This window comes from Canis lupus, chromosome 5 (assembly GCF_003254725.2).
Source record: "Canis lupus dingo isolate Sandy chromosome 5, ASM325472v2, whole genome shotgun sequence".
Lineage (NCBI taxonomy): Eukaryota > Metazoa > Chordata > Mammalia > Carnivora > Canidae > Canis > Canis lupus.
In genome coordinates this window covers 22,084,495-22,228,548 of record NC_064247.1, presented here as the reverse complement: position 1 = coordinate 22,228,548, position 144,054 = coordinate 22,084,495, and the positions used below count along the sequence as shown (strand labels likewise).

Genomic DNA, 144,054 nt, shown 5'->3' with positions numbered 1-144,054 from the left:
CTCAAGGAGTTCCCCTTAACTTAGCTAGTTTAGTCATCTTGAACTCCTTTATTTTTGTTTGTTTGAGAAACTCTTTATCTCCCCTTCTACTCTGAGTGATAGATAGCCTTGCTGGATGGACTATTCTTGGCTGCAGATATTTTCCTTTCAGCACTTTGAATATATCCTGTTATTACTCCCTTCTAGCCTTCAAATTTTCTAATGAAAAATCTACTCATAGCCTTATGGGGTTTCCCTAGTATGTAACTGTCTTTTTTTTCTCTTACTACTTAAAAACGTTTTTTTCTTTTTCACTACTATTTGCCATTTTAATTGCTATGTGTCTTGGCGTGAACCTCCTTGGGATGATTTTGTTGGAGGATCTCTGTCCCTCCTGGATGTAAATATCTGTCTCCTTCCCCAGGTTAGGAAAGCTTTCAGCTATTATTTCTTCAAATACGTTTCCTGTCCCTTTTCTCTCTTCTCTTCTGGGATCCCTATAATGTGAATATTATTACACTTGATGGAGTCACTGGATTCCCTAAGTTATTCTCATTTTGCGTAATTCTTTTTTTCTTTCTTTCGTTCAGCTTGACTAATTTCCATTACTCTGTCTTCCAGGTCATGAATTTGTTCTTCTGCTTCTGCTAGCCTGCTGTTTCTTCCTTTGAGTGTATTTATAATTTCATTTATTGTGGTCTTCATCTCAGATTGGTTCTTTTTCTTTGTTAAGGTCTCACTGACATTCTCCACTCTTTTCTCAAGCCCAGTGAGTATCTTTATGATTATTGCTTTAAATTCTGTATCAGTCATATTACTTATATCTGTTTTGTTTAGGTTTCTTGCTATGGTTTTGTCTTGTTCTTTCATCTTGGATATATTTCTCTGTCTCTTCATTTTATCTAACTGTCCATGTCTCTTTCCATGTGTAGGAAAGTCAGCTATGTCTCCTGCTCTTGAAGGTAATGGCCTTATGAAGAAGGGGTCCTGCAGTGCCCTGTAGTGCTGTATCTTCTGTTCTCCAGGACCTGGCACTTTAGAGGGTATCTCCTGTGTGGGTCACCTTTCCCCTGCTATTGTGTCTTGGCTGCTTTTTCCTTCAGTCCAGTCATCTGCAGAGGCTGTCTTTGCCTATTGTGGGCAGTGTTTGATCCCACCATGTGGGGTGATGTGTGCAGTTTTAACAAGGGGCTTGCTGGTCTGCTTGTGAAATGAGAGCTGCTGCTGCAGCCAGGACTGGGACTGTGTGGGTTGGGTGTGAGTTTAACATGGTGCACCTCAAGCTTCTGTGGGGTCTGCTGCCACCTCTGCCACCTCTAGACCAAGGCCTCACAAAATGCAGAGGTGGGGAGACATGGTTTTGGCCAGGTTTATGTGGGTCTTCTGGGGAAGGGGACCTGCAGCTCTGGAACTGAGACACTGGTGACTAGAAAGGGTAAATCTACAGAAGTGGGGATAGAGCTTGAAGTAAGCAAGTTAGGTAGTAAGTGTCTACATTGTGTTGGTTCCTGTAGGTGGGGGGCCCGATGAAGGGCAGGGGAGGGAAGTGGTACTTTCTAGCTCTTGTGTTCCCTGAGATCCCTGCCTCTGGGGATGGGCTCTGAGATGAGTAATATCTCTTCCTCCGTATGCCCCAGGTGGGTTTCAAGCTGCTAGCTTTTAAACTGGGTCTCCTGGGGCTGCTTATCATGCTGTCTCTTTAAGGGTAATGACTAAGCTTCCTAATGCCCTCTAGGCTTTTCCAGAGCCCAGCAATCTGTTTTTTTTTTTTTTTTTTTTTATGATAGGCTTTAGGACCTACTGATTGTCAGAAAAAAATGAAATTTGGCCCCACTTGCTTTCAAAGCCAAATGTTTTGGTGATTTGTCTTCCCAGTGCAGGCTCCCAGTATAAGAGTCTGTTTCTCTCTTCTCTGTGCCCCTCACTCTCTCCTGGATGCAGACAGCTGGGGCCCTCTTAGTTCCCCACCATGTCTTCACCCTTCCTACCTTCTTCCATGTCACCTCTTTTCTACCTTTAGTTGTGGAGTTTGTTCTGCCAGTCTTTGGGTTGTATTCTGGGATATTTATGCTGGTGTGGTGTTATCTAGTTGTATCTATTGGATGAGGTGAGCTTAGAGTTTTCCTACTCTGCCATCTTCCCAGCCTCCTTCTAGAACGTGTAGTTTGTATATTATAGTTTTTATTCTTCAGGTATTATAATATTTTGCTAAATTTATCTCTAAGCATTTTATATTTTATGCTATTGTCAATGGTATAATTTTTTATTTCTTTTAAATTGGCTGTTACCAGTAACTAGAAATGCAGTTGGTTTTTGTGTTTTGACCTTGTATACTGCGACGTTGCTGAATTTAGTCTTCAGTTCTGGTGGCTGTTTTTAAGATTTCTTCAGATTGTATATATACTTAATCATCTGTGAATTAAGTTATATGCCTTCATTTTTAACATTTATGCCTTTTATTTATTTTATTGCCTATTTCACTGTCTAGAATCTCTAAAAACAATGTTGACTGAAAGTGGTAAGAGCAAACATCCTTTATTTCACCCTGATCATAGGAGGAAAGGGTTTAATATTTCATCATTTATTGTGACATTATCTGTAGATTGTTTTATAGATGCCCCTTATCAGATTGAGAACATTTTTTTCTATCTAGTTTGAAGAAAGTTTAATTTTAAATCATGAATGGATATTGAATTTTATCAAATGATTCTGTTTTTTTTAATCTTTGAGATGATTACATAATTTCCTCCTTTGTCTTTAAAGTGGTAAATTATTGTTTCTACCAACAGTAATGTAGTCTTGTTTTCCTGGGATAAATCCCACTTTACCATGATTTATTATTTGATGTCTTAATGGATATTTTAAAATTAAAATTTAGTATTTCCCTCAATTATGATTGTAGACAATAAATCATGGTAATATTAGCAAACCTTGTGGCATATTCACCAGTAAAATGAGATATTTTCATTTATATATATATATAATGAGATATTTTCATTTATATATATAATATATATATATCAATAATATATTATTACATTTGCAAATATTATTACATTTGCAAATATCTTGGATATTGTTTATATTCACTATTGCATTGATAATATAGATGGTGGTTATTAGGCCTTTTGCTATGTCATATTACTTGATTAGTTAAAAAAGAAGTAATTTTTATTACAATATTATAAATGTTTTTATATTTGATAACTGAGTTTCAACACATTTTTTCTAATACTCTGCATTTTATTTTATACACTTAAAAATGTTATCTTATGAATGACTCTCTAGGCTTTATCAGACTGTCAAAGGGGTTCAAGGAACCAAAGGTTAAGAATTCCTGAAATAGGGATCCCTGGTGGTGCAGCGGTTTAGCGCCTGCCTTTGGCCCAGGGCACAATCCTGGAGACCCGGGATCGAATCCCACGTCGGGCTCCCGGTGCATGGAGCCTGCTTCTCCCTCTGCCTATGTCTCTGCCTCTCTCTCTCTCTCGGTGACTATCATAAATAAATAAAAAATTAAAAAAAAAAGAATTCCTGAAATAGCACTAAAAATGTCAAAGTCTTTATCTTAAAACATTTGGGACTAGATGAGATCACCTAAAGAGTGTACACAGAGAGGATTAGAGAGTGGAGGACAGAATCTTATGCCATGGAAATGAAATTTCAAAATTACATATTTCCCTTGTCTTCAACATTTGGTATGATTTTCTTCCTTAACTTTTTTTTTATTGTAGTAAAATACATATACGATAAAATTTACCATTTAACCATATTTAAGTGTATAGTTTAATGGTATTAAGTGCATTTATATCACTATGCAAACATTACCACCATTCATCTCCATTTACCACCATTTAGCAACTCTTTCCAACTAGCAGAGGTAGGACTTTATACCCATTCCTTCTTTGCTCAGGCCCCAGTATAGTTTTCAAGTAATTATTCCTAAAAATAAACAAGATAAATTAGACAAAGGTGACATAATCAAATAATCAAAAGTTCGTTTTTACCCTTGCCCTACCTATGGATATCTGGCAATGTTACTTTGTTATATTTGGATTTGGGGATTGTATCTTAACTCTTTCACTTTATATGCTTGCTTTCTCTTCTAGATTCAAGTCACCTACAAATTGTTGTTAAATGGTTCTGTACATTATTCAGTGATTACCACAATAAGTATTGTCATCATCTGTCACCATAAATGTTATTACAAAATTATTAATTATATTCCCTATGCTGTATTTTAATCTCTATGATTTGTTTATAACTGGAAGTTTGTATCTATTAATCTCCTTTATCTATTTTGCCCATCCCTTCCCACCTCCCTTCAACAACACTTAGTGAATACTGAACCTTGATCCAGGGAGAAATACAGGATAAGTTCTATAAGCTTCTGATCATGACATTTTTATCAACTAATCAACAATACATAATCTCATTTTATGCGTATTGTTTAAAGATGCCTTACTTTATATAAACTGTTGATTCATTAACACTGAGCTTAATGCCAAAAGCATTGTAACTCAAGTATGAGTTACAATGGGACACCAGAGAACACTTAGGCACTATGGTTGGAGGCCATTTTAGATAGATATGAATCTTTTTTTTATAAATTTATTTTTTATTGGTGTTCAATTTGCCAACATATGGAATAACACCCAGTGCTTATCCCATCAAGTGCCCCTCTCAGTGCCCCTCACCCAGTCACCCCCAACCCCCAACCACCTCCCCTTCTACCACCCCTAGTTTGTTTCCCAGAGTTAGAGGAGTCTTCCATGTTCTCTCTCCCTTTCTGATATTTCCCACTCATTTTTTTCTCCTTTACCCTTTATTCCCTTTTACTATTTTTTATATTTCCCAAATGAATGAGACCATATAATGTTTGTCCTTCTCCGATTGACTTATTTCACTCAGCATAATACCCTCCAGTTCCATCAATGTCGAAGCAAATGGTGGGTATCTGTCGTTTCTAATGGCCATTTTAGATAGAAAGATCATGATCAAAAAGCACAAAAATGCAAAAATGTGACATTCTAAAAAGGATATCTGTTTAGTATATAAGAACTGAAACAAAAAGGATAGGTATCATCTTGTTTGACCTCAATTGAGAATGTACACATTGGGTAACTCAAAATTTTCACTGCTATATGAAATGTCTACAGATGACTGCAAAGGCACCATGAGTATTAATTTTGGCATTTCAAATAAATTTTAGTGAGTAGGTGAATTCACAGATATGAAATATACAAATAATGAGGATCTGCTATATTTTTCTTAAGCACACAAGAAGAATATTGAACGCATTCTCGGCAGAAGAAACCAACCATCAATAGCAAGAGATCAATTTCATACAGGTTATATCATATATCTATACCATAGTTGGAGTACAAACTAACCATTCCCTCTAAAAAACTTAGAAAGTACTTAGAACTAAACAGTGATAAAAATAATATATTTCAGAATGTGTGGGATATAGTTAAAATATATATGTGTGGGATATAGTTAAATATAGAGAATTTTATAGTTTTAAAAGTTTTTATCAAAAAAGAAGAAAGAATGAAATTTAATAAGCTAAAGGTAAAATTTAAGTTAGAAAAGGAACAATATAACCAATCTAAAAGTAATGAGATAATAAAAGCAAAAAGTAGAAAACAGAAAATAAATATACCATCATTTAGATCAATATAGCCAAAAATTAACAGACACACCTCTGGTACAACTGATCATGAAAAAAGATCACTCTTTTCACTCTTAAGAATGAAAAGTGGTCATAATACAGTATAGCAGAGTTTGTTAGAGGATAATATATTTACATTTTGCCCATAAAATGAACATACTCCTCAAGGAGAAATAGAAAACCAAAAAAGTCCTATAATTAAAAACAAAAACAAAAAAACAGAACCTCCATCAGTAGTCAACAGTCTTCCTAGAATAAAAACATTTTGAAATGATTTTATAGGTGAGTTCCACCAAACTCTAAGGAACAGATTATTTCAGTCTTATACAAAGTCTTCAAAACCAATGGGGGAAAAAAGCAATAGAAAAACATTTCTCAACTCATTTTATAACATTAAATAATGTTTATAAAAGTATGACCAAATCTGGGCAAAGAGAATAAATTAAATGAAATGACAATAAATAAATGTAATAAATAAAATAAAATACCAATCCACTTTCTTTCCCCTTTAGAAAATTAGAATGCTATTTACCTTTACTACTTATATCTGCTAAGACTCCTTCTCATCTTTAGGGTTCACTAGTATGGATACAGTGATTCTGCCCGTAAGATTTCTGAGTTCCCTGGCTAATCCACTGGGGACCTTGAACTCACTAGGAGTAGGCGGATGATGTCTTACAATCTCTGTATCTACCTTGCCCATTTTATTCTATCCTTTACAACATGGAGATAATTTTTCCTGAAAAGGCAGAAGTAAAATAGAAATTGTGCTCTATTTTTCTTTGTTATCCATTAACACTACACCATCATTCTTAAGTTAATGCCTGAAGTTATTATTATTATTAATAACCCGTAACTTAATAATAAATTCCAAAGTGTGTTCACATACTTGGCATGAAGTAGTTATTGCAATTTAGAAAAGAAATATACTGGATAAAACTTGAACCAAAACCAAATAGGACAGATGGTTTCATTCATTTATTCAACAACTATTTATTGATTATCTGTTATGTGTAAAAAAATTATGCTAGGCACTATGGACAAAAAGTTACATAGTCCTGACCTAGAAGAGCTCACAATTTAGGAAGTGGGAAGAGGGTGGGATGGGGAGTTGGAGAGGTGGGATAACCATTAGGCATTTTAATCCTAGAAAAGCAGGTGGTGATTTTCAGGAGGCAGAATGAACCATAAAAAAAGATTTATTTGGGCAGCCCGGGTGGCTCAGCGATATAGTGCCACCTTCAGCCCAGGATGTGATCCTGGAGACCTGGGATCGAGTCCCATGTCCGGCTCCCTGCATGGAGCCTGCTTCTCCCTCTGCCTGTGTCTCTGCTTCTCTCTGTGTGTGTGTCTCTCATGAATGAATAAATAAAATCTAAAAAAAAAAAAAAAGATTTATTTCCCTTTATTGTAGACCAGGGAGTACCATACAGGGAATACATCTTGATTGTAACAAAAGACCATAGTTTCTTATTACCTAACATGACACCTCAGTTAAATATTCTGATGAATAAAACTGAAGGAGGAAAAATGAGTGGGAAAAATTAGAGAGGGTGACAAAACATGAGAGACTCCTTACTCTGGGAAACAAACATAGGGTAGTGGAAGGGGAGGCAGATGGAGGGGATGGGGTAACTGGGTGCAGGCACTGAAGAGGGCACTTGATGGGATGAACACTGGGTGTTATACTATATGTTGGCAAATCGAACTTCAATAAAAAAATAAATTAAAAAATAAAACGTTATTAGAGCAATTGAAAAAACTTGAGTATGGATTGGAATAATGTAATAATGACAGCTCTCCAGATTTTGATAATGTACTATCAGAGAATGTATGTAGTGTATGTCAGAGAATTTCTGGGGAAACGTACATTGAAATATTTAAGAGAAAAATTCACAGCATCTCCACCTTATTTAAATGGCAAGAAGAATGTGTGTGTATATAAGATAAAATAATAAAATGGATAATTTTGAAAAAAAAAAGAAAAACATGAACTGAATGATAGAATGGGGTAAAATTTATAATTGGTTGCATTTCAGAAGGGTGATTATTAATATGAAAGGATGTCTTTCATGGTGCCATGGGGTTTTGTTCATGACTGCCCTGTTCAAGTAAACCTAGTGAAGATGTGGAAGTCATGTTCATTGAATCTACAGAAGATGTAAACCTTGCGGGGAAAGCTAGCGTGGGCAAGACACTTAGGTTTAAAGTCATCCTAAGAATCTGTAATAATATGCTTGAAACAGATGAAATATTATACAGGAAAAAAAACCCTGCGTGAAAAATTTGATTGTATGTTACAGGAAGGAGAAGATGTGAATAAGCAGTAGTTCCTAGGATGAAATCCAGAAGTTTTAGTTGACCACAAGCTCAATTTTAGCCAGTAATTTGATATGGCTAGTTAAAAGTGAATTCACATTCATATGCTGCATGAGAAAGTAGACCATGAAGATATGCTTGTGCATACTGCTAATTTAGCAAATACCAAGCTATATTAAAATTATTTGTTTAGTGTTTTTCCCACTAGATTGTGAAATATTTGAACATAGGGATTGTAAATTGTTTATTTACATATTCCCAGGATTTAGCTCAGTTCTTGGAATATAGTGAATGTTCAGGAAATAACTTTTGAATGACTAATGAATAATAATTATGTGTAGAGGCTGGCCTGAGCATATTAATGTAATTAACTCATTTTATCCTCCCAATAGACCTATTGGAGAAAGTTTTATTAATATTTCTATTTTATTGATGAGGAACCTGAGGCCGTAGTATGTGATTGATAAAATAGGGGATGTAGAAAAGGAAAATACACAAAACTTCCAAAGTCTCAGTATAGAAAATAGTTTCAAACTTTTCAAGGTTTTTTTTTGAAAGCAAGTGACTTGTTCAAGGTCACATGCCTATGAGTGGTAGAGCTGAGGGTTATGTAGTGTCTATATAATGTGCTATTGGACTGCACAGCTTAGAACATAATATGGTCCAAGGGTTAGTGGAAGTACTCATCCTTCTTCCCTCCCTTTTTCCATCCTTCCTTTTCCATATACTCTTATTTAAAAAGGGGGGAGGTTAAATTACAAAAATAAATGTAACAAAATGAAAAAAATAAAAAGAGAAATTCCAGCTAAGAGAAAAGAAGGGTAGGTAAGTTGGAGCCATGGTAAGGCCAATACACAAAACACATATAGTGAGGTCCCGTTTCCATGAAATTGTGACTGCCTAACTATATTTATAGCTCCCTTCTTTACATTCTGTTGCATTTCTTGTTTATAGGATGCTTTTGGCACTTTATTATTAATTTGTAATAATTTTATGGGTATAACTGTTATGCCTCAGTAAGATTGTATCCATCTTGAGGTAAGGACCTGGTCATATTATCTTTCATATTTTTTGGCCCCTAATATAATACTAGATTCATAGTAGATTCTGTATAAGCAACTACTCAATTATTGGGGTTAATATTTACTTCTCAAATCTTTGTTTCCTTTCTTTCTCTTTCTGTCTTTCTGGAACCCCAGACAGATTTAACCATTCTTCCGCATTCCTCCTGCAAAAAGCAGTTTTCTTTATATTTCTACTCTAACACTTTGACCGACTACTTATGGCCACCCATAGATTGTGATCTATTTTTGAACATATTTTTTTTTATGTTCATATTCCATTCTGAAGTCAACTCCTAGTAAACATTGAGATTCAGTAAATAAATATGGGAAGGAAGGAAAGAAGGGTTGTTTTTTTTTTTCCTTTTGTCTATTTGATTGCTGGTCATTTCCAGAAAGATGGTAGGAGAAAAAACTTAGATGACAAAACTGCATCTTGAAAAAGTCTTAATTAGGAGAATATGGTCAAAATTACTTGCTATAATGAGATTTTAGCATTTGTGTCTTTTGCTTTTCCATGCCACCTTTCTATGAGTAAAGCGCCTAATAATTAAGAGTCTGAAGCCTTACTATTTGGATTCAGATGCTAGCATTACTACTGCATAGCTGTATGACCTTGGGCAAGGAATTTATTTCTCTGCGCCCCAGCCTCATCATATATAAAATGAGCTTAATAAAAATACCTACCTCAACGTGTTGTAGAAGGAATTAAAACCAAATATGTATAGCTAGAAATAATTTACAGTGGTGCCTGGCACATATATAGTACTAAAGAAGTGTTTGCTATTATTATGATGTCTTCTTTTGAAAGATTGTATTCCTTGTCTTGTATTGCATCAATTGCCCTTTTAGTACTGGAAACACTCCAGGACTCTTAGCCAGAGTGCTCTGTACTTCTCATTGCAATGCTGGCTACAAAAGCAATGCTCATAGAAGATCATGAAGTACCATATGATTGCAAATTCAAGAATGTGTGACCCTCAGAAACACCCGAAGGAGCTTGGCTTAGATTTGTCCAATGCTCGAGAGCATAACTGGTAAGAGGCAGGCAAAGGTCCAAATTAATGGGTGGCCCTGGCTATGGAGAAGAGATCCTGGGGATGGGAGGATGGTCCCACTAAACACCCTGACTCAGCTGTGACATTCTTGACAGCTGGATTTAGGAGCTGGCTCCAGGATATGAATCCAAGTTTACAAATTCCTTAAATTAAAAGACATGGAACAGAGGCAACTGAAGCCTAATACATTTTTATTCTTACAACAGCAGCTTAACATAACATAATCTTTTGAAGTTTGCAAGTGTTCTTTCCATTACATTATCTCATTAATTCACCTGTGAGAAATAAAGGGTGGATACTTTCATTAAAAATTTGTAATATAAATAAACATAAGTATTGAGGGAAAGATACAAATTCACTTATCATCTTCAAAGTCATTTCCAATCTTCTCCTATCCATTGGAGTACAGTTTTCTTAAGGGGATAACACTCTGGGTCTGAAAGTAGAGAAACAAATTTGGGCAAATGAAATTATTGAGAGGATCATCTCGGGGTCTTCTAGGTAAAGAGAGCAGTAGTAGCACCAGGAACACACCTCAGATGTTTAAATTTGACTCTATTGGGTCGTGGCAGACTTGACTTCTCCAGTCCTCTGGTTCACTGCTTCAACTCTATCCCAAACTCTGATTAGAATCCACTCCAGATTCCCACTTGTCCAAGCTGTCCAGCTTTGCTCAGTCCAGATACTCCCAGTAGGAAGTGGTAGTTGATGGGCAAATAGGGCAATTAAATTCAGTTCAACATTTATTTATTGAACCCCTTGTAATACAGATTACATGAATGTGCTAATCCATGTGAACGAGCTAGGTTCAGGATTGGAGATATAAAGACATTGATCTAAGGTACTCCTGACTTCAAAGAGCTCACAATTTAATGTGACAGACTTACATAAAACTATGAGTAAGGGCTAGGCTGTGGGATGTCTAATAAGAGACATAAATAAAATGGTCTATGAGGGCACAGAAGAAAGTGGTTAGTTTTAAAGGGCAAGACAAATGCCCTGACATACAATATTTTATTTAATCCTGTGAAGTCATCAATGTGGAAACAGATTAACCTCATTTGAAAGTAACTGAGCCCGAGACAAGTTGCCCAAAGTTAAATGGGAAATAAGTGAGCAAACGTAGATTGGAATTCATGTCTTCAGAAACTAACACGTGTATTCTGTTCGACACATTTTGCTGGTGATCCTAATCTGATTAGGGACCTGTGAACTCCTGTTGCAGGGCTCCTAAAACCCCACATGTTCCACGGGAAGCCAATGCCCTTCCTTAGATGGGTCAGGGCCCACCCTAATGTTACTTATGGTGGGAACATCTCAGTGGACTTGTACATCTGGATTAAGAAAGGCCATAAGGGAAATATAAATCCATAATTGGAACACACTTGATAAGAAAGAGGCACAGAATCCCAGAAATCAGTCTAGGAGTGGGCTCTGCTTCCTGCTCTCACGTAGTGCTTCTGTATCTGTAAGCCCTGGTGAACCCCCCAGCACTGCGGCAGCCTATGAAGTGCTTTCTCAGGGAAAACAAAGGAGTGCCGCTGAACTGTGCACCTGTTCCAGAACCATCATTCTGCACACTCTTTATTTGCAACACTCACCTTGGGAAGCTAATGCTTCTAAGTGATGCTTAGGCAAGCTGCCAGTTGTTTTTGCTTATCATTAATGTGTGCTTCTGATCTGGTTACCATGGTTACAGGAAACGCCAGAGTTGGCTTTCACTCAAATCAAGGGTCCCATCTTTTATCCATGGTGAATGCTGCACTCTGATCCAACATTCCAATCTGGTCCCATCCCACACCGGAGCCTACTTCTCTGTGCATTGTAGTGTACAGGGCAGGGGCTTGAGTAAGGGAGCCTTATTATTATTTTTTTAATGTTTTATTGTGTGCTTGTGCAATTAAATAAAATGCTACTCCCTGAGAGGAGAGCAGGATATTTACTCATAAGGGGAGCTTGGGATTTGCCTCAGGTAAAGGGCCATTTGCTTCCAATGAGCACATTACCTCTGAGGGGAAAATTAGTTTTCTTCACATTTCTCTTTCAAAGTAATCAGAATTCAACAAAGTTACTCTCCTTCACCAATCTGTGGTGGGGAATCCCAAATATCATGATTGGTCTCAACTTTGTCTGTCATTACCCAAGGCAGAATCACCACCAGCCTGTGAAATTACTTCCCACGTTAGCAGGATGACCTTTGGAACTGCCAGTCTTCAGAAAAATGCCTGGGGAAGCCTTAGCCCATTGTCCTGCTCCATTGCCTAACTGCCTCTGCCTGTGATAAATTAGACATTCAGAGAGCACCAGCTAAGATGCTGTGAGCTTCAAAACAGGCTTACGCTTTACGCATCTACAATCAGCTACCTGATTCGCTCCCTCTGCTCAAGCTATTCAGGAAGTTGGAGGTTGTTGGTAGAGCCACTAACGTACTCCCTGCCCCCTTTCATATCTGCCCTTGACATGAATTTCTCACTAATTTCATCTGCACACAAGTGTTGGGCAGGGCAGGTGAAGGATCTACTTAGAATGGTTGGTCCTAAGCCTTACCACTAACTTTTTGGTCAAAATGAAAAAAAAATGCTCTTTTTCATCATACATATTATTTTGATTCATCACTGTTTGCAGTGGCTTCATTTTGTTCTCTCTGGAAAGGATTACAGAGAATTCTTTTACTCTGGGTCTTTAAAATAGGAACCCTTTATTCGGCGCCCCTAAAACCCAGGCAGCAGGCAGCTCTGGCAGTCCCCCAGAGCAAATAATGACTTGGTATTTCAATATTCATTCTGAGCACTGTCTATTCCCCTGGGCAGCCAGGCACATGGCCCTCTGGAAATCAAACAGCAATAAAATCCAGTTTGAGCTGGTCCAAGTTAAGACATTTCAGGGAATTTGGGTTTGTTTTTTCTACAAGCATAAATCTCACCACACCACTGCTCTGTAGCTCCTCAAGGGCAACAAGAAAAGTTGTCTATTCAGGAGGCGAACTGACTTGAGTAAAAGGGTTCAAAATTAACTATCTGCTTGCTTTGCAACCAAAATTTTCCCCATAGCCAAAGTCCCAGGAAGGATACCTAATCAATTCTTATTTGCCTTCAGCTTGACTTCAGTTGAGGAAAGTTTAATTTAGTGCTTGTGTGGGTGGGCATGTGCAAATTTGCAGAATAACTCGCATTAACTGTTTATTTACTTGTCCTTTGGAATTTGGCATGCAGCCTGGCAGCCAGTCACTAGCCAACACTTAGCAAAAGTGGGGAATAGGGAAAGTTTATTTTAGACAACCCTACTGCCTCTTTCTCCTCCTTCTTTCCACATCTATGGCATCCCCTTCCCCAGATGCCCTGAGCTATTATGTTCTCTCTCTCCCCCACCACCCGCCAAGTTTGCTCTGGAAAGAATCTGAATAACTCATTTGTTCTAAGTTATGAGACATCATCCCAGTGGGACAATACTGTCTTTTTTATTCAGCAATATTAGAAAATGAGGCATAAATAGAATATATACATAAATAAAATTTCCAGATAAATGAAAATTATATGTTTTAAGTGCCAATTAAAAAATAAATTGCCTTGGAAAGAAGCGTTTAAAATTGCACCATGTATATCCCTTTCTTCATATGCTGAGGGCATTAACAATAATTGACCAATTGCGCAGCATTTCACACTTTACATAGTGCTTTCAAATACATTTTCTCATTGATTTTGGCAATTTTTAAAGTAAGACATTGAGCTCATGTTTGTAGTATGGGAATCATTATTTTCAAGTACAAGTTGCTCTACTGTAATTCATACCACACTGTGATACAATGATGTCTTTCATGCCCATTCATAGTGTCTATCATTTACCCCTTCTTAAGGTCTTCATTTGTTTGCAGTGTTTCCTGGGTCTTTGTACCCTCCTCCCTCTGCAGAGACAGCTCCTATTTCTCATTGCTGGAGAAGCTGTATCCAGCAGTTTGAGCCATCCAACCTGATTTACTATCCCTTCTTTAACTAACTGCTTCTAACTTTTGTGGGTTGGGAAACCAGATAATTAGCCTATTAGAATAGTGTCTTCAAATAAGACCAAACAATCTGTTCATTGATGTAAGCTTGGCTTTCAGAATGACTTTATTTCCAAAATAGAAATCTTTAAAATTTTCCTCTCTCACCATGTTTTCTGAAACCATGATCCTATTCTGGTTTTTATATCATTCCTTACTCAGACTGTATCTCACTGTGGGCCAAGTCTATGATGCTTTCTTAGGATCCTCACATCTCTTCACTTCTGAGGAAGTCCGGGCTCCTCCCATCCTGCCCTTAGGCTGCTAAATATTCCCAGAAAAATTCAGGAAAACACATCAAATAACATATTACAATTTTCTTTTAAAATTATTTATTTTAGAGAAACAGAAAGAGAGCAAGAAAGAGTGAGCAGTGGGGGAGGGGGGCAGAGGGAGATAATTTTTAAGCAGACTCTCCGCTGAGGAGACTTGGACTTGGGGCTCCATCCCACAACCCATAAGACATGACCTGAGCTGAAACCAAGAGTCAGACACTCAACTGAATCACTCAGGTGTCCTGCACATTATAATTTTAAGCTTAATGTAAAAGTAATACATTATAGAAATGTAAAAGATGAATTTTGAAATCATCCCCTCCCCAATAAAGGAAATAAATCACTAACCACCTGTTCTCTAACGTAAGCTCTGTTTGGCAGTTTGGTGCATTTCTCTCCAGTTCTTCTTCTGTGTCTGTGTGTGCATACCTGCTTGTGAGTTTGTGTGCATTTCGATCTTACTTTTAATTTTGCATTCTTCTTTTTATACTTATGTTAATATCATTGGCATGTTCTCTTGTCATTGTATCCTTTTCCATCCGTCATATTTAATGATTGTGGAATATTTTGTCAAGTCATTGCATGATAAATATTTTCAAATTTTTTTAAGATTTATATATTTGAGAGAGGGGGTGTGTTTGTGGGGGGTGGGGCAGAGGGAGAGAGAGAATCTCAAGCAAATGCCATGCTGAGTGCAGACCCTCATGCAGGGCTCTATCTCATGGCCCTCAGATCACAACCTGATCTCAAACTGAAAGTTAGACATTTAACCAACTGTGCCACTCAGGTGCCCCAAATATTTTTAATGTTAATCATGTTTCTGTTATTAGATATTTAGCTTCTTTTCTTTATTATGGTTTGTGATATTGTAGGTAACACTGCAAGAAAACCCTTTTATGTCTATACATTTTCTCTCATTAGGATTGTTTCCTAATTAACTCCCACAGTTAGAATTACTGATTGAATGGAAAGAGCATTTAAAAAATGTGAAATCTCTAGAATCCTAAATCTTTCCTTCTTCACTTACACTGACTATTATTTTCCTATTAACTATGCTCACTGATCCAGCAATTTTCTTGTGTCTACTTTGTGTCTGCCAGTAGGGAGACCAGAAGGAATAACCCGTGGTCCCTAGTCTCAAGGGATCCTCAGTTCAAAGTTATCCTGTGCCTGGTGCCACTGTGAGATATTTACTTGGCATACTGGTGACACAGAGGAGAAAATGACTAACTCTTGGCAGAAGAGACCAGATGTTTGCATTAAATTTTGAAGAGCGAGCAGGAATTTACCAGGCAAAGGCATAGACCCCAGAGAAGCATGTCATGCTCAGAAAACTGCAAGCAGTTAATTTTCATTAGAACATAGTGGGTGACCTAATAAAATAAGAGCACCTGCTACAATTTATTGCAAGCTAGGTATCAAGTGCTTGCTAAATGTTTTCTAGACATCATTCCCATCAATCTTTACAACAGCCTGTGAGGTAGGTATTATTAGCCCCATTTTGCAGAAGAAGATTACTTATTCACTGATTACTGATAGGCAGTAGAATGTGTATTTGAATGCAGATCCACCTGACTGCATAGCCAATGTCCATAATCATCATGTTTTACTCTCAGCTAGATGGAAAAGACAGCATTATGGGAACTGAGATAAGGAGAGACCAGCTCATAGAGGTCTTTATAATTTATGCTAAAAAGTGGCTTTTATTTATAGCTTTTTTTTTAGTGGATCTGGGCTGGCTATTCCCTCTTGGGTGCTCATGTCAAACCTATACATACTTTTGTCATTACATTTGTTATGCTTACTTATAATGTTTGTTTGCAAGTATATATCCCCCATTGACCTGAGGTTCTCCAGTGGAAAGACTGTCACTTATTTCTATGTCTTCCCAATAGCCAGTTCAGTGCCTAGCAAAGTGTGAGATGAAATCAATGTGAATGGATGAATGAATGAATGATTGAATGGACTTGGGAATTTTTAAGTTTGATTATTGGTATGCTGCAGTGGCTTGCAACTGCCAATCATTATGTTTTCAGGAATGATCTGAGCTTGTTAAACACACAGTTATTAAAAATTAAAGCATATAAATTTACAACTAAATGCATTATATTAAAACAAAGGTCACAAATTGTTAAAACTCATAGCTTCTTAAACTATTTTATAGTATTTTACTATTACATACAGTCTGGAGGTGATTTCATCTATTGCCTCTGAATGGAAATATTCTATAATGGTGAGCTTCTCTTCACTCTGCATTCACACCAGTGACTTAAAATTGACCATAGTGTTGAAGCCCTCTCCTCTTTTGAAACTCCTCTTTAGTTTTTGTGCTATTCATTGTGGTGATTTCCCTGTTTCTCTGCGTATTTTCTTTCATTTGCTTGTTCCTCTCTATCTTCCTGTCTTTTAGAAGTTCTTTCTTTGGCCTTCTTAAATCGTAGTTTTTGTGATTTCACCTATTTCTCTGTAGAAATGACTTTCTCATTTATATATCCAGCCTGAGCTTCTCTTTTGGGCTCTGGATGCATATTTTATTTCCAACTATCTACTAGCATCCTGACCTAGATATTCTAGAATAAATCTCAAACTGAACCCATTACATTCCTAAGACAAACCCCCCCACCCCACCATTCTTTGTGGCCATTATAATAATTTCCATGATTATGTTGATGGCAGCTCCTTCATTTTACTTAGTTACCTGGGCTTGAGTTTTCTTTGTTTCCTTCCTCATTTCCCCTGACATGTTTCTTAAAATTTTCATCTGACAGTGGTCTGCCTTGTGTTTCCTTCCTTCCTACTGAAAGTTGTACAGCTTGATCATGTTTTGATTTGTACTACACTTATTTATGCTCATGTATTACACTTCTTAGCAGGTGTTTTAAAAGGCAGGACCTAATTTTTAGACTTCTTGGTATTCCTTAGAGCATCTAGTAATATTGTATGTAGTAAATGTACTACATTATTTTATGTCGTAAATTTATCTTTATTCATTAAATTCATTGAACTTAATTGAATGAAAGCCTGAGGGAGTTCTCTTATGAATAAGTTGTATGGACTTTATGAATATATTTTGGTGCCCTGAAGATTTTTTGTGCTAATTTTAAGTTCTCTGTTGAAGCATGAATAATTAATATTAACAGATAAGTAACTTCAAAGTAAGAGTTTGTAAGTAGAGTAGGCTGAATTATGCTCCCCAACCCAAGATATTTACATCCTAATCCCCAGAACATGTTATCTTACGTGGCAAAAGAGACTTTACAGATGTGATGTTAAGTCTCCTGAGATGGAGAGATTACCCTGGATTATCAGTGTGTCCAATGTAGTCACAGGGGTCCTTATAAAGGGGAGAGAGGAGGGCCAGAGTCAGAGAAAGAGATATGATGACAGAAGCAAAAGTTGGGGTAATGTGGAGCCAGGAGCCAAGGAATGCAGGGATCTTCCAGAAGCTGCAAAAGAGAAGGTAACAGATTCTCCCCTAGAGCCTCTGGAAGGAATGCACATTGGCTGACACCTTGATTTTAACACACTGAGACTAATTTTGGACTTTGGACTTCAAGAACTATAAGGTAGTAGAGTTGTGTTGTTTTAAGCCTCTAACTTTGTGGTAATTTCTTGTGGTAGCAATAAGAAATTAATACAGGGGATTTTGGTGGAATGTACATTTTAATATTAGACAAAGCAAGGAATCAATTCTTAATTGTGGAATTTCAAGTATCTGTAAGCTGGTTGGAGGAGGTAGACTTAGGCCAATACATTGAGAGATTGTGAAACTGTTAGGCCCCATGACAAGTAAGCACTAGTGAGGCTTCCGGGGCAGAAAGTCTTTGGGTGTACACATGATGTTCAGATCAGGAAACTCATCTTAACCCCGGGAGGCAAATTAACCTTCAGAGAATGAAAAATAAGAGATCAAGAGGCTTCCCAGAAAGCATTCTTTATTTTAGAGATGAAGACAGCAGAGACTAAAGTGTGTGAAGTTAGGGCTCTGATGCAGCACATCCTCCCACCCCCATGACTTATCTGTGGCCAAAGTCCATGTTACTTCTGACCTCATTCAGCTTTCTTTCCTCTCTCCCTCATCTGAGCCACCCATACATTCAAACCATCAGTGAAAAATTTCACTTTCTACTCTTTTACAGGATTTGGGCTAATGGGACCATGTGCATTAGTTATCTATTGTTGTGTAACACATTACCCCAAAACCTAGTGACTAAAAACACATTTATTATTTCTTATAGTTCCATCAATCAGAAGCTCAGAGATGGCTTGACTGATTGTATCTATCTCATAGTCTCCCAGTGACCTCAAGATGTTGGCTCAGTTCATGGTCATCTGAACACAGAATGATGCTGGACTACCCACTTCCAAGGTTGAAGTTGGTACTGGCTGTTGGTCTGAGGTCTCTGTACTCTCCTTAGGGCTGCTTGGGTATCCTCAGAACACAGTGGCAGGTTTCTCTTAGATCATGAGATCCAAGAAAGAGAGCAACAGGTAAAAGCCTTCCTTTTTATAGTCTAGACTCAGAGTTTGCATAGCATGACTTCCATTGTATTTGATCTATTAGAAGTGATTCACCAAGTCTGGCTTGTACTCATGAGGTAGAGGATTAGATTTCACCTTCTAAAGGAAGAGTGTTAAAGCATTTTTGGACATATTTTAAGGCCACTGCATCTTGCCTTAAAACCATAGTAGCTAGAGCAATTATCAACAAAAATATATATGTCATTTTGCATTTCATGATGTATTTCTATATACACTATCTCATTGAACCTCATAAATGCTTTGCAAAGAAGGTATTGTTATTATTACCCCAATTTTATAGAGAACAAAAGTGAGATTTGTTTTTATTTTAAAGATTTTATTTATTTATTAATGAGAGACACACAGAGAGAGAAGTAGAAGCCTGATGTGGGACTCAATCCCGGTCTCCAGGATCACGTCCTGAGCCGAAGGCAGACGCTCAACCACTGAGCCACCCAGGCGTCCCAAAAAAGTGAGATTTAGAGACCTTAAGAAGCTTGCCAGATCTAATCTTTGTGGTTTCAAAACTAATGCTCTGTCTTATCTTCCACTTTGACTTTTCATTTCCCAATACCAGTGGGTCCTTATAGAGCAAACACAAAAGAAGGATGTAGAATATGTCCCTTTTTATCTACATACTTTTGTAGCTCATTAAGAAGAAGCATATATTGAAATTTAGTATTTTCTATGAACAGGTCAACATACATTTTGACCTTCAATCCACTTCTCATCTTTACCTCTTCTTATTCTCCCATCCTTCAGTGAACAGATGCTCCAGTGTGATGGTCACGCAGAGTTTTGCAATGGCTGTGAACTTCTGGGGTGTTCAGGGCTGCCAGAAGACAAGGAGTATAGTAATTAACAGGGCACAAAGACTTCCTTCCCCAAGTGCACAGGTATCCCTGGTAAGACAGATGTTGTCTCCATTTTAATTCACATGGTCACTGCCTCTCCTTAAAGTCCAGTGATTCTAACCAAGGATGAAGAAAGAAAAATCAATGTTCATTGGTATCACTGGTACATCCCAGATATGGTGCTAGTTACTTTACATAGTGGTGAGTTCCTTAAGGGTGAGACTTATTTACCTTTGTCTCTTCCTTCTCCCAAATTCTAGATGGTGGAGTTCTATAGGGTTTGTCTTTTGCACTTCTTCTCTTCATATGCATTGATTCATGGATGAACTCATCCTGTCATGGCTTTAAATGCCACCTCTATCCTGAACACTCCCACATTTATATCACCAGCCCTGGTCTCTCCCCACAAGTCCATGTGCACATACCAAGATGTCTACTGGACATCTCTGTTTGGTGTCTTAAGCTCAATTTGTTGGTTTCCTTGCCCTTAGTAGTCACAATGAACTATGCAAATATTTGTCTGGTTGCTCAGACTGAAAAGCTTGGAGCCCTTCCTTTTCTGGAGTCCTATCACACTCACATCCAATACATCAGTAAATTCTACTAATTTTATCTTCAAAATATGTCTCAGATCCAATCACTTCTCAGCATGTCCTTTACCACCTCCTGCTCCTAGTCATTATCCTTTCTCCTAACCTGTTGGCTTTTCCTGCTTCATTCTCATCTGTCCTCTTCTAGCTTATTCTCCAAGCAACTTTGCAGTGATCCATTGGCATTACAAATCCCTGTCTTGTGACTTCCCTGGTCAAAATCCTCTGGCAACACTCAGAACTTCTTCCTGGTATCCCCAAGACCCAGTCTGGCTCTGCTACACTCACCCTTGTCTGCTTTGCTTCAACCATGGGGGCAGCTAAGCTTTTCTTGAACATGCAAAGTGTGCTCCAGGCTCACATCTCCTCTCCTGTGCTGGAATGTTCTTCCACAAGATAGCTACTCAGCTTGCTCCTTTACTTCATTTCAGCTTCTGCTTACATGTCCTCTCCTCAGAGAGGTCTTCCTGGCCACTCTATTTAGAGTAGGCCTACACCTCCCTCTTTAGTCTCTGCCTCCTTATCCTGCTCTTTTTTTTGTTTGTTTATAGCACGGATTAATTGTGCTATAAACACATTGTGCATATTTATTGGATTAAGTGTTTTGTTTTTGTTTTTGTTTTTGTTTTTTGCCTATATCCTCCCACAGAACATAAGCCGGAGTTTTGTTTTATTCATTAGGTTAATAGTAGATACTCAGCAAACATTTTCTGAATGAATGAGTGAGTGAATGAATGAATTTTTCTTTGTAACTTCAGTATCTAATTACAAATCTGGAACAGAAGAGCTACTTAATAATGTCTATTTGAATTATCTCAATTAAATCTCCTAACTTGAGATTTAAATAGTTTTCTCATTTTATAGAGATATTATATAATTGGCCTAAGGGCACCCAGCTGAGCAGAATTTTGATTCCTGGTCTCTGCAAATTTAGAGCGTCTGTTATTTCCACTTTCCTCTAGGGTTTCTGTTTCCTTATGCTGCCTCTGAGGTCTTGGAAGGGCTCAGATGATAATGAAAAGGCTCCTTTGCATTGTGTTCATATAAGAAAGGTTAGGGGGAACTCAAGGTGTATGGGATCTAGGTCTCTATAATAGCCCAGAGAGACACTGTTGGCAGATGCCAAGTACCATGTCTTCTCATGGGTGAGGACAATAGCGTTCTTGCCCCTTCCCTCCTCAGAGAGCTATTCCAGAGTGCATCTTGTGAGTTTTTCCTGGGCACTCACAAAATACCCCAAAATAGTGTGGTCTGAGGCCAAGTCTAGAAAGCTTCAGAGCCATATCCTGTTGCAGCTCTCCTCAGGTCTCAGGAGAGGAGACGGTAGGGAGGAGATGGTAGAGTATGACACTTTGCATAACATATGTGTCTGTTTCAAAATCCTAAGGAAACTGTGGGTGGGAGCAACTGTGGTTCTTCATATTTATAGGATGCGTTAGTGAGCCAAATCAGTTACTCTTCCAAAGGTCTACATGTCAATAAGCCTGGCAAATAAGGAAATTTAGTGTAGCTGCCATTTACTTTGTAGCTACTGCTCTGAGGCTACTCAATCTCAAGGGTTATTTTTTCCACAAAACTAAGGTTACTTACTACAGCCCAAACTAATCAATCCATCACTGGCCATTTGGTTTTGTAGTTTGTCCTTCAGTTATAAAGTTCTTTGATACTGTTCATGGTGCATGGCTTGGTTCCCTAACAGGATTGTTAGCTTCTTGAGGGCATGGACCAGAGCACACATCCCTCTTTTGTCCACACAGAGCACTTTCCCTCCCCTCTCTTAGTCACTGTGATCAGTGGAGAAGCTCATCTATGTGGAAGTTCCTGAAACAGTCCAGGTCAAGGTAAAGAGTATATTAAGAGGCTTCCTACCCCACTCTCCTATAACTCATCTCAACCAGTTTTTATAGTCTAGAATTTATTGTGCTATATTGACCCATTAATGTCATGCCTGGAGGGAGCTCTGGGCACTTTCCCATTTAACCATAGTCTTCCCTGAAGGCCTCCTACACAGATCACATCAGAACACTCAGGCATAGGCTTCAGTTTTCTGCTCAATAGTCCATTTCCCCACTGGGGTTGAATCCCCTTCCTGAAGCCTGGTGGAGTTTGACAAAATGTGGAATCCATGACCAGGCTGGACTCTGTTTTCCATGTCACCCAACATTTGAATGGAATTCTGAATTCATAGAGGTGTTTTACTGCTGCGTGGTTGAGTGTAATGGGGCTCCTACCTGTACTCTCCTGACACTTGGCCCATCCACTGCTCGGGTTCTGGAGTATCTTGTAGTTTTGAATACTGGCATTTAGACAGCAGAGTCTGAGGCTCAGGGGTGGGTTACCTCAGTCCTGATGTCAGTTTCCCACCTTTCTCATCAACCCATGTGACTGAGTTCTTTGTGTGCCTTTCAGCTGAGCTCATTGCAATTCTGATTGCAGTGAAGTAGATACTCGATAGTACTAAGAATGATGAACATGCATTTCTCTCTTAAATCATTTCCTATAATAAGAAATATTGGCAATAGAGATTGATAATATGAGCTTCACTCCATGGAAGAGAAACTAAAGATTTCCTCAGAAAGAAAGGAGAATGCCAGAGCAATCAGGAGCCACTCTGTGCTTCATTCCCATGAAGTTTATCCCTATTTCCAAACCCTTCAATGCCTCTAACTTAAGGCCTTCGAATTCACCTGTCAAGGTGAATTTGTAGCCTAGAGTGTTACAGAACAGTTAAGATCCAACTACTATACTTTGTGTTCACTTAGCGTCTTTCCTCAGAACACACTGTCATTTAAAGCCCTTTGCAGAGGTATTAAGTGATGACCACTCTCTCATATAAAAGGAGGGTGACTGAAGCTTATTCTCATGGTAAAACTCTAGGAAAAGTATAAAACATATGACTCAAAATTATCCCACCTGAGAGTTGAGGGAGCTGAGGGGCATTTATGCACTCATTTCCGTTATTCATTGCTTGAAGTCTATGAGGAGTGGGGATGTACTACCAGCCTGCTGTGTGTTTGGGGTGGTCGATATTGTGTGTGGTGATAAGTGCAGCCTTCTGGAAATACCTATAGATCCATAAGTGGCAGTAATATTGTAATTTATACAAGAAATATGTACTTGGTCTTCTTTCTTGTTTCCTTGGAATTGTAATTCCTTATTCTATTGGAATTTCCTAAGTACTGAGAGTGATAAAGGTGTCTTTTGTTATGTCAGTTAGGTGAGTTTCAGACAGCACCTAGGTAACCAAAGGATAGGGACTGGTCACCAGTTGATCCAACCAGGTGATTAGAAAGTTAGAAATTTTATTCCCATGTTCTGACCTTTTCTGGAAAGGGGGGAGAGTCTGGAGGTTGAATCAGTAACCAATGGCCTAGGATTTAATCAATCATGATTATGTAATGAACCTCCATAAAAACCCAGAAGGATGAGGTTTGAAGGGCTGTTCCTGAGTTATATCCTTTCATAATGAGCCAGTGATGTAGTAAAGTAAAATGTTTCTCTGAATTCTGTGAGTGGCTGTAACAAATTAACTGAACCCAAGGAAGGGATTGCTGGAACCTTCAATCTATAGCCAGCTAATTAAAATGCACAGTTGACAACCTGAACTCATAACTGGCATATGAAGTTCAGAGGGTTGAAGGGTGGGAACAGGCTTGTAGGACTTAGCCCTCAGCCTGTGGGATCCGATGCTGTCTCCAGGTAGATATGTCAGACTTGAGTGGAACTGTAGGACACCCAGCTGGAGACTGAGAATTGCGTGGTGGTGTGGGGGGATACCCTCCCCACCTTCCCCACCCTCTATAATCAGGAACAGTGTAATCAGGAGCAGTGTTCTTATTGGAAGTAGTGGGGAAGTCCCCTCGGCAGGATGCTGACAGAGTCTACTATACAGTTTATTTATGGTCCTTGAATTATCTGTCAAGCACAGAACTTAGTTTTTATACATACAGCACTCTAAATTACTGATGAAGAACCCATGGCTCAGAGCGGTCCTAGTTTTGTACTCAAATGTAACCCTCTTGAGGTGAGGGATTATGACTGTCCTTTCATCATTCCCTCTGCCAGGCTTTGTTTTTTTTTTTTTTGTTTTTTTTTTGCTTCCCCTTTCTTTTTTTTTTTTTTAATTTTTTATTGGTGTTCAATTTACTAACATACAGAATAACCCCCAGTGCCCGTCACCCATTCACTCCCACCCCCCGCCCTCCTCCCCTTCTACCACCCCTAGTTCGTTTCCCAGAGTTAGCAGTCTTTACGTTCTGTCTCCCTTTCTGATATTTCCCACACATTTCTTCTCCCTTCCCTTATATTCCCTTTCACTATTATTTATATTCCCCAAATGAATGAGAACATATAATGTTTGTCCTTCTCCGACTGACTTACTTCACTCAGCATAATACCCTCCAGTTCCATCCACGTTGAAGCAAATGGTGGGTATTTGTCATTTCTAATAGCTGAGTAATATTCCATTGTATACATAAACCACATCTTCTTTATCCATTCATCTTTCGTTGGACACCGAGGCTCCTTCCACAGTTTGGCTATCGTGGCCATTGCTGCTATAAACATCGGGGTGCAGGTGTCCCGGCGTTTCACTGCATCTGTGGATTCCACACCTAACTGATACTCCTTAAACGTCTGAGCTCCATCATGATAATAATTTACACAACGTCAAGTGGTTAATGAATGAATTAGGAATCATATCTTTATATCCTTTATTTAATTATATTTGAGTTTCACAATAACTTATTGAGTTATTTATGAGAAAATATTATTATCATTAGCCAAATTCTGCAGATGAGAAGCCTGCTGATAAGTTATGAGTTAGAACAACTTATTTAAAAGGTAGAGAATAATTAATTCTTTTGATCTGGAATGCACAATTCACAGAAAACTCACGGTAATGATAAAAGTTAATAGGTGGTTATTTAAAGGATAATATAGTCAACAATGCCAGGAAATTAGAAGCAAAACTTCTTTTTATTTAGTAAAGGGCATTTAATATAAACTTCAAAACATGGTTATATGTGTGCTAATTGTTCTTAAATTGTTTTTGTAAAACATTTGCCACATTTCCAGCATTTTTATGGAAGCTTGAAGGGAAAATATTACTCTGTGAACTTTTCTTTTTTTTTCTTTTTTTTTTTTTAACTAAGGCAAATAAATAAATAACGATGAAACTTTGTGCATACCTCTGAAACCCAGATAAGGGTTCCTTTGTGACTCTCACTAATACAGAAAACTATTTAAATTTTCTCACTTCCCCTTTCCTTTCAAACCTGATCCAGTTTAGCCTTGGCTCCCACCCCCTCTTTCCCCAGTTATAAAACCAAATGGAATGTTTGCACTGAAGGGACAAGTCTGTGCAGTGACTCAGAGGAAACAAGCATTTATAAACCATGTTTCCCTAAAGCCTCAGCACAAACATGGCTGTGGCCCACGTCCAGACTGGCCAGGGCAAAAACTCAGGAGAGTGGCCCCAGCAAAGCCGGGTGTCAGAGGGGCCCAGCCAGGAATAAGGCCTGAGCCGCACATGGCCTTGAGGCAGTGCCACACCTTGGAGATTTCTCATCTCTGAGAGTCAACACAAGAATGGCTGAAATGAAGTTACACAAAGAATTATTTGGCCTTTGCTAGAGTAGGGTCTTCTCTTTGCATGTTCAGTGTAGTTTGGTCTGGCTACAGCTTCCTTGCTGATGCCTTCCTTCTCAATTATGTCTACAAGCTGTCTTCTTTATATAATATCTTTGCCCTAGGGCCTAGGCTGACCATAGCTGCCTGGAATACATACAAGGACAGGTTGGTTTGCATTCTGAAGTCAGATCTAGTTTTGAATCCCAACTCACTACTTCATACTTACATTTGACAAATAATTATTAAAGACTTATTTTGTACCAAGCATGGTTCTCAGTGCTGAGAATGTGGGATCCAGCAGGACAGACAAGGGGCCTGTTCACTTTTCCATTCTAATCAGAGGAAATAGGGAAAAACAAAATCAAACAGATGATTTCAGAGTGATGGCAATAATGTCAAAATGGGGTGACTAGGAAAGGCCTCCACAGGGTGGTGAAGAAGACTCTTCCATGAAGAAGTGGCATTTAAGTGGAAATCTGAATGACAAAGAAGGGTCTTGGAGGATAAGATCACTCCTGGCCTAGGCACACACAAAGTCCTGAAAGAGGAATAACCTTGGTCTATTTGAGGAACTGAAAGAAAGCCTGTATGGCAGGAGCACTGAGAATGAAGGAAGAGTAGACTAGGCGAGGCTGGAGAGTGTGGCAAGTCAAACAAAGATGGCCACCCATTCCTTGAGAGGCTAAAGTACCAGACAAGTGACCTTGGCCCAGCTTAGCTGCCAGCTGAATACCACTGAGTGACTCCCATAAATGCCTCATGAAACAAAAGGACCATCCAGCCAAACCTTACCTGAAGTCCTGACACACAAAATCCTGAGATATAATTTTATCTCATAATTTTTAAAAAAGATTTATTTATTTATTTGAGAGAGAGAGAGAGAGAGAGGATGGGCATGTGGAAGAGGAGGAGTGGAGGGAGAGAGGGTAAAAGAGAGAATCTCAAACAGACTCCCCCTTGAGCATAGAGGTTGGCATGGAGCTCCATCTCATGACCCTGAGATCATGACCTGAGCTAAAATTAAGAGTCAGATGCTTAACCAACTGAGCCACCCACATGCCCTTCTCGTAAGTTTTCAGCCCCTAAATTTTGGGGTAATTTGTGTCTCAGAAAATACTATCCAGAACAAAAAGATAGGCTGGAGTCAGGTTACTCTGACCTTGAGTCAGGAAAAAAGAGTTTGGCTTGAAATGGATGAAGTATCATGGGAGGGCTCACACGAAAGGTGTAGGGGCTTATAGGAGCTACATTTTAAAACTTAACTTGACCACTATTTGTCTCTGGTTCCCAGTTCTTTGCCTTGTACAAGTAAACTGATCTATCTCTGGTTTCTTTAACTGTAAAAGAGAAGAAGAATATCTACCTCCCAGGGTTGTTTGGGGATTGAATAATATTCAGTGATGAACATAGTGCCTAGCACCAGCATAAGGGCTTCACGAATGGCAGCTTCAATTGTTACTATTTTTTTTGACTTGGCTTCCACCTGGAGAATTGAGAAGTCTTCAGCTAGGTCTTCCTAAGGAGAATTGTGTATGTATTCACTTATAAAGCCCTTTGACATCCCAGTTGGTGCCTCTCACGTCCATCAAGATTGGCCACCAAAGCTGCCGTTTGTATCCTCTGTTGCGTCCTCTCCTCCTCTGATGTTGGTTCCATGGATCCTCCAAAATGGCAAGCCATGGTAGCTTAGTGGATTATGGCCCAGTTTCTGTGGCTGGTTTGTCCCCTCCAGCATGGGCTATGCCAGGCTGCCGCCTCCCAGGTCAGTTGGTGGACTCCAGCCGTCACCATGGTCAAGGGATCAAACAGCCTCACTCCCTCCTCCTGGGAGAAGAAACTGACAAAAGAGTGATTCCTTGGCCTCCTGATTCCTGTGGAACGTTCAGTGCTAAAAGTCTATTACATTATATATTGGTACGTTATCGATTTCACTAATACCTATTATGAGGTGACTTAGTCCACCCACAAATTGACTGTAAACAGCCATGCTCGCTGACCCTCTGATAAGCTATCTACTTGGCACATGCTGCTCCCCCCCGCCCACACACACACTGCTGCTCTAGTTTGTCCACTCCATCAGTTTTTCTCAGACCTGTGTTGGAGAACTTCAGTTCATCTCTTCAGACGTGCTCCATAAAAAGACAAGTGTTCTCAGTTACGTAACTGCTCTTTTCCACCCCTCGATGTCAGAGACCTGGGGTATGCATCTGGGTGTGGAGACTTGGAGACACACTCCAGCAAGAAACTCTGTTTCCCTGGGCTTAATCCAGTATTTCGTAAACCTATTTAATCATGGAACTGTTTTGAGTTTCTCCTATGAAGAATATCCTATAAAGGAATGTTTGAAAGATACTGCATTTAGTTTCCTTCCCCCCCTTTCAGGGACTGTGAGTCTTTTATTTCTTTAGGTTTCACCTTGCCTCTCTCTATTTTAATAATGCCAAATGCCAGAACTTTTTGTTCTTTTGGGTGTTAGTTCTATTGCGTGGTGAAAGTAGACTGCCTGGGTCTGAGTCCTGAGTCCATTCCTTACCAGCAGCATAACTTTGGACAAATTAATCTATCTGTGCCTCAGTTTCCTTATATGTAAAATAAAGATAATGATAGTGCTTTCCTCAGTAGGGCTGCTGTGGGAAGAAATGATCTTATGTGTAAAGAGTGGGTTCCACATTTTTTGCTCACAAATGTTAGCTAATACAATTAATATAATTAATGAAATATAATTACTACTACTGCTATCAACAAGGGTCTATAAATCTATCTTTTTTATAGATTTGTGTGGCTTGAACTGATGTCATCCTGTTCTTTTTTGAATCAGCACTGCTGTACAGCAGCAGGTGTATACAGATGTATGCAGGTAATATATCACTGACATCAATATGAGACAAGTATTAACTAAATTTTTTCTCTCACTCCTAAATCTGTGTAATACTTTGTAACAATTACATTTGCTGTCTTATCAATACTAATGCCATAATAGCACCATTTAAAATGTGGTCATATGTGTTTAGTACATTTCAGCCATTCCACATCAAATATCCCTGAAAGAAAAGTTATTGGGGAGGTATAAACCTCATGTTAGAGAATCATTTATTCTAAGCATGTATGAGTTTTCTTAGTTCATTGGTTCTCACTATGTTTAGGAGAGTCTTGCATGGTGTGGTAGAAATCAGCATTAATCCCATTTTCCAAGTGAGGCCTTCAAGGCATATCAAAATTTTATTTTTATATTTCTGCTGGTGGAAGCAGAAAAATACAGACTATCAGGGTGGAGGACAGCATGATTAGGACCTTTCCAGGATCCCCAGACACTATTTCAGGGCTTTTGTTTGGGCAATCAGAGCCAGCCTTGAAGAATGGACCAATGGCCCCTTTGACTCTAGTCTCTGGGGAGGGGGTACACAACGAGATCCATTGACTTCATAAGGGAAAGTTAAGGCCAGTGTTTTCTCTTGGAAGTGAAGTAGGGAAGATCAGGGTTCAGTTGAATCGAAATAAGTATAGTTTTTCATATACTAGTGATTAAAAGAAACCCTGTATTATATAGGTTGCCTCAATCTTGCTCTGTATAATAGTCTTTCATAAATTATATGTATATCATCATTAGAGAAGAATGGGTCATATGCTCCGTTTGGCTTCCTACTCTGCCCTGCAAGCAGCTGCCCCAATAAGAATTCCGTATTTGGAAAAATATTCTATAAAGCTATGCTTAAAAAGTCACACTTACACTAATGGTGACTGTACATAGTACAGTCCCTCCTGACTTAGAAGCAGTAAGCTTTCAGGCACGTTTTTTTGACTAGCGTAATGACAGAAATGGTTTTATAACATAAAGCACAAGCACTCATTACAGAATTATTATTATTAACATTATTTCCAGAGGATTTCTTGCTTGCATTCTCTCTATCCTTGAACAACACATGATTGGGAAGAGCAAGAGTTCTAAGAAGACCATTTAATATCCACAGGATGGGCCCACTGTATCTCCAGGGCTGAGCACAAGCCTGGCCCCAGCGAGTTTCAGAGAACATTTGTTGGGTGAATGGATGGAGGAGTGAGGATATAAAGTGTTTTCCTGCTGAATTATCCAAATAAACTATTTAGATTTCACATTACTGGATATATTTTTTAGCTCTCCACTCTGTTCTGGCACTCAGGTGTGCTTTATAAAAAGTCAAAAATAAAATCAGAGCCCTTTTCAAGAGCAACACTTTCTAGGATCAAAAATATGATGCAAATATGAAAAGATGTCTCCTTTTCTATCCATTGCTGTCTTCAAGCAATTTAATATGTGGCCAAGAGCAAGAAGACAAGTATCTCTCAAATGCAATGCAGACAAATTGCCTACTGCTATTTAATGAAAAGGAAACAAAATTGATCTTACTTTGTACTTTTATACGAATAAAAATATTTTTTAAACCCTTAGGCCAGAAAACTTCCCTAGAGTAATATTGTATGATTGCTTGGTATTTATTTCTTTATAAAAATATCAATACCAGCTCTCTAGTAAATTGGTTTTTGTCTTATTTTGTGCAAAATCAAACCATAGGATAATTGTTAGCATATATAATATATATAGCCTCTTTTTGCTGGAGGTCATTTCAAAAACTTGTACTCTAAGATATATCTCAAAGTGAATAAAAATAAAGTTGTACAAATATTTCTATTGGCAATATATTTTTTTCCTGCTGTTTCACAGAACCAAAAGAGTGAGAAAAATGATTCACTGAGAATGCATATGCTAGTAATTTACACATACAGTGTCTTGGAATATTTTTCTTACAAATGACTTTATATTGAGGACGAATCTTCCTACAGCTTCTAATTCAAACCAAGTGTTCTGGATTTGATATTAGGATTCACTCTCAAATATCTTGCTCAAAGGACAGGGAACAGATCAAGGATCTGTCTAATAATGCCATATAATTATGAAAAGAAGAACCAAATCCAAGAGAAAGATGTTGCTGTAAACTTCAACATCTGTCAAATTTGTATAGACTCTTTTCCTGGAGCGTCTATGAATTCCCAGGTTAAAAGGTTCACTCTGAGAAGGAAAGAATCCTTAAAACCGTGAGAAAAACCTTATTTCCCAGCTTTTTTTTTTTTTTTTTTTTTTTGTCTTTGTCATTGTTGGCATCTAGAACTCAAATCACCCATCAGCTTTGAAGATCAAGTCTTGGGATGTATGTGTGTGTGTTTTTTCCAAAGCAAAGTAGTAATTCTACTGTTTTGCAACACAGAAAACATAGGATTTATGGGAAAAATTGCAAAGTTTGTGGGAAAACATCCTGGTTTCCACTTACCTGTGATCTTATTAGTTTAAGGCAATTTTCTGTTCAGGTATTTTTCTACTCCCCACCTTTTCATCTGAAAACATTCACAAGCCTTCCTTAAAAATATGCCAGCAACTCCTTTATTGAACACCCATTGTGGTCATGGACCGTGCCACATTGGGCTCTGTGAGATCTCTGTGAGATCTTGGCACTTAAATAACTCAAGGTCTATTTGAGGTTAGCGGATTCCAAGAATGCTGGCAAAGGGGTACCAGGTGCCTACACATGAGGCAAATGTTAAAAACCCAGATGATGTCAAAAGGTGTTCTTTCCTGCTTCTCTGCCATCACTCATGCTTTCCCCCTCCCCTCATGGAATGATGTCTCTATCCTTTTGAAATTTTACCCATTCTTTAAAAACTGGCTTCTTGGGGCACCTGGATGACTCAGTTTGTTAAGTGTCTGCCTTCGGCTCAGGTTATGATCCCAGGATAATTATATTAATATAATTTATTATAAATATGATATAAATAATACTTAATTATAATTAATGATGTATTAATTGTAATTAATATATAAACTATGCCAAGTTACATATGAACTACAATGTTACATATTATAGTATTAACATTTTAGCTTGTAGATATGGATCACTCAGTTTTGCTATTATATAATAGTACATTCTGTGAATATATCACAAGTTATCCATTTTCATAAAAATGAACATTTGGGTTGTTTGCAGTGGCTTTGCTATTAAAACCACAAAATCAAAGCATCCATGAGCAGTCTTATATTCTCCTGGTTTACGTGAATAAGAAGTTGTCCCTCTTCCATCCATGCTTAATTTTTCTCCTTAGTATTTATCACTGTCTTGTATTATGCAGGTGCACGTACATACACATACACACATGTATGTGTCTTAATCATTACCTGGATCCTCTACTGAAATAGAAGATTCTATTTTTTTTCCATGCTATAGCCGCAGTGCCTAGAAAAGTGCATATAGCAAGGGCTCAGAAAATATTTGTCTAATGAATGAATGAGTGAATGGATAAATAAATAAATAAATAAATAAATAAATAAATAGGATTTTGCCCCTTGTTTGTTAAGTAAACTGCCCTGCCTGGATTTCCTATTGATGCAGAAATCAGCATGGAATATTGAGAGGACATTGAGTACACTATTCTGAGTCCTGATTCCAGATCTGCCACTAACTAGCTGTGAAACTTTTGACAAGTTACTCAACCTTTCTGATTCTGAGTATAAACATTTATACAAAGGGAATAACAATGATCTCCAACTGTTCTTAGTATGTGATGCATATACAAACGTCTTATAAACCATGAATTCATGAATGTATGTTAGCAGTCATTCCTTTGGTAAAAATTCCGTGCATTTTTATGGAGATTCAAACAAAAATGAGTAAAAGTTAAAATTACTTGTTCTGTATTGAGAATTTGTGAGGTTGGATAGGGAGCCTGAAAGAAAATAACAGACTAGAAGGAGCAAGGAAGACCAGTTCTGGGGCCCGACGGGGTATACTTCGTATGGTGGATGTGTGCTATCAAACGTTCACTGAAAAGTCAAGTTATTTTTAACCTCAAGAAAGCATGAAGAATCTCTTTTTAAATAGGGCAACCAAGATAGTGTGTTACCCTTTTCCATCAGCCTGCCTAAATGAAATATTCATTTTTGTGTCAAATAACAAGTGCTATATATAGTTGAGCACTAAGAAGGGATAGAGTCATCTGAAGGTAAATCCTTAAAAAGTCCTGGATATAAAATAACTGTAGCGGAAACATCCATTTATATTGAATCAAGATTCCATATTCTGGAGAATGATGGTTTCTTTTTTTTTTTTTTTCTTCTATCTTGGTCTCACATGGACAGGCAAAGGCAGAAATGATGTCTGAGGGAAGCTTTTCATCCACCTGGTCCAGAGTGCCATACTGGAAAAGATCCCCGGATTTGGAGTTGGTTTGACCTTGTGTTGTCCAAAATTAATTGTAATGGCCTCTGTTTTACTTGTATAATGGAGTTGATAACAATACTGTCCCACTTTGATGGTTGTAAGCATTAAGCATGATGAGTGAAAGCCTTTGTAACCTGTAAAGTGTGATGTTGATATTATGAGATTTGAGTTATGAGGTTCAGTGTCATGAGACTGGAACCTAAGGCAAAAGTGTTTGTGTCATGAAAACTAGACACTAGGCAAAAATGTGAAGTGAGCAGTTTAATTATGCCCTCTTCCTGTCATCCCCCAGTGTTTATTGGTGTTCATTCTTCCTTCCTAACCTTGTCTTTCTCATGGGCTCTCAGAACTCGTGCTCAGGCACTGCTGAGAATCTCCCGCATCCAGAACTGGAACCAGATGTCCATCTGCCCTACACATCTGTCCTGTGTCTTCTTCTGTTCTATTTGGGATTTGTCCTTTCCTTCCTAAAATAGTTCCAAGGTTTAGCAGAGTGGCAGGAAAAAAAAGGATTATTTGTTTTTTCATTCACCTAGAACCTCAAGTCTTGAGTTTTGACATGATCTCTGGATGAGGTTTATTCGGTCACAGAGATCCACTGACAAGGATCCACTTGGAAAGAAAAGGTCCACTGGGAAGCTTTAACTTTTCCATGACTTGCCTAAAGGTGTTTTGACAGTTTTACATATACCAGGAACACACTGGAAAAAGCACAGACCTCTCTCAACCTTTGACAAGGTCTGAGTGACACAGTTAATATGAGATCATTGTTAATAAATGCTTATGGAGTAGTATCTATGGTTTTAATTCTGTGTTTCATATCCACAGCAAGAGTTTAAGTGGGTTGGTTAGGAGAAGAAACATAGTATCTTAAGGAAAAAAAAGAATCATTTACAATTTTTTGAAAGATTAAATATATAACCATGCATGGATTGGAAAACCATATAGTAGAGTCTTTTTTACCTCCTTGTCTCTCTCTTGTGGCCCATTATGTAGTTTCTCTCTTGTTTTCCCTGCTTCTATCCATATTCTTCTTCATTCCCTCCTCATCCTTTCCAGGTCAAACACTGGAGGAACTTAGCTTGATTAGATTGGCTTACCATTACTACCCTCATTGTAGTAAGGAGAGGCTCTGAGTTAATGCACCCAGTGGGTTTCTGGTCTACCTCGCCTACCCTTGATTCAATTGGCAATCAGTGCTTTGCGGAGAACAGCTTGGCTCTGCCTCCCCTGGCAGGGAAAGGTCTACGTTTCCAGTAGAAGACAAACATGACTGACAGATCCAGGACACCTAAGAGTCAGGTGTATGAGCATTGAGGAGGGAAATTGCTTTGAGCAGATCACTGTATTAGCTTGAGAGGCCCCCTCAAATCTCATGGTTGCACAGTGCTCTCATCCTTTCACCTCTACTATGGATGAGATTGTTTCTCTCTCTCTCTCTCTCTCTCTTTCTCTCTGTCTTATTTTTCCAATTTCTCAAAGGCTCCAGAAAGGAGTAGGCAAAGAATGCTGGTCTTGGAGGTGAGGTGGAAAGGCTCATAAGGGCAAAGCATCTCAAAGGATTTCTCTAATGATTGTTGGAATTTGAGGCCAGTGTTGAATTTCATTTCCTATCTCACATCTCAGATCCCATTCTGCTACTTACCAGCTGTGAGACCTTGAGAAAGTTATTTCATCTCTATAACTGGCATAATGCAGCATTACATCTGCCTCCACACTTTGTGAGGATAAAATGAGGTAACACATGTGAAGTGTTTACCCCATTCCAGGCACATGGCAGAGGCTCAGTATATTATTGTTGTTATTGCTTGATTACTTCACTTATTAACTGCCCAAACGTGTCACTTAGTCAACTTTTATTCAGAGCTTATCCTGTGCGAGATAGTTCACGAAAGCACATAAGGCACCCGAAATGATTTAAAATTTTAAACATTAAAGTGATTTAAAAGTTTTAACAACCATCTGACTAACACTGCTAATTTTTTGAGCAAAGCCCCCATAAATGCACAATCTTATAGTATCAGTGAGTTAGGGTATTGTTCTAAGCTACAGACTAAAGAAATTCTTTTTTAAAAGTTTGTGATAATGAATTTATGTGATTGAGATGGAATTTCTCTTGAAAGTAAAATTTTAAATAATGATTAAAGTTCATAGTATTTAAATAGACTGGGAAATTATGCCAAAAGAGACACAGTCAAGCTTCAGAAAGCATAAAAAACTGCTTAAAAGCTGCTTAAAAGTTTTGAATCTGTATAATTTTTTACATGACATTTCTTCTCAAAACAAACATTTTTTTCCTTGAATGAAAAATTCTGTGCTAACTCATATCCTCCCCAAACACTCCTTGCCCTGCAATAACTTATCAGTGTGTGCACAGGATGGAAAAAAAAAAAAAGCTAAGGAAGTAGTTTTCAGTTTCAAGTTTCCAAAAGGTTATTATAAATAACAACCAGTATGTTTGAACAATGGTGTTTTCTAGTTAATTTAAGTTTTTGCTTACTTGGGAATTAACCCTAATACACTTTTCATTTTGATCCATATTGAAATTTACTGTAGGATGGTGAACATAAATCAATTTTTCTTACATAATTCAGGGTGCTAGATCAGGGGCAGGAATGTTAATTCTCACATAAGGCATTCAAGAAATATTTGTTGAGTGTAATAAACTCTAGAGATACACAGTATAGAGGACTGGACAGATGATGTGTTAACTCTAAGATATGCGTTAGAGGCTTTCAAACCCTTTTACAGCAACCCACAGGAAAGAATACATTTCATATTGCAAACCATTACCTACACACACACACACACACACACACACACACATCCATATAAGTACTCAAAAGAAAACTTTTGTAAAACTATACTTACCAGCTGCAATGCACTCTGATTATTTTTATCATAATCTATTGTCTTTCCTTTTTATTTTTTATTTATTTATTTTTTGTCTTTCCTTTTTAAAAATACTGCTATTTATGAACTACTAAGTTGATTTCATGACCTGTCAATGAACTATGATGTATAATTTGAAAAATTCTGTTTTGAAAAACAAATCTCTTATACTGGCCTGTTTTGTTGTCAATTGCATAATTCACCTAAGCATAGACTTCAGAGGGAAAATGTTTTTCTAGTTATTTCTTTTAACTTTAGGAAAATTGAACCCTATTTCTTGTTTAATACTACCCTTTAAATTTGGATTAATTTAGCTTCTGGTTACTGTTACTTAAGTGACAGCCTATTACTGAAGATTTGACCTTAAGGAAATTGCTAAATCTGATTTGCCTAAGTATCCAAAGAGGAGAGAATTAAGTGATTAATGAAAGTCTTTGAAAATAAGAAATTCTGAAAGATTACAGTAAAATAATATCCTTAAAGTGCCTAATGTGAAATTCAGATTTAAAAATAATCTAAGAAAAGACACATCATCAAGCCAGTGAATGAGCTGAATACACTCTAGAGTCCTTTCCTCTGTGGCCTACTCATTTGTGCTTTTTATTGGCATTAGGAATCATTACCCTGGTATCCTGGTGTGTTTCCCTGTTATGGGGTATGCAGTGTATATGTTCATCAAAATATTTATTTATTTATTTATTTATTTATTTATTTATTTATTTTTAAAATAATTTTTTAATAGAGGTGCTTGACTGGCTCAGTTAAGCGTCTGATTCTTGATTTTGACTCAGGTCGTGATCTCAGGGTCATAGGATCAAGCCCCAAGTTGGGCTCTATACTCAGCTTGGAGTCTGCTTGAGATTCTCTCTCCCTCTCTTTCTGCCTCTCCACCAGCTCACTCACTCACGCTCTCTCAATAAATAAATAAAATAGTTTTTTGTTTTTGTTTTTTATCACAAAGAAACTTAGTATGTCAGATCCTTAAGATTTGGGGAACTTAAAGCTTCATATAAGGATAAAAACAGCTTCTTCCACTTTCTTTGGCTGTTTGATTAAAGGCTTAATTTGTTATGGGTGGGGATGGAAATGGATAGGAGGGGCAGAGGTGGTTTTTACAAGCAACGATGTGGCTAGTTGTGAAGGTCAGAAGTGTCCTATCAAGTAGGCAAGCTCCCAGGTATTTATTGAGTGCCAATGAGATTCTTAGCCAGCCAGTAATGCTGCTAAAACTATTAAATGTTAAACCATGATGGTACACATTGCAAAACCTCAAATTTCTTTTCCTGTGGCTGCCATGTGGCTCTTTATATAGCCCAAGTGGTGTGTTGTGCAACCAAATCTGGACACTCCAGGCACAGCATGTTTCTGGTGCCAGAGGAAGTGGTGGGGTAGATCTGAAGGATCGTGGGAAGCAAATATTCAGTCCACATTTATTCCCAGGCCTTACTCCAGAGGGCTGCATGATTTGAGGAATTACCCCAGCCGTGCTTCCCTATTCCCAGAGAATAAAACCACAGGGCAGTTTGGGCTGATGTATTTGCACCTGCCTGCTGTCTGCAACATTGTCACCATCACCCTGAGTCACGGGCATTAATGACTGCCTTGTGGGCCACCACGGTGTAGGGAGGGGTCAGCCACTCAAGGGCTGGAATTAGATTTCGGGTCGTATTTCAGTTGTGTCACACTAGCTCTGTGAAGCTAGCTAGACCTTTCACTAGAGTCTTCCAGCACAGTTTCCCATCTGTAAAATGGGGACAATAGTACATACCAAGTGAGGTTGTTGAGATTAAAGAAAATAAAGACTCCTAACTCTGGGAAGTGAACTAGGGGTGGTGGAAGGGGAGGAGGGCGGGGGGATGGGGGTGAATGGGTGACGGGCACTGAGGGGGGCACTTGACGGGATGAGCACTGGGTGTTGTTCTGTATGTTGGCAAATTGAACACCAATAAAAAATAAATTTATTATTAAAAAAAAGAAAATAAAAATAAGACTTAACATGTATCACATGTTTATTATGGGCCAGGCATAATTCTGAGTTCTTTTTCCATTACACGAATGGACTCATGTGATTTTGAGCACAACCCTAGCTAAGGAGGTGGGGTGTCATTTCCATTTTCCAGAGGAAACCTGAGATTGATTTGTACAAGGTGGCACAGGTAGGAAGTGGCAGAGTGGGCATTGGAATCCAGGCAGCCCGGCCTAGAACTTGGCACTGTTCACACGGAGTGTTCATATAGGACTTCAGGAAAATAAAACTGTTTGAAAATGGTTCTGTGGTGGGGTGCCTGGTAGCTCGGTGGTTGAGCATCTACCTCTGTCTCAGGGCGTGATCCCAGGGTCCCGGGATCGAGTCCCGCATCAGGTTCTCTGCATGGAGCCTGCTTCTCTCTCTGCCTGTGTCTCTGTCTCTCTGTCTGTGTCTCTCATGAATAAATAAATAAAATATTAAAAAAACAGATGATTCTGCAGCATCCCCACGTTCATTCAGGGAAGAGCCGACGAACTCCCCTCAGTGTCAGTTCGATGTGAAGCCCTGTACTAGGTGCTGTGGGGAAGCAAAAGGAGCTCATTATTGTCATGTATAATAGGGAAGAAAAGGCCACTGGCTTGCCTCTGATGAGGAGTGGGAATTTAGGGGATGAGCAGGGGCTGGGAGTTTGTGGTGTCAGCCACTGATCGGCGAAGGGTAAGGTGGAATGAGGAAAGAGCTCAAAGATACTGCTGAGAAATCAGGCTCAGAGGGTAGGAGAATAGTGATCCTCTTGAGCAGCATGAGGGGTACGGAGGAGGTATTGCTCAGTGGGAAGTGGTGCTGGTCATGCTGAGCTTCCCTCTAGTGACCTCAAAGTATATCATCTAGGTAGTGTTGGCTGTTGAACTGAACATGCACTGAACACGTTTGTTGCTCATTAATTTACTCCATAAATGTTTAACAAGCATCTATTTCCTGTTATGGTCACTTAGGCAGGCTCTGAGGTCCTTCCCATACTGGAACTCACGTTTATTGTGAATTTGAAGCAAAACGCTTTAAATCTATCAGTTCTATCTATAGGTATTATCTTCTCCTCTCTCAATTTTACTTACTGTTTCTGTCTTTACTAATTGCTCACATTAGTACCTGACACTAGAGTATAAGTAGAGGTCTAGTTACTACAAACATCTTAATTTTTTGAGGTACAATCAGGATAGCAAATTTAAATAAAAGATACTCTATCTTCCTACTTACACAAAAATACTCCAGAAGTACTTGGGAGGCCAGGTTTGAATTTACCATTGTCAATCAGCTTGGAGCTCTGCATTGAAACAGGGCAATTTGCAGACAGATAGCATAGGCCTATGGGCCATCTTCCTCCCTGCCTCAGACCCTCAGTAAGAGACCTTGGGAGCACCTCCCACACAACACTAGTAGCTACTTCTTGGCCATCCTTTGGGTGTAGCCCAGTCTACTCTCAGGAAAACTAACCCAATAAAGAGCTGAGATTGGTTCCCAGAGTGGGATTGAGCCCATTTGTATAGGAAATTCTAGAGTTCTCTGGAAGTAGGGACACAGGCTCTGTGGACTTTTTGCCTGGTAAGGAGGAGCAGATAGAGGACATCTGAATGTGGGCTGTGAAGTGTGGAGCTAAAGGTAGGACCCTACTTGCCTTGTGTATGGGAGTATTATTTCCCTATTGGAATCTTAGTTACATTTTTATAATTCTCCAGTAAGCAGCACATATATGTTCCTACAAGATTAGTGTGAGCCCTCATCTAACTTCTGATACCTGTCATAAATTAAAGTTTTCAAATATTTATTTTTGTTGACCTTGCCAAAAAGCAAGCAAGCAAGCAAGCAAACAAACAAGCATTTATAACTCTGGTCTTATTGAGGACAGCTGCTAAAAAAAGTTCTCAGGTACTTAACTATCAAACCAAAGGCAGATGGATGCTGCTTACTTTGTTATAAATTCTGCAGACATTGTCTTTCCACGGAAATTCAGGGAAGCCTCAGATTTGCATTGTTGCAATTTTTAGTTTACTGCCATTTGTTTCCCTCATTATTCCTCCTAATAATTAATTTCCTACATTTGTAATTTGTTTTCAGTTCTCAGAGTTGCTTCATGGCACCTCAGCATTTTCAGGGGCTCTCAGTCTCAAAATCAGAAAACATCACCTTTTAAATGTTATTAATGAAGACTTTGTTAGTTCAATTCAGTTCAAAATCGTGCACTCCATCCTTTGTGCCAGATACTGTGTTTGCCCCTAGAAAGATCAGAATGACTAGGTTACTACCCTTCAAGAGCTCATAGGCTGGTTGTTGAGACAGCATATAAGCACATCAGTTACAATTAACACACAACAAATCTTACTATAGGGGCTCTGAGAGGAGAGAGGAATGCAACATTGAGATTCAGATGTGTGAGAGTCTGAGAAGATCTCACTGAGATCTTACCCAGTGGGTATTTCCATTGGGTCTTAAGGATTAGTAGGAGTGTGCCAGATGAGTGACATGGTCGTTATTGTCCATTTTCCTTTTGAGTTATTTATTTTTTTCTACTTGTATAATTCATGGATCTTCTAGTCTCATTGCTCATGAATTTAGATTTTTCTCTGTTTTCTTATTGTATAGCCAGTGTCTCACATACAGAACACAGTTTTGTGTGTGTCAGTGTTATCATCTATAAAATGGCAACTATTAGTACCTACTGAATAGAGTTGTTTTGAGGATCCCAAAAATATGGTATCTAAATGCTTAGTGTTCTGTGTATGAGTTAGACTTGTGTTTGACCACTTGTCCTAAAACTCCAACTCTCATAGCTTCGCCAAATTGGGGTTCGTTTTCCTGGCATTGTTTACAAGTCCTGAGGGAAGCAGTGCATGGCTGGTGTAGAGAGTAGGATGGTGCCAGGGTCCTGGACTCCTATGAACTTTCTGTTCTGCCTTTCTTATCATATGGCTTTCTTTTTGATGCTTGTTAAGTCATGATAACAAGATGGCCACTCCACCTCCAGCCTCATGTACTGTTCAGGAAGAAGGAAGAAGGAAAGAAGAAGCAAAGGGTAATGCCTTTATCAGAAAAGCCAGAACTCACCCAGAAATCTCTATGAGACTTCTATTTACATGTCACAAGCCAGAAATTTTCCTGTGACCTCCGTGACTGTAAGAGAATCTGAGAGGGCAGATATTTCAGGTGACCATTTTTAGCATCATAAGCAACACTGGGATTCTCATAGTAAAGGGAAGGAGCATGGAAATTACGCAAGTAGCCAGCAGCTTCTGCTACATCCAACACACAATAAACCCCCCACAGTTGGTATTAGCTTGCAGAAAACAATAAGTGTTTGTTCAGTTGGATTAAACCATCATGCTGCCTTTCTGGTCCAGGTCGCTATTGTCTCTTGCTATGGTAAGAGCCTCCTAAGTGATCTCCCTACCTCCATTCTGGCCCCTTTACAATCCATTTACCACTAGGGGCCAAAGTGATCTTTTAAAAATGTAAGATGACCTAACTGTAAGAGCTAAAGCTATAATATTCCTAGAAGAAAACATAGGGCTAAAACCTCATGACATTGGATTTGGCAGTGATTTCTTGGATATGACAACAAGAGCATAGGCAACAAAAGAAAAAAACAGATAAGTCGGACAACCATTAAAATTAAAAACTTGTGCATCAAAGGGCATAATCAAATAAAAGGCAATTACAAAATGGGAGAAACTATCTGCAAGTGATGTATCTGATAAGAAGTTAATATCCAAAATATATAGAGCTCCTACAAGTCAATGACCAAATGCCAAACAACTTGATTGAGAAATGGGCAAAGGGATTTGAAAAGATGTATCTCCAGAGATGATATACAAATGACCAACAAGCACATAAAAAGCCTGCTCAACATCATTAAACATTAGGGAAATGCAAAAAAAAACCACAATGAGATATCACCTTACATCTATTAGAATGAGTGTGAAAAACAGCCAAAGACAAGTGTGATGAGGCTGTGGAGAGATTGGAACCCACATGCACTATTGGTGGAAATGTAAAATCATGCAGCCGCTATGAGAAATAGTATGGCAGTCTCAAAAATTAGAATTACCTATGATCTAGCCCCAAAGAATTAAAAGTAGGGTCTTGAAGAGATATTCGTACACCCATGTTCATAGTAGCAATATTCACAATAGCTAAAGGGTGAAAGCAACTCCAGTTCATCAGTAGATGAATAGATAAACAAAATGTGGAATACATACAATGGAATATTATGTAGCTTAAAAAAAGAAGGAAGTTCTGAGACAAACTCAGACTACAACATGGATGAACCTTGAAGACATTATGCTAAGTGGTAAGTCAGTCACAAAAGGACAAATATTGTCTGATTCTATTTATATGAGAGATCTAACATAGTCAAATTCAGAGACAGGAAGTAGAATGATGGTTCCCAGGGGCTGAGGAAAGGGGAAGTGAGGAGTTGTGTAGTGTATAGTTTCAGTTCTGTGATATGAAAAAGTCCTGGAGATTAATTGCACAATAATAATACACTTAAAAATTAAGATGGTAAATGATAAATTTTATGTTATGTGTATTTTACCATAAAAAAAAGTCAGATAAAAGTCATTCAAATTGGAAAAGAGGCCAAACTCTCACTCTTTGCAGATGTCATAATACTACATATAGAGACCCCAAAAGATTCTGCCCCAAAACAGCAGTTTTGCGATGTGACAGGATACAAAATCAATGCACAATAACCAGTTGCATTTCTCTACACTAACAATGAGACTGAAGAAAGAGAAATTAGTGAGGCAGTCCCATTTACAATTGCACCCAAAAGCATAAGATACCTAGGAATAAACCTAACCGAAGAGGTAAAGGATCTATACCCTAAAAACTACAGAACACTTCTGAAAGAAGTTGAGAAGGCACAAAGAGATGGAAAAACATTCCATGCTCATGGATGGGAAGAATAAGTATTGTGAAAATGTCTATGCTACCCAGAGCAATTTACACATTCAGTGAAATCTCTATCAAAAGAGAGTTTATCGTAGTTTTTCTTCTCAGAGTTGGAACAAATTATCCTAAGATTTGTATGAAACCAGAAAAGACCCCGAATAGCCAGAGGAATGTTGAAAAAGAAAACCAAAGCTGAGGGAATCACAATTCTGGACTTTAAGCTGTATTACAAAGTTGTGATCATCAAAACAGTGTGGTACTGGCAGAAAAGCAGACACATACATCAATGGAACAGAATAGAGAACCCAGAAATGGACCCTCAAATCTATGATCAACTAATCTTCAACAAAGCAGAAAAGAATATCCAATGGAAGAAATATAGTTTCTTCAATAAATGGTGTTGGTAAAGTTGGACAGCCACATGCAGAAGAATGAAACTGGACCATTCTCTTATACCATACACAAAGATAAGCTCAAAATGGTTGAAAGATTTGAATGTGAGACAAGAATCCATCAAAACTAGAGGAGAACATAGGCAGCAACATTTTTGAACTGGGCCACAGCAACTTCTTGCAAGATACATCTATGAAGGCAAGGGAAACAAAAGCAATAAAGAACTGTTGGGACTTCATCGAGATAAAAAGCTTCTGCACATCAAAGGAAACAGTCAACAAAACTCAAAGACAACCTACAGAATGGGAGAAGATATTTGCAAATGACATATCAGATAAAGGGCTAGTATGTAAGATCTATAAAGAACTTACCAAACTCAACACCCAAAAAACAAAGAATCCAGACAAGAAATGGGCAGAAGAGATGAATAGACATTTCTCCAAAGAAGACCTACACATGGCCACCAAGCATGAAAAAATGTTCCACATCACTTGCCATCAGGTAAATACAAATCAAAACACAATGAGATAATGCTTTACACCAGTGAGAATGGCTAAAATTAACAAGACAGAAAACAACAAATGTTGGTGAGGATGTGGAGAAAGGGGAACCCTTTTGCACTGTTGATGGGAATGCCAGTTGGTGCAGCCACTCTGGAAAACAGTATAGAGGTTCCTCAAGAAGTTAAAAATAGAGCTACCCTATGGCCCAGCAATTGCACTACTGGCTATTTACCCCAAAGATACAGATGTAGCAAAATGACAGGCCACTTTGCATGGCAATGTTCCTAGCAGCAATGTCCATAGTAGCCAAACTGTGGAAGGAGTCCTTCAACAGATGTCCTTCAACAAATAAGTGGAGAAAGAAGATGCGGTTTATATATACAATGGAATATTATTCATCCATCACAAAGGATGAATACCTACCATTTATATCAACATGGATGGAACTGGAGGGTATGATGCTGTGTGAAATAAGTCAATCATAGAAAGACGATTATCATATTTCACTCATATGTGGAATGTAAGAAATAGTAAAAGGGACCATAAGGGAAAGGGGGAAACTGAGTGGGGAAAAATCAGAAAGGATGACAAACCATGAGAAACTCCTTTAACTCTGGGAAACAGACAAAGAGTTGCTGAAGGGGAAATGGGTTGGGGTATAGGGTAATTGCGTGATTGGCATTAAGGATTAGGGTGCACGATGAAATGAGCACTGGGTGTTATACTATATGTTGGCAAATTGAGCTTAAATAAAATTTAAAAATTTTAAAAAAGTAAGTCAGATTATATCATTGTCATGTAGAACCTTCTAGTAACTTCTCATTGCACGAGAATAAAATCCAAATGATCCCTTATGAGCTATCGGCCCATTTGTCAAATGCCTACCTCCCTGACCTCATATAATAGCACTGTCCTTATTTGTAATGTTCCAGTGTCACTAATCTTTTCATCTACCAGACCGGCTAAACTCTTTCTTGCCATAAGGCTTTTGCTCTGCTTTTCTCTTTGCTTAGAACATTCCTCCCTATTTTCTTTTTTTAAAAAATTATTTATTTATTTATTCATGAGAGACACAGAGAGAGGCAGAGACACAGGCAGAGGGAGAAGCAGGCTCCATGCAGGGAGCCCGACGTGGGACTCGATCCCAGATCTTCAGGATCTGGCCCTGGGCTGAAGGCGGCACTAAACCGCTGAGCCCCGGGGGCTGCCCTCTTCCCTATTTTCACACAGTTGACTCCTTCTCACCATCCTGATGAAAGGTCAGATATTTCCTCTTCAAAGAGATCCTTCCCTATCCCTCTTTTAGAGAGGCCTCTTTCCCACTTTGGCCACCATCTATCATATTGCCTTATTTAATTTTTTCCTAGCCCTTTCACTATATGAAATTATTTCATTTGTTTCTTGTCTCCCTCAGTAGAATCTAAGCTGGATAGAGCAGAGATTTTGTGTGCTACTGTATTCTCAAGGCTGACACATATAGGCACTGAATAAATCTTAAACAAATAATTGAATTCAGCTGATAGTTATGCCAGTTGGTGCAGCCAACTGGGTTCTCATTATGTTCCAGGCAATGTACTAGGCACCAAGCATAAACAGACATTTTGTGATCACCTTCATGATGCTCTAGTAGTAGGCTATAGCCTTTCCCAAGACTGGAATCCAAAGGACCATCACCTGTCAAGAACCTGCCTTAGGGAGAAAGCAGAACTGAATGATGGAGGGAGATCCCGATGGTTCAGTTGAGCCCCTGCATCAAACTTTGTGGTTAGTGGACTATTAGATTTTTTTAATTTTATGAGCCCATAGATACTCTTGTGTGCTTATGCTAGATTGATCCAAATTTCTGCCTCTTGCAAACCAAAGAGTCCTAACCCATAAATACGAAACAGAATTGTAAAAAGCCATGATGGACTCTTCATGCATTGTGGATGTACATGGACATATGTAAGGAGGTGGAGATGATTTTATTTCCCAATTCCTCTTAGGAAAGATACAGCATTTATTTGAGAGGGAGAGAATTGAGACAGCTGGATATAAGTCAAATTTCTGTACATGTGAAAGGGAAGAATCCTTTTATTAATCCAGTGGCAGAAGAAGGAGGAAGAAGGAGGGAAGAGTTGATGTAGGAGGGTATGAGATGGCAACACTAACTCAGTCTCATAATCCCTAAGTCATTAATGAAGTCATTAAACCTGAACAGGGCTTGGGTGCAGGTGAATTTGGATGTGTCGGGGTTAGGGGATTGTGGTGCTGGGGCTGAACTTTGGGCCTGGATGGGAATGATATAGAATTGAGACAGTATAAATGAAGAAGCAGAGTAAGGCTCAGTGAAGGATGTCCCTGAAGTCATAGAAAATGTGGAGGAGACATTGGATTCTCCCCAGGCTATGGATTTGGGTTCAACTCATGTTGCTCCAAATCTCCCAAGAACAAGGGGCCTAAGATGATGTCTGGTCTGCATAGATGTTTTCTGCTTCTATTAAATATATTCTCAGTATGCTGCATTTCATTCATGTGCTAACATGAATATGTAGTTTTGTATATACATATTATAGTCTTTGACTTTATATATAATTTTTTTTTAATCTTACATGGAACTTTTCTTCCAAAGACTTTCAGGCTTTTTTAGAAGTTTCAGTGCATTTTATACATTTCAACCTATTTTAGAAGCTCCATCCTTATGTTCTGTAATTGTCATGAGGTTGCTATGATCATCCCACTTTGCATGCTTTCACAGGAATTTGTTTTTCTTCTAAAAACATGGCTCAGGGCCAGAATCTGATTATAGATATCTGAGCCAATGGTCAGTGTCAACTCCAGAAAGAAATGTTATGAATTTCCAACATATTGTATAATCCAGCCTTTCTGAAATGACTGATGCTATTTTAAAAGCAAGAAGTAATCATAGTGTACTCTGTGCTCCGTGGCTTGTCACCATTGTGGATCAGCAGATAGACGCTGGCCAGATCTTGTACCTGGGACCAAGTCAGACAGGACCTGAGCACAGAGTTGCTGTCCTCAGTGCAGAGAGGCTCATGGCCTTTAGGCTGGAGCATGGCAGTGCCTAGGGATGCAGGTTGTAGTGGTTTCACATCCTCATTATTCAATCCTTTGGCATTTGCTGTGTGCTATAGAGTAGAAAGAGTTGAAAGGATCAGTTAAAGACAGACACAGGCTTTGGTTCTGTCCTAGTTCCTCTATATTAGGCCTCTTTCCTCTTTAAGCCTCAGATTCTTCATCTGTAAAATGGTGGTAATTAACACCTATCTTGCAGAATTTTTGTAAAGATTAAGTGCAGATAATGTACAAAGCATTTAGCCTGGGGTTAGTACATAGACACCTCTCAACAAGGGAAACTATTATGTGTTATATGTGTTATCAGTGCATCAGTGAAATTATTCACTGGTGTGAGGAAGCAAATATATGGAAATAATAAGAGGTTACAGTTAAAAAAAAAACAAGTAGCAGAAACATCTACACAAAAACTGTTTTCATCATGTAGACTATGTAAATTTGATTTTTTATGTCACTACTACATCTATAGTGATTCAGCCATCTAGTAGATAAAATGAAAAATATTTGAAAAATTAAATTCTCCCAATTACTTAGTTAAACTATGAAAAATCACCCTGATACAGGTATGTGAGTATGCTACCCCAGCATGACTTGATACTTCTCTCCTCCACTTCTCACCTGTACTTCCTTTGTGCTGCCCCTCCACCCCCCACACCCTTCCTTCTCTCTGCCTCATGGGAAGGGGTATATAATGTTGGAATTGATAGTATGGGCTTTCCAATTAGGAAGAATCTTTTTCCTCTTTAAAAATGGGATGCTCCAAGGGGCCTAGATGGCTCAGTCAGTTAAGTGTCCAACTCTTGATTTCAGCTCAGGTCATGATCTCTTGGTGGTGAGATTGAGCCCTGTTTCAGGGTCCACGCTCAGCATAGAGAGATTCTCTCTCCCTCTGCCCCTCTTCTCCTCTCTCTCTCTCTCTCTCTAAAATAAATAAATCTTTTTAAAAAATGGGATACTCCAGCTCACAGTGTTGTAGGAATTTAGTACAAAAATGCCTCAAGTTCTTGGTGAAGGATCTACAATGTGCAAAGTAGTTAATAAGTGGTTGTTATTTTTTCAATGATTGAAAATTTTGCTGCATGCTGATGATTGACAACATCTTAGCATTTCTGTTGACTTATTAACTAATGTACTCAGGTGTGCCTGGGTGGCTCAGTTGGTTAAGTTGTCTGCCTTTCGTTCAGGTCGTGACCTCAGGGTCCTGGGATGGAGTCTGCTGCTTCTTCTCCCTTTGCCCGTCCCCCTGCTCATGCTCACTCTCGCAAATAAATAAAATCTTTAAAAAATAAAAAATTAAATAAAGTGCTCAAATATCCTGAAAATATTGCTGTTATCATGTAGTTCATAAACTACAGATGTTCACAAATCGGACATTGGTTAGATTAGAATTTCTCAAAACATGGTCCAGGGATTCCTGGGGGTCCCAGAGACTCTTTTAAGAAGGCTCCAAGACACTTTTACGGGATCCGTAAGATCACATTATCTTCCTAATAGTATTATGACATTGTTTGTCCTTTTTATTCTCATTCTGTCACCAGTGTTTTAGAGGTTATACAATGTGTTATATTACCAAGAGATTGAATGGAGAAGCAGATACAGGAAATCAGCTGTCTTCTCTTAAGGCAGACTTTAGAGATATGACAAAAATGTATAATGTTATTCTCACTATAATTTTTTTGTTTTGGAAATGTAGTTATTTTTCATAAGATTGTTATTTGTGTTAACATGTAATTGGTTTATTACTGGCATTTTAAAATGAATTAATAACATTTTAAAATTCCTCATAATTCTGATATGGTAAATTTTGATAGTTATAATCCACATAATCAAAAACTCTTTGAATCCTAGTAATTTTTAGGAGCATAAGGAATCTTGAGTCCAAAATGTGTGAAAAATCACTGGATTTGGTATATTATGGTCCATGCAATATGGAATGTTATGCAATCATCAAAAATGTTGCAGAAATGTCTTTGTTGATAAGGAAAAATATTCATAATATATTAAGTGGCAAAAGGTTACAAAATTCTGTGCTATGTTACCCTATTCTTGTTTCGAAATGTATATGCATACGAATAAAAGATGATTCTAACTATTTTATGTTTGTTTTGCTTGTCTACATTTTCTGTCTTTTCTGTGTAATTAGCATGTAATGCTTTAGTAATAAGGAAAAGAAATTTGATTTTGAAAAAAATTCAATTTACTAAAGCATTCATGGTTGCATTATAGCAAATAGCTGTAACTGAAGATGCACATTTCCATTATCTGACTACAGTAGAACAAATGGTTTGAAAACAGCACAAGCTAAATTCTAGGAAATTCTACATATTCTTGGGATAATGATTTGCAACGTTTTGAAATAACAGATAATAGTGTTCACCTAAAATGACCTGGAAACTCAACAAAGCATTTAAAAATGAACTGAACCAAATTTTAATGTTCTAGAAATATGTAGCATTATGAAGCTGGAACATGTTGTTCACGGATTGGTTTCATGTTCTGTTCTGGGGCTTTATCTTTTTTTTTTTTTTTGCACTCAATACTACAAAATAGTAACTTGTATTATTCTCTCATGGCATCACATGTCTCCATTTTGTCACCAGGATGAGATTGTGTTGTCCCTCAGAGCAAGGACCAGGTCTTAAAATTCTTTTGCAACAATTATCACAGTACTCAACTGACAGGATTCAATATGTAGGAGGCACTAAACACTTGAAAGATTGAAATGTTTCTTTTTTCTTTCAGACTTATTGTCCAACTAACTCATTTCATGTGAAAACCCTAAACTGTCTTCATTACTAGTTTATAAGCATAGAAGGAGCTGGAGAATTCTGAGTATCAAAATGGTTAGTTATTCCTGCAGTTTAAGAAACAAAACTAACAAAACAAAACTTTCTCACTGATTTGGTGGCTGACAGATCTCATACTCTATGGTGCTAATTGCCTTACTCATTTTTTTTTTCCATTTGAAACAGAAGTACCAAAGCACATGCATGACCAGACTGAAAGATGGTTGTGTTCTGTACAGCGGCCATATTCTGATGGATTCTGGAAGACAGAGGGATGAGACAAGCGGCTGCTGGAGTATCTCCAACAGGTAAAGCCTATGCTCTCACAGGGTGGTGGCAATGGTCATGAGAGGTGGGGCCGGTTTCCAAATCTGAATTGAGTTTTTTGGTTGGAAAGACAGAGTCTGTTGATGACTTTGCGTGAGGAAGGAGCTGTTGAGGGTGACGCAGAGATTTCTAGCTTAGGGGACAGGAGATTGGAAAGGCCAACCACAGAGTCAGTGACAGAAGGCATAGTGAGGAACTGGATATAATGGATTTGGGTAAAGACATATTGAGTGTAAGTTCAGTTTGAGACTTTTGTGGTATGTGAGTACCTCACTTCTTAGAGTTTTCTCTCACTAATGGATATTATCCTTCTCCAGGCTTTCCCCAATGCTCCTCCCTGAGGATGGAACACATCTCTGATCCTAGCATCCCTTGAATGTAGTTCACTGTCAGATGTTGGTTAATGAGACCTGCTAGGGCAGAAGAGTCTAATGTCTATGTCAAGTCAGTACGTTTAGAGAACTCCAACACCCTACCTGCCCCCCATCCCCCAATGAATTCAATCCCTAAGCACCTCCCAGGGACCAGTCACAGTGCTGGGTATTGAGGCTGCAAAGCTGCACTAGACACTGAATGTGCTGTCGGGAGCACTGGGCAGGAGATAGACATACCAAAAATACAGCTCTACGGGGGGGAAGCACAAGAGTAGGCTGAACCTAAAATAATTTCAAGAAGGAGTTTGGTTTATGGTTGAAGGTCCCTAAATAGAGGTTCTGTGTTCCCTTTCTGGATACTCATCACTGAACTAGATACAAATCCAGCATAGCAATTTTTAGGCTGCTATCTAAGAGAGAAGCTGATGGACAGATGCAGCTGGAAAGCAAAAAATATGCCATCAAAACAGAGAAGACCCTTCAGGGTCGGTTGAAGAGTGTCAGTTGAAGAGAAGAAGACCCTTCAGGGTGAGAGTCAGAGTGTCAGTTGAAGGCTTTCTATTAAGAACCATGTATTTTCAGAAGTTAGGTCACAAACATTTGAGATTCTTAGTAAAACAAGACTGTAGAAATGGAATGCAGGATTGCATTACCTTGGACTTGTTATTCAGTCTGCTATAACATGTAGCAAGTCCCAGATAGTTCCAGGTAAGCCTGAGGACTCTGCTCTGCAAATCAGTTAGGGACCCAGTTTCTGTGAAAGTTCTGATATCTTTAATACATAGTTTCCACCATTGCTCCAGGCATTGACATCTGGCCAGGGTAAGGGGGAAGAGCACAGAGGGTGTTAGCGCAGGAGGATTTTATAGGATAGGCTGATCAGGAAGTGGTATAAATCACCTCTGATCATATTTAGTCTCCAGGTTACTGCAAAGTGGCCAAGGGCAGCTGGAAAAGGCAATCCAGCTGTGACTCCAGGAAGAAGAGGAAATGATTTGGTGAACAGTGAACAGTTTTTGCCACAGCCATGGGTGGGGATGGGAAAACTAAGCCAAAGGGGCGTTCTGGAGACACAGCCTGAAAGAAAAAGTTGGAGGGAAGAGAACAAGATAATCTCTATTGAAACAGTTTAAATTCTCCTTCACCTCTCTCAGGGAGTAAGGCTGGGTCACAAAGCAGTCAGCACTTCCAGATTTTCCAAGTGGCTTTCACAGATGGAAGTCAGCTAGGAATCTGTGTGTCTGTATGCAAATTTACATCTTTACTGTGAGCTATGAGTGTTGTATAGTATATTCTGATTATTATGCTCCTTTTTATGACATCATGTTCAAATGCCATTCATCTCTTAATAATAATAATAATAATAATAATAATAATAGTAGTAGTAGCTATTATATATTGATCTGTCATTGGCCAAATTGAATTTTCTTGATGAATCTATTAAGTAGCTACTATTATTATAAGAATTTTGTAGATGAGGAGATGCAGGCTTAGAAAAGTTGCATTATAAGCAGTTAATATAAGGCAGAAAATGTTACTCTCCTACTTAAAAAATTAGTGGCTTTCTGTTGATTAGAATAAACCAACCTCCTTACTTTGGCCTACATATCCTCTATAATATGGCCCAGCTTAGTTCTCTTATTTCTTCCCTTCCTTCTCTATGCTCTAGTCTCAGGGGCCTTCTTTTTGTTTCAGATCCCAAATTAATCTTGCCTTAGAGCCTCTGGACTTTGTATTCCCTTGGCCCAGGAATGTCTGGATTGTTTTTGTTAATTAGGTTGCAGGTCAAATCTCATCTCTTGAGAGAGGACTTCCCTGACCATTCTGTTCAAATGAGCATTTTCCTCTCCAGAATTGTTCTCTATAACCTTTTTCTGTATCATTTTCTTCATGGCAGTTGTTGCCCCAGAACTCTTTTGGTAATGCATCTTATTTGCTGTCTCCGCTTTCACTGTAAAGCCCATGAAAATGATGTCGTTGCCCATTTTGTCCACTGCTCTGTTCCCAGAGCCTAGAGCAGCACCTGACATGGAGGGCACTGAGTAAATATTGCTGAATGAATGAAGAAAAGTGTAACTCAACCCAAGTTATAAATTAGCAAGAAAGTGGAGCTGATATTCAAACTTTTCTTGCTTATAGTAAAAACAGCTGGTGACCACCTACTATGAGGTCTAGTAGGCATTGAGTAAACACTGTTGGATGGACCCTGCAGCAGTGTTCTCCAGGACTGAAGACAAGAACTTGATAGAGCTCTGCTTGCATTAGGGACCTCTGGGCCAGATGCCCTATTTTTGGGTTCTGTCATTTGTGACAGTCTATGCAACCCTCCAAGTCTGAGTTTCTCTGTCTAAGAAAAGGGGTAAAATACCACTTATCTCATCTCATTCTTGTGAAGACTAAATAAGATAAGCATGTGAGAACTTCGCTGGAGACTCTAAAAAAATGATATGAGCCTTTATTTTTGTCAGAAAGAAGTAGAAATGCACATTTGCTTCTTCAGCCCTCTCCATGGTGCGGTTTGCATAATGGGAGGTGGGGCAGGAAAGAAGCGAGGCCCTGAGCTCGGTTTGGACTTCCTGGGGCAAAGCCAAGCCAAACCTGCACACTGATGATGGGGCCTGAGTACAGACCTGTCTTAGTGCCCACGTTAGCAGAAGCTGGGAGCAGTTTCTGGGGGCTGAAAATTTCTTTCCCTGAAAACGTGACCCCACCAGTGATCCACTCTGTGGTTGGAAGAAGCTTCTGTATCCCCGAGTGCAGAGACAATTACCCCCAGTAGGGATGTGCCATGGGGAGGGGAGATGGTTGCATTTTGCGACACCAGGTTTCACTTTACTGCCACACAGTTAAATGTGAATTTGTGATAGTAGTAACGGTGTTATAGGGCGTAGGGGCTTTTGCCAAATTTCTCTAGACATTCTTTGATGACTTTGGGATACTGAATTGTCTTTGCTACTCTTTTACAAGTTCGAGAATACACAAGCAAGATGATTAACCTCTGCTTCAAATAGATGCTTAACATGTTTTCTTGTGTGTTGAGGAGAAGTGGGCAGAACCCTTAGTAATTTTTCCCAATTGCTCATTTTACAAAGGACACAATGAGGTGCTATCTAAGCTTAGGATGCTCTTTTGTGGTGGAGTTGGGACTAAAACTGAAGTCCTCTGACTCAGAACAGGTCTCTGGACACAACATATCCTCAACCAAATAAATGTTAGAAAAGAGTTACTTTTTGAGCTTCAGACTTTTTCCCTTATTTGTCCCATGATACATGCTACTCTTCAGTTTAACACCTTCTAAGAAGCATATAGATCTCTGTCTTGTAAGCCTTTGTGCTGTCCTCTTTCTCAACATCATTGCAGGTATAGAGATTTCCTAGAGGAAATGTCCAAAAGTCTTTGGGAGCTGCTGAAGAGCTGGGGAACTCAGAGTGTAAGTGGAAAATATTCTAAGACTCTTCCTAGAAGAGCTTTTCAGCTGAAAGAGGTCATTACATTTTAAGGATTGACTTTATATCTTTTATAAGCTAGGGTTAATAGGATTTCTAAATTATTCGCTATATGGATTCTTTTCTCCCTTGTGAATTGTTGCACTTAAAAAAATTTAATTGTAGTAAAATACACATAACATAAAATTAACCATTTGAAGTGTACAATTCAATTGTGCTGATTATAGTCACATTGTTGTGCAACCAATCTCCACAATGTTTTCTTATTGCAAAACTGAAACTCTATACCCATTAAATAACAACTCCCTATTTCCCCCTGTCCCCAGCCCCTGGCAACCAAAATTGTACTCTCTCCATGAATTTGACTACTCTGGTTACCTCATACAAGTGGAATCATACAGTATTTGTCTTTTTGAGATGAGCTTATTTAACTTAGCATGCCTTTAAGATTCATACATGTCATAGCACTTGACAGAATTACTGTCCTAAAACTGAATATTCCATTGTCTGTATATACCACATTTTGTTTATCCATTTATCTGTTGATGGATACTTGGGTTACTTTCATTTCTTGACTATTGTGAATAATGGCTTCTATGAATGTGGATGTATGCCTATCTCCTCAAGACCCTACTTTCAATTCTTTTGGGTATATACTCAGAAGAGGAATTGCTGGGTCATAGTTAACTATTTTATTTTTTTGAGGAGCTGCTATACTCTTTTCCATAGTGGCTGTACCACTTTACATTCCCACCAACAGTGTACAAGAGCTCCAATTTCTCCAAATTCCTACAACACTCATTATCTGTTAGTGTGTGTGTGTGTGTGTGTGTGTGTTTTGAAAGTAATCATCCTAATGAGTATGAGGTATTTTGCTGTGTATTCTTACTGTATTTCCCTAATGATTAGTGGTACTGAACATCTTCTCATATGCTTGTTGGCCGTTTGAATATCATACTGGGGAAACATCAACTAGAGTCTTCTGCTCATTTTTAAATCTGGTTATTTATTTATTTATTTATTTGATGTTGACTTGTAGGATTTTTTAAAAACATTTATTTTATTTATTTTAGAGAGGGAGAGGGCAGAAGGAGGAGAGAGAGAGAGAGAGAGAGAGAGAGAGACTCCCCACTGAGTGTAGAGCCTGATTTGGGGCTTGATCCCATGACCCTGAGACCATAACCAAGCTGAAATCAAGAGTCAGATGCTTAACCAAATGAGCCACTCAGGTACCCCATACTTGCAGGAGTTCTTTGTGTACTTTGGATATTAATCCCTTATGAGACACATGACTTGCAAATAGTTTTCCCATTCTGTGGGTTGCCCTTTCATTCTGCTGTGTCCTTTAATACATAGAAGTTTTCTTTTTTGTGTGTATGTAGTCCACTTTATCTACTACTTTCTTTTGTTGCCTATGCTTTTGGTGTCACATCTAAGAAATCATTGCCAAATCCAATGTCATGAAGATTTTCTTCTGTGTTTTCTTCTAGGAGCTTTAGAGTTTTAGCTCTTAGGTTAAGGTCTTTCACCAGTTTTGAGTTAATTTTTGTATATGGTAGAAGATAAGAGCCTGTGTTTACTCTTTTGCATGTGGAGCTCCAGTTTTTCTAATGCCCTTTGTTGGAGAGACTGCCTTCTCTCCACTTAATGGTCTTGGCACCCCCATGAAAAATCACTTGACCATATATGGAAGCATTCATTTCTGGCCTCTCTATTCTATCCCATTGGTCTATATGTCTGTCTTAGGCCAGTGCTGCACTATTTTGATAGCTGTAGCTTCATAGTAAGTTATGAAATCACGAATTATGAGGCCTCCAACTTTGCTTTTCTTTTTAAAGATTTTTTTTTTGTCTCTCCTAAGTCTCTTGAGATTCAACATAAATCTTAGGATGGATTTTTTCCTGCAAAAATTGCTGCTGGGATTTTGGTAGAGATTGCATTAAATCTATAGATTGCTTTGGATAATATTTAACAATATTAAATCTTCCAGTCCATGAAAATGGGCTGTCCTTCCTTTTGTCTGTATTTCATTTCTTCAGCATTTTTTTTTTCTTTTTGGTAGTTTTCAGGGTACAAGACTTTGGTTGCCTCCTGAGTTAAATTTATTTCTAGATATTTGTGTGCATGTGCATGTGCTATTATAAATGAAATTGTTTTCTTTTTGGATTGTTTATTATTAACGTGTAGAAATACAACTTACTTTTTTTTTTTTACAACTTACTTTTTAATGTTGATTTTGTATCTTACGACTTTGCTCAGTTTATTAGTTATAACAATATTTCTTAGGAATCTTTTGGGTTTTCTATGTATAAGATTATGGTGTTTGCAGAGATCATTTTACTTATTCCTTTTCAATTTGCATGCCATATATTTTATTTATTTACTTATTGGCTAATTGCTCTGTCTACAGCTTCCAGTACTATGTTGCACAGGAGACATGAAAGTGGGAATCCTTGTTCCTGAATAATACAATTATCCTGTGTCAAAGTAAACAGCAACATATAGCAAACTGATTTCAAAGGAGAATATTGAGGCTGATAAAAGTCAGACAGAGGAATTTCTGTAGGAATATTCTTAGACTCCTGCATTGCTTTTCACTCTCTAGTGTGCTCCAGCAGGGACAGTGACCTAGGGCACAGTCACATTTAATAGATATTCATGAATGAACAGGCATTAAAGATTTCAGGAACAAGGCAGCAAAGTCCCTGCTTTTGAGGAGCTTACAGTCTCATTTGGGTGTATGTGGGGAATAAACCATGATCAAAGAAGCATTAAGAAAAATGTTGGAAGTGATAAAGTCCTATCGAGAACATTCAGCAGGATTGATGGGTAGGTAATGACTAGGAGATAGTTAAGGCCATCTCATCTGGAGAAGTGACACTTGAGCCGTGCTATAAATTAGGGCAAGCACCTGGCCATGTTAAGACCTGGAGGTATGTTCTAGACAGAGGAAGCACAGGTGAGTGAGTCTATGGCAGGAACAAGTTTGGTGTGCTCAAGCAAGAGAAAGGAGGCCAGTGAGGCTGAAGCAGAGTGAGCAAGGACAAAGTTATAGGAGATGAAGTCAGACAGGTTGGCTGGAGCCAAATCCTATAGGGATTTATTCTCAGAGTGATGTGGTTTGATCTACACAGTTAATCTCTGTGCTGCTGTACAAAGAATGGGTATGAAGATAATGGGCTGTACCCACATGGCTCCCACACATCCCCTTGCACAATCATTTTCACCCATTGAGCACAGGAAATCCCTGCACCAGAGGCTTGTCTTCCATTCTTGTACCAGGAACCAGCCAGTTTTGTAGTACTGCAGGAGTGATGAGAGGAGAATAGAAACAGAGAAGGTAAAGAGGGAAAACCAAAGCTCAACTTTAGGACATTTGGGAGACTTTGACTAGAGGTGAAAATGCAGCTGATACTGTTAGTACCTTGTCCATATGCCTGCCTTATCCCCTGGAAGCAGTCCTCTGCCAATGACCACCTGGGAGATGCCAGATAAATATTCAGATTCCCTTGCCCTTCATGTGATAGCTCACATGTGTTCTATGTGGTTTTCCAGAATTCCCCAGCAGGACTGATCCCCAGTTGCCCACGGAAGAATCTTGCTTGGTGGTGCACCATTTATTTGCTTCCTCTCTGTCCCATTTCCTACACCCCTGGCATTCATATTCTTGTCTCACACTCTGCTTCTGGGGTAACCCCACCTATGAGAAGCCTAAAGATTATTACACTGGCTGTTGGGGTTATGTCAGAGGATCCATTTATTGAGTACCTCCTGGGTATTTTTCTACAGACTTCTAGACATAGGAGGCAATAAGAAAGCTTTAACTTGTGAATAGATTTTGTAAATTACAAACTGCTCCTGCAGACTGGATGTAAGCAAGCAAGATGAAATAACATCTTTGCTTTTTGTTCAGTTTGTATCTCCAGCATTTAACTCTGTGTCTGACTCTAGAAGACCCTGAAAATACTTATTGGATGAGTCAGGTAGAAAATATGGCAAATATCCAGAGATGAGATGAAATGCACATACTTTGTTATTTCTTAGATTTTTCGGGAAACCCAAGGTGATGGATAAACATCCTTGATTCTCTTTCATTTTATCTCTGTTCCCAAGCTATAGCTGGGAGCTGGGAGTGAAGTGTTTGCTGGGGCTGTGATATTCACTTAGTTTTTCTTTGTTAATTTATCTGAGCTTAACTTTTATTTAATAATTAATTAATAATTAAACAAACATTATCCAGCATCTACTAAGTGTCAGGCACTCTGATGAGAATATGGGGATACATGGGCTAGCAAAGAGACACAATCCCTTCTCTCTTGAAACATAAAGATTGTTGGGGATAGAGACATTGCACAAATTATTACAGATCTACTTTTTAATTATAGTTGTTTTACGTACTATAAAGTATAAGTACAGTGTGTCATGGAGCATATAACTAGAGACCTATTCTGGTCCAGAAATCTAGAAAAAGTTCATTTGAGAAAGTAACCTTTAAATTGAAACTTAAACGTAAAGTGATTGAATTAAATATTTAGCTATTTCCTCTTTAGCTTTGAAATCCTGTGATTGTATTCCCACTTTAAACACGGTTTAAATTCTTATGTCAATCTCTGGGCATAGTGGTGGGTTGTGGGTCTAAGTTATGAAGCCAACTTCTTGCACATCAGATGACTCCATAACAAGAGGCACACAGGTTCTTGGTCCTAGTTGATTCAACACTGTTCCCTACAAGAATGTGTTGAGGATTTTAAGGACACAAGATTGTGATGTGTCTGTACTTGTTCTGCCAGTTTTTCTAACTTCCTGTGTGCTCATTCTTATTGGCCTGCCTCCTTCTTCTGTTGACCCATCAACATATCTCTAGTGTGAATACTGCAGGGATATGCCTGAGGACAGATGCACACTTTTGGAGATGGAAACAAACGTGATTCTGAATTTGAAAAGAATAGGTTCAGATAATTCTCATGTATAGGCTCCAGATATTGGTGAAGATTCAAATTCAAGGAGCTGTAGAATATACATTTTTCTGGGTTCTCTTTTGTGTGTGGCACAATTACACTTACAGTATTTACCCTCACACCAACTGAAGGACACTAATTTTTTCCCCTGCTGACATGGCTTTTCTAGGTCTAATCTCCTCTAGAACCCAAACAGGGCAGCCGAGGTGCTGTCCAGCAATTGTGGGGAATCTTCATGGAATTTTATTATGAAATCTTGAAACAATAAGGTATCAATCCAACATTTCACTAATTTTTAATTTTTTCATAGAATTTGCTGATTAACTAATGGCTGAATAAGCCAGGACAGAAAGTTCATTTCTTCCTAAGGCAAGTGACTCATTCCATTCTTCTTTTTTCTAAAATTTATCCATGAGAGACACACAGAGAGAAAGAAGCAGAGACACAGGCAGAGGGAAAAGCAGGCTCCATGCAGGGAGCCCGATGTGGGACTCAATCCTGGGTCTCCAGGATCACGCCCAGGCCAAAGGTGGCGCTAAACCACTGAGCCACCCAGGCTGGTGACTCATTCCATTCTTTAAATGGCTCTGTCCATTGGCTTAACCAATACCTATGTCCCTATAATGTCTTCTCCATTGCTCTTGTATATTTTCTGTACTCTGCTCGAACAGGTGTGGAGCTGGAATTTTTTTTTAAGATTTTATTTATTCGTGAGATACACATCATTACTAGTATCAACCACTAGACATATGAGTGGAGATGCTTCCAGATGATTCCATCCTTCAGCTGTTAAATCACTCAAGCCTTTAAGTCCTCCCCAGATGAAGCCAAGACATCCTATAGCAGAAACAGTGGTCTTGCTGTGACCCGAGTTCCTGACCCAACCAATAGTTTTTCTATGCCATTAAGTTTTAGGATGACTTGTTATGCAGCTATAGTAACTGGAACAGGTGGTTGTATTGTGCAAACAGTTGACTAAATATGCCTGCAGCTCAGAAGAGAGATTCAGCTAGAAATGTATCCCTCTGGATTTCTGCATTGTAGATGATGGCTGAAGCTCTAAGAAGACGTGAATAATTTAGGGCAGTGTGTAGATTTAGAAGAGGGTTAGGAATGTCACTTTGGGACATAACAACATTGAATGTCTATAAAAGACAAGGAACAGGAAAGAAGCCAAGAAAGGGGATATCAGAGAAAGGAACAAATACATGAGAGAGGGTTATTAAGGAAAGCATAGGATGAGCAAATTTTGTGAGACGTGTAGGGATCAGCACTCTCAGCTGCCACGAAGAACACTGGAAACTAGTTTAAAGATAAACAGGTATCCTTGTCCGGAGCCGTTTCTGAGAGAGAAGTGAGGATGAAGGGTGGATGGAGGTGTGGTGAAGAGTGGTAGCTTACATGGAAGGTTCTTAGTAAATATTTGTTGAATGAATCTGAAATGGAGTTCAGCAGAGATATGTTGGTTACAGATGGAAGAAGAGAGAAGTAGCTGACAGAGAGTAGAGAGCCAGGGAGTCTTGGTGGGGGGAAGGGGAAGAGAATATATTCCAGCATTTGTGATGGACGCTGCAGCACGGAAGAGCAGCTGTCTCTTGCCACCCTCCACCCGCACCGACCCACACAGGCAGCTGGGGTGACCCTTGTCCGGAGCCTGTTGAACACACACTCTGCAGTGACCAGAACTGCTCTCAAGCTCCAACCGGGGGCTCTTTTCACCGCATCACAGCACAGCCTGGATGACAGTGGCATGGCCACATTGCCAACACTTCCCAGAACATGCAAGTCTTTTGTTTAATAAGAGGGTGGAGGTTGGGGGAGGGAGAGAGTAGTCAGCCAACTATGAAACAGGTCACAGACTGTGGACTTATATACAAGTGCCATGGAAAAAGTTAAGAACAACATCTTTTATTCTGACAGCACCTTCTTTCTTCCAAAAGCCCATAACACTTTATAATTCAGATTTGTTCCCCAAATCATCCAATCCAGCAGAAACATGCCATTTCCTTTGTGAGTATACTGAGGAGGTCAAGAAAAGGGAGGAGGGAGGCAGGGTAATCCTTTCAGACAATTAATATTCTGATTTTTCACTTACATCCAGGTTTAGAACCAAAGACCTAGCTGTTTTTCCACAGTAGAAAGACTTTTCACTGACTTTATAATTTCTGTTTTACATTGTCAATTTAAGCTCGTTTTGAGATGATTTTTTTTTTACCACAGTTTCTTGACAAGTGGTTTAGGGATGAGTTATGCCAAAAATCTGTTATTTACTAAGTAGAGAGAATCCTTGTCTAAATATATGTTGTAATGCTGCATTAAAGGGATAGTACAGTTGACCCATGAACAACGAGGGGGTTGGGGTGCCACCTGCCCCTGTGCCATCAAAAACTTGTATATAACTTTTGACTCCCCCCAAACTTAGCTACTAATAGCCTACTGTGACCAGAGCCTTACTGACAGCATAAAGTCAATTAACACACATTTTGTATGTTATGTGTATTATATACTATGTTCTTATAATAAAGTAAGCTAAAGAAAAGAAAATGTTAAGAAAATCATAAGGAAGAGAAAATGCATTTTTAGTACTGTCCTGTATTTATCAAAAAAATTAAAATAAAAACCCATGTATAAGTGGAGATGTACAATTCAAACCCGTGTTATACAAGCATCACCTGTATTTCAGTTCAGCTGCCTTTCAGGCTCCCTGGTCCTCTGTTGGGCTGGAGAAATTCTAGGTCAATGGAAAATTATGATTGCCTGAAGCAAGTTAGGAAAATAAGTGAATTATGGATCTTTGCCAAGTCATGTGCCTAAGAAACCAACTCAGACTAACCAGGACAGCAAAATCCTCTTAAAAATGACTGTTAAAGTACTCCTGCCTTACATTTGCTTGCCAGATACTGCAGATAGGCCCCTTTTGACTCTTATATTCTGAAGCAGCTTCTTAGGAGAAATGATTAGAATCTCCATAACCTCAAGTAGTCAACTTGTTCTAAAGAAGAATCAGCCTTTGAGTCTTCTCCATGTCCTGGGACCTTATTTGCTGATGAATGCCTAAAACGGGTGTCCTCTTATTATGCCATTGAAGCCAAGTCAAGAAGCTGTCAAAGAGCATGCTGTTTCTCCTGCCAAATCATCGTGAGACACAAATGTTTCCAAACTTGCTTCTCCGCATCTCCCCAAATGTATTAACCAAAGAACAAAAGGGCAAAAGAACCAAAGAACAAAAATGCTCTAGAGCATTATTTTATCCTTTCTATATTTCTTCCCATAAGGACAATGGCTTCATTCAACAGGGATATTAGAGTCAATTCTAGGAGTTGTCACAGTGGCCTCATCCAGGGACATGGTGGACTCCAAAATAGGCTCTGTAAGGTGGACACCTGCTGAGATGAACCCCAGTCTGTCTGTATTGATAAGCTTTCAGGGGCACACCTGCAGAGGACCTTCCTTATTCCTTAGGCTTTGTGATGGTTGCTTGTATATGTCAACTTGACTGGGCCATGGGGCACCCAGATACCTGGTTAAACATTATTCTGGGGTGTATCTGCAAAAGTGTTTCTGGATGAGATTAACATTTGAATCAGTAGAATGAGTAAAGCAGATTGTCGTCCAGTATGTGGGCTGAGGCCCTCAGAAGGCGTGAAAAGAACAAAAAGGCTGAGTAAGAGAGAATTCACTTTCTCTGCTTGCTGGTCTTCAAGCTGGGACACCAGTCATCTCCTGCCTTTGGACTCAGACTCAGACTGGGACTTACACTATCAGCTCTCCTGATTTCCAGGCCTTTGGCCTGAAGGTCTTGGGAACCTTCAGCTTCTATAATCATGTGAAACAATTCCTTAAAATAAATAAGTAGGTAGATAAAGAAGTATGTCCTATTGGTTTTGTTTCTCTGGAGAACCTTTGTTGATACAGGTCTCTTGTCATGTTTCCTTTAGTCTCAATGTTCAGGTCATGATAAAAGACAAGATGGATATCCTGACAAAGTCGTGGTCTGGAATTGTGCATTGTGACCCAATGTCACAATGGGGTCCCTTCTTACTACGCTGAGTGGGAGCTTCAGTCTCGTCACTCAGATGGTTAAAATGACGGGGGGCCTCAAGTATTAATATGATCATCTCCTCTCTCCCATCTAATCTTTCTTGGGTTGTTTAGTATGAAAGCTCATTTACAGGGAATTTCTTGTTTAGAGAAGATAACAGTGTAGAGCAGATGACCAAGAAATATTTCTTCAAAGCAATTATAAATCCTTGACCATCCTGGGTATGACTGTCTAGTCTGCCAATTATTTAGGTTCTTTAATAGTAGAATCTCCAGCTGTTCACCTGCTTGCAGGTGATTTTAGTAACTAGTTCACAACTCAACTTGAAGATGATCATGGGACATGGAAAATAATGAAAGTAGAAGCAGTTCATGATTTTGAAGTAGAAAGTTCATACTTCCCTTTTTCTTGGTTCGATTGAGATAAGACTGAGGTTTAGAGATTATATCTGGGGTTTTTTTGGTGCCTTTTACTGGGGTAAAAAGTGGAATATGCCCCATCTGAAAATATCAGTTCCCACTCCTGTGCTGTCACCGTTGGAGGTATGCATGTCATTTGTTAAAAATGGCAGCTGGTAATTTTGTGTATCCAAGAGAAGCTTGAAGAGAGAGCCTTGCATGAGCCTCCAAAGGAAGGATCCAGTTTAAAAAAAAATGACTCAGACACTCAAACACTTGCTTAAAATTTATGTGGGACATTTGAAATATTTCCACAAGAAAATTTAAATAAGCCTCATAATAATGATTAGACTGGGGATCCCTGGGTGGCGCAGCGGTTTGGCGCCTGCCTTTGGCCCAGGGAGCGATCCTGGAGACCCGGGATCGAATCCCACGTCAGGCTCCCGGTGCATGGAGCCTGCTTCTCCCTCTGCCTGTGTCTCTGCCTCTCTCTCTCTCTGTGTGACTATCATAAATAAATAAAAAAAATAATAATGATTAGACTGGCACAGACTGAATCAGTGGGAAGAAATCACAGTGAGGAACTGGGAAGATAGGGCAGCATTCTTATTTTTGCTGCAAGCTTACTGTATGGTCTTGGGTACAGCACATCGCCCCTCTGGGCTCTGACTGTCATGATATCACATGAATAAAATGGGGGAGATGTATGGTTTTCAAACTGTATGTCATAGTGTCCTGCTGTCTGCAGAGGTGAGGATAACCTGAATGGGGGCTCCCAGACCCTGTTCAACTGGAGAAGCTCCATTTTGATTGATTTCATATACATATGTGGCTTTCATGCAAGGTTTCATTTGAGGAAAATTGTCCATAGCTAAAAATAATTTAAAAAAGAGCTTTACAAACCTTTGACTAGATGATCTCTAAGTGTTCTCTCAGTCAGAATATTTTGTGTAATTATTTCAGCACTCTTCACCAAGAGGGCAATCCCTGATACGTCCATGGGGCAGGAGAGGGGACAAGAGAGATACACCTAAGTGCTTAAAATGGCTATTTTTTGTGTCTACTCATTCAGCACACTTTGTTCATCACTCATCGTACCCCCAACTTTATTCGCTTTCTAAAAATTACCATTGCAACTTAAAAAGTTCCTCTATGGGGACTTATGGGTGGCACAGTCAGTGAAGTATCTCACTCTTAATCTCAGTTCAAGTATCTGACTCTTAATCTCAGCTCCGATCTTAATCTTAGGGTTGTGAGTTCGAGCCTGGTGCTGGGCTCCACACTTGGCATGGAGATAACTTAAAGAAAAAAAAAAGGCTGCTCTGAGAACCAAATGCTTACATGTATCAAAGATTTTTCTTCATGATGTTTGCCCCCTTTATACTTCCTCAAATGTTTGATTTTATTTTGTAGCATCTAGAATGCCCAGGCTAGATATTATTTCATTCAGAGAACATCCCAAACATCCCAAAGTCAATGGTAAATGTTTGGATTTTTTCTTCACTATTTGGCATGCTAGTTAGCACAAATGGGAGACAATTCACTGAAACTTTATCTGTAGAACCTAAAATCACATTTTGTGCATAATATCTCACTGGGGATAACTCAGAATCCTTATAAGCCTTTTCTTCTCCAGGTGGAGTTAATCAAAGTGCTGAAGGGCAGAAATCTAAATCTTATCTTGTCTTTTTCTCCTTTTTTTTTTCCCATAAAAAGACCTTAAAATGTTTTAACAAATCCAGATTCTTTTATCATTGGTGCTTCAACTAGTCTTAATTCTATTGGAGCTTGTATTTTTTAGTCTAGATACCATCTGTTAAAGAAATGGATCATCTTTTAGGGTCTATAAAGCCAGGTCTGTGTTTCCAAAGCATGCCTTGAGATATGTACTTCCAAATGACACCACAACCTAAAAAGGAAGAATTAGCCTTTTTGTTATTGTTCTTGTTAGTTTTTTAAACTAGAAAAAAACTCATAAGGTAAAAATATTAGGCTTTGTCCTCTAGTGTTTTAAATGATTTTCCTTTTTACATCCAAGATTCTAGGATACTGCCCTTACTGACCAGGACAAAAATGGGACAGCTTCCCTTATCCATAGTTAAGGAACCACCTTTTATCTGCTTGCAGTAAGGGTTTAAGAACTTTTCTGCCAAATGTCTATGAGGGAAATTACATAGCAAGTACTTAGTCAAGCATGACTGTTGAGAAACTTGCTTGCCTAAGTGAAGCTCTCATTTTCCATTCTCACAGCTGTATCCATGGTCATCAAAGCAGTGGAGAGCAAAGCTTTATTTGCAAAGGCTACTCATTAACGAAATCAGTCTAAGAGAAGGCATTCCCTCTCTGTATCTCTATCTCCATCTATATCTATAGCTATACCTGCACCTGCGTCTACATCCACATCCACATTACAATTTCTATCTCTATCAATCTCAACATCTATCTATCTCTCTCTCTCTGTCCACTCCACTGTAAGCCTCAGAAATACAGGGACTGTGTTTACTCATCTCCATGTGTCCCACAGCACTTTTCTAGGGAATCAGACAATATCTGAAGAAGTGAATTATATAGCATCATCTTCCACATGTCTAAAGACTGAAGTCCAAGATAAAGAGGGATAAGTCAGTAGATTCCTAAAGTCCATTATCACCATGTCTGATCAGATAAATTACATTCCCAGGAAATTATAGCAATAATAACAAACCATGACTTATACAAGTTGCTACAGTTTTTGAAAAACCAGGACAGCAGACTTTATCTTTTATCATTTGATCTTTCTACTATGGCGTGAACATCATCCTGCTCATCTTACAGATGAGGAATCTGAGGCTCAGAAAGATTATGTGTCTGGTCTTAGATTACACAGCTAGTGAGTCTTAAGGCAGGATCATCTGCAGACTACATGCTTTTATCTATCTGCATTATGACCTACCTAAATGAGATAAGGGAAAAACAATTCAGTCAGTGTCTTATATAGTCCCAAATGCATAAGATATCTATATTATGCTTCCTTCTAGAAGTCCGGGCATCAGAAAACCAACCAAATTTTTCCAAAGTTGATAAACTTCTCTGTGAGAATCTGTGGCTTTGCAATAATTCTTCCCTCATGAGTATCTGTCTGACAACATCCTATGGCTTGGCACACAGCAGCCTCTCTACTCTCTATCTCATTTCCCTCCATTTGGAGTTCTGCAAGCACTTGCATCAGCTGGAACCAGATTGAGAGAGGTTTGGAGTCTCATAGAAGTATCTGGAAAAGACTTGCTTCCTGGAACCTGGAACATAAGTTTGGAACATATTCCAAACTTCTATTAGGACAAAACAAAGCAAACAAATAATCTCTGAATAGAGTGTTGATTCTCTTAGCTTTAAGGAGGTAAGTGGCTACCAAAAGATATTAGACCAGTAGCTACTAAAAAAGAGAAAACAATGGACTAATAAAAGTATCTTACTCCAAGAAGATCAGAAGCAAGGCCTTGCCCCTCCCCACCCCTCCATAGCAGTGGAACCAGCTGCTCTCAGGAGTTTTGACTATGATATTATAATACCTATTACTGTCTAGGTTTCTCATTGAATTTACTGCTTTTTCAATGTTGTCCCTTAAATTTTGGCACTGGTGGACTAAACTTACTGCCCAGCTGACTGAGTTTTTAATGGAGCTTGACCTTGATTTTTTAAGACTAGGGAACAAAGGCAAAGGGAGATTGGATCCAGGGAGGATCTTCCTGGGGTGACTTGACTTGTTTTAGTTCAAGCAAAAGATGGAGCCTCTCAGCAGTCACTTCTTCCATAAAACACTATTCTTCTTCCTCCTTATGTTCCATGCTCTCTGCTCTAGAGGTTTAATCTCTCTAAATATTCCCCCTGACAGAAGCTGCCTCTGTTACGCCACTGCCCCCGCCTCCCCCACCCTGGGAATAAAAGTCGAATTCCTTCACAGAGCATTTCTGGCTCCTCACATCCAGGGCTCACCCTACCTTCAGCCTTATTCCCCCTTCCTGTTTTCGTATTCCAAACATATGTGCTCCCAACTCCACACATGCCATATGTCTGTGTGCCTTTGTTGTATTGTTCATTCTGCCTGGAAATGCCATTTTTCCTATCTTTGCATTCCTAGAGTCTACCTTTTCTTCAAGACCCAGCCACAGCACCTCTTGACTAAAGTTTCCCTGATTACCAGGCTCACGATAACCCACCTACCCCACCTGTAACTTGGAAATTCTCCCCCATCTGGATCCTATTATTTACATACATGTTTTATCTTTCTGGGCTGGTTCTCTGTTGGCACCACCCCAGCCTTCACCTTGATGTACCTTGTTCCATGTTCTGGAATACTGATCCTTAAACACTCTGTCAGCTGGCTCCCTTGTCTGCCAGCTTCCATTTGACTTTAGTTCATGAGAGGTACCAGTAGGGAGATCAAGATTGGGGAGGAGAGCCCTGCCCTCTCTGTCCCTGCTTTAGCACTGCATCTCTGCCAGTAGCTGCCTCCCTCCAAGCCTGCAGCTTCTGCCAAGCAGCCCTTCTACTGTTCAGCTCTCATCAGGTTCCAGTTACACTCCTTCCTCCCCTGTTCCTCCAGCCATAGAACTAGTGATGGCTTACCATTTGTTGCTGCTGTCTGGATGCTTCGATAGCTCTTGTTAAATCCTGTAACACACTCACGCCTCTGTATGTGGTCCTTTCATTAAAATATTTTCATATCCACCATCTAGAGTGTGCTGTGTTTCCTCCTGGGACCCTTACCTGATATCCATCTTAAAGGCATTATTTGCAAGCTCAGGGAAAGGCTAAGGGGTAAGGTGTTTTGAATTGCAGTCCAGCTCTGCTTCTCACTACCTATAGAATATTGGGTACTCCCTTCCCCTCTCTTTGTTCTAGTTTCATAATTTGTGAATTATTCCTTCATGAATAATCTTGCAGGTTTGTTTTGGGGATCAAATGAGATCACAGGCCGGAAAGCACTTTGTATGTCTTTGTACAGTATTCGGTGTTATTCTGATTCATCTTTTAACCCTCCATGATGTCATAAGTACTCAATAAATGAGCTGTTTCATATAGATCTGTAGAATGAATGGATGGAAAAGATTGTTTTCCATGTATTTTTCAGAGTCAGCATTCCAAAAGTGTAGGAAGCAGACAATCTACATAGTAAGAATTCAGAGTAACAGAGGACCAGTACGTATCACACACAGAGAGTCAGCAGAGGCCCTAATGGGGAGTTTTCTGTTCAAAATCCATTTTGGCCAAATGTTCTGTAGCTGTACTGATTTTTAGTCTATTTGTTCTAGTGATTACCAAGAAAAAAGTGTTGCAGAGATCTGTTTTGAACTTCAATAGTGGAGGAAATGATAGGAAGGAAGAGGCCTCTGAATGTTGACTTGGGCCTGGGATGAAACTAAACATGGCTGTGGAGAAGTCTTAGCCTTCACCCAGACTTTGAAAAAAGCCAGATTCATTAGGAAAACTCTGTTGCTCCCCACAGATAGCTCTTGGTTAACCTGTCCCAGTTTCAGAGCCACCAACATCTCTAGCTGATTTTATCTGCAAAGATCACATACACTTTTCTCCATGAACATACAGAGCATACTATGGCAATCTGGTACCAGATCTGCATTGTGTTTAAAATGGCCATTTGACATCCATTGTGAATAGGAGAGTGTCAGTTGTCTGTGGAGAATTTTCATCAGAAATGTGGGGTGTAGTGAGTTAAATGGTGGCCCACAAAGAGATATGTTCATGTTCTAATACCCAGATTCTGTGCATGTTACTTTATTTGGAAAAAGGATATTTGCAGGTATAATTACATTAGGGATCTTGAGATGAGAACATCCTACATTACCTGAATGGGACCTAAATCCAATGATAAGTGTCCTTATAAGAGATAGAAGAGGAGAAGAATCACGTGAAGGAGAGGAGGCACGTAGGCAAATATTGGAAGCTAAAGGATGCCAACAGCCACTGAGAGCTGGAAGAGGCAAGGAAGGATTCTCTCAAGAGCCTCAGAGGGAATACGGCCCTTCCAGCGCCTTGATTGTGTACTTGTGAGAAAATAAATTTTGCTGTTTTGAGCCACCAAGTGTATAGTAATTTGTAGCTGTAGGAAACTAATACACAGAATAAATAATGTTTGCAAAAATCCCAGAAGAAAATCTGCCAAAAGCCATTGTTCTCAGTGAGCTTAGTATATTGGAACAATTTAGAATCCTAAAAGTCTAACTTTGTGACCTCAAGGGCCCCAGGGGCCCAGGCAGTAACTGCTTCTCCAAACACGAGAGACATTTGGACACGTGACAGTTCTGCCATTTGGTAAAGGTGGCTTTCTTTATAAGCTACTTATGTGAACATGAATTGTTGTAAAATAAATAGGCTTGGGAACTAAATGGCCCCACTGAGAAGAGCTGAAGCCTGTGAGGAATGCCTGAGGCGAGGGGCCAAGATGAAGCGGTCTTTAAGGCATCTGGAGAAGAATGCTACACAAAACCCAGGGTAGCTTGGTTCAAGGACAGGAAGTGTTAAAATAGTGCCTAGTAAGAGCTGGAGCCAGGGACTTGGCAATTTATCATTTTTGTGAAAAAAAAATCCCGAGCACATTCCATTGAATGTCTTTATGAAGGTGTTTTGTGGTTTGGAACACTGTGGTTCCTGGGCACTATTTCTGACTTCCAGTGGAGAGCTGGGGAACTGTCTATCATTTACACCTCCTCCGTCTCCCTCTCACAAGCCAAGGATAATGCTTAAGGGGACAGCATCCATTTCCCCCTATAATAATTTATCTTTAGAGAACCTCAGCTCTTCCTTTGATTAAACAGCAATGCACTGTAACAAATATGCATCTGTCCAAACCTCTTCTATTAAGATTTATCAATATTGACCAATCCATGGACAGAAGCCTTTCTTCTTTTTTCCTCACCTTCTCTTTAGATTTTCTGGCCTTAAGGGAAACAAAAGCAAAAATGAACTATTGGGACTTAATAATGATAAAAAGCTTCTGCACAGCAAAAGAAATAGTCAACAAAACTAAAAGACAACCTACAGAATGGGAGAAGATATTTGCAAATGACATATCAGATAAAGGGCTAGTATCCAAGAGCTATAAAGAATTTATTAAACTCAACAGCAAAGAAACAAACAATCCAATCATGAAATGGGCAAAAGACATGAACAGAAATTTCACCAAAGAAGACAGACATGGCCAACATGCACATGAGAAAATGCTCTGCATCACTTGCCATCAGGGAAATACAAATCAAAACCATAATGAGATACTATCTCACACCAGTGAGAATGGGGAACATTAACAAGACGGGAAACAACAAATGTTGGAGAGGATGTGGAGAAAGGGGAACCCTCTTGCACTGTTGGTGGGAATGTGAACTGGTGCAGCCACTCTGGAAAACTGTGTGGAGGTTCCTCAAAGAGTTAAAAATAGACCTGCCCTACGACCCAGCAATTGCACTGTTGGGGATTTACCCCAAAGATACAGATGCAATGAAACACTGGGACACCTGCACCCCAATGTTTATAGCAGCAATGGCCACCATAGCCAAACTGTGGAAGGAGCCTCGGTGTCTATCGATAGATGAATGGATAAAGAAGATGTGGTCTATACATACAATGGAATATTACTCAGCCATTAGAAATGACAAACACCCACCATTTGCTTCCACGTGGATGGAACTGGAGGGTATTCTGCTGAGTGAAGTAAGTCAGTTGGAGAAGGACAAACATTATATGGTTTCACTTATTCGAGGAATATAAAAAATAGTGAAAGGGATTATAGGGGAAAGGAGAGAAAATGAGTAGGAAAAATTAGAGACGGTGACAGCACATGAGAAACTCCTAACTCTGGGAAACAAACAAGGGGTGGTGGAAAGGAGGGTGGGTGGGAGGTTGGGGTGACAGGTGATGGGCACTGAGGGGGCTCTTGACGGGATGAGCACTGGGTGTTATGCTATATATTGGCAAATCGAACTCCAAAAAATAAAAATAAAAAAAATAAAAAAAATAATTTCTGGCCTACTGAATTCAGAATCAACACATCATTTTTGATGTGTTCTTACTATTAAACAAACTGGAAATATGACACCTTCTAAAGTGTATTGGGAGTGTGGCCAGTAAATCTGATTCCCCCAGTAGGGGACCAGATCAGGTGAGGTCTCCGGGGACCAAGATTGTTTTTTTGTTTTGTTTTTATAGATTTTATTTATTTATTCATGAGAAACACAGAGAAAGAGAGGCAGAGAGACACAGGCAGAGGGAGAAGCAGGCTCCATGCAGGGAGCCAGACATGGGACTCGATCCCGTGTTTCCAGGATCAGGCCCTGGGCTGAAGGCAGTCCTAAACCGCTGAGCCACCTGGGCTGCCCCCCAAGATTGGTTTTAAGGACACCAGTCACCCAGATGTAGATCCAAGTGGAAGCTGATGTGAAACTCTGCTTAACGAAGAATGGAAGATTTACAGTCAGAAACGCCATTCCAGGCATTCATTCTGAAAACTGAGAGCAGAGAAGGGCTCAGAAGCTACGTGAGGGCCTGGAAAGGATGGGAGCTTGAAGCAAGTTGAGAATAGGGCATCCAGGACTCATTTTTATTGGGTGCTAGCCATGTGGTACTATGAGCAAAGTCAGAGCAAATAAGATCACAATTTGGGCAGTGTTCTATCCTGTCTGTGCTCAAGCTCACTCAGCAAGAAATGAGGCTCCTTTTTTTTTTTTTTAATTCGCTAGAGCACTTACTGCATCAAAGATTGATTAAACAACGTTCACTAATTGACTTTTAAACATTAGGCAATAAATGATGCCTGGTTTGGGGACTAAGATAATAGAATTCATTTTAATTTTTCTGAGAATTAATAATCCTCATGGTATCATTTGATTAAGGACAGAGAGCTAATCAGAACTACCTGAGTGGCATTTACTTTCCAGACGTAGGTGTCTGTTGATTGTTATTTTTATGGTAATACCATTTAAAAATTATTCTCATTCCACTTTTTGCATTGATCCTTTTTCAATTCTAGGTAATGGTCAATTACTCTTAGCTGATTTTTTTTTTTTTAAAGTACAAAATCTCTCTCAAACCTTCAGTCAAAAATGCTTTGTGTCCCGCTAAAGGGCTCCTTCACTATTGCTATTGTTACCTTTGCCATATGTTCTGGCCATGATTTTCTGAGTACCTTTGAAATGTGATCACCTCTGACATATCAGAAAAATAAAAAATCAGGAGACATCTCATCTATGCAGCCTGATTCCCAAAAGGTTCCCTAGAGACACTGAGCATGCCTAGATCCAGATGGGGATATATAATCTGAACTGCTGGTGAGGCCAGGAATTAATAGATCAAGCAGCAAGGAGAAGTCAGCTAAGCAAAATGATGCATGACATATCATAGAGAGAAGGCCGCAGCTGGAATGCAGTGAAGCACTGCACCCTTACTGTTGGAAGCTGTCGTGCAGACGGCAGTTAATAATACAAAGCAAGTGTCGGATTGGATTTACTTCTCTATCCTGAATTGTACCACAAGCACAAACAAAAGATGAAAACAGAACCCTGTTCCAGGATGGAGGTGGGTGGGTAAACACTCTGAGTTACAGAACTACCTTAGCAAAAGAAATTTCATGAAAAAGAAACCTTCTGGAGCCTTAGTTATACTTGGGAGGATTTCACACAGAGACACCTGCAGTGCAAAGCTCCCAGATATTTCTCCAGATTTTGTATTCCAAAGGTCCAGATGCCTTTCATTTGAGTTAGATCCCAAGTCTTAAGAAATCTGTTTAATACTTAGTAGTGCAATTGCTAGGTTGTAGGGTATCTCTATTTTTAACTTTTTGAGGAACCTCCATACTGCTCTGTAGCGTGGCTGCAGCAGTTTGCATTCCCAACAGCAATATAGGAGGGTTTCCTTTTGTCTGCATCCACTACTAGGTATTTACCCAAGGGATATAAATATAGTGATTCAAAGGGGCACACGCACCCCAGCGTTTACAGCAGCAATGTCCGCAATAGCCAAAATATGGAAAGTCCAGATGTCCATGGACAGATGAATAGATAAAAGAAAAAATATATACAATGGAATATTATTCAGCCATCAGAAAGGATGAGTACCTACCATTTATATCAACATGGAGTGAAATAAGTGAGTCAGAGAAAGACAAGTATCATATGATTTCACTCATATGTGCCATTTAAGAAACAAAACCAGATGAACATAGAGGAGGGAAAGGTAACATAAAATAAGGTGAAACCTGAGAGGGAGGGAAACCATAAGAGACACTGAACTCTAGAAAACAAATTGAGGGTTACTGGAGGGGAATTGATGGGATGGGGTAATTGGGTGATGGGTATTAAGGTGATGGGTGATGTAATGAGCACTGGGTGTTATATGCAACTGATGAATCACTAAATTCTACCTCTGAAACTAATGAAAAAAAAAAAAGAAATCTGTTTAATTGAGGACCCATCACTTGGGAGGAGAGGCCTTCTAGCATCCATGACAATATTGCCAGAGGTAGTGGCTCTTTTGTGAATAGTGTACACAATGTGGTATTCTTTAAAAATATATTCAATATGAATCATTGAATAACTACTATGCACCAGGCCCTGGGCTTGATGTTGGGAATATAACTATAAGGCATTTGAGAAGTTTGCAGTCTAAAGCATGAGAAAGAGAACAGGATATTATAGGGAGATTTACGTACCTTAGGAGGAGGTACAGAGTGGAAAGTAAAAAAGCAGACCCCGGAGCTACATTCCTTGGTGTGCATCTGGCACTCTGGCACTTTTTAAGGTGAATTTCTTAACATCTCTGGATCTCAGTTGCCTCATCTGTGAAATGGGTATAGTAGTAATTCTTTATAAGTTGGTGAAGACAGTGGATGAGTTAATTTATATAAAGCACTCAGAACACGGCTTGGTACATGGTGAGCATGTAAACATTAGTCTGTTTGAGAGACAAACGGGTGTTATGGAAGTGCATATGAGGAGTAGAGCACTTTGTCGTGTGGTGTCACGGAGGGCAGACATCGCAGGTGAGAGCCAAAGAGAGGAGGGGTTAGTGGGTGGGCAGGACATTTGGAGCCTGGGGAGGGAGGGAGACGTGTATAAAGAGGGAGACAGGAGTGATGTTGGCACACATCCCCGCAAATAATTTAATGTTCTCATGTTGCCTGATTCATTTGGCAAGAAAAACAGGTTCACAAGTTTGCTGCCTTCACCAGATGACAGATTCTCATTTCTCTAACACCTCTTCTGTGAACTGTCCCTGATAGATTTGGTTAGCTGCTCTCCTTGCTGTGTTTCCATATCCCTTAGTGACACCAGTCACACGACACCGCACTTGTTTACTCCTCTGTCTCCCCAATTAGGCTGTCAGCTCCAGTATGGCTGGATCTGCTGCTTTCCCCATTTCCTGGTGTTCCCAACATCTAAAGCAAGATCTGGTGCATAATAGGTACTCAGGGAAGGTGTACTGGATAAACTGTGTAGCTTGTGGGGATAGGGACAGAACAGTGCTAATTTTTCTCATCTCATAGCTCTTCCTCAGAACCCAATCTTAGTTTTTCTCCTTCCAAATGTTCTGTCCTTTTCAGATAGAGCATTTAATCTTTGAATTATTGCAGGTGCAAACATGTGGGCACAACTTTTCCCTCCAAAATTAATCAGCTAATTCTTTGTTGCAATGAGGTAAGCATTTTGAAGGAAAACAATGGACAAAATATACTTAATATCGACAGTTGTCAAAATCCTGAGAAGCTTGCTATGAAGAAATTCTCACTCTGCAGCTACATTGCAAAGTAAACCTCACACTGAAGCTTCTTGCTGACTTTGACATCAAATTTGGAATCATTCCCTCAGCATTTCTTAGATTACCTCAATTAATTTCCATTTATGCATTTTCCAAGGGCTTGTGCAAGAAGTCTATGGACAACTCACTTGTAGGCATTTGTCTTCTTTGTTCTTCTTTTTCCTCCCTCTTTTTGACACTGAAGTTTGGGAGTTTCAACATGCAGAGCACTGCTAGCCAAAGGACATTTTTCTCCTCACTCAGAACCACTCAGCATCTTTACATGGTTCCCTGAGAGATCATCTGAAGTGCAGAGACATCCCTAATGCATAATTTCAAAGGCCATTTCCACATTATAAATACCAGATCTTGTGAAATGGGAGCAAGACACATATTTGGCTTGTTGACTTATTGCACACACACTGAATCAGGACAGGAAAAGACCCTCTAAGGTCTTTGAAGGGTAGGCTTGTAGCCAGGGAAGTCACGTCGTCATTGCACACGTGGAAGATGCCTCAGACCTGTCATGGCCATGGCCTTGAAGAATGTGTCGACCCCCACATCTAATATACAAGAATTATTGATTCATTTATTTACTCAACAAAGATTTGCTGAGTGTGCACTCTGTGCCAGACATTGAGGATAAAGCATGTACAGGATAGATAAGGGCTCTGTCCTCATGGAGTTTACATTATCACAGGGAGAGACACACAACAAACAAATATGGAGATAAATAGGACAATTCCAGATAGAGGCAACTGCTCTCAGGCACACAGGGAAATAGTATAGAGAATGAGTAGGCTCAGGGAAAGCCTCTCTGTGGAGATGACATTTTAGTTGAGGTGGAATGTTGAGAAGAACATTTGAAGATGTGGGCAGGAGGAGAACATTCTTGGCAGAAGTTAGTGACAGATCAAGGGTCAGCTCCATGGTCCCTATTCCTGTAAGACTCACCAGTCACACCAAAAAAGAAAAAAAAACAAAAACAAACAAAAAAAAAAACAAAGAAAAACAAAAAGAAAAAATTAACAACCTGGCCATTTCCAGATGACCTAGGGCCTCTGTGTGACACAATTCAGCTGACATCATGCACATCCACATCGCATTCTGATGCCTCTTCCTCCTTTCAATAGAGCAAAAGGTCTGAGGTGGGAATGGCCACTTCATTGGAAGGCAGAAGAGAGGGCTCTTGTGGCTGGAGCAGAGCAAGTAAGAGGTGGAACAGTTTGATTTGATTGTTATTGTTAGGATATAGAGCATAATAAAACTAGCTGTCATTGCTAAGTCTGATTCTTTTTTTTTTTTTAAGATTTTATTTATTTGAGAGCGAGAGAGAGCACAAGTGGGCAGAAGGGGCAGAGGGACAGGGCAATAGCAGGGATGCTAAGTGGGGAGCCCGATGTGGGGCTCTATCCTAAGACCCCAGGATCATGACCTGAGCCGAAGGCAGATGTCCAACTGACCAAGCTGCCCCATCGCCCAGCTAAGTCTGATACGTTTAAGAGCATTATCATATTTGTTACAGTAGCTCTATAAAGTAAGTGCTATTATGTCCTCCTTTTGTAGATGAGGAAACTGAAGCTTAACATACCTAAGGAGTTGGCCCAAAGTCACAGAGCTGCTAAGTGGTGGAGTCAAATTTATGTGTGTCCCTTCCGGAAACCAGACTCTGGTGTAACTTTGCTCATACTTTGCTTTTGAGAGGCGCTAAATATGGAAGCCAAAGCCTTGGCTCCTTAACATCCAGAGGAGCCTGGATGGAACAGCACTAGTGATCTGGTTGTTTCATTTTCACTCTGGCTCTTTTAGAAGAGGAAGAATGAGCAAACTGATTTTTCAGTGTGCCTTTTCCTTGTCAACGGGAAGAAGGAAAGGGTTTCCAGAGACCTACAGTAACAAAATAAGAAGTAGAGTTTAGGAAGGAAATGGTCAGACCACAAAGCTATTGAGAAGCATTGAAGCTGATTCTTCTCTTTGTCATTTATTCGTCCTTTTTTTTTTTTTTTTTTTTTTTTGATAATGTGGTATCTTATCTCCAGAGCTCTAGCACTCCCCAACCCCAAGATTGCTTTTTACTTAAAGAGAGTTTCAGTTCAAGAAAAGACCACACTCTGGTCTCCTAAAGCACGTGAACTGTGTACCAAGGCCTAACCTCATAGGAGAAGGATCTGGAGGGACCTGGAGCAACACAACTCTAAGAAGCTGCCTTGATTAAGCTTGATCATTACTCATTCATATTAAACCTCTGATGAAAGGAAAGGATTTCAGGTAACTGAAAGACTGGCCAAACTGCCCTTGACTTAGGATAAAGGCATTCTGCTGGTGGCCCTCTTTCCTGTAATGCTTTTGCCATAAGGGAAAATTGAACTTCAAAGAGCTGTGTGCAAGAATTTTATCAGGAGGAAATGCCGTAGGATGTGCTTCTTCTCTTCTCACATTTGTAATCACTAATCATGCATGTTTTAATTAGAGGTCCTCTTCACATAACTTACCAGAGCTACAAGAACATTGAAAAACAGAAATGAAAACTTAATTAAACTCCTTCAAAGAACATAGAGGAGATTGAGTTTAACCACAGTCTGATTCTAGAACAAATTAAATATTTTAATTCAAGATAAATATAGTTTCTTACATGAGTAAACAAATTTACCTGGAAAATATTTTCTGCCTTCAAACATTGATTGATTTAAAATTATTTTTTTCCTATTTATGCAGCACATTTTACTTATTTCTCTCAGAATGCTAAAATGTAACAAATTCTCAAAAGAAAAGGAAGGCTAAAACTGAGTCCCAGTGCTAGAGTGACATGCTTTCTGAAACTGCCAAACTGGACACGTTTATATTTACATAAATTACATAAACTAACTCATTTAGTTTTCATAGGTACTCTATGGCATGAGATTCTTGAACCTATTTTATGGATGAGGACTCAGAGTTTAGGTAGATTCCATAATTTTCCCAAGATCTCACATCCAGTAAGTAGTAGAGCTGTGATTTTGGTTAAGGCAGTCTAGCTACAAAACCTGAGCCCATCGTCACTATAGTAGGTGGCTTCTCAAAGTCATCTTTTCTCTCTCTGCTGTACCACCAAAATATTTGATATTGTGCCTCTCTTAGAATATCTGGAGAGTACTGCCATCCTATTGGAATCTTCACTTTAATTGTTATCATAAATTGGCTGTTCTTTCTTTTGTTAAAACATTTTTTATCCTACAAAAGTAACAAACTTTTATACAAATAATGAAGATGTGTTAAAAAAAAAAACACAAGAGCTACAGCCTGAGTTTTAAAGGATTTTACAAAAAAAATAAATAAATAAAGGATTTTACAGGTGATGGATTTGATTGCTCATTTTATCTAGGCTTGTTATTTATTCCCAGTGATTCTCTGATGACCTTGTTCCCCCTCAGCCTCCACCACTGTTCTTCACTGGCTGGACTGCTTTCTGCAGACACCTGGCACTCCCTGCTGATGCAGTGACTAGACGTGTTCTCTTTCTCACCCTTATCTTGAAGGTTCCTGAAAACTGAAGATCATGTGGGTGCTCCGTACACTGTGAATGTTTCCTCACCACATAGAGACAAAAACCGAACTGGGCGGCATATATGATAAGACTATATCCAAGAATCAAACATATCTAAACAGAGGGAATTTGCTTTTGATTGATGTTTTGATGAATTCGCTGGAAAGTTTATTTTAGAACTCTTCAGAAGACATCTTATAGATGGTATAATCCAAACCATTATTTTACAGACGAGAAAACACACACTCAAAGAAATGCTGAGAAAGGAACACATACTTTGGCATCAGATAGATAAAAATTTGAATCCTGGCTCTGCATGCAAGTGGCTGGCTGTACCATCCTATCCCTGATGCCTTCTGAGGTTTGATATAAAACGGCGAAAATTGTTACATTTACTCCACCACCACTGCTATCCCTCTCTCTAATCTAAATCTCCCTAATCTCTTGTGTGGTTTCTTTTTTTTTTCAATAATAAATTTATTTTGTATTGGTGTTCAATTTGCCAACATACAGAATAACACCAGTGCTCATCCCGTCAAATGCCTTCCTCAGTGCCCGTCACCCATTCACCCCCACCCCCCGCCCTCCTCCCCTTCCACCACCCCTAGTTCGTTTCCCAGAGTTAGCAGTCTTTATGTTCTGTCTCCCTTTCTGATATTTCCTACCCATTTCTTCTCCCTTCCCTTCTATTCCCTTTCACTATTATTTATATTCCCCAAATGAATGAGAACATATAATGTTTGTCCTTCTCCGACTGACTTACTTCACTCAGCATAATACCCTCCAGTTCCATCCACGTTGAAGCAAATGGTGGGTATTTGTCTTGTGTGGTTTCTGAAGAGCCTCCTAATTTTTACTCCTTGTAATCTGTTCTCCACTTAGCAGCCAGAATGGACTTTCCTAAAACGAAAATCAGATCAGACTTTCTTTCATTGGTTCTAGGATAAAATCTCACAAAGCCTAGCATGAGCTGCCCTTGCCTTTCTGGGCTTTGCTTCTCTTCGTGGCTCCCCTCCAGCTACACAGACTTCCGTTCTCTTCTTGGAAGGTGCAAAGCTCTTTCTGGCTTGAGAGCCTCTGCATTAGCTGTTCCTGCCTTTGAGGTGCTGGCTGCAGGATGGTCCTTACCCGGCTGACTCCATTTTCCTTCCCCCATCCTGGTCACTCTACAAAAAGGTCCACATGTTGGCCTTTGTATATCTCATAACCCCTTTCACATTTTCCATCACAGCAATTATCATCATCTGCAATTATCATGCATTTATTTATTTGTATTTATGATTTTATTATTTGTTACACTTTGTCAAAGTTGCATTTATTTTCAGTGTTTCATTGAACTCTGCAAGTGTTAATACATTTGTAAATATGAAAATAGTGCAGAAGTACAAGAAATGAAACATGCAAATTCTCTTTACTGCCCAGTAGTAACCAAGGTTAACAGTTTCCTGTCCATATGTCAAGACTAACTATACACATAAAAACATTCATACACACACACACAGTTTTTTATTTAACCAAAATGTAATTATACTGTACATGTACATACTGCTTCTGCCTTTTTACCTATTTATTCTTTTTACTGGCTAGCTTATCTGTACATGTAGATCTATATATATATATTTAACATCTAAATCATGTTGTTTAGCTATATCATAATTTATTTAAACCATCCCCTTCCTGATGGATACTAGGCTATTTGTTCCTTTTGTATTTTAACCAACCACACTGCAGCAAACAATAATGTACACATATATCTGTGCATGTGCCACAAAACAGTCTAGACAAGAGAGAATTACAGGATTTTTGGGTTAAGGAGAATAGGAATTTTAAATTTGAAGAGATACTGTCAAATTGCCTTTCCTATAATTACCTTGCTTTTAACAGAAAATGGATTAGGCTTAAATTATCTGTATCTCTTCCCAAAATATAAGATCCTTGTGAACAAAGCCCTTATTTTATCAGAGAAGCTTTTGACACAAAGGAATCCTTCTCAAATGATAGATATTTTTATTGGTAACAATACTAGCATACCTATTCATTTGATGTGAAATCATAGAGGGTAGCAACTTGTTACCATGGGATCTCCTTGGGGCTAGCAGAGTCAAATTTTAGGCTTTTTCTATATTCCTGGAACTGGGCAGGCCAGCACAGGGTAGAGGAAAGTAGCCTAGAAGAAGCCTGGTGGGCACAGCCAGGACCACAGGGGTCAATGACAGTCATGGTGAGTACTGTCAGGGCCTGGAGTCTGAATTGTGCTCGGACACTGGCTGGTCCTCAACTCTACCCCAGGGAGTTAGACGTTCAGAGAAACCTGTAGGACAGAGAATGCCGGGTATTACTGTCTGGGGCTCTCAATTACCAGCTACTTTTGACTTTGGCTAGAAGAAGGTACAAACATCTACTTCAGGCCACGTTAGATCCTGAAGCCCCATCACCAAATCAGCCATGAAACTTGTCAAGAAAGTAAGAATTCATGGGAGAAGTCTCAAAATAGCACATTCACAGACTACAAGAGGTTTTGAACTTTGCTCTGCCCTCTACCCTGCTACGCTATTCTCTACCCTCTAGCATTTTGGTGACCCAATTGTAGGTCTTAGCTCAAGCCTGAGCTCTTCCTGCTTAAAGCAAGTCTGAGAAAGTAGTAAAAGTGAGGAAGAACTGCTCAACCTGGGACACCTGCGTGGCTCAGCGGTTGAGCATCTGCCTTCAGCTTAGGGCGTGATCCTGGGTCCAGGGATTGAGTCCCATGTCGGGCTTCCTGTGAGGAGCCTGCTTCTCCCTCTGTCTGTGTCTCTGTCTCCCTGTGTCTCATGAATAAATAAATAAAATCTTAAAAAAAAAAAAGAACTTCTCAATCCAGGGCAAGGGCTGGCAAAGCCAGGATCCCAAGGTAGGCTGCAAGGAATTGCCCTGTTAGCAAGAGAGTGGCCTCTTCTATACCTTCAGGTTGGACGTTGACCATCAAGGGTTGGACACATTCTCCCCCAGCCCAGTTTTGTTGAGATATAATTGACGTATAACACTGTATAAATTTAAGGTGGATAGCATAATGATTTGATATATGTATATGTTGCCAAATGATCACCACAATACAGCTAGTTGACATCCAAGGTTTAGAGGTTTTTCAGTGTGTGATGAGAACTTTTAAGATTTACTCTCTTAACAACTTCCAAATATGCAATACAGTTTGATGACTACAGTCATCATGTTGTACATTATATCCCAGAACTTCTTTATCTTATAGCTGGAACTTTGTACCCTTTAACCACCTTCACCCATTTTGCTCACCCAACATCTCCTGGCAACCACTAATCTGTTCTCTATATTTATGACTTCATTTTGTTTTATTTTGTTTAGATTTCACATATAAGTGAGATTACATAGTATTTTCTTTCTCCATCTGACTTATTACAATTAGCATAATGCTTTCTAGGCCCATCCATGTTGTTGCAAATGGCTGGATTTCCTTCATTTTTTTATGGCTGATATATATCTATCACATTTTCTTTATCCATTCATCAGCTGATGGACACTTAGGTGGTTTCCATGCTTTGACTATTGTAAATAATGCTGCCATTATCGTGGAGGTGCAAACATCTCTTTAGGATAGTGATTGTTTCATTCAAATACATACCCATAAGTGGGATTTCTGGATCCTATGGTATCTTTATTTTTAATTTTTTGAGCCACCTCTGTGCTGTTTCCCATAGTGTCTGTACTAATTTACATTCCTGCCAACAGAGCACATCCTCACCAGCATTTGTTGGCTCCTAATTTTTGATGACAAATTCATCTCATTAACCTTAATGATTAAACTCATATCTTGTGCTGTTTCTGATCACTATCAGTAAAGAGGATGTAGACTTAAGATCAGACACTATTATTTCTGATCAGGAGCTCATAGGGCAAAGGCTTCTCTCTTCCCTCCTACCTCATCTTGCATGATCCTAATTATTCCCACCTTATTTAATCAGATGAATTTTGGGCAGAGAATGAGAGAGAGGACATTCAGTTGTGGAACATGAGTTGCCATATTCTTTCAATTACAGATAAGGTTATTAATACACAAAGGTAACCTCCAAGGATGACCTGGGCTTAGACCTTCCTGTAACCATTAGGATCGTGATTTAGCAGGGCCCTTGGAATTGACACATAAAGTCACCTACATATAATAATGGAACAAGATAAAAGCAAATAAACACACACAACTGCAATGGCAACCCTGGGGTTGGAGCATCTGGGCAGGTCTGGGATCAAAAAGGGGAGATGCTTCGGGAAGAATTCACCTGTGGCCTCCTTTTAAAGTAGAATCCAAAGGAGAATAGGCCAGTTGGAGAAAGGGAAGCATGGAGGCATGTCAGCCTTGCCAAAGTAGAGAACTGTGGGGCCAGTGATTTCTGCTATGATCCTAGCTCTGCAATCTTACATCTTGGTCCCCATGGTTTGTGAAGAGATGTCAGTGACTTCTCTGATATCCTGAGCTTTGAATTGTTCTTGAGTCTCTCTTCTCTCCATTGAAATGAGACTGCCTTGAGTCCCATTCCCTCAGAGACCTAGTTGTTGCTGGAAGGCAATGCATGCTATTGGATTATCAACAAAATCTACTAAACATAAAGTAATTCAGACTGTTACCCCTTTTCCTCACACATACAAAGAATACTGAAGCCTTTGGAAGGCTCACAGATGAGACATCAAGGACAGGGATTCACTGATCATGACATGCTAGGGAGAAGATATATGTTAATAGGCAGGCTTATTGTGTTTCCCTATTGACACGGTAAGCTCTCAGAGTTACAAGGGTGGCTCACATTTTGAACACTAAGTACTAGGCATTCTCATAGTCAAATAGTCACAACAACTTTTTTGAGGTATGTCTTCTTATTCACATTTTCCTATGACAAAAACAGAGGCTCAGAGAAGTTAACCAAATTCACACAGCTAATAAGTGGCCATGCCAGGGTTTCAATTCCTGTCATCTGGCTGTGTCTTGTAGAGGGCACCAATATCACTTCCTCCCAGGTTGAACCAGAAGTACTCAAGTGCTAGTTGCTCTTGATACAAGTCAGTGTTTTTGGTTAAGAGCAGGCCTGATTTTAGTAACATCTTTCATTTCTGAAGAACTGGCAGAGAAAATGGGAGGCTTTAATCTCAAGGCCAAGCCAGTTTTCTACATCTAAAATCCAAAGGGCTTGATGTATCCAGGACCACATAAGACCACTTAATGTCTGTTTCAGAAGAAATAATTCCCAAATAGCTTCAAAATAAAAGTTCTCTTGCCTTTCTAGTGAGAACATGTAAATTGGACTTAAGTCACCTTAGAATCACATCATTTCTCAACTACTTCAATGTGATGTTCCAATCCCATCTCTTCAGTGCTGTTTCACGTATTTTTACCTAGATAATCTTGGCTGTAGCTCCCTGACACTTTCATCAGTAAGGTGAAAAATAAGACAAAAAAATCACTCTGTAGTTTACCAGTTTTCCCCCAAGCTTGTTGCTCAGCAAAATTCACATTCTACAAATCTCATTTCCTCACTTGTGTTTTTTTTTTTAATGTTGGGTTTTTATTTTAGGGGGGAGCATTTTTCAAAATTGTAAAATACAAGGATCTCTCTGTACTATTTTTGCAACCTCCTCTGAATCTATAACCATTTCAAAATGATTTTTTAAAACCTTGTGAAATGCACACATAATAAAGGAATATGTATGGCTTCAAGTGAACACCCATGTGCCTGCCACCCTGTGTAAAAAAATATAATATCCCCGGTGCACTGAAAGCCCACCTCCCACAGTGCCATATTCTCTTTTCCAGTTGTATTCCCTTGTCTCTTGCCCAGAGATGCTACCTTCCTGACTTGTATGTTTACCATATTTTTTTCTTCACTGACTTACCAAAAATGTTCATATCTCTAGATAATTTGGCATGTTTATTAGCTTTTATCAATGGAATTATTCTGCATTGTGTGAACTTTTCTAGGATTTTTTTATTCCTGAGATTCATCCATTTCACTGATGTAATTGAGGAGGTTATCAAGGGAGGACATGTTTCACCATTCCCACAGCCGGAGCTGTTTTCAAGAACCCATTCCTGAGAGAGTAAGGTGTCATTGGACCCATCTGTATGGTACAAGAGACTGAATCCCATTAAGGCATCTTTTAAGATTCTGCTGGGAAGGTGCAGAGATGTACTTGTTTTGCGGCTGCTTAAGACAAATATCCTATATAAGTTCCCTTGCTTGTTATATTTTCTGCCTACTGACCTGGAGTGTTTGGCTTCTTTCTTTGTCCTTACCTTGCCCTCCATGAATGGGCCAGTTTGTGAACTAACAGTCATTTATTTCTTTATAGGCTGTATGCTATTCCAATTGTATGATTATACCATCGTTCATCCAAACTATTTATTATTGACATTTGGGTTGTTCTCATTGTTTATAGTGGTGCTTTAGATATTCTTGTACACATTTTTGAATCCACACAGAGTTTTCTCTAGTATATTTAACTAGGAGTGGAATTATTGGATCATAGCTTAAGTACACATTCTACTTTACCAGGTGATACCAAACAGAAATTCAAAGAGTTGTACTTATTGACTCTCCCACTAATACTGGATGAGAGTTTCCATTGTTCTACAGCCTCACCAACACTTGATATTGTCACACTTATTTTTTTCCTCTGTCTGACACATGTGTAATGATGTCTTATTTTTTGTTCTAATATATATTCATCTGCTTACTAACAAAGTTGAGCATATTTTCAAGAATTTGTTGGCTATTTGAGTTTCTCTTTTATTGAGTGCTCATTCAAGTCTTTTGTCCATTTTCTCTACTGGGTTTCTCTCCCTTATTGATTTGAAAGGTTTCTTTTTGTATAGCTTAAATATAAGTAGATTATTGATTATATGTGTTGAAAATATTTTCTTTGTTTATGGCTTACCCATTATCCTCTTTATGGTGTCCTTTCAAGAATAGATGCTATTAATTTTAATGTTAAATTTTCTACTCTTACCCTGTTGGTGCTTTTGTATCTTAAGAAACCCTTCCAACATGAGGTTGTGAAAATATTTTCTGAATTATCTTCTGAAAAGTCTATAGTTTTGTTTTTTCATGTGTATATCTTCAATCCACATAGGATTGATGTTTGTGGATGATAGAAAGTAGAGGTCAAGTTTCATTTTCCCTCTATGGATAAACAGTTGCCCCAGTACCTCTTTTGGAAAAGTTGAAAGTGCTATCTTGTCCTCATTGCTTTGACTCCTGTCATAGGTTAAGCATAAACCTATGTGTGGGTCTGACTGTGGTCTCTACTGTGTCCCATCAATCTTTTTCTATTCCTGTGGCAATTCAACACTGTCTTAATTACTGTAACTTTATAATACATTTTGAATGACACTTTCCTCATCTTTGTTCATCTGGAGTAACTTACCTTTCTTGGCTTTTTGAGTTATTAGAATCAGATTATCAAGTTATATTTAAATTATTTTAGAAGAATTGATGTGTTTTTGATTATTGAGTTTTGTAATCCAATCCTTGATTGATTTGGTCATTTCTTTATTTATCTGAGGATTCTTTGGTGTCTGTAATGGACAGGATAGGCCAGGTTATGTTGTGGTTACTGCTAACCTTTAAACTCAGTGACTTAATGCAAAGCTTATTTCTTGCCTATGCTACTTGTCCACTGTATGTCAGCTGGGGATCCACTCTGGCTGATGAAGCATCACCATCTGTTTGCAGGGGTGGTGGGAAAGAAAGATTGCTGAGTAGTACACTGGTTCTTAAAGCTTCCACTCATCTTTCTTCATTCAAAGCAAGTCAGGTTGGTCACAACAGGAGCAGGAAAGTGTGTATATAGGATGAAAGAGAGCCAAATATGATTGTGAACACCAAAGCATCTTTAAATCAAGATAATTTTATAATTTTCTCTATAATGTCTTATTATATTTCTTCCTAGATGCTTCATATGTTTGTTGACATTGTAAATGGTTACAACATTTAATTTTTTTATTTGCTCCTGGCATATGAAATGTAATTAATTTCAGTATGTTGATTTTATTCAGCAACTTTGCTAAATTGTCTTATTAATTTTTAAATTTATCTGTAGTTTATTTAGGATTCTCCATGTACTGAATCAAATAATTTGTGAGTCATAACACTTTGTTTCTTTCTATTTCCATATCTGTTATTTTCTTTCCTTGCCTAACTGTTCTGGATACAATCTCTAATACCATGTTGAATAAAAATAATGATGTTGGGCATCATTATCTTCTTCCATATCTCAAAGACAAAGCTTTTCATTTTTCATCATTAAGTATGATGCTTCTTGAAGCTTTGTTTATTTGTTTTTAGTAGAAACTCTTTTAATAGATTTCCTACTATACCTAGTTTTCTTTTTTTTTCCTGTTGTTGTTTTTTTATATCCCCATGACTTATTTATTTTATAACTGGAGATTGGTACATTTTGATCTCCTTCATCCATTTCTCCTGCCCCCCCCCCCCATCCCCTGCTTCTGGCAACCACCAGTCTTCTCTGTATCCACGAGCTTGGTTTTGTTGTTGTTGATAATTCTTAATTTCTTAAGAATAAAAAAAGAAATCACCAGTGGGTGCTCACGTTGATAAATGCTTTTCCTGCACACGTTGGGAGAATTTTATTTTTTATTCTTTTTCATTTGTTAGTGAATTGAATTACATTAACTGAAAAATTACTGAAATTATGTTTTCTATTATGGAATCAGCCTTGCATCCCTAGGAGAAACCCACTTTCATCTTGATGTGTTATCCTTCATATGTTTTTCCGCATTATGCTTGTTAATCTTTTGCTTAGGATTTTTATAATTCCCTTCCTCATATACATCATTGTCAAGTTAGGTACTGAGGTCATACTATTACAGTATAAGTAGCTGGTCAAACCATCTTGGCTTTTACTTTCTTTGAGGGGGATTTTTTTTTTTTTTTGTCAGCTCACTAAAAATATCCTTGTTTTAAGTAGATTTTAAATAAATTCTTGATATTCCTCCTTCTTCTTTCTTTCACCCCTTTCTTCATAGGCCTACTTTTTGGTATTATTTAATGTTATAATTATTAAAATTTAAAACTCAGCAAAATATGTAAGCAAAATATGTAAGAAAAATGTAAAAAAAGAGAAAAATGTAGTAAGCTATATTTTATTCAAAGGAGAGAAGGAGAGGAAGATTGAGGCTGTGGCTAATGTGTATTAGGACTGATTTTTAAGTCAAGTGGATTTTTAAAAACTATATGACAATTACAATATATTTATTGAGAGCTAATTTGTTTATGGAGACTTCACTATGTGTTTGGAATACTGATTTGCAGGCATTATCTTATTTATCTATGTAAGACACTTGCATTGACAACTTTATGGATAGAGGGACTAAGGATAAATGACTTGTCCAAGGCCACATACCTGCTAAGTGCCAAAGCCAGGACTCAACCCAGTCCTGTTTGGCTCCCCCAGACTTTGAGCTTAATGTCTGCATTATGCTGTCTGTCATGTCTCAGCTCACACACAACAAACAGTGGAGGGTCCCATTCCATGGATGGCTCAATTCCAACTCCAAATCTGCTGAAGATTTGGATAGAAGCTCCCAGTTTATAGGTAATTGTTTTTAGTTTCTTTAGGTCTTGACTCTAGACTCAGTTTTGACCAGAACTTAAAAATGAAACAGCCAGCAGCAGGCAGGACTGGTTAGTTTGAGAACCAGATCTCTTAAGAATCATATCATTCTATTTGGCCAAAGTAGTGACAGCAGTGAGCAGACAGTCTGAACCTTTCAGGTTTATGTTTGAATTTAAATCCCTATTACTAAGGAGAAGCTTCTTTCATGCTGTACGTAATTTCACACTCAATACCTTTTTCTTCTTTTACCTGTAGTAGACATTCTATTGTAGATATTTGGGTGTGATGGGAGTGTGGGTAGGTGGAATATATGAGGGTTGGTAGATGTCCTAGGTTTCAGTCAATTTGAAAATTAATTCAGTCATTAGGCATCAACTTTATCTGGGTGTGAGGAGTTCCCTTAAAAATAAAGAAGTAAAAAAAAATAAAAAAAATAAAAAAATAAAGAAGTAATTGGGATTGGCAAACCTGTGTGCTCTTTTTCTTAGAATATTTATAGTGATAGTACTGGAGTTCTCTGCCTCTCCCATACTTGCTATGTGGGTTTTATCTAATGATTCCGGACATCACAGAGGAGATTATGATTCTGAATGTTGTCCTCTCATTTTAAGAAGTTGGAGTGCCTTGATCCTAGTGGGAGATGATTTATTATATCCACCCTCAAAAGAGGCCTCTGAATATAGCCCTTTCTTCCTCCTGCCCCAGGATGAGCTATTCTAATCTGTGGTGAGAGTTACATATAGAAACTCAATCATTTTATCTCCCCTCTCATCCCTCAGCTACTTTCTCTGAGAAGTGGGTCATTGTAGGGACTGTGAGACAGGACAGTAGTGGGGCTAACCCAGGAGAGGCTGCAGAAAGTAAATGAGAGTGTAAGTCTTAAATACCTGGGCTAGAGATTGTATTGTATGAGCAACATATTGTATGATCTCTGAATTATTAGTGGGAATCATGAGATGAATAAAATATCTAAAGATACTTTTTACCAGGTTGGTGTCTATAGATTCAATACATTATTCCATAATCCCAAGTCACAGCTGTCATAGCTTATGCAAGCATACATGCATACCCATGCATGTGTATAGGGAAGAGAGACATGGAGAACACATGTTCCTATGATAGCAGACAAATGAATTTCAAGAGAATTTCAACCAATCAGGATATCTTAATTTCCTTCTGTAATTGATCATTTTTTAAGCCAATGTTAGAGATAACTCAAGAACAAAGGCCAAGACTTCTCTAATGAAATATGTCTCTTTAGGTCCTGTTCCTCAGAAGTGTCATTGGTGAACTTGCATTGGTAAAAGAGTAGGTGTCTCATATGGTGGCAGCATGGATCTGGGTAGATCAGACCCACAGAAATCTGAAAGGACGTCAGGGTTGTCTTCTTGTAATTGTTCCTGAAGGTGTCCCATTCTAAAGGCAGGACAAATAGGCATGTCATTAGAAACAGTGGTACTGGTTGGGGATCATCTTCATGTCTCCATGCTGGGCCAGTGTCCTAACACATGGCTTATAACTAACATTAACATTAAAGGTAATGCACCTCTGAGCCACCTTGACCCTCAACTTGTCCTTCTGAAAGTTATCCTCTTACCTGTTCAAAGTAGTTGAGTTTTATATCCTTTTGACTAGTGAGATAAAGCTGGAAAAAGAAATTGGGTCTGACTCTCAGAAGGTCTTCAATGCCTGCTTGAGAGTCATTGTAGGTTCTGGAGAAAAGGAGCAATTGATCATGGTGCTCCTGAGGAAGATTAGTGTGGCGTAGACCCAAGGGGAGATTGGGGATGCAGAGCCTAGTTAGCATGCTATTAGAATAACCTGGGGAAATGATTAAAAGGGTTTCAATTGGAGCAATAGGAATAAGAGAATAAACATGGGAAATATTAAGAAATAGAAGAGGCAGAACTTGGTGAGGTGGAGAGTATGGTGAACCCAGTATTTACTTTCTATTTTATTTCTTCCCAGTGAATTCCCAGTTTGGAATGTAGCTCTCTTCCACATAATCCTGGGCTTCAGGGGGAAGGAAGCAGACTCTGTTCATCCCAAGCACCAGTAGATCTTGGCTAACCCATGATTATTTGCCAAGGGGATTGGTTTTGAGGTGGTCATGTGTCCAGGTCGAACCAGAGGGGTGTGAGGTAAGCTGTCCTGGGCCTTTGGAAAATGTCTCATTTCCTTGTAAGAAGAAAACACTCTTAGACATGTCCTGCTTTCTTTCCTGGTTGTTGTCATGTCTGGATGTGGTGCCTGTATTTGCAGGTCACCATCTTGTTATCAGGCAAAGCACAGAAGATGGCAGAGCCAAGGGAATTTGGGGAAGTGAAGACGGGGCCTTGAAGATGAATCTTTGAGTTTCTTCTCATGTATGATAATACATTTCCTAATTGTTTCAGCTCCCTGGAGTCATTTTCTATGGCTTGCAACTGAAGCCATCTTGATGTCATAAGAGAGATGAAAAGTTTAAAGCAAGGATAAGGTTTCCCCGCTGGGACTAGGAGAATGGTGATTCCTTCATCTTGTGGTGAACAGTGCTTGGACTAAGTTCTATCAGATCTGGGCAAAATTGCTGTTCTTCTGCTTTTATTCTGCAACTTTGGAGAAACTGCCTAAGTCCTCTTAGTGTGTTTTCTCTTTTCCAGAAGTATAATAATTATGCATGTACTCAGGGTTATATGTACATAATACATATGAATGCTGTCACCAGTAGGCGCTCAGTAAATTTTGGTTTCCTACTTCCCCAATTCTACATCTGCCATGTGGTTCCAGAAAGGCAGTTTCTTCCTCAACCAAACCTACCAGCCTGCTGTTATGGAACCCAGCTCATACCATGCTCACACCATGCTCACACAAAATAAGAGATCAACAAGGACTGAACTGAAATGAACCAGAGGTTAGGGAGCAGAGAAGGATGAAGTTCATGGTTTTATCAGGGAGGGGATTGGTGGGCTAGGCTAGGAGCAGGCCAGAGCACAGTTTTGCAAATGATTAATTGAATAGGATGCTAGAATATCAAATGATGGATAATAAGCAGGCAGTTTCAAAAGGCCAAAATAGAGTCAACTATTTTGGCCTTTTGTTTTTTCTGTTATGACAGCACCGTATTTGTGTTAGTTTAATATTGATTTCAATTTTAAGTGGCATTGGGAGGCATCTAGGGAGGAGCCACAGGAGTACTAAACCTCAACATTTTTAAATGTTTTTTTTTAAAGATTTTATTTATTTATTCATGAGAGACACATAGAGAGAGAGAGAGGCAGAGACACAGGCAGAGGGAGAAGCAGGCTCCACGCAGGGAGCTGGACATGGGACTCAATCCTGGGACTCCAGGATCACACCCTGGGCCAAAGGCAGGCGCCAAAGCGCTGAGCCACCGGGCTGCCCCAACCTCAACATTTTTTAGGTGGTACAATAAGGGATTAAGAGACTTGGAATTTGAATTCTGTCTAATAACCTCTAAATCTGCCAACTTATTGAGAAGCAAACTCATTTAATTATTTAACATCATGTAAGAAAAAAAATTTAACATCCTTGTTCAGTTGGATGAACAAGGCAGCTTTGACATCGATCGCATAGAACCAACCTCAATCACACTTGTGCTGTAGAAGCACAGTTAGCAGCACAGTATGACACTTGGCAGGCTGAGACCTGGGTATCAGAGGGGAGACTTTCCACGTGGGAGGAAGCAGGGACCTGGGGTGGCCTTGAATCTGTGTTTGTGGTTAAAGCCCTTGCATTCAGGCTTTTCATGGCTTGTCTCAGTGCCTGGAGGGGCCATACTACATGTATTATGCAGTTGCAACTGCAGTAAATATAAATTGACCTCATTTACTCATTGCTTGGGTGTAGAATTTCTGGATGTGGAAGGACAGATTGAATAGTAAAGCAAATTAAATGACAATTTTGAATGCTGTGATCATATTTCCTGGTTACGAGGGCTTCGGTGGTTTTTCTGCCAACTGAATAATTCTCATTTGAAAAACACAGATGTATGTTGGCAGGTCCTGTGCTATCCCAAACATACTGTGAGAAGCTCAAATATAGTTATTTAAATTACCGGATGAAAGCACGAGTCCTCACCCAGCTCAGCTGTTATAAATGCTTACAGGATCAGAGTGCTTGGCTTGGGCTTTGAATGGCAATTAGAGATGTAGGTGAGAGGAGAGTTATAGGAGCTAAAGATCTGGGAAGCTGGGCATAAGTGTCAGCGCTTCTTCGCATCTCCTTTCTCCTCATTTCTGTAGTAATAAAAAGAGATGTTGGGTAGCTTTCACCCTGGGATGAGGCCGGGTGTCTTCACAAAACCATGGCAAGCACCCAAAGCAATCCTTTCTTTGCAAAGACCAAGAAACCTCCCACTTCCAATAGAAACTGTATCTACCATTTATCGAGTGTTTGCAAAATACCAGTCCCTGTGCTTTACGCAGTTTATCTCATCTAATCCTGAAAAAATCCTGGAAGGAGGTACTGGCTGTCACCATGTTACAGACGAGGAGGCAAAGGTGAAGAGAGGTGAAGGAGCTTGCCCAGCAGAACATGGCCAGTTAAGTTGCAGAATGGAGTCTCGAACCCAAATTCAGGTTTTCCTTAAGTTCCAAGGCCAACATTCTTAACCCTAGATTCAGTTGTCCTAAGCCTACTGCTAGTGAGCATGTAGTGTTGTAAAACTGAAGATGGCTAATAACTCTGAAGCCTTAGGGAATTCCACAGTGCTGGTAGACAGGTATTTGGAACGGGGCCCCATGGCTTCCCAAGTGAGAGAGCTGTAGTCACAGGGTTAGCTTAATAAAAAGATTGCCTTTCATCCCTCACACGGGGATAATGAAATAATATGGACTCATCACCTGCTTGGCAAAAATCTCTACAGAGTTAGCCAGAGGAAACCTTAGGGGGTTTGGACCTGGACAAGGCACACAGAACAATCCCGAACCTGTACCCAGTGCTGGCTGGCTCTCTGCACAGCCGCACTCATGCTCAGGACCCAGTGTTACTCTCCTTCCAAATACTTGTTTTTCCCCTTGTCAGGCACCATGTTGGGTTCTATTCCTGCCTAGGCCACAATGGAGAATACTTGGATTCTTCCCTTCTGACAACTAATGGTTTCCTTTTACTCATTCTCAAAAAGATATAAAGAGATCTTGCAGGGACCCTTTACTCATCCTAGGTTGGGTCCTTTTGCCTTGTACACTCTGGAAAAGGAGGTTCTGTCATTTTCCTTGTCTTCCATGCTGCGGTCCACATCCTTTCTGAATCCCAACCTAAGTTTGGCTTCCTGAGGTTTCAACTCTTTCCTTCTTGTCCTTCTTGCATTGTCATTTGGAAACTGGGGGTGGCTGGAAGAGATGGAGGTTCTTTGTGGGTATTCTGAATCCTGACCTGAGCCTTGTAGAAGTTGACAGCCACTCTGCTTATTAAAGAGAATATATTCCTTGTATGTCTATTTTTATATCCTCAGAGCACTAGGAAGCCTTCATTGGAAGGGAGGCGATGTCTCCCAAGAGACTGAGCAACTTGGAAAATAATGGGCTTTCAAGCTTTTCAGGTGCCCAGAAATTGCTCTCTTTTAAAAACGACTTTTATGCTTTTGAAATAGTTAATTGAATAGCGTTTACATTCATAACACTACAAGAAATCATCCAGCCCCATGTGCAGTTGTGACAGCTGGAAAGTATTTTTCATTCATCTTCATGCATCAGACCTCATGGAACCTTCGTTGCCCCCTTCCCCTCTCCCTATAAGCCTATAAAATACATTTTCTTCTGCTGACACTGCAGCATGAACTCTCCATAGCAACTTATCCCCACACCACCTGTTAATAATGCCAAGAGTAATGTATTTAACTCCCTGCATACTGTGCCAAAATGTTTACACAATTGAGCTTATTTCAGACTTTAAAGAGCAGACATAAATCCTAAACTAGCTGTGTCCCTTCCAAACACTCAGGGAGTTGGTTGCAACATTTTTGTGGGTAGAATTGGGTAGATTTTTCCCAACTATTTTTTAATAAAAAGTAAGGCGCTCCTTTCGGGCTGCTTTGCTGTTTGAGGGTACTCAGAAATGAGCTGTTTTGCAGAACATTGTCAAATGTAAGAGTACATCTTTTTAGTCAAATATCCACTTTATTGGCAAAGTCCTTAAAACAAGAACTAAAACTTCTAAATGAAAAATTTGTTAATATAAATATCTAATGATGATTTTTTTATAATGCATTACCTGAATTAACATTTACTTTGTATTTTACTGTTTATAATTTCAATCTATTTATTACTGTTCTTATGCAAATTCTGTACTGTACTGATCAAAATCTGGATTTTACACAGACAGACCTGAGATTCATACTAGAAAGTGGTCTGCCTAAGATAATACAGCTAGTAGGAGATGGAGCTGAGAATTATACTGTGATCTGTTTGCTCTAAAGCCAAGACTTTGCACTACATAAAAGCTTTCAAAAATAGGTTTCTAGAAACATCTCATGAGGAGATATTAAGAGGCATATCTCTAAAAGACTGTCCTGTGGTTAAGGTACCTTTGGAAACTTGATACTATATTATTTTTACAAATTCACACTGCACAAGTACACTTAAGGCTCTGACAAGTTCTGTGATAAAAAAAAAAAAGCCTGCTTAGTTCTGTGCAACCTAGAAGTTTCCAGACTTATTTGAGCATGATGCACTTTTTCCTTAGCAAATCTATTAACACTCAGAGAAATGTGGTCTGTGGAACACAGTGTGAGAGACACTGTACTGTACCAGCCTGCTTCCCAGTCAACATTGAGTGCCCCAGGGGCCAGCTCCTCTGTCCTTCCAAAGGCCTCTGATACACCTTTTTAAAAAGGATATGTATTTAAAAAAAAAAAAAAAAAAAAGGACATGTATAAAACAGTACTGAATCTCCCGTCAGCCATTCCTTACTCGTTCACTCAGGGCCTCTCCCTCTTAGTAATACTTTATTTTTTTTTCTTAGTAATACTTTAATCCGACTTCCTAAAAGCGATAATTTTTCCACATCTTTTGAAACAAATAGCAAAATAAGGCCTGGATTAAACAAAGCTCAACTGGTTTATTCAGATCCCCAGAGAGTCAAATATCTTACTTTCATCTGAAAACTTTTACTCAGCCCAGCAGAACTCTGTGCTTAAACAAACATGTTCATGAGACCCCACATAGTGATAAAGCCAGATGAATTGATCAGTTCCTTCAGAAAGCATTTGGTATCATGTATATGTGGTCAAAATCTAAAATGATGTCACTACTGGTAAATGGCCCAATGAGTAAAGAATTAGTTATTCTAAAGATTGCGAATCAAGACTTTTTTCAGGAAAGCCTATTGTCCACTAAATACCCAGCACTTAAAACTAAAGCAACAACAACAGCAACAACAAAACCGAAAGCCTTGCTTACAATTAATCTAAATATTTGAAAACCCCTTAAGTTCTAACTGGAATGTTCCCTTTTCTTCCAAATGCCTAGCATTATGTGAATATAGCGAGGAATTTTGAATCTTTGACTAATTTATTCCTTTCTGTTTTTTAACTCCTCCACTTCGTATCATACTAATCTGGTGCTTCCTATGATATTGACAGCCTGATTATTATTAGTTGGCTCTAGGCTGGGACCTTTAGCTATAAGTGTTAATTACCTTTTTATTTGCAAAGAATAAAATGAAAACTAGCAACACCAGGAAGAAATCATGTTCCTCCCGAAAGAAATCTGAAGCCAAAATCCACGGAAGGATACAAATTTCTGTCTTCTTTGTCTTTTCACTGTTATCCATCTAAAGCTATAATGTGTTTTTTCAAGAGATCCTAAAACAAAGATGCAAAAATAAAAACTTTAGAACCACAGTTTGGAATATGCAGCATAGAAAAACCAGCAGAAACTGTAGACCCCACATGACAAGAGCAATTTAAAACCACCAAAGGGAGAAATAACCTGGCAAAGTAAGATATCAAAGAATTTGGATCCAGAGTCACAGATGAAAATGTCAAAAGCTTGCAGCTAAGGATAAAATAAGGAATTAAATAAAAAGTTGTTCCTTTGAACTGGATTCTTTCCAGGTCAACAACTACTGAGTCGTTAAGAAAAACTAGAGTCCAGGGAGTCCCTGATTGCCCGTGACAGGCCTCCATTCCCCAGATGGAGTTAGTGTGCTGCCCTTGCCAATAGCACTGACTCACCCACCTCCGCAGGGTGTGCACACAAGCTCCGAAGAGCAAAAGCAGAATCTGGCTGCATCCGGTTGTGTTCCTGGTCAGCTTGCATTTTCAACCTCAGAGTGAGGGGCTATGACTTAAATGTGGACATTTCCTTAAAGTTCAGTTCATCCAGAGTGTTTGCAAAAGCCCAAGTGCTGCAGAGCAGTGAGGATTTTCTTATACCAAGAACAAAATTAAATGTTGTCTATCAGCTAGACTAGGGAAAAAAGTGATCCAAACCACATAATATGCTATTAGCATAACTATGTGCTATGATAATCACCATGATTGTCTCAGCATCAGGGTTGTAATGACTGCGGAGTAATGATGAGGTTGTACCACGCTGGCCATACTCTTTGGGCTGATCAGAGTGATCATCCTTGTGATTAAGGGCATTGTAGAACTTGCTTTCATTGGGTAGACCTCCATTTGCCCTCTCTTTGGAGAGAGTGGCATCTGTGAATACAATTTTCCTTTTACTTGGGTGGCTTACTTTTTGATGCACAACTTGTAAAAGTCTGCTGTCATAGAGTCCCAGAGCCAGCAAGGTCCCTAGGGGTCCTTGAGGTTCCATGTGCACGCAGCACACAAACAGGGTCAGTTCGGTCACATCTGGCCATTGCAGCAATTTACACAGCTGGGATCCAGAAACATCAGTTTCACTCTGCACGCTGTGCCAAGCACCCCACAGAACCCTGGCCTCAAGGAGATGTGAAGGGCTCTGTCCACAGCCCTGGATTCTACACACCCAGGCCGCTCATGGGTGGACCAGATGATGCTGTGTGTTATGATTTGGGAGGAACCGGCACTTGTGCCCTCAGAGTCTCCCCATCTGCTGGCACTTTGCCTGAATTTCCAACCATTAGATTCCCTCCTCTAGGTGAAGGCAGTGGTTCCCTAATTCTTTTTTTTTCTTTAGTACAAAGAACTCTTTTTAACATCAAAAAATTTTATAGATATCCCACATTGTTAATATTTTTAGTTTCTGATGAGTGGAAAAAGATGCAAAACAAGCCACTAAAATCTCAGTGGTGCTTTTACATGGATTCATATTTAATAAGTTGTAATAATACCTTAATATATTTGACAAATAGTCACCCATCTATCTAAGAGCCCTATTATTTATTCAGTTTAGGGATAATGTTTTGGAAACCTATGAAATCATGCATCTCTAGGTCTGCATTTTTACTCCCTGCTTTCCCACTGTACCTACTCCATGGTTTATCACCAAGATTTATGGCCCTTTGAATGGAGACACTGAGTTAACCAGCATTTTATAAGTGTGCATTCTCTGGAACATTGCTTCCTAGGGTTCAAAATAAATATGCAAAAAAAAAAATCGGTAAAACCTGGGTTATACAAAGTCAAGAATTTTTCTTGACTGCAGGACTTCTCAGAGCCTTAACTGTTGACATGCATTTTGAATCACTATGAAGGAGGCACAGATTTCAGAATTCACTAAACTTGACCCATGGATCCTTTTTCCAGGCATACCTATTGACATATCTGGCAAAAGTGTTCTGAAGTATTCTGAAGAACACCACTTTGGGTTAAAACATTTCCCAAAGATCCCTGTTGGATATAAACATAATCTGGAAGAGGAGAAACTAGTAAGCCTTTTGTTTCCACTAGGATGTTACCAAGATTAGCTCCTGAGAGAGGTTGTTGAGTTGCCAAGGGAAAGGTCTTGAAGGAATAGCTTCTTAGACATCTCTCTTCTAAGGAGCCTGAAAACGTGAACAGCACAGCTTCTTGTTTCAAGTGACATTTATAGCTATACTTAATATCTCATTAGCTTCCTCCCTCTTTTATAAAAATCACAGAGGCCAAGGGAGCAAATGGCTGAGAGTCTGTCAGAAAATCATGTAGTACAATGCAGAAAATCATTTTGGTACCACAGAGTAAATGTTCTCTGGATGTTAGAAAATTCAAGGGGCACCTGGGTGGTGCAGGCAGTTGGGGATCCGACTCTTGGTTTCAGCTCAGGTTGTGATCTCAGGGTTGTGAAATTGAGGCCTGCGTTGAGACTCTCTCTCCCTCTTCTTCTGTCTCTCCTTCCCCACTCTTCTCTCTCTCTCTCCCCCCGCTATCAAATAAATAATTAAATCTTAAGAAAAAAAAGTAAATCATATGCAGAATTTTTGTCTTTAACTGAATACAGGTTTTGTTTGTTTTGTGTGGCATGTAAGGCATACGTCAGTGACACTTTGGAGGCCTGGCTCTGTCAGAGGCTGTGTGTTCTGGGTAGATGTGGGCTGGCTGGATACTGCCTTCTGATGGCTTCACGAGGTGTGCCCAAGCCTGAACACCCCTGTGATGATCCATTTGCTCTCACTGCCACCCCCAATCTAAGCTGAGCCCCAAATTGTACCTAGTCAAGCTTCACATCTCTGCACTCCTGTTGAAATTCTGACCTCCCTGGAAAAGATAAAAGTTCAAATGTGTTAAGTCTTTCACAAGCTTTTTTTTTAATGATAAATTTATTTTTTATTGGTGTTCAATTTGCCAACATACAGAATAACACCCAGTGCTCATCCCATCAAGTGCCCCCCTCAGGGCCCATCACCCATTCACCCCCACCCCCTGCCCTCCTCCCCTTCCACCACCCCTAGTTCATTTCCCAGAGTTAGGAGTCTTTATATTCTGTCTCCCTTTCTGATATTTCCTACCCATTTCTTCTCCCTTCCCTTCTATTCCCTTTCACTATAACAAGAAGTCTTTCACAACCTTAATGTGACATGTGACATGGGATCGGTGAGACTGCAGTTGTGTGCAGAAAGAGGGGAGCATTAGGACGCTGGGGACAGCCCACTGGAGCCACCTACAAGGGCATTTCTTGATAGAGACAAGGGACTCCCGAAGGAGCCTGTGTTGCTCCCGTTAAATGGCAAGTCGAAACAGCCAAATCACTTGAGGTAAAGCAAAGGGCAGACCATCTGTGCTTGCAGATGCAGCTAAACTAATGTGAGGGAGAAAATAAGAGCAATTACTTAGAAATTTTAAAGCCTCAAGCAATTCTTCCTCAATCAAATGAATATATCAGGTTAGAGTGATTTTTGGACTTGAAGTTACTAGTAGAATTGTGTCAATTTGTCATTCTTCGTTCATGTGTAGACACCGCTAATAAGCACATCTTTGCTTCTCACTTATCTCAGTGGAGACATAATTTTGTTTTATAGCCCTTTCACATGACATCATGTTGATCAGTTAATAATTTATCAAGAACCTCTAGCCAAATATTAAAACAAATGTGCACCATAACACATCACTATATCTTTCTTTTGAACCATTCAGAGGGACAGGCATAAAGTTAAATCACAAAACATCTGTGCTCCTTCACATTCTTGTAATGATGTGATTTTAACTTTCCATGCAATTAGAATGAAAACCATCCCAATTAAAAGATTTGAACCAATGTGGTGTTCCTATTAAGGTGTTAGAGCATTCATTCTGTCAAATAGGGAAAAAAAATGGTTCCCTTTGAGATTTTCTCCATTAAACCAGTTTCCTAATTGCTACATGCTATTTAAATAGCTTTGACTGCACTTATCTCAAATGATACAGTTCAATTAGCCTGCAGAAAAATTTAGGTCTCCAGTGAAAATAAATCTCACAAAAAAACCCAACCTATATCAGAGGACACAGATATCTATTAAAATATTCTTGGTAGATGCTGCCTTTTCTTTTCTTTCTTTTTTTATGATGCCAAACTCAATTCCATTCTATTCTCTGAATATAAGCTATTATAATCAATCTTACTAGCAGTGTCAACTATAATTTATTAAGCATCTACTAGGTACCAGGCATATTGCATATTACAGAAGACTTGGAAGATACAGAGGCAATAAGATGCATTATTATATGTAGTTATTTTAACAATAGTCCAATGATAAATATGCATACTACAGGTGAGAAAATGAGATGGAGAAGTAATTAGAAAGCTTTTCCATCTACTTAATCAGTGTCCAAAGTGATATTCAAACCCAGTCTTTATTACCCAAGTTCTTATTCTTAATCATAGGGCCTCTCCTAGTCTTTGTTGGCCCTTCAAAAAAAAATTCAATGTAAGTATTATTTTCTTTAGTTAATTAAACAGCATATGTAAGATTAAAGTACAATTGTTCTTTCTTTATGTTTGATTTTTAAAATACATACATAAAACTAGAGAGAATCATATAATGGATCTATCTATCTATCTATCTATCTATCTATCTATCTATCTATCCAGTTTCATTTACCTCTCCACTTCTTTTTCAGGAGTATTTAAGGGCACACTCCAGCTGTCATGCCATCCATGAATATTTCAGCATGCATCTCTGTCTGGAGACATTTTCCACCACAGCCACCATGCCATTATCACGCCAAACAAGTTATTATCTAAACACATAGTCTGCTTGAGTCAGGGTCCTGGTAGGAAAACAGATGGCTTATTCAAAAGAGGTAATTGAAGAGATTTTAATAAAGGGACTGTTTACAAAGCTGTAGCCAGGGTTAAAGAAAACTAGCAAGGGCTGGTGCAGGGCCTGAAGGCTAGCAATGATGAGAAGCTGTTATCACCTCTCAGCCTGTAGACACAAGGCGAGGAAGGTTCCTGGAAGTTGGAGAGAATAGCTTGCCAGAAGGGAAAGAGGTGGAGGAATAAATAAATATTTTACTCTCCTTTTCACCCTCAGAGCTCCTCTTGGGGCAGTTCAATCTGAACTCCTAGGACAAGGAATCCCAAGTAATTAATACAGGGCTTGGCAAACACTTTTTCTGTAAAGGACCAGACTGTTAATATTTTTGGCTGTGTGGACCACATGTAGTGTCTCTCCCTTATGCTTTATTTTTTTTTTCTGTATGCCCCTTATGCTTTATTTTTTTCTGTATGCCCCTCCCACAGAAGGATAGTTTACAAATAAACTTATAAAATATTTAAAGTATAGAACGTGATGATCTGATATGCAAAAACATGGGGAGTGGAGCGTCCCCCACTGAGTTACATATCCATCACTGCACGTATTCACCTGTTTTTTGTTTGTTTTCTTGTTTGGTGAGAATATTTAAATCCTTTTTTTGGTAACCTTTAATTATATAATACAATGTTAACTAGAGTAACCATGTTATACAGTAGATCCTCAGATCTTACTTGTTTTATAACTGACAGTTTATACCCTTTTACCAGCCTCTCCTTATTTCCCCCAACCCCCAGCTAGCTACCAGCAGCCACTTTTCTACTCTGTGTTTCAAGGAGTTCCTCTTATTTTTCAGGTTCCACATATTTGTGATACCATGCAGTATTCATCTGGTTTATTTCACTTAACATGCTGCCCTCCACATTTATCCATGTAGTCCCAAAGGACGGAATCTCTTTCTTCTTTAAGGCTGAATGATTTTTCCATTATATATACATCATATATATAATGGACACATTATACAGATACATTTTTTATTTTTAGCTTACAGTCTAACGGCTAGATTTGGCCCACAGGTCATAATTTGCTGACTTTTAGTTCATAAAGACTAGTAACCTGGAACATAGAGGGAGTCAAGGGGGTATTTGCTTTCTGGAAAAGCAAAGGGAAAATATCTAGACACAGTAATTCAAAGACGGTTTGTTCAAATGAAGATCCTGACAAGATCCACACATTTAGTGGTATTTGGTAGCTATGTCTCTTTATTCTATAAACTCTTCCCTCTCCTTTTGGATAAATGCTACTGATCTTGGGGGAAACAAGTTCTTTTGTTCTGTAGACAAAATATTTGGCTAATTGCTTTCCTGTAGTACCTTTCAACATGTTTCTCTGTATTTCCTATAAACTGTTAGATGGTGATGCTTGATTAGATTAAGGTTCAAATGTTTAAGAAACAATGATTCCAAGTTGGTACTATATACTTCCAGTTACATCATATCAGGTGGAGTATGATGTTTCTGACTGTCCCACTTTTAGTGATGCCATTAAAGTAATGCCCAATGCTCTGCAAAATCCATTGATGATTGTTTCCTATATCCATCAATTCATGACTTTGGAAAATGATGATATTTTCATTTTAATTCCATAATTCTTTCTGCATTTATTAACTAGAATTCTTCTGTAATGATTTTCTTTACCTTATTAACTATTTGATTACCCTAAAATATAGGTCATACTGGGAATGCAAGATAAACACTTCGTTATTTACCAATTTTAACTTAGTGCCCTCGTGATCCCCAGCATTGATCAATGAGCTTTTTTAAAAAACTACTGCTTTGAATTTTTAAAATAAATATTTATATTATGTCTATATAATATCTAGACAAATCCATAAACTTAAAATAAAAATACACACGTATAGTGTATCAATCTATTGCAAACATCATTCTTTGTCTTTCTTACATTATCACATTTTAGGCAAATGAGCACTGTATTTGTGTGCGTGTGTATGTGGCTTAAAACAACAAAAATTATTTTTTTCATAGTTCCTAAGTCCAGAAGTCAATATGTGAGCACCGTTGCATTACCTCTAGAGGCTGTAAGGGAGATTCCATTCCTTGTCTTTTCCAGTTTCTGGTGACCGTTGGCATTCTTAGGCTTGTGAATACATCACTCTACTCTTTACCTCTGTCTTGAGAAGGGCTTCTCTATGCACTTCTGTCTGTCTATTGTCATATGGATACTTATCATTGGATTTAGGTCCCACCTGGACCATCATGAGATTTTTAAACTAATTACATCTGCAAACTCTTTTTTCCAATTAATATCACATTCAAAAGTTTGGAGGATTAGAATGTGGACATAGGTTTTTGAGGGCTACTATTCAGTTCACTACTAGTGTCTTTATGGTTTTGTGATGATTGATCTATTTATAAAAAATGTGTTTTTTGAGGGCCATGAATGTAATGTAAGCTATATTGCAAATATAGAAGCACTGATTGACACTGTTTTATACCAACATGACACATAGTAAAAGTTTACTAGTGACCTATGAAATATAAAATTATCAAGTCAGTGGTAATAAAACAGCAAAAATAAGAAAAATATACATTATTTTCGCTAGTACAACTATTTGGTACCCTGCCATCCTTTGGTTCTTTATATGTGTATTTTTGTGGTATGGATGAAGGAAGTAGGGTCAGAAATTAAAAAGTGAAAGAATGCATTGAAGGGGTTTACTCCCATTCGATCACAGACACTGGAATAGGCTTGTCTTATCTTTGAGGATTCTCTTGTAAATTTCGTATCCCAATGGCATTCCTAACACTTTTGTATATAGTAGAATGGCTTGACCCATTCTGTCATAGCACAGAAGACTTGGAAGATACAGAGGCAATAAGATGCATTTTCTCTATACCTTTTGGAAAAGAAAAAAGTAGAGAAAATGTTCAATTTTTTTGTTTGAAATTGTTATGCCTTTGTTTCAAAGAATGGGCATTTTTTTTCTTCCTTCAAAGATCCTTTTTTATTTATTCATGAGAGACACACAGAGAGAGGCAGAGACACAGGTAGAGGGAGAAGCAGGCTCCCTGTGGGGAGCCCGACATGGGACTCAATCCCAGGACCCTGGGATCATGACCTGAGCCAAAGGCAGACGCTCAACCACTGAGCCACCCAGGTGCCCTAGAATGGGTGTTTCTAAGAAGGAAAACTTCTTTGCATTTCAAGCATTCAGACAATGGTATCATATGTTGTCAAAATCTGCATTTTATCTGTCAGTGTCCCCGTAGTGACTGCAGTGTGGGCTCCTGTGTCCTTTTGGTAGCTTTCTTCCTTCCTTGCAGGGCAAAATATCTCAGGCTCATCTTACACATTTTCTGCTCTACATCTGTTTCTCCCAGCAAATCCTGTTTCTTTTAGTAGGAAATGATACTGAGAGCCTACTATGCGGGTGCTAGAGATCATTCCCTTGCTGAGTTGTAATTGTTTTTCAGATTTATTTCCTTTAAAAATTAAGTGTCTGTTGTTTATTTTCCATGTAATTGGGTGAATTTACATCTCAGTTGGCCAGAGATAGTCTGGGTTTACATCTATTTACCTAGTGCAGTCAATGGTACCACTTTAAAAGTATTCCCGTTAGGGATCCCTGGGTAGCTCAGCAGTTTAGCACCTGCCTTTGGCTCAGGGCGTGATCCTGGAGTCCCGGGATCGAGTCCCACGTCGGGCTCCCTGCATGGAGCCTGCTTCTCCCACTGCCTGTGTCTCTGCCTCTCTCTGTATCTCTCATGAATAAATAAATAAAATCTTAAAAAAAATAAAGTATCCCAGTTAGGACATGGTATATGACCACCCTACTTATAAGTCACTTAATCTCCGTGCCGAGCTGGGTAAGTTGGTGGAACAGGTGATCTTGACCTCAGAGGTTGTGAGTTGGAGCCCCACATTGGGCATAGAGATTACTTAAAAATCAAATCTTTAGAAAACAAACAAATAAGTGTCTTAATCTGTTTTTATTGGCTGCCCCAAAGATGTTTCCTTTATCTTTAAAATCCTGTGGTTTCACGAGGAAATACCTTGGTATGGCTCTCTGGGTCAATTTGCTCATATAAATACGTGGTGTACTTTTTCAGTATGTAGGCTTGTGTCTTCTTGTATTTCAAGAAAGCTATCTTCTATAGTTTATAGGGCTAGTTCTGTGCCATGGCTTTGGATTTTTCTTGGAAGATTTTAATCATATTGAATTTTCCTTACCCATATTTTATATCTATTGTTTTCTTTTGTATACTCTTAGCTTTCTTTGAATTCTTCTCTCTGCCTTACATTTTTCTAACTATGTACTCTCTGTTACCAAGTCTTTCATGTTTCCTTTAGGCTTCATTCTGAAGTGTTTTTTTGTTTTTGTTTTGTTTTGTTTTTGCTTTATTTTCACAATTTTCCTGAACCCTGACAGAACTTTTTCATATCCTGCTGGCTTTCACACCATCTCATCTCTGATATTTTCTACTCATAAGTTATGCTAAGTTTTCATAGTTCCCATACCATTCTTATCTGGATCTTAGCCCTTTTGTAATATTAAGCTATGGTTTTCATCTGCCTCATGGTTATATTTTTCTGGTATGCCTTCATCAGTGCTTAATTTTCCTCTTTTTTTTTTTTTCATACAGTATCCTTATATGGGGTTTAGTCGTGATCCATTTTCTCTTGAGATGCCCCTCCTTTTTTCCCCCTTATTCTTTGAGAAGGAAATTCAGGGTCAGGGTAGTTTCCAAAGGAAAGTGGTTCTGAGGCTCCCCTCTCTGTTGGTGCCTTGACAGCCTTTCCAGTCAACAGACTTGCTTTCCTGCACCCCCTTTCCATCATAGGAGTTGAATCTTCTGTTTATCACTATTGTTTCTATCCCGCTGGTTTGGTATGCATAAGCAGTTTGCATAGCAGTTTATCTCTGAGTTGGCCTCTATCTTCCAGAAGGGTATTTCTGAGGCCTTTGAGAGATTAGGCTGGCCAGGCCCTGTCATTTTCTCCTGGGTGCTTAGTATGTCTTGTTTGTACCCATCTGCTCACGATAGCCCATGGAACTCTTCCCCAGTGTTACCAATTGTCTGTTTCCAGGTTTGCTTGCCAAAGATTTCACTGCGAGGGAGCTCTCAAGTCTCCTGAGACCATCGGAATGCTCTTTTCTGCCTACAAGTGCCAGCTCCATGCATGTCCTGAGCAGGTTCTGTTGTTGATGGTGGTTTGGCATTATCCACTTTATGCTCTTGGGGCTCCAGGGAAATTCCTTGTCATCTCACTCTGCCGAAGATGCTGTTTTATTTTTAAATCTTGCTATTCTGGTTTGCCTATTTTGTTTTATTTTATTAGAAGACTGAGGGATATTTAAACAGTATGCTGCTATAATTACTCTGTTCTGGCTGAAATTTGAGGTCACTTTTAAAAAACTGACCTGACATAGTTAAATTTGGAAGTATAGAAAATAAGACAGGACCTCATAGAATTCAACCCCATGCCACTTGGGGATAGTTGCAACCTGAATCAGGAATTAGATTTCCATACCAGGCCCAACTGTCTACAGCTGCCACTAGTGCTTCAGGCAAAATGGCAAGGAGGACACCATTTATTTCTGGTTGCTTCTTGCTGCCTTCACTCACTACTGTGTCTGAGCCAGTGGGCACAGCGGCTTGAGTCTTCTGTATGAGTTATTACTGGACAGACCTTAGGGGGATATGGGCCATGCATTCAAAGTCAGGCCACATCAGCCTAAGTCAGAAAGCTTGTAATTGGTTGAAGGCAGAGGGGTTACCATCTGTGAGCCAAGATATGGGCCAAGGAGTCCACAGGCAGAGTCCACAGTTGTTTTGGAAGGGCTGAGGAAGCAGGTGGGGCCCTGATAGGCAGCCACCCAGGCTGAGGCCACTCAGCCTCCTATTTGCTCCTGTGCTTGCTGGCCAGATTTGCTGCACATTGTCTGTTGTTTAACAGGGCTGTGTTCTTGGATGATGCTAGGGCTCATGGTGGGGCATCTTCTTCATCCAGAGCCTTAAACTGGTCACAGGTTTTGTTCCTGTCAGGTGGAGCTGCCATTATCTCACACAAAACACTATTATAATTTGAAAATTCTCATGCCCAGTATCTGAGGGCAGATCAAAGCCATTTAAAACAAGTACCCTTGACCACGTTCTCCTTTCCACCAAGAACTCCATCTCTGCATCATCCTTTTTGTCTCTGTTGGATCCAGGAAAAAGACAGGTCTCTCTCACCAAAGCTAAAACCTCAAGTGTTCTGGAGAAAAAAGTGTTCAGGAGATGTTCGATGGAAAAATACTTGTACCATTTTCTGACTGTGTGGCCATGAGTGTCACTCACATTATCTAATGTCCAGTTTTCACAGAAAGTTGCATGGTTGGGGTATCGTTTAAGGTTTGCTTGCAGGTAACATAAACCATCCTCACTTATTTGAAGTGAGAAGAGATTTAAAACAGGGAATTCAGCACTTATGAAATCAAGGAGAGTGTTAGAGAAGCCTGCTCTAAGCTAGTCCTTCAGGAATGACTCCCAGGAAACAACACAGAGCCCACCATCCAACCAGATGCATCTGATTGGCAGAACCTAAATTGCAGTGGAAATCTTTGCCCAAAGGGAGCCATGGATACACAGTTTTTGGGTTTCTGGCCTCAGTGGTACAGACAGGCACACTGGAATGGCTCTGACCCCATTCACTGATAAAAGAGAAACTGGCTCTTACCAGAAGAACCAGTCACATGACTGGAAATGGAAGAGCCGTAACTGAGCCTAGATATAAACTCACATTCTTAAGACTGCCAGTCTCTGGACCTGTCCCAAAAGGCATCTCTGATGGAAGAAGAGTGAGAAAGCTAGTTTATAAGCATGATCAGGGCTTCCTTATCATAGAACATCTTTCCTTGACTGTGCCACCTAATTACCAATTACTGGTTCCATATCACTTTCTCCTCTCCCATCAAACTGCTCAAATGTGGGAGGAATCTTCTAGGATCTTACAACTTATGAAAACGACTATCAAAAAAAAAAAAAAAGAAAGAAAGAAAAAGAAAGAAAATGACTATCCTCAAAGTGCCCGGGTGGCTCAGTCAGTTGGGCATCTGCCTTCAGCTCAGGTCGTGGTCCCAGGGTCCTGAGATCAAGTCCGTGTAGGACTCCCTGCTCAGCTCAGAGTCTGCTTCTCCTTCTCCCTCTACCCCTCCCCACTGTGCAAGCTCTCTCTCTCTCTCTCTCAAATAAAAAAAAAAACTTTAAAAAAATAGAAAGAAAATGACTATCCTGGCTTTCAGTCTGTTGTATGTGGACGGGTCTATACTTTGACTTATTATACTGGACTGTTTCCAAAGGTGGCAAATTATACTGCTTCAGTTTTTCATGGGAGAGTAGTTTTTTACACTAGTAAAAATTAAGTTTGACTTAAGATGGAATAAAACAGAAGTACTGATTCCTTCTGTAAATGGGCCTCAGAAAGTTCTGATGGATATCAAAATGCTCCAGGCCCTTCAGTCATTCATTCATTCACTTACTTCTTAACATCCTCATTCATTATTTGTTGAGTGTTCACTATGTGCCAGGAAAACATGCATTGTTCCTGCCCTCATGGTGCTAATAGTCTAAACATGAGGACAAACATTAAATCACTATTAAAGAGGTTTGGCACAAGGGGGAATGGTATTATGGCAGTAACAGCAGATAGGTGAGCACACGCCTCCCTGGAGGAGTTTCCTCTAAGCTGAAACCTGAAGGATATGTAGAGGTTAGCAAGGCAGAGGAGGAAGAAGTGATGTGATAGTGTGTTCTCTTCAGAAAGGGGCTGCAAAGCCAAAGTCCTGGGAGGGAGAGGGAGCAAGGTACATTTGAGATGGTGAATAAGGAGCAGCGTGGTTGAAGTGTGGGGTAGGAAGGACAGTGAACCAAAATGTGCTGTAAGGATGGGTGTGGGAGGTCATTTGCAAACTTGTAGGTTGATAGGTTGATTTAGCAGAATGCAACCCTCATGTTCTATTCAATGTGGTCATTTGAAGTTGCTGCTAAGCCAGATGGAAACACATGCTGAAATAGTGAGTAATGATCCATAGGTTAATAGCTTCCTATTAGTAAAAAGAAGCAGATGCTACTGGACCATACATGCAATTAAGAGATCTTGTTATTATGTATATTATACCTCTGTAATGCAGAGGTAAGAGATGACAAAGATGCACTCTTTGTCAAAGTGTATTTCTAATGTTCAGTGAATATTAGAGCAGTGACACAGAAAATTATCATCTTTTAAAAATGCACTCCTGATTTTCAGTATTCCAAAAATCAGGCCTTCATTGTTCAGTTATAGAGAATAGGTATTTCCATTTTGAGTAGTTAAATTTTTGTCTTTTATGTTTCCCATATTATTCATGAAAGGTGGATTATTTCATAATAATTTATTTTGCAAGGAGGAGCATTGTCATGGTAATAATAAATTATTACTTTTAGAGAAAAGAATGTTTATCTTTCCTCAAAGTTTTGAGTTTTAGGATATTCCAATGGTGGAACAAATACTGGTGACTGGGGATGTGGTGGAGGTCATCCCAACTATAGGCAGTGGGACAGCTGGAAGGAGAATATGAGACAGTTGGTACTGAAATATTAGGAGAATGTGCCGGCCCACACAAGGCAGTAGCTAGGCAGCCATAGGCATCTGCAAGGCCTGTAGTATCTCTGGGCCTTAGTGGGAGCCCTGACCTATAACTGATCCAACCTTGAGGTTGATTCTTTGATTATCTGGCTCCCATCTAGTATGGACATGACACCAGAGTGGGTTAGAAGACTTTAAGTCCATAATAAATTCATTTCCACGTGTGTAAAAATGGAATGAGTGACAGTTGAGTGGTGGCAGATCCAGCCTTCCAGGGATTGCATGAACTTTTGCTGCTATCTCTTCCATCCCAATTCACTCATTCTCTTGGAAAATGTCTAATGAGCCCTACTAGGAGCCAGACTCTCTTCTAGGTATAGGACCAGGATCTGTTTATTAAATTATTCAACACTTATTTATTGACTATCAGTTATGTGCCAGGCATGGTTCTGATCACAGGCAAACACAATAGACAAGGATTCTGCATTCACAGAGTTTTTGCATTCAATGGATATTTGAGATGTAGAAATGCTAGAAAAGTGCTAAACAGAGAATTTACAATAAGGTAAATAATTATAACATGGTGGCTACTTTAATTTGGATGGTGGAGAAGTCTTCCCAGAGGAAGTGACCTATGTGCTGAGATTCGAATGGTAAGAAGAGTAGTCCTAGGAATATCAAGGAGAAGAGAATTACATACAGAGGAACAGCTAGCATAAAGATTCACTATCAGGAATGAGTTTTGCATGTCGGAGGAAAATGTAAGTTCTTGTAGTTGAAGTTTAGTGAAGGAGAGAGAGGTACAAGAAAGGCTGGAGAGGTAGAGAAAGATATTCAGGGCCTTAGAGGTGAGGGTCTGATGCTTGATTTTTCTAAGTGCACTGGAAAGCCACTGGGAATTTTTCTTCAAAATTATCTGATCTGTATCTAGCTGTCTGTCTAGCTCCATAGAAAATATATTGCTTTCTTTGCTATTGCATACATGATGTTACTGTAGATATCATTCTGATCCTTGCCTTTTTCACTTAAAAATATACCTTGGAAAGCTAAGCCACTGGGGATTTTTAAGCAGGGAAATGACATGATACGATTTAGATTTTTAAAAATATGACTCTGGCTGCTAGGGGAGAAATGCAGGATATGTGTCTTTGTTTCAGCTGCTATAACAAAACACAATAAACTGGATGGCTTAAAAAACAAACATTTATTTCTCACATTTCTGGAGACTAGGAAGTCCAAGATTAAAATGCTTGCAAGTTTGGTGCCTGGTGAGAACCTGCTTTGTGGTTCATAGGCTGTTCTTCTCACTTGTCCTCATACGGGGGAAGGGGTAAAGGAACTCCCTGAGGTCCCTTATATGATGATACTAATCCTATGCCTGAGGTCCCTATCTCATGACTTAGTCATCTCCCAAGGACCTCAGCTCCAAATGTCATCACATCAGAATTAGGTTTCGATGTGTGAATTTGGGCGACATAATCCTTCAGCCCATTGCAGTATGATACTAGGATTGTATGAGGTATGAAGGATGGAGAGTGACTGAGGTAGGACCCAGCCTCAAAGAGCTTCATCTCTCTTCTTAGCACGTTCACTCTCGGGACCAGTCTCATGTCCTGTGTACTTGTCCCTGGTATTTCACACTGAACTGTGGTGTCCCTGGGGCCAAGCTAGTGTCTTTCTTGTTCATCTCCGTGACTCAAATATCTAGCCAGGTGCCTGACACTATAGTAAATGCTCAGTGAATGTCTGTTGAATGGGTGAATTGACAAGGCTAGACAGTTGTTGTTTTTAAAGATTTTATTTATTTATTCATGAGGGACAGAGAGAGAATCAGAGACACAGGCAGAGGGAGAAGCAGGCTCCCTGTGGGGAGTCTGATGCGAGACTCAATCCCAGGACCCCGGGATCATGCCCAGAGCCAAAGGCAGACACTCAATCACTGAGCCACCCAGGCGCCCCAAGGCTAGATAGTTTTATTAATAAGCCACCTTACCCTAAATAGCATGACTTTCTTCCCATGATTAGTCAATGTTTGTAGTGGAATATCCACTGTGAGTGTCCTAGTGTAACACCATTATGTGACCACAGTATAAAAAAATCAATGATTAGAGAATTTTGTGTTATATTTTTGGGAGGATGGACAGCATTCAGAATGGTGAAAAGCCCAGACACTAATTCATATAAAATGACTAAAAATACTAGGGATGTTGATGCTGGAGAAAATTTAGGGAAATGTGGCAGCTGCCTTCAAATGTGTAAGGAACTGTCATATGGAAGAGAAAGTGTGCTTATTTTATATTGCTTGAGGGAGAGAGGCAGGAGCACAAGCTACCCGTCTCAAATAAAAGAAAACAAATTTCTACAGCTACCCAGTAATAGAATATGTTCTCTTGTGAGGTAATGTGTGCATTGTCTCCAGAGATATTCAAACAGAAATTAGATATTAATTTGTCAGGGATGCTACAGAAGCAACTCCTGGATTTTATATAATGACAATAGCTACCCTTTATTTAATACTTAATCCTGCTCCAGACACTCTGCCAAGAGCTTTACAAATGTTATCTCATTTATATTTATAACAATTCTATGTGGTAGGAATTATCTATTTTTTTTTTTTTTTAGATGAAGAAACTCAGGCTTAAAAGAGGTGAAGTGATTTTTAAAAGGGCATACAATTAGTAAGCGAAGAGCCAGGAATGCATCCAGGTCTCTCTGACTCTAAATTCTTTGTCCTGTATCATACTGGGCTCAGGCATCCCCAGGAGATTCCTAAACCATGGCCTCTTTCTCAGTCCTCCTCCAGATTAAGCCATAGCATTTCATTCCTCTCCATCACCAAGGATAAGAGGTGCTCAAAGCAGAGACGTTACTGGTGGGAGTTCAAGGCTAGATGCAGTGGGAAGAGCCCTTCTGTTTCTTCTGTGAAGCTGGATGGAGAGAGTTCTGGATAGCTCTTCCTGAGAGAAGCTCTCATCATTTCTCTAACACTGTGTCTTCCTCTAATCTTGTCTAATAAGACAGGCCCCTAGGTTGCCATCCACCAGACCTGCCTGAGGGTGCCAGCACAGGGTGGATTTCCTTCAGGGATCCCACAGGAGAGATAGCTTGTCAACAGCAGGAGTCAGATACTCTTGACCCCCCAGTCCAAAATTACCCTGACTTTATTTCAACACCCTTAACATATCCTGCATCCTCTGAAAGTTGATTTCTTCCATTCTAAGATTCTGATATTCTAATACTCTTGGAGTATAAGATACCTTCTACTGAAGATTCAGAAAGGGGTGATAGTGTTATAGACTGAATGTTTGTGTTTCCCCAAAATTCATATGTTGAAGTCCTATCCCCCAGTGTGATGGTATTTGGAGATGGGGTCTTGAGAGTATAATTAGGTTTAGATGAAGTTGTGAGGGTGGAGTCCCCGTGATAGGATTATTGTCTTTATAGGAAGAAGAGATGAGAACCTTTCTTTCTCTCTCTCTGCTTTGTAAGGAACATAGAAAGAAGGCACTGCCTACAAACCAGGAAGTAGGCTTTCACTAGACACCAAATCTGCCCGTGCTTTGATCTTGGACTTACCAGCCTCCAGAATTGTGAGTGATAAATTTTTGCTGTTTAAACCACCCAACCACTGATATTTTGTTATAGAAGCCCAGACTGATGAAGACAGACAGGAAGTGGTTTTTATTTTGTTTTGTTTGTATTTATGGAAAGGAATTGTTGAGTGAAAGGACTTTTGTTTGGCCTCTGTGGAGGGGAATGTAATGTCTATGATGGCCACAAAGCCAAGGAGACATCATATTTGGATCTCTGATGAACCAGCAATCCAAAATGCCTGTCTCATATTCATGCATGCTTGACAACTTAGTGAAAAAATCAGCATGGTGCCCCTTCCTTTCCCATGCTATCCGGAGCCCACGTGGGCAGCACTGCTTCCTAGGGCAGCTCTGGTGGAAACAGAGCTGGGGCAGAAAAGTTGCTTCACTTATGAGCCCTAGAACGGATACCCCCTGTAGCCAGTGAAAACCACATTATTAGTTTCCCTCAGTCTAAAGAGAACCCTGCACAGTGTATAGTGGTGAAAACACCACCCCATTGTGTACCTCAGGAGAAAGATGTATAGTTTTCCCAAAGAAAAGAGAACTTTTGGAAAGTAGGGACACATGGATTGCCCTGTGAGATCAGGGAAAAGAGAATAAAGCCAATTTTTATTGAGGGGCTACTCAATGTCAAGCATCTTACAGGTTCAGACAACATAAATCCCCATAACAACCCTGTGAGGATGTGTTGTTCTCTACTCATCAGAAGGTTTATAGGCACAAACTATGTGTTGGGTTCCACTGAGGACACAGTTGTAAGTAAAACTCACAAAGACCCTGCTCTCCATAAGCTTATCTTCTTAAGGTTATAATAATAATGCTAATGTTTATTGAATAACTGAGTGCCAGTTCTATTTTATGGGCTTTCCACACACTATTTCATTTAATTACTCAAAAACCTCACAAGGGCAGGGGTATGGTCAGTCCCCAGTTTGTCACTGAGGAGACAAAGGCACAGATAGGAGAATTAACTTTCCCCTGTGCATAGCTCGCCAGTGGCAGAACTGGTGTTCTGACCTAATCCAAGGGGCCTGGCATCAGAGCTCGTGCTCTTGACCTAATCCTCTTCTGCCTCAGGGGTAGAAATGTGTTCCAGATGAAGAGGGTGGAGCTCACACGGCCATTGACGGGCCACAGTGGGACTTGACCCCAGGTCTGTCTGACTCTAAAGGCCTCCAGCCTCTTCATGAGGCTCCTGACTGACAGTGGTGGATGTGCTCATCATCCTGATAAGACATCCTTCCTCTCTTCTCCCCTCCCCACTTCCAACGAATGTGTGATGAATACCTTCTGATTCTCACGGACAGTGCACAGTGCTGCATTCCTAATAGTAGATTAAAAGTCTCTGTAGATCCTTTGTTTTCCATTATCAAGGGTTGAGTAAACAGAAGACAAAAAGTTGCGAAAAGTGGAATCCGTGTGCATTCAAGAAGTCTGGAAAACTTTCTTGAACATTCAGAAAAGATGATTCTGGTTTCTCCCACAGCAGTTATTTTTAAATTGCCAAATGTTACTTTTCTCTTTCTTTTTTCTATCTCTTGAATGTTTTAGAATGTGCACAAGTCAGCAAAACTTGGGTTGCTTTTCTTTTCTATTCTCAGAGAGGCCTTACCCCAGAGGGCACGGCCTGGCATCGCGGGGCTGGGCTTTCCCACTTAGCGCGTGTTTCTTCAGCTGGTCCTGTCACTGCTGAGCGCGCAGCAGCGGAGGGCTCGGCCTCAATCTGGATCCACTGTGTTTTCCCTCTTATCATATTTCCATGCTCAGTGGACTCGTGAGTGGAGAGAGTCTTTGAACCGGCATGGCGGGCTCACCATAAACACAAGGACCTGTGAGCTGAAGAAGGAAGGAGGCTGCCCCTCCAGGAAGCTGTAGGCCTCACAGACAAGGAGGCAGCTCTGTTGGACTGACAGTCCTGTAGAGGAGAAAAGCCACGAGCGCCTCATGTCGTGTGAGAACACAGGGTGGGACTCGGTTACATACTCCCCACTTGTTCTCCCAGCACTTCCAAGAAGATCTGGAATAGGAGGGGGCTTCTCTTCACGGACTTGCATTAACCTGTTTGATAAACACAAAACAACAACAATCTGACAGCCGTTCTGTATGATTCCCAGCTCCAGAGTATTTAGCACCTTGCTTAGGATGCCGGCAGATCTGGAGAGCTCTTCTGCTCTCCCTCTGTCACTGAGGTGTGCCTTGCCTTTTGGAGGTCCTTATCCCTCCCTCTGGAATCCCACAAGCCACTTGTTAGACGTCCCATCATCTGCTCACAAATTCCATAGAGCTTTATTTTATAACCATAAGTACTTTCCCTGACTGTGAGTCCTCTGGTCTACCTCCAGCAAAGAGTTTATGTTATGATATGTGTGTACCTTCTGTCCAGTTGAGTGCACTCACCCAGTCTAATTAGGCTGCCATTCCCTCATCCCTATTTAGGTTCCCAAAGACCAATTAGTCTTTCTTTCTAAGTCACTGTTCAGGTCAAATCTCTCTCCTCCTCCCTGTTCTGGGCTGTGCAAAAGCCGATTCACAGCTACAGTAAAGCTGGGCAATGGTAGGTCACATCTTAGAGCTGGTCAGGAGTTGGTGACAGTTTGGATGTGGAACTTAAGGGAAGGGAGGAGTCGGAGGTGGCTCCTAGACTTGGATCCCAGATGGCCTGGGAATGACGTTTCCATGCATAAGCACAAAGGGCAGACATAGCAGACACATGCAAGAAAAAGAAGAGCTGGTTTGTGAAATGAATACCTATGAGGTCTTAAGTTTGGGACATGATGAGTTTGAAATGTGGGCCAATAGGACTGCAAGTCTGAGGTTTAGGAAGAGATCAGAAATACAGATTTAGGGGTTCATCTGCATAGACATGATGGCAGATGCTGTTAGATTTGAACATCATTGAGAGTAATGCTGTGAGGACAGAGTCCAGTACAGCTTGGAGTAGCAGCCCATGGGGGAATGAGAGAAGATTAGAGAGGCTGGAGATGAGCCAAGGTTGTACCAGATCACTGAAGACAAGGGAGAGGAGGATTTCAGAATGTCCAGATCACTGTAAAAGTGGACATTTTGTTGTGACTTAAGCAGAGAAACAAAGAAGGTATGTAAAAAATCCACATGAAACAACAACAGCAAGAAAGAAACTCTGAAACCTTAGATGTCTCTGTACCTTAGATGTTTCTACATGAGCCCAGTGTAAGTCACAAAGTAAGCCTGAGGCATAACCATGCAGAAAGAAACGGTGACATGAAGTCACACACATGTCAGCAGGGCACAATGTGATGATGGTCCACATGCCAGGAGCACAACAGTAAGAATGCCTTGTTCAAAGGAGCCACAGCTCCCAGACAGTGCAAGGGAGATGATCACGTAGCAGGTCATTTACCCTGATATCACCTAGTGGGATCATTGACATCAGGCATTTTGCTGACTGCATCACTGAGCATGTTGATCAAGCCTTCAGTTCATGCAGCACAAATTACACAAAAATATCGCATTTAAGGGAGCCAGTGATATACTATTATTTCTAAGTGCAGTTTGAATTGTCGTTCCTGTCATTTGTAATTGAATGGCACCTAACTGATACGGCTTTTTACTTGGTCTTCCTGATTTTAATTCTTTGGCCTATCTTCTACTACAAGATTCCCAGTGTTTTCTTTCTAAACTATACATGTAACAATAGCACTTCCTTGCTTATACCCCTCTGCAGGCTTCTCAGCAACTACTGGATAAAGTCCAGATGTCCTTGGGTATTATACAAATCTGTTATCTGGTTTCAGATGACTGGTGCCCTTGCCACTTCTTTCTACCTCTCTTAAATTATGATTTAAATGACTGAACTCTTTCATTTTGAAGCGTTCTAGTTGGTTCTTCTCCAAACTCATCTGTTTTATCATGCTGTTGTGATGTTTCATGTTAGCAGTTTGTTTTAGTCTCTGGTTTGTAATTTTGCAGAGTGACTTGTCTGCAGCAGGGAAGTTTTTTCTCTGGCAGCTCCATGCATGCTAGGTTATAGACACTTCCTTCAAGATGCTTGTGTGTTAGCTTCATCCAGGGTCTGGTGGAATCCATCAACTTAGGACCAGATTCTACGTTAACCTCTTTGCTTAGGATTCTTGCACAATGGGAACAATTATAAGTTTGGACTGCATCTATTCATGAAGCACAGAGTTGGGATTTCTTCTCTTGAGAATGATTCTTTTCTGCCCATGTACTGTCTTGCATAAGCAGAAAATTTCCTTTTCACTTCCCTAGGCTTGTGAGGAGAGGGCGGTATTAATTTCTCTTTCACAGTTAGGGCAGCCCTTGGAGGCTCTGGTTTTATGCAGGTATTTCTGCTCAGCCCTCCCCCATCCCCCCAAGTGGGTGGGCCCAGACTATTTCCTATTCCCTTAAAGCCTAGCACCTCAGGGTTTAGAGCCAGTATACCTGTCTGACACCCCCAGGGCTACAGCAATATCAGAGCTTTTTAATTTTCCAACTCTGAGTTCCTTCTTTATTTCTAACATATGGAATTTCCTTGATTTCTTTTTCTTCTTCTTCTTCCTCCTCCTTCTTCTTAGCATGGTTGTTTCTTTGAATTTTTTTCCCTGGATTTTGTATATTTAACTAATATTTCAATTTATTTGTGGCTAGAGGGGAGTCCTCTCGTGTAAATACTTTCCTTACCATATTCTACCTTTTTAGCCAGGCAAAGAGGCTCACTATTTTTCCTAGTGTGCGACTTGCACTGTCCATTCATTCACCCCACAGATATATTTTTTGACTGTGTACTTTGTGCCAGGCACAGTTCTAGTGCTTGAAATATAGCATTGAAAAAAAAATAGAAAAAGATTCCTGAGCTCATGAAGCTTAGCTTCAGACAGGAAGAAACAGAAATGTGATGTATTAGGGCTACATGGATGAATATGAACAAATATCAAAAACAAACAACCGTATAAAAAGTAAGCTTCAAAATAATATGTATAGTACAATATCCATTTTATGATATTAAATACGTGTAACCCAGTATTATTTCTGGGTACATGATAGCCAGTAAACAAAAGTATACAAGGGAAGGTGATCGACCACATTCAGGTGGTTACCTCTGGAAGGAAGGGAGGGGGAAGACTATGCAGGAAACATCATCTGCTTCTTTAAAAAGAAAAGATTTTATTTTTAAGTAATCTCTACACTCAACATGGGACTCAAACTTACCACCTTGAGATCAAGTCTCATGCTCTACCAACTTAGACAGTCAGGTGCCCCTCTAATTTTCAAATATGTTTTTGTTATATATGTGAAGTAAAAGTGACAAAATGTGAAGATTTAACAAAATTGGGTTGTGGCTACACATATGCTTATTATAGTATGCTCTGCATTTTCTATATGACTGAAATAATTTGTAATAAAACGAGAATGCTAGAGAACATAGGCAGCAGTCTCTTTGACTTTGGCCATAGCACCTTCTTAGTAGGCATTCTCTGGAAGCCAGGAAAACAAAAGCAAAAATGAACTACTAGGACTTCATCAAGAAAAAAAAAAACAACAAAAAAAAAACTTCTGCACAGCGAAGGAAACAATCAACGAAACTAAAAAGCAACCTGTGGAATAGAAAAAAATATTTGCAAATGATATATCAGACAAAGGTTAGTATTCAAAATCTAGGAAGAACTTCTCAAACTCAACACTCAAAAAATAAATAATCCAGTTAAGAAATGAGTGGAAGACATAAATAGACATTTCTCCAAAGAAAACATGCAAATGGCTAACAGACACTTGAAAAAAGTGCTCAGCATCACTCATCATCAGGGAAATACAAATCAAACCACAATGAGATACCACCTCACGCCAGTAAGAATGGCTAAAATTAACAACTAGGGAAACAACAGATGTTGGTGAGGATACAGAGAAAGGGGAACCCTCTTACACTGTTGGTGGGAATGCAAACAGGTGCAGCCACTCTGGAAAACAGTATGGAAGTTCTTCAAGTTAAAAATAGAGCTATCCTATGACCCAGCAATTGTACTACTGGGTATCTATCCAAAGGACACAAATACTGATATGAAGGGGCACATGCATCCCAATATTTATAGCATCAATGTCCACAATAGCCAAACTATGGAAAGACCCAGATGTCCATCAACAGATGAATGGATAAAGAAGATGTGGTTCATATATATAATGGAATATTAGTCAGTCACCAAAAAGAATGAAATCTTACCATTTGCAACAACGTGGATGGACCTAGAGGGTATTAATGCTAAGCAAAATAAGTCCGTGAAAGACAAGTACCATATGATCTCACTCATATGTGGAATTTAAGAAACAAAACAGATGAGTATGGGGAAGGGATGGAAAAATAAAACAAGAAAAACAGAGAGGGAGGCAAACCAGAAGAGACTTAACTATAGAGAACAAACTCGGGGCTGCCAGAGAGGGGTGGGGAGTTGAGCTAAATGGGTGATGGGCATTAAGTAGGGCACTCATTGTGATGATGAGCACTGGATGTTATATGTAAGTGATGAATCACTAAACTCCACTCCTGAAACTAATACTACACTATATGTTAACTAACTTGAATTTAAATAAAATCTTGGGAGATAAATAAATAGATAAATAAAATGTGAATGCTAAATGACTTTTAAAATGAAACCTAAAAAGAAGTCAATAATAAGAATTATAAATAAATAAATTATATAGTGTTTTTGGAAGATAGTAGGTTACATGGAACAAAAGAGAAAAAGTAGACCTGGGTAAGGGATTTCAGGAGGGTTGCAGGTAGGCGATAGGCTGAGGTTCTGAACAAAGGTGGCCAGCGTAGTGTTCACTGAGGAGGCGTTTCTGAGGTAACTACAAGATTTTAGTGGAGAGATGACTTCTGCTGATCTTAGATATCATTTACTGAAACCGAGGCACTAGCCCTGGGAGAAGCTGTGTGAGTGTGTTATAGCAGTAGAACCAGCAGACTGAGTGATGAAGGGACGATCTGGAGTGCATGGCAGGTGAGGGATTTGTCTTGCTACCTTTCAGACATTTAGTTTCTAGGGAAAAGATAATGAGGTCTTCACTTGTCTAGGAGAAGCAAAGTTTATCCTGGAAGTTAGGTCAAAAGGAAATTACTCTTGGTGTTCTCTTCATGTTCATAGGGAACATGAAGCTATATGTGGGACATCTTCAATCATATTTTTCTAATCAATGTGTATGGCTGTTTTTAATGAATCATCCCTTGTGTAACCTGAGAACATAATAGAAACTAATATCTGTGAGAGTAATTCTGTATGGATCCAAGACCATGTCATTCAGATAATTAGCTTCCAGCTACCTCTCCTGATCTAGGGATATGTGTTTGAGTACTTAGGCTGGAGGCCAGGATTACAGAGTGATTTCAGTGATACCAGGTAACGTCATTTGATTTCCCCCATTCCACCCAGTCCTCCTCCATCGCTCCACTCCCTACCTAGTTCTTTCTCGAAAGTCTCATGGATTAGTATGATCCACCTTCACATAGCTACTTTTAAGTGTTTGAAGACAGTTATTATAGTTCCCCAAACCTCTTCTTCTGTGTGGAAAAGGCATTGGTTCTTACTATTCATGTGAGCCATGGCATGTTTTTCAGAGACAGCCCTACCACCCTCACTGGCTACCACCTTGCAAAGATATTCTATTGTGTCAATGTCTGTCTTAAATCCCATATATGATCAGAGAGCACAAAATACAGTGTTCCTGTTGGTATTAATACAGCCCAAGATTATATTAATGTTTCAATTAACACCAGTGTACAATTTTCACAAGGACAGCTACAATGCCTGGATGCATAATCCAAAGTTCACTATTATCCAGGTCACATTTGCATCTCGTTTGCAAAAAATGTGAAAAAAGGAGATCCCTGGGTAGCTCAGCGGTTTGGTGCCTGCCTTTGGCCCAGGGCGCGATCCTGGAGTCCCGGGATCAAGTCCTGCGTCAGGCTCCCGGCATGGAGCCTGCTTCTCCCTCTGCCTGTGTCTCTGTCTATCATAAATAAACAAATAAATAAATCTTTTAAAAAAGTGAAAAAAGTTATCAAAAGTTTCAGCTAAATCAAGAAACAGTACATTTATGACATCCCTTCAATCTACAGGAATCATTTTCATAAAGCAGATAGAACAGTTTTGGGAGTCTCATACTTAATAATCCATGCTGACTTCATATAATAATCCTTGCTTTTCTAAAGGCTTACATACCACATATTTTAAAATCTATTCTAGAATTAGATTCAGATTGATGTCATATTTAATGACCTATAGTTTCTGGAATTTATTTATCCTCCCTTTTTGACTTCAGAAATAAGTGTTTTCCAAGTTTCACCATTGCAGCATTACTGCTGGTATAGAAGGAAGGGCCGTGCACTGGCAGCCAAAGGACTGTGGGTTTAGATCAGATTTGCTCCTAGCTAGTTGTGTAACCTCGAGCAATTTGCTTGACCCATTTTTGAAATTTAAAGGTTTGGACTGTAACCACTCAGAATGCCTCTTGCTTGGTGTCTTTAAGATATTTACCCCTTTTTTAAATGAAAATTTTATTTATTTCTTTGAAAGAGACAGCGAGAGAGAGCATGAGCAGGGGGAGGGGCAGAGGGAAAGGGAGAAGCAGACTCCACTGAGCAGGGAGCCCAATGTGGAGCTCCATCCCAGGACCCCAGCATCATGATCTGTGCCAAAGGCAGATGCTTAACCAACTGGGGCACCCAGGCACCCCTATATTTACCCTTTTGATAAGAAATTACCTATATTCTTCTAATTTCAATGTATAGTCTTAGAGTGAATTGCTTCTCCCTGTTAATAATAGATGTGCCACACTGAAAAATAATTCAATATCCAAGTTGATTTGGTTACTTTTGTTCTTCTTTTTCAAAAATCTTTATTGAAATACAATTCACATACTATAAAATTCATCCAGGAAAGGGTACCATCCCATGGTCGTTGGCATATTCACAGAATTGTACATCACTACAGTCTAAGTTTAAAGTATTTTCTACCCTTGTTCTTAAGTGGACTGAAGCATCAGCTCAGCCAGGGGGCTATCCATGCTAGGGTAACAGATGTAGGTCCAGAGCTTGGAACCCTCTTTCAAGTGTTACCCCTTTTCCTAAATTGTGTGTCCTCATTCAGAAGTATAGTTAGTACTTAGAACAGCATTGGCTTGCTACTATGAATGAAAGCTTTGGGGAATGCCTACACACCTTTTCATGAATCCACTAAATGCTCATTCACTGTATTTTCCAACGGTGGTAGAAATTACATGACTATTTCAGTAGCCTAAAGAAGTGGGCTCTTGGTACCACAGGGAACTTCCCCCATTCCTTATTCATCAAAACATACTTAAGTCTCTCAATTCATGTATGAATGTTCCTTGAAACTACCATCTGCCAGGTTCTGGATGTTCAAAGCTCTAGAGATTCAGGGGTGAATAAGATAGCTGTTGTGGCCACTGTTGGAGGAGAGAATCAGGAAACAATGAGATAAGACTATATATAGTCATCGTAACAGTTACAGGAGTGACAAAAACATCTGTTGAAAAGGAAGTTTGTAGAAGGCAGAGGGCCAATTGCTTGATCCTCAAAAATGGGAGTTTATGAAAGTCTGGCCTCCTAATGGAGAAATCACTTGGGTCAGAAAGGAAGCTCTCAAGGGCTATATTCCCTGTAGCAAACAAAGAAATACAAGTGGAGAAACTGTCTGTGCACTGAATACAACTATCTGTTGGGGAACACATGTGGGCTATGAAGTCACTCCTGGTCCATAGAACAAAAGACCTGCCAGTCAAAGTCTCTCACTGGTCTCCCTTGGAGAACTCTGAGTTTGGTGTGGATGTCAGGTTCTAATGGGACATAAGGAGATGACACACACTTGGGTCATTTGAGGAATCTTGAGGACAGGCACAGATTTTAAGGCAGGGGAGGGAAAACCACCAGACCTAAGAGATAGTACAGTGGCCTGGGGCAAGTCACGGAGGGGTGCTGTTATTATCCCCAGACTGAAGAGCCAGGAGCCTTGAGGACAGGGCTGCCCCACAGGAGGTGTGACCTTTGCCCTCCCCAGGAAGAAGGCATAACCCCTTCCCCACCCCAACCCCCACAGTTTGCACTCTTTTCCAAGAGTTCTCTGATGGCTGAACTAGTGGGAAGCAAGAGGGCAAAGGGTGCTCTTTGGTGTGATCCTTGCAGGTCAGTCTTCCAGAACACAGAGCAGGGTGGATAGGGTGGAGAGTGGATTTGAAGGGGCAAAAGGGGGAAGTTATGTTCTGGCCTCTCTCTTCTTCACAAACTCTTCTTCCTCCACTGCCCTCTAGTTCCTAAACTAGGTACGTGGTGTAGTATCGAAGGAAAAGCAAAGGGCAACAAAGGTCTGGAGTCCAGTATTCAGCGATTCAAAATCTCTGAGTCCCTTTATGATGTGGAGACACCTAACTTATCTGAATCTGGTTAAGGGCATGGGCTCTGCAGTCAAACTACCTGAGTGCACATCTTCCCTCTGCCACTTACCCTGTAATTCTCTCTCTCCTGTCTCTCTCTGTCTTCACTTGTCATTCAATTCCATTTAAGAACAAAGTGCTTGAAAAGTACTCAGTAAGTGTTGGTGGTTTCTGTCTGTAGATGGGGATTATCTTACCTATTTCTTTTTTTAAAAAAGATTTATTTATTCATGAGAGACAGAGAGAGTGAGAGAGGTAGAGACATAGGCAGAAGGAGAAGCAGGCTCCCTATGGGGAGCCCAATATGGAACTCAATCCCAGGACTCTGGGATTACTTCCTGAGTCGAAGGCAGATGCTCAACCACTGAGCCAGCCAGGTGCCCCTATCTTACCTATTAGCGCTGTGAGGAGAATTAGACAAGTTAATGCATGTACAGAAGGACTTTGTGGAGCTCTGCATAACAACACCAAAGCCACAGGTTTCTGCTTTTCCTTCTTCTATCCTCTCATTCCTTCTTTCTTTCATACCCATTGAGCAAATCATTATGGAGCCAGACACTGTCCTGGGCACTGAGGAGCCAGTGGAGGGCAAGTATATAAGGTCCCTGCAATCCCCGAACACACAGCCAGTGGGGCCTGTGGATGATAAGCAAACAATCAAATCAATGAACAAGGTAATGTCAAGTGGCAGCAGGTGCCCTGAAGGCAACAAAACAGGCAACTAGATTAGGGACTAAGAGTGGGCATCTGGGGAAGGGAACTATATAGTGTGGCCAGGAAGTCCACCTGGAGGGGTGTTTGAGCTGGGACATGAAGGAATATAATATCCTGGCCTGGGTAGATAGTGAGGCCAGGTTATGGAAGGATCTAGAGGGAACAGAAATACAAAGTCTCTAAACAGGAGTGATCTTGGAGTATTCAAGGGTGTAGGAAGAAAGGCCAGAGTGTTTACAGCCTAGTAGGGGATGAGGGTGTAGGGTGGGGAGGAGTTGCAGCTGTGAGGTTGTAAGTAAAGGCATGTCGTGATCTGAATCTGTTTCTTCATCTTGATTAGACACTGTCACTGTGGGCTTGAGGATTAATGTGGCACAGAGAAGACCTGTAGTATGGTTCTGAGAAGAGGGCCAGCCCTGAGAGCTGAGACAACACAGGAACTGCTTCCCCAGAAGGGGGCACTGCAGCTGACACCTGACCCAGGGAAGATGACCTACGTGGAGAGTTGGTGGCAGGGATCTTTCAGCCGGAGGTAGGGACCTCTTAGACACAGAGGAGAGGATGCACAGAAAGCTTTTGCAGAACAGAAAGAGGAATAACCTGGGCATTAGCGCTGAAGCAGGTGCTTGGAGTTGGGTCTCAGATCCAGGGAGCATGTTTGCAGGGCTGAATGTGAGAGCCACGTCCTCGCCCTGTCTCCCAGCACACGACATGCCCATGGGGCATGGTGGCCACCAGGTTTGGCCAAGATCTTAGGTTGTGGGACAGAGCATGGTTCTCTTGCTGGTCACAAGATGGCTGTTGCAGCTCCAAAGAGCAAGCACATGCCAAAGAGCATGGTTACCTGCCTACTGGGTCTCGTGACTTCTCTCGCACAGTCTGCTGATTGCCAAAAGGCACCAGTCACCATCCAGAAAAGGACAAGTCCTCATGCTTAGAGAGTAAATGGGGATATTAATGAGTGTCATATGGTGGAAGGAGCTCTGGAATTTGAACCTAGTTCTGTCCCTTTATTTTTTTGACCTTTTGCAAACTACTTAATTTCTCCACGTCACAGTTTCCGCATTTATCAAATTGAGACATTACCTACTCCCCAGGACTGTTGGAAGCATTTGGTGACATAATGTATGAAAAGCTGTATTTCCATTCCCCCTGCCTCCACCCCTCTGTGGCCATCTACAGTCTGTAAGTAGATTCCGAAGCTTTTTGGATATCCTGTGATTGTCAGTCAAAGAAGCAATGCCAGGGAAGGCATCTGAAGAGCAGGTTTCCTCTGGGTTAAACCTGGCCAGCAAAATAAGCTCCCCAGTCCAGTTTCCTTCCTGCTAGGTCACATATCCAAAAGCAACGTGCTTATTCTCCAAGGCAACAGCAGATGCTTATATCAACAGAAGGGAGAGGGTCAGACATTTTAAAATAGAAAACAAGGTCAAAAAGCTCAATTTGGTCAGTAAATACTGACCTCTCACAAACATTTTTAAAACCCCAAGTGTGGGATCCCTGGGTGGCGCACCGGTTTAGCGCCTGCCTTTGGCCCAGGGCGCAATCCTGGAGACCCGGGATCGAATCCCACGTCAGGCTCCCGGTGCATGGAGCCTGCTTCTCCCTCTGCCTGTGTCTCTGCCTCTCTCTCTCTCTCTCTGTGTGTGACTATCATAAATAAATAAAAAAAAATTTAAAAAAAATAAAAAATAAAACCCCAAGTGTAAAATTGGCTCATTTCATTAACTCTGCTTCAGATTCTTCAGCTGTAGCTACTTTCTCCTGCCTGAGGGGCCAGGCCGAGTGTCCCCAAGAACTTACAGAATGATAGGACCTGTGATCTTCATGCAGGAAACGTTCTATGCATTTAGATGGCATATTTTTTAGTCTGTTAGTCTCTATTTGAATATTTGAGTGGATTCTTGATGCACAAAATGTTTTCCAACTGCAGCTCAGCGGGTTGCTAAGGTGAAAGCGTTCGTGATTATAAACACACTGGAAAGAAGAAAAAAAAGGCCCTGGTGTATATCAGCGTTTTAAATGCTGTGACTTGGATTCAATTTAATTATTTCCTCCCTATGGCTTTAAATCGAAGGGCTTCAAAATCAGGAGTTACTACTCATAAACTTAATGCCTTTCCCCTGGTAAAAGCAAAGGAGCTCAGAAATAAAGGGGCCCCAGAGTGGAGGCAGTGTGAGCAGAGAGCGCAGAGAGCATTGGATGGGACATCCTGAGCCCCGGGGTCCCCAGCCCCAGTTAGCTCTTTCTGGGTGCCTCTGACTCATCATTCATAAAAACAAGGCCAACAGTCTCTAAACCTTTTCCAGCACTGAAAGGTTATGTTCTACAACTGTGGCAACGATATATGGAAATTGTCACTGCTCTCTCCCAGGGCCATAAATCCTGCAGAGTTCTGGAGTGCCAGAAGGAGAAGGTGGTTTGGTGCATTCACCTCCTTCCTGGGGCACACCTTGCCTCCTGCACAGTAGCAGTCATTGTACACCTCATCCCCCGGGCACCTCTCAGAATTGTTGTAAGGACTGAACATAAAAATAAGGTGATGAAGGCCAAACAGCTAACCTAGGAGCACTCCAAAGAGTTTGGGATGTTGAGAGTCTCTGGATGGGAATGTGAAGTTAGGCCTGGGGATGGAGGTGGTAAGGGTAACTGGTCAGTTCACAAGGATGTGAGACAAAATGGCAAATGCAGCTCTCCCTCTGCTGAGGCTTCAGGGGCTCAGTGGGACCTGGCCTCTGGAGACTGACCCACTGTTCCCAGCATTGCCCTGTGGGAGCATCTGGGCCCAGCCCAGAGTAGAGCAGATTTGGCTCTGCATCACTGTGCATGGTGAAGATGGTGCATGTGTCAGTCTGGGGAAGGCTGCCTGGGTAAATTGTCCTTGCCACCCTGACAGCCACACAGAACAGAAGATTCAGAGTAGCTCCCACATGAACTCCACATGTGAGATGTCCATATGGTCTGCAAATCTGTGGGACCCTAGCAGTCTGTCCTCAGGGGCCAGTTACACTGTTTGATAGACTTCTACCTCTACTTCATAGCCTTCTCCCTGTCCCCAGGTGTGTATAGTGACAGGAGTTTAATGAACATCAAAGGTGTCCTGGGGGAGAAACATCACAGAAGATCAAGGAGAAATGTAACTGGTGTTTGCAAAGAGGAACAGGTTCTTGTTTCTTCCAGCCATTCCCCATCTTTTCTTTTCCTCATTTGCTTTTTTTTTTTTTTAAGATTTTATTTATTCATGGGAGACACAGAAAGAGGGGCAGAGACACAGGCAGAGGGAAAAGCAGGCTCCATGCAGGGAGTCCCGATGTGGGACTCGATCCCAGATCCCAGGATCATGACCTGAGCCAAATATGCTCAACCGCTGAGCCAACCAGGTGCCCCTCTCCTCAACTGCTTTGAAAGTATGAGTTCTTGTCCTTTTCTGAATGGTGACTGGTGCCTTCAGGCAGTCAACTGAGGGTGTGAGAGAAGTCATGAGACCCAGTGGGCAGGAAACTGAGCCCTGTTCCACAGCTTAGGAGTTCTCTGCTAGGTATATTAGTTTTTCATGGTTTAATGTGGAGATACTGTGTTTGCTTTGGATGAACTATAAGATTAGACATATTCTTGTAAGCAGGAGTAGAGTGCTCTGCTTTAGGGGTGATCAGCCTTATTTCCTTAGGTCAGGATCACTGGGATTCCAGGCCAGCTTGAGAGCTTTCCTCAGGACAGCAGTAAGACTTACCTGTTCTTCCTCACAGGGAAAATATCATTTTCTGCTCACTCTGGATATAGGAGTATTATTTTCTGTCGAAATGAAGAGTTCCTTGTCTTTTATGATCCATCTTTCTATCCCACCATTGACTATGCTCCTGAATCACAGTCTCATCTGTCTTCAGGGAAGAGACTGGGTGGCAAAGATAAAAAATCAAGCATTGATCATATCCTATCCTTTGTCCATAATCATCATCGATGCAGACACTATTGGTTACCTACTCAGCCTGAATTCCTTGTTTCTTCTTTGATGGTAGAACCCTGATCTTGTTCTGCTATCTCTCCTCCTCTGCATAGCCATATACCCAAAGAAGGTGGTCCTATCTCTAACTCAAAGATGGCCCCTGAGTAGTTATGCTATTCCATTCTTCCTGTCAGTGATTGGTTTATTCACAGATTGTGACTCAATCCTGGCCAATAAGATATGGGACAGGGGTTTTCCCTGTTCTTCTGTTGGACTTTGTAATATCTGCATGTGCTTGCTCTTTGGAGCTGCAACAGCCATCTTGTGACCAGCAAGAGAACTGCCCCAAGGGCCAAGCTGATCTGCTATGGATGGCAGAGTGGAAAGCTAAAAAGAACATGGTCCTTAGGGTTATATTCAAGCCCCTGAAATAACCAACCATGAAGCCACACTAACTTGGAATTTCTGATTTCTAAAGTTAGGCAAATGAGGATTCTCTTTTATTTGCAGCCAAAGGAACTGGACTTAGAAATTGGTGCCAAGAGGGGCTGCATGCAACAATAGGGGAATGGTGGGGAATGCGGGATCAGTTAGTACCTGGCCAAAGGCAGTGTACCAGGTATATTATGTGGTGGGACTTGAGTCAATCACGGCATAGACTTAATTATAAGTTAATTATTAGCTGTGGTCACCTGAAATGGAGTGCCCTATGAAGATAAGGTTTGAGGGGACCAAGTGGCAGCTACTATATAGTTTTATAGAAAGTCTAAAGCAATCATATTCTATAGACAGGATTATTGCTTCTGTTTGAGCTGGACAACACTTAACAGGGAGGATGTCAAGTTCGAATTTCTAATTCAGGTACAACTGAAAATCAGGAATGATCTAATTATGTAATGTTGAAAGACTAAACCACACACCAAGTTCACCCCTGCAGATTACTGAATTACAAATTTGTTAATATCACTACTTTACTGAGTGTCCTAAGTGAAAGTGAGGCTATGAATTGGAAAAGAGATGAACCCCCAGCAAAAATAGATACCTATGGGAAGAGCTGGATGAAGTATTAGTCTGGGTTGAGAGAGTTTCATATATATAAATAAAGACAAAGATAGAGAGAGAGAGATTGATTGATTATAAGGAATTGGCTCATGTGATTTGGAGTCTGAGAAATCCTAAGTTCTGCAGTCAGCAAGTTGGTGGCCCAGGAGAGCCAATGGTATAAGTTCCAGTCTGACTGAGAAAGACCAATTTCCTATTTCAAAAATAGGTTCCCTACTCTTATACAAAAAAAAAAAAAAAAAAAAAAAAAGTGGCGGAGGGGAGCCTTTTTGTTCTATTCAAGCCTACAGTGGATCAGATGAGGCTCACCCACATTAGGGAGGACAATCTGCTTTACTTACTCTATTGATACAAATGTTAGTGTTGTCCAGAAACACTCATAGACTAACACATGACTAGATATCTGGCCCAGTCAAACTGACACATAAAATGACCGTCGCAGATAGTTTAGTCTTTAAAGCCGTCACTTTCCTAAACCTTCCTTACTCGGTAGGGCAGCTCTCTCTCCCATCCGATGAAGCCATGTTTCCCTCCTGAAAGCTTTGCATGACTAAGGAGACAGCTCTCCTCTTTCTCCACTGCACCCATGTCCCCAACCCCTGCCAGCTTCTTTAGCTAGAGCCATATACCAGAGTGTGTCAGGGGACCAATTACACAATGAAAAACCCAGGAGTAGATTATTTTCACACCAAATCGAGTTATAAGAATTTGCTAATTATTTCAGGAAAATTCTAGTAAAGGTCAGCAGAAAAGAATTCTGAATATACAAGATCAAGGAAAGAGGGACGTAATTCTAAATGCAACTGAATTTGTCAGTAGGTGTGAACCAACCAGAGATTCTGAATTTGGTGCATTGGGTCAGTATATTCTACCTATTTGCTTAGTTGCATAAAAACTAGATACAATAGTGGGCATTGCTAAATGAAAATAAGTTGCCAGAATTTCACTGTTATAATGGAGAAGAAGGAATTTAAAGACTTAGGGAGATGACAGTGTTAGGATGAATCTGTCTAGTAAGGTTCACAAACCCACACCTTAACTACATGTCCCCTGAGAGGGCCCAAAAGACACCCCCTTCACCCAAGCTCTAGGAGTACATTGCTTAGGGGAGCACTTGCATCTTTTAAAAGCAATGTAGCAATCTTTTTGGCCGCAGGATGTTGCCTTCTATTTTCCCTGTGATGTTTGAAGTGAAGTTACATACTGAAACGTAACGGGAAAGATAGACAGCAATCAGTTTAGAGAGATTACAGACTGATATAGTTACTGTGGGAAAAGAGGAAGAGAAATGATCAGAAGTATGTAGAATATTAGAACTATACAAAATAATGTAGCGATACTGGGGGCCTGGTTGATGTTGAAAAATATGAATGTTAGTGGCCCCAGTCCACTTGGTATTGTGTGTGTGTGTGTGTGTGTGTGTGTGTGTGTGTGTGTTCTTAGGAGCAGCCAGCAAGCTAGTTATAGAAACAGAGAATGAGAGTGCTCAGATTTATCTGTGGCTGGTACTTTTGCAAAGGTGTACAAGAAAATAACAAGAGGGGAAAGAAGTTAATCACATGGAAAGGGTGCAGGTGTTAGGAGATGTCTGGACTAGGCAAGGAGGCCTCAGGAGAGAGTTGTCGGGAGGAAGTAGAAGGATTCAGACTGTAGATCCGGATGAGACTGAAAATTGAAGATTGGGTGAGATAAGAGAATGGTAGACTGATTAGCCATCTATCAAACCTGTTTCTTTTTCTTTCCCTTCCACAGATAGATTATTTTCCCCTGTCTTTCCTGTGAGCTTGTGTCTGAGTGCTGGCCAGTGGACTATTGTGCACTAGTTCTAAGTCTGGTCCACAGAACCTTCCATGTGCAATCCACTGTGTCTTTCCTTTCCTTATTAGTCTCGGAAGCCACAAGTTGAAGATGGTAGAGACACCAGATGGAAAGAAGTTGCATCCCTGAGTTGCTGCTTAGATGAGAACTGCCTACTCATCAGGGGCACCTGTTTGGGACTTTAATCAAGTAAGAAATAAATTTATATTGTGCTAAGATGCTGAAATTGCATGTTTTGTCTGCTACAGCTGCCAGTGTTCCCTAACTAATATAGTTGTTTAAAAAAAAAAACAAACAGGAGGGAAATTTTTGTTTCTCAATTAGGATATTCCAGAGGTGACACAGTTCCTGTTGATAACAAGGTCCAGGGAGTAGTGGTATGCCTGATGTGGAGAGGAGGAGGATGCCAATGGAAGGAAGACGTTAAAAGCATAGAGAGTTACAGTGTTGGATGTCAGTGTAGATATTAACATTGTCCAAGATGATGACAGGATCAATGGAGAAGAGGAGACTGTGAATCAGAATAATCTGATATCAGCTAGCTCTTATTGGGTGCCAAGCATTTTGCGTTTAATCCTTACAACCACCAGATGTAGTAGGCATTAGCCTCTTTCATAAATAGGGCTCCTAAGCCTTTCAGGATTTGAACTCTATTCAGTCTACTTGGCTTCAAATCAATATACTTAAGTACTATATTAAAGTTTCCCTGAACAGTATGGATTTAAACAGAAAAAAAAATGCGCCAATGTCATGGACAAAAAGATTGCAAAATATTAGAGCAGAAATCTCAGTCAAGTATTAATGTCAAGATTCCTAAACAAGGTGCATAGATTTATTTCTCTGCATTAATAACTACCTGGGTGCAGAGTGCAGACCCCAGAGTCTAGGCTATGGTCCTCTCTGATAGTTCCCTTTTTGCTGTTGTCAAGTCTCTTTAGTATTTTACTAAAGACCCTTCATTGAATTTCTTTGAATGACCCCATCATCTGGTCATTTGAGCCTCACTACGCGAAGGACTAAGCAGGGTCAGAGAGATGATGTGACCTACACCAAGCCCAGATTGACCAAGTCGGGTCTTCTGATCCTGGGCCAGTACTTTTTCACTATGTGGGTTAGATTAGAGATTTCTAATTTTTTTTAAAGCTATGGAAGTTTTTCTTAAAATAAAAACATGTTAGGAAAATCAGTACATACAATGGATAGAAATAATTGTGTATTATCCATTCCATGCCCACAATATTTCCTAATAGTAAAAACTCTGTTTCGATGAACTACGGTAGGATGAATGCCCCCTTCTTTCTGCCTTCTTCCTACAGCAGACCCAGAGACACCTCCCCATTTCAAAAACCCCCTAAGCAGTAAGTGGCTTTTAGTTCTCTAGTGACCAATGCAAAGAGGGAAGCATAACTATTTACAAGAGGAACAGAACCAATGCAGTAAAACCAATCCACCAATTAAGAGAAACACAGTAGAAGGCTATTCCAAATATTCTGAATACTAGTCCTCTAGAAATATATATGTGTGTGTATATATATATATATATAGATATATATACACTAAGACTTTATATAAATAAGTAAATATACATATATAATGTTACAGAATATTTATTTATTTTTTAACCCAGAAACAATATTCTAAAGTATATATCCTAAAGAAATGACTTTATATCTAGTATGAGACTGTCAAGAGCATCATTGTTCTCAATAACTCCTAAAAGGAAATTACATACATACCTACCAAATGTAGAATGGATAAACACATTGAGGTACTTTGAGACATAGGAATAATATATAATTATTATTATATGAAGGAAAATGAAGGAACTACAGGAATATGAATGAATGAATCCTAGATAATATTGATATAATATATTAGAGGCTTGTGTGTTTAGAAACTGTATTGCTGAGGAAGCGTCCATTGGTTTAAGACTATAAAGAAAAGCAAGAAAATGATTCTAATAAGAGTTAAGATGATTGTTACCTTCCAGAAGCAGGGAGAGTATTAAGGAGAGAGGAAAGAAGAGAAGGGTACTTGGCCTGGATGGGGCTTCCCAAGATTGTTAATCTGCCTAACTGTTATTTTATGCACTTTTCTGAAATTATGCTCCCCAATTAAAATTTTTTAATAGCATGAGGCCACACATATGCACACACACCTATTCCTAAGGAGAGAAACCTTTGGTGGATTTCCCTACAAAAGATGCAATGCACTGTAATTAATATTAAATACTCATCAATATCACCTTCATATTAAACATAGCATGTTCTTTTTCAGGACTACCTTTTACCCTGGTTCTTCTGGCACCACCCCAAAGCACACTTTGGTGGCTTGTTTGGTTTAAGCTAAGATTAAATTCCACAGAACTTAGAGGAAGGGAGTTGCCAGATTAATTCTTTTTAGGAATTATCTCTTTTACCTGAGCTTTTTAAAGATTTTCTGACAGTTCAAGATGGGCTCTTCTGACAGGTTGCTGGGCTGGGACTATTCTCAGTTGCTAGGCATGAGAGAGGAGTAGCCCCCTCCTCTGAGAATTGAAGGACCATTAAAAAAAAAAAATCTGCCTGAACAGAAGGCCATTTCCAGTTTTGACTGAAGAGAGCTAGAAAGTCCCTGAAACCAGGGCCAAGATTTCATTTGGAAAGTAATTTTGAGTCTGCTGCAATTCATAGAAAAATGAAAAATTGAGACTCCAGTTCTTTGCCATAAGCATAGCTCTGGTTATTTGAGCCTAGACAAAAACACCCATACAAGGTTTAGGTTTGGTAAATTTAGCTTCTTGGGATACTCTTCAAGACAAAATAGATAAGAAATGTCCATCAAGATACATCAATGCAGCTAATTGCTCTGGGGATATTTCCTCTGTTAACCATCTTCCTAAAATAACTTTAGTTTTAGCACAGTGGATTCAAAGCCTCTCTTAATGATGATAATTAAATATTGGGGTCAGATGTCTGTTAAACCACTGGTAGTTCATAATGATGAAGTCATGTTATTGGCATCTGAGAGAATTCTTAACTTTCTGTTTCTCGTTGAACGTATATGTGCATCTAGCTTATTTCAAAAAACGTTCAAGTTCTTAATGGGCACATTAAAAAAGAAGGGGGAATCAGAGCATATTTTTCATTTATCCCATTAAGAATTATCTGATCTATCAAATGAATTCTCCTTCCATCTATCAGTTTCAAGGTTGCTGGTATAACTTTATTATGCATATCCATAACTGGGAGTATTAACAACCAGTAGTATGTGGTAAATACACACGGCTTAGTCTATAGCCGAGTGTTACATACAGAGTCAAAGGCTATTGAAACATCTCTCCATACGGAGCACTCACTACATGGTGTCTCAGGCTTTTGCAGTGATAGCCACACCTAAAGTCATCTCCCTAAAGAGCATGGCCCTAGGCCTTGTATGGTTCTAAGACATCTGCTTCATCTAAGACCACCAGGAACTCTTCTCTTAATCCTTAGTTTCTTCTACTTATGAATACTCTCTTGTCATCTGTCTACTTCACTGTTTCAAATGGAGCCAATTCTGCCCGTGCCAAACACATGGGGAAGGGTCAGGAAGCCAGGACTGGACAAAAGCCCTGGTTCTAGCATTCATCCACATATTTTCCTGCACCCCTATTGAACTGTAGTTCCCAGGTCTCATTTCCCTGAGGGTTTTGATTTTTGGCCCGTGCTCCAGTTCCTGGCATCTACCTTAGGCCCGCCTTCTCGTCATTACTAGTCTAAACTGCTTCCCTTACTTCCCAAACCATGGCATCCCACTCAACTAATCTTTGCACTTCCTTCTGGTCTTTACACTTGCTCTGGGCTCCTGTGGCCAGTCCAGGCTGTGCGGTTCCCCCATCAGGCAGGCCACACTCATCCACCCATTGGAGGAGCATGATCAACCAACCATCTAGGGTAGTACTTATCACTGTGTTGTAATAGTTACACTGTGTTGTAGCTTTAAGACCATGAGCTTCCAAGGGCAGGCATTGTCATATTTATCTTTGATTCTTCTAGCACAGTTCACAGCACAGGGGACAAGTTCATTTTGTAAACCGTCCTGGATGCTTTGGGAAAAGAGCATGAAGTAGTTCATTTATATTACATTTATACTCTAGTAGTTCATTTTGCAGTTGGCAGAGGTCATTAAGGTTGCTATTTCATTCAGTTAATAATATTATGTGCAAAGCAATGAGTACAATACAGGAAAATACTTTTTATTTTTGTCTTGTAAAAATGAATAATCATTTTCTATTGATTCCAATCCCAATTGGGCTGAAAAGAAAAAAGAACAAAAGTCTTGTATATGTATGTATGGAGGGGAGGGGTGTCTGTGCACTAGGGGTGTGCTCTCCCTGTCTGACATTCCTCCTTGAAGTCCCTCCTCTCCTCCCACCCTCAGTTCTCTACCATCGGCCTCCAACTGTCTTCTCAACCCAGAGGAGACTTGACCTTTAGATGGGAGACTGGAGAAGATCACCTGGGTTGGGATCCTCCCAACCAGAAGATTGTCTAATTGCATGAGTAAGTAATTTTTGTCTAATTTTTTAGAGCAGTGTAAAACTACTGCCCTCCTTTACAACAGACATAGGTAATAAAGGCTTTTGGTGCTTGGGTAACACTTCCCTTGGAAATATTTTGTTCTTGGGGCACCTGGGTGGCTCAGTTGGTTAAGGGTCCAATTCTTGATTTTTGCTCAGGTCATGGCATCGGGTTTGTAAGATCAAGCCCTGTTTTAGGCTCTGCACTGAATATGGAGCCTGCTTGAGATTCTCTCTCCCTCTCCTTTTGCCCCTCCCCTACCTCTCTCTCTCTCTCTCTAAAAAAAAAAAAAAAAAAAGTATCTTATTCTCAAAATGTCTGAAAGAGTTACCACATTGATTGATGCCAAGCCAATCCTGGGGTAGTGCCTTTAAAACAACAGCAATGCTAAAAGGTTTAGAGTACCTGTGCAGTGATTTGACTCTTTAATCATTTTAAGTTACTTACTAGTCATTAGCTTTCCATCTAAATGATGAGTCTCTTAGGGGAAGGACATGGTGAGAGGGAATTTCAAATTCTCCATCTTGTTTGTTTTTCTTTTTCTGTTCTCAGTAGACAGTGCAATATCTGACACCGGGTGGGCACTGCACAACCCTTTGTTGGATACATGTATATGTTTTAACTTCAGGAATACAATCCCTATTTAGTTAGCTAAGGAATAACTCCTGCTTACACGACTTAATGAATCAGTGGTGGTTATATGAGCAGGGAGTGTTGTAGGAAATGCCAGCCAATAACATAATTAGCACACATGGATAGCAGCCCAAGAAAAAGACTGTCCTTATGAGAAATGTAACTTCTGAAGCCAAACTAGGGATGTGGGTTAATAAGGAATTTTTGAGCTGCTGTCATATGCAAGATGAAACTTGCACAAGAACTCCTTTCTCTTCCTACTCCTGCACATAAAAATTTACTTCTGTGTCTCCTGCACCACCTTTGTATCCTCCTGTTACAATAGAGGAGCTTTGTATCAAAATCCAGCCCCTTCCCCTAGGTCTGGGCTTTCATTTCCCCAGCTTGAGGAAATGCATGCTATTTAATCTATATATTAGAGTTGTAGTTCTCTTTTATTTTTCAAACATGCTCAGATAGTTCTCATTTGCAAAAACAAAATAAAACTCTCTCTACCCCCATGATCTCCTCAGTGTACTTCCACTGCTGCCAGATTTCTAGAAGCAGTTTTCCACACTTGGTGTTCTCACCTCCACCTCGGTATTCAGCATCACCTGGCTTCTGGCTCCATCACACCAGCAGAAGGCTCCCGCAAAGGTCATCATTGACATCTCCATGATGGGACCCAAAGGCTGCTTTAAGTCCTTGCCTAGGTAATTCAGATTCTACAGCACTGCTGACCATTCCCTCCTTTTCCTCCTGACTTTTGTGACTCAGCATTCTCCCGGTTTCCCATGGATCTCCTAGCCATTCCTTCTTTGTCTCCTTTGCAACTTCTTCCTCCTCTACCATGCCATTAAGCATCAGAATTCTCAACTCTTTGCTCTAGTACCTCTTCATTTTCTGCTCTGTGTTTCTCTCCAGGCCAGTGGCACTCAAATGTAGCTGCACCTGGAGAATCACACTTAAATACTTCTCTAAAAAAGTAAACGAAGAATTTATGGGGGTGGAGCTCTTAGTGTGTTCCAAAGTTTTAAGGATTTATGGGAATGAATATTTGGAAATTGGGAAACCTGGTTCTTGGAAGCAAAGACTGATAAAAGGCAACTCATAATCCAAGATTGCACTTGTTTTTCAAGGGACTTTATTTTTTGAGAGCAGTTCTATATTTGTTTCAAAATTGAGCAGAAAGTACAGTTTCCATATACCTTCTTTCCCCACAAATGCATAACCTCCCCATTGTCAGCGTCCTCCACTAGAGTGGTATAATCCATGAGCCTGCACTGACACATCATCACCACCCATAGTCCACAGTTTACATATGATTCATTCTTGATGTCGTGTAGTCATAGGGTTTGACAAATGTATAATGAAATGTATCTGTTATTATAGTGTCATACAGAATGGTTTCACTGCATCAAAATTAATCTGTGTTCTGCCTATTTACCTCTCCTTCCTCCCTAATCCCTGACAACCACTAACTTACTTACTGTCTCCCAAATTTTCCTTTTTTTTTCAGAATTTTATATAGTTGGAACCATAGGATATTAGCCAGAATGGCCTCTTTCACTTAGTCATATGCATGTAAGGTTCTTTCATGTATTTTCAGGGCTCGATGGTTCATTTCTTTTTTTAGCTCTTAGTTACATTCCATTGTATGGAGGTACCACACTTAATCCATTCACCTACTGAAGGACATGTTGGTTTTGGCAACTATTATAAAGCTACTATAAACATTGGCATGCAGGTTTTTGCACAAGTCCTTTGGGTAAAAAAAATATATATATACCAAGCAGCATCATTGCTGAATCACATAGTAGGAATATGTTTAATTTTGTAAGAAATTGGCAAACTGTCTTCCAAAGTGGCAATACCATTCCTACCTGCAATTAATGAGGGTTCCTGTTGCTCTACATCTTCACCAGAATTTTGTGGTGTCAGTGTTTTGGATTTGGCCATTCTGATAGGTGTATAGTGGCATCTGATTCTTGTGTTAATTTGTGGTTCCCTGAGGATGTATGATGTGGAATATCTTTTCATATACTTATTTGTCATTTGTACACCTTCTTTGGTGAGGTGTCTGTTCAGATCTTTTGGTCAGTTTTTAATTGGGTTGTTCATGTTTTTTGTTTTGTTTTGTTTTGTATATTTTGTTCTTTATCAGATATGAATCTTGCAAATATTGTCTCTCAGTCTGTGGCTTATTTTCTCATTCTCTTGAGATGACACATTTTTGGCCTCCTTATACAAGTTCTTCAGGTACACTTTCTGGAGTTTTCTTGAGAGAGGCACTGGCCTTACTTTTCATTTAGTATCTCCAAAAGGAGAAGGAGCTCTCCTGTTAGTAGTCTGCTTGTGTACACATGTTCTTTTCCCACTTGCAAGCTGTAGGTCAACTCTCAATTCTGCATTTTGATGCAAATAAGGAGGAGACATCTCTCATGTCTGGATCAAGAAGGACAACCCCTCAAAGGAAGAAATTTAATACAAATGAGAGTGGCCCAGGAACTCAATTAAGTCACACATCTCCCTGAAAGTCCTCACGTATTCATTCTGGAAGCAGTGTATTTTCAAGTGCACTGGCCAGGACTGACTGATGTCCTAACAGCATATCCCCGGATAGGATTCCTCCAGCTTTTTCACCCCAGGCCTCTTCTGCTTCAGGTTCCCTGTCATAGCAGCCTTCTTGGTTAGCATTATTATCATTTATTTTCTTTTAATTTCAACCTATAACTCAGCAAGAATTGGAAGCAAAGGAGACTCAAGGCTGCCTCTCTTTTAAAACAAATGATATCTTGTTCCCAGCAAGGTGCAAGTCAGATGGAAGACATTTTTCAAAAGAGAAAAGGCAATTCTGCCCTCTTGGGGACTTACAGAAAAAAAAAAAAAAAAAGACATGTGAGTTAATATCCTTCCTCTGGAGTGAAGCAGGGAGGAACTAAATGGGGTAGACAATGAGGAAATTAGTACCTCTGGGTGAAGCCTTCTGTATGATTTCATTAGTCTGGTTGAAATGAATTACCATAATTTTGGGCATTCACCTATTCAAATGTAAATATGAAAGCAAAATACTAGGTCAATTGTTTTGGGTTTATCTCCCCCCCACCCCAACTTTAATGTCCCATGCTAACACTTTCTACATTGAGGACAACAAAATGGAGATTTCTTCTAGGATCACTGGTGATCCCATGGACAACATGGTAAATGGATCACATGGATAAAAAGGCCTATGTTACTCTCTTTATACAATAAATAATGCATATTATGAGCATTATAGGGAACAAATGAGTGCCTTCTAAATAATTGATTTCTGTTTCTTCCTTTTATCCTTTGGTCTGTCTCTTTTCCTTCTTTCCTTCCTTCCTCCTCCCTTCTTTCTTTCCTTTTTTTTCTTTTTTTTTTCCTTAGAATATTGGGACTTCAGTGTGCATATTTGTTGGGTTTCCTTTCAAATATAAGAGAAGTATGATTTTCAAGTAGCCTTTGTAGACATTTGAGACATGCAGGAAAGACAAAAATCAAAAGGTAGAGGCTTGAGGCAGCAGATGGGAGGACAGCCTGATTTAAGCAAGGTTCCAAGGTGCTTCATTTTCAATCATTTGTGAGCAATTGCGCTTCGTATTTCCTTCTTTCTTCTATCTACTTTGAGAGAAAGAAGCTTAGCTGATCAGTGGGTTTTTTCCCTTTCACTAATTCGGCTATTAATCACACAATTTCTTTGGTGGGATGAGGGAATACGTCATGGAAATTAAAGCTCCTTTTTCCCCTTCAACTCTTGTCTTGTATTTGCAGCACACTTTGTATTTGCAAAGCAGTTTGATGGGATGTTTGATCTCCACCTGCATCAGTCCCAGTGAGCTAGGTTGTGCTCTGGAAATGAACAACCCCAATTCTCAGGGTCCTAAAACAAAACAGTTAGTTTATAGATTATGGTCCAAGCCCATCTGAGACTATCAAGGTGAACTTCTTATCATAGATACTCAGGGAAGGCCAGCAGAAACTCCATCTTAACACCTGCTTTCATGACAACAGAGGCAGGAAAAGACCAGAGGGCATAGCCATCATGTCCACTCACCTTTTTTTGGTCAAAGCAAGTCATAGGGACAAATTTGATATTTTTGGAGTTGGAAATTACAAACACTTCCTGGAGAGGAGCACAAAATACTTGTGAATAACTACACCATCCTCCGTGACACCTTAGAGGTAAAACACCTAAAGTTCAGAGAGACGAAGACACTGGCACAGGATCACCTGGGTGATTAGAAGAGGAGCTATGTCTTCTGACCTCCATGTTGGGTATCACTGACCCTAAGTGCTTGATCTATATTTGCAGACATCCCCCTGCCTTCTGGAAGATACAGGAGACATTACCTCTTGAGTAGCATCTTGTGGCTTATCAAACTCTTTCTAAAATTTTATATTTTCTTAAACTCTCCAAGACACATAGGGGTCACGTTATTTGGCTTAATCGACTATACAAGTGGCTCCAGAGTTATGTAACTGAGTAGGCAGCCATCTGGTCTAATTTCAGAGAGCTGAAAAGACTCCATAAATACTCCCCAGCCCCTACTCCTCAATGCCTGAAGCTCCCCTAATAGCTACTACTATTAATAGCTCTCATTAATTGAGGTGCTTATGTGTCAGGAATTGTGCTAAGCACTTTACTTTTACAATCTCACTTAATCCTGCAAAGTGAGGAACGTTAGTGTTCCGCTTAACAGACAAGGAGTTCACAGTCCTTGAACTTTCCCCAAGTTGTACAGTGATTGAGTGATAAACAATGTTCTTTCTGATTGCCAAATCTATGCTTTTGACCTCCACTACTTCCACCTGACAGGGGACATTACTTTACATGCCACAATGACATATAAAATTTCAATGCAGATACTTCTGGAAGGGGTACAATGTCTTGGATAGTAGAAATGCAGCTTCTTTAAGGACAGTCCAAGTTTAAAAGGGGAAGATTTAGGCAAAACTTGAGGAAGGCTTGAGGACACATGCCACGGAATGAGAGTAGGAAATGGGAAGTTAATTTCCCAACAGAGTAACCAAGTACTACAAACTAGGAGGGTTTAAACAATGGAAATTTCTTGTCTTAGTTTTGGAGACTAGAAGTCCAAGATCAAGGTGTCTGTAGGGTTGGTTTCTTCTGAAGGCTGTGAGGAGGAATCTGTTCCATGCCTCTGCCCCAACTTTTGGTAACCTCAGGCATTCATCTCTTGGCTCCAAGATGGTGTTCTCACTGTATCTCTTCATATTGTCTTCCCTCTATGTGTGAATGTGTCCAAATTTCCCCTTTTGATTGAGACACTGGTCATATCGGATGAGGGACCCACTGTGCTCTAGTATGATCTCACTTAACTAATCACATTCACAGCAACAGCATTTCCAAATAAGGTCAGGTTCTGAGGTACTGGGTCGTGGTGGTGGGTGTGGTGTTAGGGCATCAACATCTGGAGGGAATGCAGTTCAAGCTATGACAATCCCCAGTAAGGCCCCTTCATGCCTTTTTATTACTGGAATAGGTCACTGCTGTTAGGGATTCCCCACAGGCTGCCTGGAAAGGCAAGTGACCAACCCAGGAGAAATGGAGGTTGCTGGTGCTTGGTGAGGGGGATTCTGACCAGTAGGAGGCATGGAGTTGGAGGTATCTGACTCCATGGTCTTGGAAGCAACACAAGAATCACCTGGTCCTAAAAATCTCTTAAAAAAAAAAAAAAAAGAATCACCTGGTCCTGAAAGCCAGGCAAGTGTGTGCATCTGGAGAATAAAACAAATATGCATAACAAGCATCCCCCGGAGTCCTCCCATCCTACTCCCTGGGCTCCACCTCCCTTGCTTGCTCCCCCTCCCTTGGTCCCCCAAGGTTACCCACCTGCATTAGGCCACAGCTCATAAACTTTTGCCTCAGGCTCTGTTCCCTATAGGAACCCAGAATCAGTCTAATCTAGAACATTTTTTCGTTTTTTTTTTTATAGCCATTTAATATCTTTGTGAAAGCCCCCACCCTGCTACCACCAAAATGTGATATCTCATTGCCAAAATAATCACTTTTACATTTTATTTTAGGTACATTCACTGGGAGGAAAGTTGAAGATACAGTATTTAGGGACGTTGTTTGTATTCATGGAAGTGCTTTTTTTTTTACGTTTCTCATTACTGGATATGTTTTCTGCTGAAAATAATCTGTCATCTTCCCCAAAGTGGGCATTATCTTAAAGCTGCAGTGAATAGAGATAAAGAACTGGAAAAAAAATCTTTTTTTTTTTTTTTTTGAGCAGGTTTGCACACTTCCATTTTCTTCTCATCCTCAGTCACTCAGACGCCTTCTAAAAATCTCAGAGACTTAGGGACAGATCACCTAAAGAGAAATGCAGCTGATCCCATTGGTATCAAGGAATTTTCTAGAGAAATGGTATGTGCCAAAACAATTCCAGGTATTTTCTTGGATGGGTTAACTTTATAAAAATGTAATGTGTATCTGACTTTTATTAGCCCAGGCACTAGGGAAAGGGCTTAGCTGTTCTTGCTGATGCACTTTTATCACTGATGAATAGGATGGTGTGCAGGACAGGACCTGATTTTTGGAGGCCCTGGTCAGGCTTTACCTTTGCTGGAAAGGGAGGCAACCACAACCAACCACTTCATCTCTAGGCCTCATCTTCTTCATCCTGCGTGATGGGGAAAAGGGTGTGGATGTCTTCAAGGCACTTTCTGGTACTAGCCTTCAGCAATTTTTGGTTCACCTCAATTATGGACATAGTCAAATGGCTGGTTCACCAAGTGAGGAAAAAACAATCATTCTTATTTTATGTGTAACTGGATCTTCTGCTCACAACTTTTCTGAGAATAAATTTGTGAAGACCAGCAGGGAAATTCTTATTGTCTAACTTGGTTTAAGCAGCCAGTTTAGCCAGAGGGGGTCCTCTTCCTGGGGATGAGGTGTCTCTTACTTAATAAAGACTGCAGAGCTGGCTGCTTGGACCAGTAACAAATAAGAATCACAGCCAGACCTCAGAAGAGTTGTTACATGAGAAGGAGGCCATTTCAGCCAAGGAGCTTTGCCAGGAGCTTGCTGGAGCTGAAAGAATAGACTCTGGTTGTTTTAGCATTGGAGAACATCTGGGTGGTTGGTACTCAGGCCATCAAGGAGCATAGCACCAGATGTGGACAGGAAAGGCACACACCCCTCCTCCAACACACCCAGAAGCCTTCCAAGGATGGGAAGAGTGAGCAAGGTAGTTCTCTGTAACATTGCACCTTAAACACACACATACACACACACACACACACACACACACACACTTTTAAATGTTTAGATTGAAATAAGATTAAACCCTCTGGACACTTATCTAATTTTCTCTTCTCTATTTGCCATCGGATGAGGCTTTGAATGAACCCAAATAGCTATAGACCAAATAAAGAAACTGCATTTTCCTTATGCATCTAAGTTGTGCTATCAATTTTGTGAGCTCTGAACTTGAGGAACACCAACACCTATGAAAGAGGTAAATGCAGGGGATGCTCTCCAAGAAACAGTGATGAAGAGCCTGAACCCTGTTTCTCTCAGACCCTCCAGTGTCCCAAGGCACCTCTGAAGGACAAAGCATAAAACCATTGTTATTAGGGGTCTGTGGCCACATGGCCCCTGCTGTCAGCCCTAGCTCCCCTATTTACTAGCCCTGTGGCCACAGACATGTCATCAAGGCTCTCTGGCAGGATGAACATGTGACTTATATGAGAGAATGAATGTATTTAAAGCACATGCAGGAGGCTGTACACTCAGAGGTGCTACCTATACAAGAGGATGACAGAACCACATTGGGAATGAT

General features: G+C 39.8%; 1 long non-coding RNA gene across 1 annotated transcript; it reads left to right on the top strand.

Annotated features, from left to right (window-relative positions):
• The first annotated feature begins 49,748 nt into the window (after positions 1-49,748).
• On the top strand, positions 49,749-139,959 carry LOC112671536 (uncharacterized). The gene is made up of 5 exons (XR_003143677.3): positions 49,749-49,870; positions 50,000-50,121; positions 131,138-131,258; positions 135,471-135,592; positions 136,756-139,959. It is a non-coding gene; the product is annotated as an uncharacterized LOC112671536 (long non-coding RNA).
• The last annotated feature ends 4,095 nt before the right edge of the window (positions 139,960-144,054 follow it).